Source organism: Delphinapterus leucas, chromosome 15 (genome assembly GCF_059928025.1).
Source record: "Delphinapterus leucas isolate spDelLeu-1000000601 "Yukka" chromosome 15, BTC_Dleu_Yukka2, whole genome shotgun sequence".
Lineage (NCBI taxonomy): Eukaryota > Metazoa > Chordata > Mammalia > Artiodactyla > Monodontidae > Delphinapterus > Delphinapterus leucas.
This window is the reverse complement of record NC_143143.1, coordinates 76247525-76367260: the sequence shown is the minus strand read 5'-3', so window position 1 is coordinate 76367260 and position 119736 is coordinate 76247525. Positions and strand designations below refer to the sequence as shown.

The 119736-nt window shown below is 43.2% G+C and overlaps 1 protein-coding gene and 1 non-coding gene across 2 annotated transcripts; both read right to left on the bottom strand.

The window, feature by feature from the left end:
• Window positions 1-9520: 9520 nt before the first annotated feature.
• Window positions 9521-110909, bottom strand: ARFGEF2 (ARF guanine nucleotide exchange factor 2). The gene is made up of 39 exons (XM_022597369.3): window positions 110608-110909; window positions 96211-96241; window positions 95421-95544; window positions 88153-88299; window positions 87036-87215; window positions 86443-86677; window positions 74944-75012; window positions 73166-73317; window positions 69433-69563; window positions 68012-68246; window positions 67288-67387; window positions 66431-66570; window positions 65044-65152; window positions 64155-64338; window positions 62279-62390; window positions 61494-61699; window positions 59019-59103; window positions 58744-58915; window positions 57618-57769; window positions 56417-56545; window positions 55225-55383; window positions 51407-51554; window positions 50175-50274; window positions 48241-48281; window positions 47969-48138; window positions 45237-45388; window positions 37011-37183; window positions 34629-34789; window positions 32590-32720; window positions 32311-32440; window positions 29107-29242; window positions 28115-28253; window positions 27952-28006; window positions 26654-26768; window positions 23638-23768; window positions 19678-19846; window positions 17927-18065; window positions 15935-16052; window positions 9521-15379 (listed from the first exon to the last, which is right to left on the bottom strand). The coding sequence occupies exons 1-39, from the start codon at window positions 110726-110728 to the stop codon at window positions 15203-15205; spliced, it is 5358 nt and encodes a 1785-aa protein (XP_022453077.2). The 5' UTR covers window positions 110729-110909; the 3' UTR covers window positions 9521-15202.
• On the bottom strand, window positions 18754-18826 carry TRNAR-UCU (transfer RNA arginine (anticodon UCU)). Its single transcript has one exon. It is a non-coding gene; the product is annotated as a tRNA-Arg (tRNA).
• Window positions 110910-119736: the final 8827 nt, after the last annotated feature.

The window sequence follows — 119736 nt, the reverse complement described above, 5'->3', positions numbered from 1 at the left end:
AGGATTTAAAAACAGAATGATGTGGCAGCAGTGACGTAGAATGTCAATGGGATGGCCAGAGGAGACCTCTAAACAAGTGACAATTGACTTGAATTTCAACAAGGAGACAGCTGTGGATCAGCCTGCAGACCGTTCCAGGAGGAGGGGATGCTAATAGCAAAGGCTCTGAGGCAGGACTGGGCTAGGCTGGGGCTTAAAAAAGAAAGTGGAGCATGGCAGGAGATGAAGTCAGGTCAGGAGGGGCCAGATGATGCAGGCCTCTTAAGCCAGTGTTATGTCTTAAGTGCACCCATTACAGGATGACCACCAAATTTATATTTTAAAAGGTCCACCAGTTGCTGCTTGGACTGTATGGGGGAAAGTCCTTGAAGCAGGGAGACCAGTGAGCAAGCTGCTGGAGGCATCCAGGAAAGACGTTAGGCCTGGAGTAGGGTGAATAGCAGTGCACGTGGAGAGAAGTGGACAGCTTCAGGATATATTTTAGAGGTAGAGCCCATAGGATCTTATGTCACACTGAGTGTGGGAGAGAGGAACCAATGGTGACTTATGGAAATCCCAACCCTCAGTTTTGGCCACCTCCTCTGCCTCCCTCAACAGGCTCAGCTGTCTCCCCTCAGAGCCCATCCCTTGGAATTGCTAGCTTGCTACTTCTGGGACTGAAAGTCATGCTATTTGGTCATCATTCGAGGAAACAAATATAGGAACAAAAGGATATAGGCACTGAGGACAGCAGAGCTCTCAGCCCGTGGTGACTCCGTCCAAACCTCTACACTAAGCGCTGACCAATCTCGAACATGGCTTCTAGCAACACAAGGCTGTGTCCCTAGGGTGACCCCAGTGTCCCCACCCCCTCACGACTGCCTGAGAAAACTCAGTGCCACCAGGAGAATTTACTGTTTTTTTCTAACCAAGATCTGAGGATGGGCTCCAACCTCCCTTTCTTAAAGCATTTACTGAAAAGGGCTTACAATTGTGAACTCCTTCCTCTGTCCTTTTGAGAGGTATATGTATCTCCTACACTTCAGGAATGTCTTTCTTAAGGACCTGAAAGCCCTTCCTTTGAAATGTAATCATCAGGAAGGTAGGGTCTCTGTCTCCCAGTCTCTATGGGAGGCTAGAAGCCTAACTTTGGTAATTCCCGGCTAGCAGACACTGCTGGCCTCATCACATTTACACTGACCAACCCTCTAACTTTTCACTTGAGCCCCTGTTCTTTCCTTACTCCCTCATTCTCCTTTTAAAACATCCAATCACCTCCGCACAAGTCCAGAATGAGCTCAGCTCTTTCCCCACCAGTAATTACAGAACAAAATCTGTTTTCACCACTTTAACAATGTCTGGCTGTGTTTATCTTTGACTGCACCCTGGCTACAGACATGTAAAAGCAACTCCTATGTATAAAATGTAAAAAGTTGCTCTGTTTGAGTAGAAGGGCTGTAGTTATAAGTTTTTGGTAAAGTTACTCAACCTCTCTCATCATAGTCCACAAACCCCACAAGATCTGACTCCTGCCAACCCGTTTGACTCATCACCTTCCTCTCTGCTTCCCTCCACCCTCACTCAGCTCAGCCACCCCACCTTCCTTTCTGTTCTTCCAAGCTCCAAGCTTATTCCTACCTCATTCCTACATGCTCTTCCCTCTTTGTCTGGAAGGCTCTTCTAGATCCTTGAAAGACTGGCTTTTCTGCACCTTCAGATTCCAGCTCAAATGTCACCTGTTCAAAGAGGCCTTCCACTCTTTTCCAAACAAAATTACCCACTCCTCACCACCCAATAACAAGACATTTAGGGTTGCCAGATTTAGCAAATGAAATACAGGACACCTGGTGCAACGTGAATTTCAGAAAAGCAATGCATGATTTTTTAGTATAAATATCGCATGGGACGTAGTTACACTAAAAAAATCATAGTGTTTATCTGAAATTCACATTGAATCAAGTGTCCTGTATTTTATCTGACAGCCCTACCTCCATTATATCATCTTCTCCACAGCATTTATCACTCCCTGCAATTGTCTCCTTTTTTTTTTGGCCGCGCTGTGAAGCATGCGGGATCTTAGTTCACCAACCAGGGACCGAACCTGTGGCCCTTGCGTTAAGAGGCCAGAGTCTTAACCACTGGACTGCGGGGAAATCCCCAATTGTCTTTTTCAATTGTCCCCCCCACACCTGCCTAAGGACGCTATTAAAACAAAGACTTTCTCTTATTTACAGCTATACCCCCAGCACCTAGCACAGCGTAGCTGTTCAATAAATATTTGTTGAGTGTTGAATTAAATGCCCTATATAAATAGGTGAAGTCCATTGAGAAAGGTGTACATTATTAGGACACTGGTGGAAAAGATATATTTTCATCATCGCAGCAACAGTATAAGCAATCATCTTGATCATACTAGCCTGCTTTCCTGGACATCTTCCTCTAGTCCTGGGGAGAGCAACCCTGATGACTTAACAGTTTTTCATCTCCGAGAGCCAATCAGGAAGGAAGCTGGCTGGCATCTTGTGTCTGCCCAGCATCACTGCCCGTTTCTGTAGGAAGCCCTCAAGATGTGCCAAGGTTATCATGTCTGTGGACGTGGCTCCAGCGGGGCGCTCTCCCCTCACCCATAGCACCCTCAAGAACTACAGGGGTTAGGGCCACAGAAAGGCTTGTGGGTCCTCTCTCTCCATCCTCTGTGGGGCGTGGGGGATCCATGAAGATTCCCTGGGGATCCCCATCCTCCCTCCCGCCACATACACACACTCTTAGGTTTCCCACAACTGCTGCTGTGCTGGAAACCAAGGAAACTAATTCAGCCATTTTCAGGAGCTGGAACTGAGTATGCACGTAGTTTTCTTTCTTTCCAAACCCTGATGAAACAATGCATGTGCTGTATGGAAAGATTTTCTGAGAAAAGGAAGACACTCTTACATTTTATTTGGATTCAGAAGGCCATGGACACATCTGGCTGTGCTTGGAAAGAAGAAGTCTTCTTTGGGTTCTATCTCACTTTTAAAGCCCAGCTGAGATGCAGAAAAGTGTTGACAGCTACAATTGAGACGTGTCAGATTGCTGTTTCTTACCTTTTTTTTAAAAGGAGGCACCTTTCTTTCTTGTGCACATGGTAGAAAATTCACATGGTACAAACAGCTTTTGGTCTTTCACTAATCAGGACATTAGCTGTAGATAATATATTGAATATTTAAGCCCTTTATGTTCTTATTTTTTAAATGTTCTTTATCTGATGTTCTCTGAGAGGCGTGTGAGTCTCCCGTCGTGGTTCTGGCTTTGTCATTGTTAAAGGGTACTTCAGTCAGCTTTTGATTTATAGTTTGAAGCTGTTAGGTGGATAAAGGGTTCCTGCCCTTTCTTCCTGATGAAGCCTACCATTTGATAATGTGAAATATTCCTCTTTGGCCCTTTCCAAGCTTTCCTCTTCCAATTCTTGTCTGGTATCAGTACGGTTGGACCTACTTTCTTTCTGTTAACAATTTCCTGGCTCTTCCCCTCCCCATTTTATTGAGATATAATTTTTTAAAATAAATGTATTCATTCATTTATTTTTGGCTGTGTTGGGTCTTCATTGCTGCGCGCGGGCTTTCTCTAGTTGCTGCGAGCAGGAGCTACTCTTCGTTGCGGTGCACAGGCTTCTCATTGCGGTGGCTTCTCTTGTTGTGGAGCACAGGCTCTAGGCATGTGGGCTCAGTAGTTGTGGCTCGCAGGCTCTAGAGCACCAGCTCAGTAGTTGTGGCACACGGGCTTAGTTGCTCCGTGGCATGCGGGTCTTCCTGGACCAGGTCTCAAACCCGTGTCCCCTGCATTAGCAGGCGGATTCTTAACTACTGCGCCACCAGGGAAGTCCTTGAGATACAACTGACATATCTTTCAGCATCCCTTTATTGCCAGAATTCTTTCATCCTTTTGTATCATGCTAGTTAAGTACATGGATTTGAGCCAGACTACCGAGGTTAAGACCCCAATGCCATCTGTGTGACACTGGGCAAGTTACTTATAACTTGGTTGCCTAATCTCTAAAATCCGGGTAATATTATTATTTTGCCTCAGGGTGGTAGTGAGGATCAAAGAGCCAATATAAACGAAGCCCACAAAAGGGCACCGGGGAAACAGCGCCCAACAGTGTTAGCTGTTATGACCATTTGTTATGACCGGTGGGAGTGTGTTCTTGACGCCCTCCCATTGTCCCCAGTCCTCTGTTTTCCCAGGTGTGCTACTTTAGAGCTGGGCAAGCCTTCGGACCTTGGCCACTGTGCCTTAGAGGACTCCACGCTGGCCCTCCTCCAGCCACTCCCTGCCCACAGGCCAGGGGTCCACAGGCCAAGTGTGTTCCCTTCCGTGCTCACCCGAACCTGTGCCACCCCCTTTCAGACCACATTCCAGTCGTGAAGGACCCGGGAAGTCCCCACCCTCAGGCCCTGAGCTCTCTTCCAGGGTCTCTGGAAATCTCTTGCCTGGGTTACTTCTGAGAGCAAATACACAGCTGGCGTGAGCGCCTCTAAGCTGGAAGTGTGACTGGGGAGCAGCGTGTTCGCAGCTGTTTTTTTAAAAAAATAAATTTATTTATTTATTTTTGGCTGCGTTGGGTCTTCGTTACTGCACGCGGGCTTTCTCTAGTTGCGGCGAGCGGGGGCTACTCCTCCTTGCGGAGCACGGGCTCTAGGCGCACGGGCCTAGCTGCTCCGCGGCATGTAGGATCTTCCCGGACCAGGCCTCGAACCTGTGTCCCCTGCACTGGCAGGAGGATTCTTAACCACTGTGCCACCAGGGAAGCCCCTGCAGCGGGTTTGACAGAGCTGGATATCCACACACACATTCAAAGCCCTGTGGTGCAAGTTGAGGCTTGAGGGGGGAGGAGAAAGGGTGCAGGACAAAGGCCAATTCTCCCCCCACTGCTCTGTTCTGGCATGGGCAACTCTGGGGAGCCTGAGAATTCAACTTTTGAACCTGGACTTGCAGGTATTACAAAGGTATTTATCAAGGAAGGAGGTTAGGGTCTGTTTTATTCGAAAGCTTATAGCTTGACATAAAACTTTGAAATATGTAGACTTAACTGCATGAGCCCACGGTTGTATTTCTGCCCCACAGCCAGCAGATGTCAGTAGTGGGCTGTGCTCTCTGCCCTCTGGAGCCAGTGCCACAATGATGTATCAATACACCCATCTGTCTGCTCTCCAGCACATTAAATAGCCCTTCCCTTGTGAGAGATCCCTCCTTAGGGAGGGACTGAAGGGAGCATCAATGATGCAGTGGAGGGAATTCCCTGGGAGTCCAGTAGTTAGGACTCTGAGCTTTCACTGCCAAGGGCCCGGGGTTTGGATCTCTGGTCAGGGAACTAGGATCCCGCAAACCACATGGCCCCCCGCGCCCTCCCCAAAAAAAGGTGTAGTGGAGGAGAGGGATGGGGACAGGAGGTGACAGCTCTCACAAGCACTGATAAGTGGTGTGCAGCAGTGGTTAAGAGGCAGGCTCTAGAGCCAGACTGCAGGGCATCAAATCTAGCTGTGTGGCCTTAGGCAAGTTCCTTGAACTCTCTGAGCCCCATGTTAAAAAATGGGGTGTGATGGGAATTCCCTGGCGGCCCAGTGGTTTGATCCCTGGTTGGGGAACTAAGATCCCACAAGTTGCACAGCCAAAAAAAAAAAAAAAATGGGGTGTGATGATGGTAGCTATCTTATGTCCTTATGGAGTGGTTGTGAGGATTAAAGGGGATAATATATGCAGAACAAATGCCTTGCACATTAAAAATCCAGTAAATGATCACTATTTGATCACTGCTCTGGTGCTATCACAGAAATGGAAAAAAGAAAAGGCTGAACAATGGCTGAAATGGCAAAGAGCATATCAAATGATCAACAGGGAAGACTAACAGAAGAAATGAAGTTCTCTTTCTCACCTCCTTTGGTGGAGAGAAAGGGGGAAGTAAGGCCGGCAAGAATCCAGGGAGTGTGGAGTTTCAAACCGGAGCCCTTTGAGCACCTTTGGAGTTGAGGACTGAGCATCTTCCTGAATGCTCTCAGCGGAAGCAGGTACCTAGTGCTAATTTCCACCATGGCAGGTATAGAGGGCAAGTGGGGTCTTTGGGTGGCAGCTTCCTCTTCAAGCTGAGCAAGGCAAATGGAGAGTGGAATTGCCAGCAACTCAAGAAAGCACAGGAAATTACCAAATTCCCCTGGGTTTGTGAACTGTCCCATGATCACCCTAGAATTTCCACTTAAAAAAAAAAAAATCCCTGGGCTTCCCTGGTGGCGCAGTGGTTAATCTGCCTACCAATGGAGTGGACACGGGTTCAAGCCCTGGTCTGGGAAGACCCCATATGCCGTGGAGCAACTAAGCCCGTGTGCCACATCTACTGAGCCTGCACTCTAGAGCCCGCGAGCCACAACTACTGAGCCCGTGTGCCACAACTACTGAAGCCCGTGCACCTAGAGCCCATGCTCCGCAACAAGAGAAGCCACTGCAATGAGAAGCCCACGCACCACAACGAAGAGTAGCCCCCGCTCACCGCAACTAGAGAAAGCCCGCGCGCAGCAACGAAGACCCAACACAGCCAAAAATAAATTAAATAAATTAAAAATAAATAAAAGAACTAAAAAAACATTTAAAAAATCCCTACATTCTTTCACCAAAAATTCACTGAATTTTATATCTGGTACTGTGTTCTGGTTGGTGAGACTGTCACAAACAAAACAGCCCTGGTTCCTGTCCCCACTCCATTCCCCCATTTCAGTGGGGGGAGACATATCAAACAGATCATTACAGATGGTGGTGAGCTCTGAGGAGGACACCAAGAAGGCACAAGGAGTTAGTGTCTCGGTTGAACCCAGGAGGAGGAACTAGCCATGAAGTAATCTAGAGAAAGCGCCCTCCAGGCAGAGGAACAGCATGGGCAAAGGCCGTGAGGCAGGAGGAAGTGTGGGACTCTAAGGAAGTCACGAATTCGTGCCTTTTTTAAAAAATTGGAGTATAGTTGATTTACAATGTTGTTAGCTTCACGTGTACAGCAAAGTGATTCAGATATCTATATCTATAAATATCTATATCTATATAAATATCTTTTTCACGTTCTTTTCCATTATCGGTTATTACAAGATCTTGAATGTAGTCCCCTGTGTTATACAGTAGGTCTTTATTGTTTATCTGTTTTACATATAGTAGTGTATATCTGTTAATCCCAAACTCCTAAATTATCCCTTCCTCCCCACCTTTCCCCTTTGATAACCGTAAGTTTGTTTTCTATGTCTGTGAGTCTATTTCTCTATTGTAAATAAGTTCATTTGTATAATTTTTTTTAGATTCCACATACAAGCGATATCATATATTTGCCTTTTTTTGTGTGACTTACTTCACTTGGTATGATAATCTCTAAGTTCATCCATGTTGCTGCAAATGGCATTATTTCATTCCTTTTTATGGCTAATATTCCTATACACACACACACACACACACACACACACACACACACACACACACACACACACCCCACGTCTTCTTTATCCATTCATCTGTTGATAGACACTTAGGTTGCTTCCGTGTCTTGGCTATTGTAAATAGGGCTGCTGTGAACATTGGGGGTGCATGTATCTTTTTGAATTAGAGGTTTTGTCTTTTCTGGATATATGCCCAGGAGTGGGATTGCTGGATCACATAGTAACTCTGTCAAGTTTTTTAAGGAACCCCCATACTGTTCTCCATAGTGGCTGCACCAATTTACATTCCTACCAACAACATAAGAGGGTTCCCTTTTCTCCACACCCTCTTCAGCATTTACAAGTTGGTGACGTTTAAGGTGTGTATTAAAGTGGACAAATGAAGGCACAAACCACAAGCGCTTACTGGCCCAACCTCGGCATCTGCTCGCTTCCTCTTACATCTTCTCTGCCGGTCACCGTCCCCTTCCCCGACTTCTCAATGCCTGTGCCAGTCTGGAAAGGCTCTGAGGGCACAGCCCCACCAAGGTAGTGTAAGAAATCTGATAATGATTGTTTCTAACTCAGGTGTTTGTAATATCCAAGCAGTTAAACTTACAAACAGAGGCCTTGGAACATCAGCTCCTCAGACACCAGGACTGTGTTCTGCTGGACGCCCTGCTGGGTTTCCCATCTCATCCACCACATCAACCGGCGCAGTGAGATGCAGTGTGGTTGGTGTGTGTGTACTCTGAAGACAGAGTCTGGGTCAGAATCCCAGCTCTGCCACTTCCCAACGGTGTGATTCCCCCCCTCGGTGGGCCTCTTGGGCCTCAGTGTCTTCATCTAATGCCGCGACCTTCATCATATGGTTGTGGTGAGGTTTAAAGGACTTCCTGTAGGCAAAGCACTTAGTAAGGTGTCTGGAGTGCTGTAAACATCAATAAATGTTAATGATGTTGGGATTTCCCTGGTGGCGCAGTGGTTAAGAATCCACCCGCCAATGCAGGGGACACGGGTTCGAGCCCTGGTCCAGGAAGATCCCACATGCCGCGGAGCAACTAAGCCCGTGCGCCACAGCTACTGAGCCTGCGCTCTAGAGCCCGTGAGCCACAACTACTGAACCTGCGTGTCACAGCTACTGAAGCCTGTGTACCTAGAGCCCATACTCCGCAACAAGAGAAGCCACTGCAATGAGAAGCCTGTGCACTGCAACGAAGAGCAGCCCCCGCTCGCCGCAACTAGAGAAAGCCCGCGCGCAGCAACAGAGACCCAACGACCCAACGCAGCCGAAAATAAGTAAATAAATTTAAAAATGATGTTAATTAACATCATTAATGTTAATGAATGAATGACATTGATAGCCTGCTCAGTGCTAATACCCAGAAAGGGCAGAAAGTTAGCACAAATCCTTCTACACAGAGTTCTTCCTTTTATGGATTTCCTTCTCATTTAGATCACCACAGAGCACTGAGTAGAGTTCCTGTGCTATACAATAGGTTCTCATTAGTTATCTATTTTATATATAGTATCAATAGTGTATATATGTAAATCCCAATCTCCCAATTCATCCCACCACCCCACTTTCCCCCTCGGTATCCGTATGTTTGTTCTCTACATCTGTGTCTCTATTTCTGCTTTGTAAATAAGATTGTCTATGCCAATTTTTTCAGATTCCACATATATGCATTAATATACGATATTTGTTTTCCTCTTTCTGACTTACTTCACTCTGTATATGACAGTCTCTAGGTCCCTCCACGTCTCTACAAATGACCCAATTTCGTTCCTTTTTATGGCTGAGTAACATTCCACTGTATCCATGTACCACATCTTCTTTATCCATTCCTCTGTTGATGGGCATTCAGGTTGCTTCCACATCCTGGCTATTGTAAATAGTGCTGCAATGAACGCTGGGGTGCACGCGTCTTTTTGAATTATGGTTTTCTCGGGGTATACGCCCAGGAGTGGGATTGTAGGTAGAGCTGATTCCCTTTGCTGTACAGTATAAACACAATATTGTGAAGCAACTATACTCCAAAAAAAAAAAAAAGATATGAAAAGAACAGAACAAAAGAATTCTTCCTTCCAGCTTCCATGATCTGACCACTGGCCTCTCCTACAGCATGGTGCTTGGCTTTTCTCAGAAACCCATGCACTCTGGAGAAGGAAATCAATATGCCATTATTTAAGCTCAAATTCACTCAAGCTAAGGAGTTTATTAGAACATATGGGTATTTCTTGGACATAAATCAAGATAAATTCTTAAGGCAAATCTGAACTAGGTTAAAGGAGACGAGGCTATACAAGCTTCATGTAAAGACTGGGAGTCTCTGGGAAAGATGAAAATTGACTATTATATAAAATTATCCTCTGAGGCTCAATCGTCAGTTGAGTACCAGATAAGGTTGGCTTGGGTCTAGAAATAGGCATTTTAAAAAATACTGAAATCGTTTTTGCCGGAAGCCTTGGGGAGTCCCCGTCCCTGTCCCTCCTCCTCTCGCTGTGGGCATGCAGCTGCATTTACTGAGCTGGACGCTCCTAAGATGTGATACAAATCACTAACCCAAGGACAACTTAGATTTCTTAAACTGGACAACAGGCATGTTACACAGGTTTGCAAAAATTCCGGGGAACCACTCTGGTCCTCTGAAAAAGGAAACGTACTTTTTGCCTAAAATGTGTTCCAGTCTGTTGGCAGGGTACAAATGCAGAATAATGCTAAAATTACCTTTCAAAATGCTTAGGGGGGGTGGGATGAATTGGGAGATTGGGACTGACACACATACACTACTATGCATAAAACAGATAACTAATGAGAACCTACTGTATAGCACAGGGAACTCTACTCAATGCTCTGTGGTAACCTAAATGGGAAGGAAATCTAAAAAAGAGTGGATATATGTGTACGTATGACCGATTCACTTTGCTGTACGGTAGAAACTAACAGAACATTGTAAAGCAATTACACTCCAATAAAAATTAATTTTAAAAAAGCTTAAATAAGTAGCACTTGAAGTAAGGTGGAGCTGGCCCTTCCCTAACCAGTGACCTCAGCATGCCCTCCATAGGGGCGAGCAGAAGAGACTTTTTTTTTTAACAGGAAGGCCAAAGAAAGCTGAAAGTATCTGCCACAAAGGGACTTTTAGGTCCTGTAACACATGCTGAAGGAGCCCTGTTACTCAGAAGAAAGAAGTCACTTTAGTTCAGGGTGTTTCAACCTTGGCACTACCGACATTGGGGCTGGGTTATTCCTTGTGGAGCGGGGGGTCGGGCTGTTTGTTAGCCTCTACTCACTAGATGCCAGTAGCACAGCCACTCCCACCCCGTTGTGACAACCAAACATGTCTTCAGACCTTGCCAAGTGTCCCCCGTGTTCCCTGGGGGCAAAACTGAAAACCACTGGTTGGCAGCAGGTTGAAAACCACTGCTCTAGATAAAACTCAGGCGCTATCTGCTCTGAAGAGATAAAGACACTTCAGAAAACTTTTCCGAAAGAAAGCACTGTCCCTATGTTCTTCCCTGGAAGCACCTGAAATGTGGCACCAGAGAGAGATGTTTTATACCAGTGAATTAATAAAGACGACCATGTATTAGTCAATTTCACCAGTGGATTTTTTTTTTTTTTTTCTGGCCATGCCGCGTGGCACGTGGGATCTTAGTTCCCCTACTAGGGATCGAACGCGTGCCCCCTGCAGTGGAAGCGCGGAGTCCTAAACACTGGATCGCCAGGGAATTCCCAGCAGTGGATTATTTTAAATATAATCATGATTTACAACTTTACATATTTCAGAAGGAGTGGATTCTGCGCTTGGAGGCAGGAAAGGCAAGGTTAGAGCTCACTGTCTTCCTAGGCCAGCTCCCTGTGTGAACCTCAGAATCGTGTCCGGCTCAGTGCCCACTTGGCTTACCTGTGAGTCTTCCTCTGCGATCTCGCCTTCAGTGCCAGCAGGAGGAGATGTCTGTCTTTCTTGGGAACTAACCCACTGGTCAAACTAATTAATGAGATAAAGAAGAATCTTCTCATGACCTCATAACTGGATATTCTTCCCTTTCACAGGGGGGAGGAAAGTGAATGAAGGGAATTTTACTTAAAAAAATTAAAACCCACAATTAATATTCTCCCATTAATAATTATAATAGTTAAACATAAAGACCAAATTTGACCACCAATACCTGCCACAAGAACAAACTAACCCAAAACTTGATATACGTTATCAAGTTTGATATAAATAATGGCTTGATATACATTAATTACTACATTAAAAGCAGCTTTACTTTTTAAAACTTTATTGATTTACCACCTGATTAAAGCATGGGATATTTATTTTAACAGTATTATACATAATATTTTCACATAGAAAACTTTACATAGCATTTCGTATTATATAATTCTGCTTATTCTTTCAAAAATGTATACATCCATTGGGCAAGGAATGCTTTTCATTAAATTACCAATATTAAATGCACTTAATCATCGTGTATAGATTAAACAAAAGAAGCTATTAACTAACTTTTAGGCATTTTTAAGGAGGTAAAACATACATTTGCACATAAAGAAATATTTGATGCAAATATGCAGATAAAATTTTTTAAAAATTAGAACACTGAGAAAAACTACACTTTTGATGAGTGTCTTTTTTTGAGAGCAAGGATTTCCATATATAGTCATTCTTTTAAATATTCAGCTTTGGTTTCTTTGTTTCCCAAACTACAAAGCTGCCAATAGCAAAACTCCAAGATTTCACATGAGTTCAAGCTATATCTACTTTAACACAAATACTAAAACAGAATTCAGAAAATGCAGTATTAAGGATCCAGCTTCTACTTAAACCAATACCCATTTGCATCATAACAACAAACGTCTGAATGAGATGGCCATACTTGCATTTGTCAGCAGGTTCCTTTAATAACTATAAAGACTACTAAATGTATAGCCATAATCACAAAAGAATGACGAGAAAGTTCAGGGTTTTTTTTTTTTTTTTTTTTTTGCATTTTGTACAAAAGTCACCTCTCAGAGGAAAATGTTGTTTCCAGATATTATTATACAATTTCCACTATGTGTGTTCTTTGCTTGTATGTGAGGAGTAACAGGGAAAAGGTGTATCTGAGGTGTAAAGACGCGTATTAGAAATAAAATTTCCCATCCACCGTTTGTTGTTAAGATGCCAAAGCTGGTGATCTCCCTAAAGGACAACGAAGAAAAACAAAACTGCTCAAAGCAGCAGTACTGTAACAAACAAAAACTTCTCCAGAGACTCAGCACAAAAAATCAACACTTTAAGCATGCTGAGAAAGAAATAAGGCCTTGGAAATGTGTCGCTCTTCTCCATAACCCTGTGAATGAATGGCCCCTGGCCCAGTGCTGCAGGGTCACCACACCCCTTTCACTGGTGTGTGAGTGGCACAAGCCACGTTCACCGTGAGCTAGAATAGATTCATCACAAAAGAGAACTCAGGTTGAATGACTTACTACTGAAGTAAGGGATTTCCTCTGTACCGACAAGAAAAATCACCCTAAATGGTTTTACATCCAGTCTCTAAAAGGTCTATGCTGGTACAATTCAAATGCCTTATTCAGAATATAGAATCTTTTAAAAAACACAGCTGAAAAGAAATTCAAACCTGAATGTTTCGGGAAGTGACAAAACATGCTTACACATTTCCTACTCTGCGAGAGGGGGCAAAAATGAAAGAGAAGGCAGGAACACATGGGCGAAGTCTTGCAGTCACATTCAGTGAAGAAAACGTCACACGAGAACCTCAAAAGGAAAGGAAAAATCTCCACCTAGGGACGCAGCTGGACAGAAAATGTAAGTATGAACAAACCCGCATGCTCCACATTTATGCCTTTAGTGCAAATGTCAATGGAGACAGCTGACTTGTGGAGGCTGTGACCACCACAGTACCAGCGAGGACATCTCAGCGTGTGGGGTCCATGCTTCAGGGTAAAGATGTAACGGATTCCAGGACCAGGATGTCAAACGTGCTAACCTTTTCCATTCACAGTAAAATATTTAGCAGGTCCTTTCCTGCTAAATTCCGTAGCCCCTCTTCTCTCATGTATGTAAATAATGTAAAAGCCTAAACCTGCTCTTTTTTTTCTTTGGTAGAGAAATTAAAACACTTTTGAGGAAAGAAGAAAGTAGACAGAGTACTACTGCTGGCCAAAACCAAACATTGCTCAAGGCCGTTAGAACACAAAAAATGTAAGAAATCGGTCTCTTAGTAAACAAAAGCACCAGAAATCCTTCTCTCTAAAGAAAAACTATCCGATTGTTTAGATAGGTTCCCAACTTACTAACTTCTAAGGCACCAGAGTTGACATCAATACAACCCAATTTACAGGACTACAGGGAGTAGGGAGCAGTCTCCACGCGTTAATAACTCTGCAACGCTTCTAACGCTGAGTGCTGCTCTCGGTGAGCAGGGGATGAGAGGGCAGAGATGAAGCCTGCGTTCTTTCTCACTGACTCAGAGTAAGATTCAGCTCCCAAATCTACTGCTTGCAGGCCTCGGGCTGCACTCCTAGACCGCCAGCTTCTACACAGGCTGCACAGAGTTCAGTTCTCCTGCAGCTGAGAGTACTGCACCGTCATTACCGTGATAGGGACCCAGAATCTAACCCTTCCAAAGAACTCAGCTCCTTGGTTCAAATTAATGGAAGCACTGAACACAGGCCACCTCCTGCCAAGGTCATGGTCAGCTGTGCTGGCCCACAACAGCACAGGTCTGCTCGGGTTCAACCCATGACACGTAGCTGGGGGAGGCTCACAGGAGCCACCCTTCTCACGCAGAGCCCCCAGCCCCCGTCTCTGGAGGGACCTCGCGTGGGGACCGTGCCCAAGCAGGGACACTAGCCACTGGTACACTCACTATCCCGAGGTACAAAGAAAAGGGTTACTCAGATATAAATTAGTTCTCTTAAATTACTACTTCACTTTTGCTACTGCTTCATATATTAGATGGACGATGTACTCTGGAAAGTTTAATACCCTCCACAATACCTACTTCATTGAGGACTAGTCATCTTCATTCAATTGTTGACTTTTTCCTGTAGACTTTTTCTCCCCCAGTTACTAAAACAGGGAGAGCCAGGAGGCACTACATTTGTTTTGTAAAACTTGCAAGCTCTTAATTCTAACTTAATTACTAAACTCTGCCTTCAATCAAATCCTCAGTAATATCTTTTTTGTCAAATGCTTTAAAAATCACCCAGACGTTAACAAACGAAACAGAAAAACCCAAAAAACCCAACCCTTTTCCCCCTACCTTTCCCCAAACTAATATAACTACAGTTGACTCACAACTGACAAAAACACTCAAACTTCTCTAGCACACTCAAACAACAAAAGATCCCAGCATATTTTAGGTGGCACTTAGCCGTTACAAGAAATTTTATTAACATACTCTCTAATAATCACGAACCTATACAGCTATGCTCAGTATCTTCAAGGAGAGCGACTTCCTCTGACAGAACATCTACAGCCAATCGTGGGACTTTGCTTGAGAATGACGGCAAGTGCAATGACAGATGTGACAGGCAGTTCAATCGGTAAAGTGGAATGACAGAGATGAGACAGACTCCCCACCTACTGTGTTAACTGGGTGCGCAACTGTTTAGGGAAACACCACAACGCCTCAGTCGGGGACTCTGATGGAACCATCTTTATCCAGGCCACGCTGAGCTCCAGGATGCCGACTTTCTATGGTCTGACCCTTCCCGAGATGTGCCAGGCAGAGGCGGCGTGGTGACAGTGCTGCAGACCTGCAGCAGTGGCCCGGAGGGGCCAGGGCTACCATACTGGTGATGGGGTCCCTGGTACCTGGGATGGCTCTTCTGGAATCCATATCTTATACACAACACCTATCCTTAGGAAGAACTTCCGCAGAACTGCTCGGAGCTCAGGAATCAGGTCAAACTGCATAATTTCACACAAGTAGGGGTAGTACATTGAAGCATGTGCTTTAAACTTGAGGTGGGAGAAACAGAGAGAGAGAAAATTAGACATGGAACTATTTTTTGGCACTAGTTTTTCAAAAGTATTCATCTCACCCTGGAACTTCTTGCAAATAATATTGGTGTTTTTTCTGGCTATTAGAAAGTAGGTGCAAAAAATTTGTAAATTAAAACTTCTTTTAATTATATTTAACTCCTAACACAAACTATTTGGGGACAACCTTGCTACCAAAGTCAACTTTCATTTTAGTAAATCAAGTTTCCAGTTCTAAACCAGTGTTTCACAATCTCAACCCTCCCTTCCAACAAAGCCACACTGAAAATCACGGTAGCTGTTTAACAGCAACCTGCCTGGCTTCAACTTCAGCCTTTCTCCACTGAGGCTCTTTGAGAGAAAAAGCCCCAATAACCCCAGGCGCCCATTGTTTGTAATTAATTAACTTCTCTCTGATGCATCTAGAATGGTGCTAGTTATGTAACCATCCTTGGAAGAATGAGGAAAGTAGTTACTTCAAAGTCTCAATGAAAAGCCAACCCAAATCCCTGTGGAGACATTACTTGTTTATACCTTTTCATCATTTATTTTAAGGGTTTTTGTTAGAAGTAACAACAGGAGACTTGTCCACGCCTCCCGATGGCTTTCAGAGTTCACCGTGATGAAGTAGGCCAGCGCCTCGCTGCACACACTAGAAGAATCAGAGGGGGGTTGCAGGGGGCGATGTCAAATAAAAGAGGAACATCTCACATTTCACTGGAGTGAAGAACTCTTTACTCTTTTATTATTCATTTATTTTTAAAAAATCTTTTGGCTGCGCTGTGCAGCATGTGGGATCTTAGTTCCCCAACCAGGGACTGATCCCATGGCCCCTGCTGGAAGCATGGAGTCTTAACCACTGGACCGTCAGGGAAGTCCCAAGCACTCTTTATTCTTGCAATGAGTATTTAGTGAACACCTGCTCTGGCTGTGCCATCTTGAACAAATCCCTGAGCCTCAGTTTGCTCAGCTGTAAAATGGGAATAAATAACTGTACCAAACTCAAGGGGCTGCTGTGAAGATGAAATGAAGCAAGTACATTAAACGTTAGTCCAGCACAGGCCTGGCGCGTGGCTCAATCAGGGTTTGCAGCACAATCAGCAGAAGAGCCTGTTACCCACAGTTAACCATGAACTGTCTTTCTTTTCCCACATCGCACACAACGGCTATTTTTAAAACATGTTGTGCTAAAAACATTTATGTATCTCCTTTAGAGAAACTTTATGAGACTATATAGGTAGTTCTCTTTTGGGCTTGATGTAAATTGAAATGAGCTGCTGATGTCCTCTTTAATTAATTCATTTTTCAGTTTATGACTTGTCATATATTCTCATCGCAAGACGACTGAAAAGTGCAAAAAATTATAGAAGAGAAAAAAATTCCCATAATTCCGTCATCCTAAGAGACACATAACAATATTCCAGAATATTGAAATATTCCAGTTTTTTTGTCTGTGATTTTTAAAAAACATTACTGAAAAACCACAAGTATATATGGTTTTATATCCTGCTTTTTTGTGGTGAAACTTGTATTATGAGCATGTTCCCACATCAAGGAAAATTATTTTTTAAAAACTTCATTTAAAAAAAAGTTTTATTTTTTGGGGGCCACGCTGTGCAGCTTGTGGGATCTCAGTTCCCTGATCAGGGATTGAACCTGGGCCACGGCAGTGAAAGCCCGGAATCCTAACCACTAGGCCACCAGGCAACTCCCCAAAACTTCATTTTTAAAGGCTGCATAATATTCTATCATAGGATATACCACAATGTAGTTATCCATTCCACAGCTGAGCTGCTTTAAGTGTTTTCTCTTTATAAGTAAGTCTGCAATGAGTGTTCTGTGTGGGAATCCTGATTCCCTAACAGTGGATTACTGAGTCAAAGAAAGAGACTGAACCCTTTAAGGCTCTTGATATATATATAATGCCCCCTGACTTCCAGAAATTGGAGAGTGAGTGTCTTTATCTCGTGTTTGCCAGCACTGCATGTTAATGTTTTCAAATCTTAAAGGAGCAAAAGGGGGCTTAGACACAGCATCTTGCTCACAGTTGCCCAAGAAACTGGGTGGCAAAGATCTAGTTCTTTGCAGGGGGCTCTCTCAATGCCATCCACTGCCGGCCCACTGCTGCATTTCCACACAAAGTAAGTACATCCTGGTACCCACGCGATTCTAATATGTTCCTCTTGGGAAGAAGGAATGGTGGGATGTTAGAGCTGACAGTGCTCTAAAGAGGACCCAGTCAGGACTTCAATCCAGGCTGGATGACTCTGAGCTCAGAGCACTTTTCCCTGCCTATGTTTCTGTGCTTTAAATAACGCTGAATGGAAGAAATGAGGCCCTGCCCTCTTCAGGGCATTAAGAAAAGTGAAATAGAAGAACCAGATAGGATGAAAAAACAAAAAGGAAAACAGTTGGTGAGGGTGTCAGCATATAGGTATTTTTCTCCTACTCTTTCAAGTCACAGTATTGTTATGAAGCATCTGTGTATTACAGGTAAGAAATTTAATCAGAAATCATTCTTCTTACGTTAGAAGTCGCTGCTGTATTTCTTCCCAGGAATCCCTGCGGTTCTCATCGACATACATTCGAAACAGGATCCTCAAACAACAGGCCAGGCTGCTGGTTTCTTGTTTTAGAAGGTTGGGTTTAGACTTGCCCTTAAAACCTGGAGATCAGATATAGTCGTATAAATAGTGCACACTTCCAGGGTAATGCTGAGAAATCACGTGGGAAACTAATTGAGTTACTTTAGGAAATACTGAAAGATCTCACATTTTTAATACGGCTCAACTGTGATACCAGACGAGGCAGCCCTGACATCTCATCCTCCCCACAAGATACACTTTGCTCAACACCCTGAGCTGTTCTCCATTTAGACCCTGCTCACTGGCTGGTGAAGCCATTCATTTCATCTTCTCAAGTGTAACAGCTTTTAAGAATTCTAGAATGTCTCTGACTTGCTAGATTTTTTTCACAAACCACATACAAGAACATGTCTTGTTTCTGTTTTGAGAACCAACATGATAATTATTTTATTTTTCTAGCCTTCCAAATTAGACCCTCCATTAGAGCATTTTATCATTTGAAAAAAGGACCACTGCCCTCGATGAAAACTGCACAGCAGCTCCTGAAATAGCTCCTCAGTGTGTCTCTGTCATCTCTTCTCCCTCTGCCAATCCATCCCACACACATCAGCCAGAACAATCTTCCATAAGTATTCTTTCCTCTGTATCTCATCCCTGAAGAACAGTTTTCTTAAACAAAGCAATACCAATCTGCCACAGAGATGTGTAAACCACTCTTATAAGCAAAATCTTTTTTTTGGCCGTGCCACGCAGCATGTGGGATCTTAGTTCCCCGACCAGGGATCGAGCCTGTGCCCCCTGCAGCAGAAGTGCAGAGTCCTAACCACTGGACCACCAGGGAAGTCCCTAAGCAAAATCTTATTATAGGCAAAGACATAAAATACCTAGATAGTTTAAAGCTATAGAGAAAAATGACATTTAAAAATTATGGATTAAAACAGGCATTTGGGTAGAAAATTCAAGTAATTGGTAACAATACAAGAATTATATAAAGTATCACTTTTGTACACAGTTCACAAAATGAGACTCCTACCATCACCCCTGCACATACATGTGTGTCTACATGCACACACATATCACTCACTTCCAGGACTTATATATTTATTTGTACAGGTGGGAGAGAAAACCCCTAAAAGCCTCAAAAAAATGTATGAATGCTTTTGTTGCTCCTAGATGACCACACTTTTTATATCATCATACTTAACTTTACATACATTTATTTAGGCTGCGCCAGGTCTTAGTTGAGGCATGTGGACTCTTTTAGTTGTGGCATGCGTGCTTCTTAGTTGTGGCATGCAGACTCTTAGTTGCAGCATGCATGTGGGATCTAGTTCCCCAACCAGGGATTGAACCCGGGCCCCCTGCATTGGGAGTGCGGAGGCTTAGCCACTGGACCACCAGGGAAGTCCCTAACTGTACCATCTTAACCTAATGTAAAATTTCTTGCCCTTGCTAGATCAATTAAACTCTCCCAATTCATTTTTCCATCAAATACTTAGTGAGAGTCTCCCGTGTGCCAGACAATATTCCTGGTACTAGGATGAAATTTCCCTTCTCTCTCCCTCAAGCATGAAATATCTGGTAAGTTATTCCAGCTGTGTGTACCATGCCAGGAATTTTCCAAAGGCTTTAATGTTTTAGGACAGTGACCAGTGTGACCACCTGTCCCATCTGCTGTGCTTCCTCCCTTACCTGCTCGCCATAGGACAGTCCGTTGCTCGTAATTGGAGTTGAAGGCCTTTGAGAATGAATGGGACTCCTGTAAGCAGTCTAAGAGCTTGAAGAGGTGCTGGGAAGACATGCACTTATACATGCCCTGGTCCTCTGTCTCTATATGGATATCTGCATCCAGCGTGTCTTGCTACAGAGGGGAGAATAAGAGAGCTAAGTAAAGAAGATGGAATGGTTTTGGACACTGTGGTATCAGACAGAGATCATCATAACTCTCCAGAAGTCCTCCTCTCTGTAAGGTACACTTCATTCCTCAATACCCGGAAATGTTTTCCATTTAGACTCTGCTCACTGGCTGGTGAAAGAATATGCTGAGCTCTTGCATGACGGCAGGCTTTGCTGGCCAGAGTTTCAGTTTTGTCAGTACTGCCTTCATTGCATGAACAGGAGTGTGTACTTCTCCAATTATTTCACTACAGGATTGCACTGTCCTCTTTTTATTTTATAAAGAAATTGGAAAATGAGAAAATCAAACTGTAGTGCATGTGATAGAAGGTGTGAGTCTCAAAACATACTCACTGAAAGAAATTGTTAAGCAAAGCCCAAGTGGCATCTTTAGCCTCATCAGGTGGTTAATGAACTTTAATAAGATTGACAACTGTGTTTTCAAATGTGAAGGGAAAACCATAGAAATAGGTATGGAATGCTAGAAATTTTTATTGAACATGTTGCCTAAAATAATTAGGGATTATTAGACATAATTAAGGATTTTTTTTTTTTTTTTTTGCGGTACGCGGGCCTCTCACTGCTGTGGCCTCTCCCGTTGCGGAAGACAGGTTCCGGACACGCAGGCTCAGCAGCCATGGCTCACGGGCCCAGCCGCTCCACGGCATGTGGGATCCTCCTGGACTGGGGCACGAACCCCTGTCCCCTGCATCGGCAGGCAGACTCTCAACCACTGCGCCACGAGGGAAGCCCCCATAATTAAGGATTTTATATTTGTTGAGCCCTCTAGGAATAGACCACAACCCTCCCTAGAAGCCAGAGGTTACAAAAGGGCAGAGTTTGCAATACTCCCTAAACTGATCTATAAATTCAATGTAATCCTTATCAAAATTCCATCTGACATCTTTGCAGGAATTGACAAGCTGATCTTAAAATTCATATGGAGATGTAAATGACATGGAATAGCCAAAATAGTCTTGAAAAAAGAAGCACAAAGTTGGAAGACTCATACTTCCCTATTTCAAAACTTACTACAAAACTACAGTAATCAAGACAGTGTGGTACTGGCATAAAGAGAGACATATAGATCAGTGGAACAGTACTGAGAATCCAGAAATAAATCCTCATATTTATGGTCAAGAGATTTCCAACATGGCTATCAGAACAATTCAGTGGGGAAAAAACAGTCTTTACATCAAATGGTGCTGGGATAATTAAACATCTACATGCAAAAGAATGAAGGCAGACCCCCTATTTCCCATCATATACATAAATAAACTCAAAAATGGATCAAAGACCTAAATATAAGAGCTAAAATTATGAAACTCTTAAAAGAAAATGTAGGCCTAAATCTTTGTGACCTTGAATTAGGCAATGCTTTCTTAGAAATAACTTTAAAAGTACAAGTAACTAAAGAAAAAATAGTAACTTGGACTTTATCAACATTAAAAACTTTTGTGCTTCAAAGGACACCATCAAGAAATTGAAAAGACAATGTACAAAATGGGAGAAAATAGGTCAAATCATATATCTATCTGATAAGAGACTAATAACTAGAATATATAAAAACTCTTGGGCTTCCCTGGTGGCGCAGTGGTTGAGAGTCCGCCTGCCGATGCAGGGGATGCGGGTTTGTGCCCTGGTCCAGGAGGATCCCACATGCCGCAGGGCGGCTGGGCCCATGAGCCATGGCCGCTGAGCCTGCGTGTCCGGAGCCTGTGCTCCGCAACGGGAGAGGCCACGGCAGTGAGAGGCCCGCGTACCACAAAAAAAAAAAAAAAAACTCTTACAATTCAGTGATAGAAAGATAAATAACCCAACTTAAAACTGGGCAAAGGATTTGAATAGACATTTCTCCAAAGATATACAAATGGCCAACAAGCACAAAAGATGCTCTACATCAGCAGTCATTAGGGAAATGGAAATCAAAACCACAAAGAGATATTACTTCACACACTGGGATGGTTATAATAATTAAAAAAAAAAAGACAATAACAACCATTGGTGAGGATGTGAAGAAATTGGAACCTTCATACATTGCTGATGGGAACGTAAAATAGTCTAGCTGCTCTGGAAAACAGTCTGGCAATTCCTCAAAAAAGGTAAACACTGAGTTACCATATGGCCCAGCAATTCCACTCCTAGGTATATACTCAAGAGAATTAAAAACTTATGTGAACATTAAAATTTGTATAAAAATGTTCACTGCAGCGTTATTCATAATAGCCAGACAATGGACACAACCTAAATGTCCATCAACTGATGAATGGATAAACAAAATGTGGTACAGCCATACAATGGAATATTATTCAGCCATGTATAAAAATGAAGTACTGATACATGCCACAATACGGATGAACCTGGAAAACATTACGCTAAGAGGTCAGGCACAAAAGCTCACATATTATATGATTCCAGTAATATGAAATATCGGAATCAGACAAGTCCATAGAGACAGAAAATAGATTAATGGTTGCTAGGGCTGGGGCAAGGAGGGAGTGGGGAGTGACACTGATGGTTAGGGCATTCCCTTTTGCAGTGGTAAAAATATTCTGGTGCAGACATAGAGAATGGACTTGAGGACATGGGGAGCGGGAAGGGTAAGCTGAGACGAAGTGAGAGAGTGGCATGGACATATATACACTACCAAATGTAAAACAGATAGCTAGTGGGAATCAGCCGCATAGCAAAGGGAGATCAGCTCAGTGCTTTCTGACCACCTAGAGGGGTGGGATACGGAGGGTGGGAGGGAGACGCAAGAGGGAGGGGATATGGGGATATACGTATATACGTATACGTACAGCTGATTCATTTTGTTATACAGCAACAACTAACACAACAATGTAAAGCAATTATACTCTAATAAAGATGTTAAAAAAATATTCTGGAATTAGACAGTGGGGATATTTGCACAACTCTGTGAATATACTAAAGCCACTGAGTTGTATACTTAAAAAATAAAACCAAAACCCATAAAAGGACAGCCTTTGTGCTGGATCTGGCCAACAGATGTATTTTGTTGACCAATAATTATAGTATTTAATAAACAAAAGATGCCCTATATGAGAAAAATCTTGATTTCTGACTCCTCTTGAAAAACTGGAAGACCATCCCAGCTTGACCCACCTGACAGCAACTTGCCCCTGGAGCTGGAGGTGGCTGGGCTCTGGCGGGCCTCAAGCTCGGTGGTTCCCATTGTCCCACCCAGCCTGCCGCCCGCACTCACAGCATCTCCCAGCCCCTGAAGCACTTAAGTTTGCAACCCATGGTGTAAAGTTACTGTCCAACTTTTGGACACCAAATTCTGTTTCCATGCAAACCGTATATATAAAAGGTTGCACATAGAAAACAAAAAAGTGCACTTCCTGAAGGAAAAATTGGTACCTTTATCCACATATTTTCCCTCTCAGTGATTCATGGTTACTGTATATTAATTATAAGGAATAGTCCCTGTGATTAATAACACATTTTTTTTGAAGCACCAAGGTGGGGGGTGGAGTCTGAGTAGTAGTATGCCGGTAAACTGGCTCTCGGTGAGGGTGGGGGGAGAAAATGCCTGATTTTTAGCGTTCGGTGATTTCAGTGGTGTAAATACTCCCATCGTGGCCAATTTTAAGTTACCAGTACCCTGGCACTGAATGCGGGCCTGGGAGGAATGAGCATGCTGGGCTCTTGCAAGCCAGTCTCACCAGGCTCCAGCACACCACTGCATCTGAACAACCTCCCCTCAGATGCCCTCCTTCAGGCCACTCTCACCTGGGCAGCAACCATGTGCTCTGCATCTTCCTTTTTGCTCGTTGCAGGGTAGAACACGATGTTGTCAATGGTCTGTATCAATTCCAACTGGACCACGCACTTGATGAGGAGGCTGGCAAACAGTTTCTGATCTATATTAGACGATAAAGATTAACCCTAATAATGATTCAGCCAGTACTGAATTCACTGAGCTCTGACTATGTGCCAGGCATGGTTCTTGATGCTGTGGCATAAACAGTGAATAAGCTGGACAAAAATCCCTGCTCCCATGGCAGAGACAGACAGTAAACAAGCTACTTAAGTTAAGATGTAGTACACTAAACAATGAGGACATCAGGCAGGGATGGGGATATGGTAGGGATGGTGTCAAGGTGGGGATGCAAGTTTAAACAAGCTGGTCAGGAAAGGTTCTCTCTGAAAATGAACTCCCTGAGCAAAGACCTGAAGACAGGGAGGGAGTCAGCGATGCAGGTCCCATGTCCTCTGGCACGTTTTTCTGCTGCCTGAAGGGTCACTCCTACAGACCAGCTCTGGACTGTGTTCTATCCACAGGAGGCTACAGGTTCCTGCGGTAGCTGGGAGCCTACTCTCCAAAGGGCTGAATCTCAGTCTTGAGGGGCGGGGTTGGGGGGAGGGGGAGGAGGGTGCGGCTTATTTAAGCTCTTAGTTCCTGGATCACTTTCTGTCTGCCCTGGAGGTAGTAGCCGCTTCCCACATTTTCTGCTTCCATATCCCTCAGTTTTCTCTTACTTCTTTCAGTGGTTAGCCCTCTTTGACTAGTTAACAATTCTTTTTTTTTTTAATTTTTTAAAATTTATTTTTTTAAACAATTCTTTATGTAGAATTTTCCCTGTTCAAATTATCAGTGTGGTTTCTGCCTACTGATTAGACTCTGACTAATGTCTCATCTTCTCAATCCCTGGGCTCAGGGACAGCCCATGTCTGGCACTTACAAAGTTGGCTGATTTGACTACAGTAAAAGTAGAGCTTCCTTTTCAACTTGTTAAAGAATCAGAATGTTGAAAATATTAAATAAACATTAAATAAAAACAAGGAGTTGGGTCATCTTCAAGCTTTTGAAAGCGACTGTGAAATTATATATATGCATATAAAAATTCTCCATGCAGAATTAGTTTTTTTTTTTTTTTTGGCCACACCGTAGGGCATGTGAGATCTTAGTTCCCCGACCAGGGGCTGAACCCATGGCCCCTGCAGTGGAAAGTTAGAGTCTTAACCATTGGACCTCCAGGAAGTCCCCAGAATTAGTTTTAATTGAAAAAGTATACAGTGGAATTGCAACAGATTTACATTTAACATATGCCAATTCAATGACACCATCTTGGACCAAAAAGAAAAAAAACAATACAAGTGGTGTAAGAGATTCTGCCTGCTGCTCTATTCACTGAGCTCATGCCCAGAAGGGAGGCTGAGATGGGAGCCTGGGAGAAACAAAGCACTGTTCCTTGGAGGAATGGCAGGGGTCTCAAGCCCCAGGCATCTCTTAGAGCATAAACATCTTGCTGCACTCAGTGGTTCCATTTAAAGAAATGTCCACTTGCCCCTCCCACACAAGCCAACCCCTTTATCTGGGGCTGATGAGGAAACAGCTTCTCTCCCTGGACACTGGAGAGACACTGGCTATGCTGCAGACACAGAGGAGCAGCCCGTCAGCCTCCAACATGGCACCTCCTGAATGGATTCCGTATTTTTTGTGCCTTCAAAAGATAACAGTGACCACACGGGGCTTTGTCTAATGTGCTGCTTCAGAAGTTTAATGTCAGTGTGAACACCTACAAACTGGCATGTTGAGAAGAGGCTGAAACTGCTATGAAGAAAAATAATGGGGCCCACAACTTTAAGAAGACCAGACTAATACCTGAGAAGTTCCAATTTCTCAGTCAGCCAAAAGGGTCTGAATCCCGACTCTACTACATATTGGCAAGTCATGTCACCTAAGGCCCAGTTCACTCAAATGTAAAACAGTACCGCCTCAAAGGGCAAGCATAAGGATCACGTGAGGGCACACACATGGGACACACAGTGCTGTGCCTGGCTGAGAGCAACTGTGAAACCTATTTGTTTAAATGACAGATGGGGAAACATACCATAAGCAACATTAAGAGAGAAATTAGTAAAAGTAATTTGAAACTCATATCCAGAAAAGGGATATCTAAGACATGAAGAGCCCCCCCACCCAAACCAATAAAAGACAACAATCAATACAAAATGAACAAAGATTATGGATAGCTCATAGAAATTGTTCTTAAACACACGAAAAACTGCTCAATTTCACTCATAATTAGAAAACTGCAAATTAAAACTACTCAAAAGATACCAAATATCACCTACGCATTCCCAGAGATCACGTAAATAGGTACAACCTTAATAGGCAGCAGTGTGGAATTATCTATCAAAATAGCAAATGCACTTTCTCTTTTAACCTAGCAATCTTTTTTTCTGGGAATTTACCACACAGATAAACTCACAAGTAACACATGTATTAGGTGATTCAATGCAGTACTGTTTATAACAGAAAAAGACTGGGAATAACAGAAATGTCCAGGTAGGAACCGAATTAAACAAATAATAGCACATCTACAATCTGGGGCAATGTACACAATTGTACCAAAGAGTGTGAAAGCACTTCAGGTACTGATTTTGAATGATCTATAAGCTATATTAAGTGAAAAAAGAATAATGCACAGTATTCTATAATTTGTATAAAAAGGAGCGGAGAATTCATATATAAACATAGATACATATTGTATGCTTGTGTATGTGAATATGCATTTGCTTGCATATGAGCAAAATGTCTCTAGAAAGGTATATAAGAAACTGGTGACATTGGCTGCCATGAAGAAAGGGACAGGCAGACTGAGGCCCAGGGGTGAAGAAAGGCTTATATCCTGTTTACCTTTCTGCACCTTCTGAATATCTGAATCATGTAAACATGTTACCTATTTAAAATAAATAAATAAATAAATAAATACAAAAACAATAAAGAAAGTGGTCTTACTTGCATACGGTCTAGCTTTCCAGCTGTCATCGGTCGGGTTAGAGAGTTGGCTCTGGCCTCTCTCAGAGGCATTTTTATCTATGCTGCTTAAAGACTGGCGGTCCAGATCCACATCCTAGAAGTAAACCGGAGAGAAACACAACATTCATTTCTCGGTCCACAATTCAGTACCTGGGCAGAGATGAGCCTGTTTTAACACTGCTGGCCTGACTTGAATCTGTGTCTTGCTCAGCTTGAAGTATAGAAGTAGCACTTCTCAGAGGCTACATGGGAAAGATTACAAATTTCAATTACTTCTCCCTCCCATTAAAATTTCACATTTTCTGATTCCAACTTAGACGGCATTTCTCTACATACTACGAGTTCATGACGAGTGTGACAAATTTTTAATGAGCTCAAGTTCAAAAATAAACGAGCACGGTAGCTAGGCTTTTTTTTTTTTTTTAAAGTGGACAGTAGAAAGTTAAAAAGCAGAGAATGTTTATATAATGTGCTTCATTTTTAAGTTGCTATATCCCAAATGCCTTTTAAAATCTAATGGCTTTATAGGTACTTGGAAATAGAAGCTAATTAGACAAACCCCCTTGTAAACCAAAGTATTTTAAAGTGACACTTGAATTAGAACTCTTTTATGGGGCCTTACACAAAAAATAAAAACTACTATTTCATTGGTGGAGAGGAAAGTGCTCCTTACGTAGGAGAGCAATAAATAAGGATAATGACACCGAAGCAATCTTTGTAACAGTGAAACACCAGAGCTGACGAAAGTGTCCAACAAGGGAAAATTCGTTAAATAAATTACAATAATGTGCAGCCACTGAAGAAACTGTTCTCAGAGAATATTTAAGAATATGGAGGGACTTCTCTGGGGGTCCAGTGGTAAAGATGCCACACTTCCAATGCAGTGGGCGTGGGTTCAAACCCTGGTCAGGGAACTAAGCTCCCACATGCCATGCAGAGGGCCCCCCAAAAACAGGAACATAGAAAAATGCCCACAGTGGTGTTAAGTAACACATTATGTACAAAGTGAGCCCAAATTGCAAGCATGTGGGTTGTGTGTGCTCAGTCACATAAATAAGAAAACTACAAGTGTTTTGTGGTTTTTACTGAGTGAAGTGACTTATTTCCTTAATACTTTTCTGTATTTTCTAAAAAATATTTTAATGAACATACATAGTATTTAGCTCTTATAACCTTTTCTACTCACTTCCCATCAGAAAAGCACAAACCCTTTGGGCTGCTTAATTTTTTACTATAATATGTGATCAGAGAAAAGACAACTGAAAAAAAAATCCTACCAAATGTTTTTCTGATGGATCTTCCTCCATTCCTACAGGTCTCCATGTCAGCAAACTAAAGAGAATGCAAGAGAAGGAAATCAATCAATGTGAAGGGCAACCTGGAGCTTTAAAATAACCACTGAAAGTAGAAATAAACAGCAGTAATCACATTAACACTTACACATGTGGGATGGTTGTTTTGAAAATATCCAACATACAATTACATGTTTTGTCCCAGACGTCAGAACTGAATTTCTCTCCATTGGATATTACTAAGTTTTCTAAGCAATTTGTACCTGATCGAGCCAACTGCTCATTATCTGCAAAATAAAACATCTATCATTAAACTTCAAATGCTGTTTTGATTCCAACCTGATTGCTGATACTTCCTATCGTGAGGTAGAGACAATGCAACTGTTTGGGCTGGTTGGCTTCTAATTAATGAAGCATTGGTACGGACGGTAAAATTTTAAGTAGGCTATAAGGAGGCAGAATTATTTATCATGCTATATTGCTAGGGATGGAAGAAGGTCAACATTTTGCTACTTAACTAACTGGCTCCTTGTTCGAGAAATGGTAAAGTAAGACAGAAAATATTAGACCGGTGTTTCTGAAAACTTAGTCACTCAAACATTACATTTCCAATTTTTGCTGTTTATCAACTGTTTTATCAGTTACTTGAAAGCTGAGTACTCTTCGAAAAACTCAGCTAAATTAAACCTTGTCCTAAGCCAAATTTATCTATGGGATCCAGGTCTAATGTGCTACGTGGGTATTTTTCTTAATACATACTAAAATAAACACGTAAGTACTCAAAACCAAAAACGTCCATTGATGAAGCTGTTGATCTTGATTCTCACAGTACAGTTAAAAAACATTTTATTTTAGAAGATTTCAAACATACACAAAAGTAGAAAGAATAGTAATATACAAAGGTACATCTTTTGAGATTTAAAATTTACTATATCCCACCTTAAAAGAAATGCTTTATAAACTGACTTGGTGGAGAGACTGTTTTTATTTTCTAATTAAATTTTAAAAATACACATTTTCACCAATTAAATTATATATTGTACTCCTTGGCATTACATCCATGCTTTTATATACTGAAAAAATTAATCTCTCGTTAAGGACTATGTCAAGAAAAATGATGCCTAACCACAAAAAGATTACCTTGTTTTACACACCACTGCAACTGTGCAAATACATCAGAGAGAAGAACTTCATTCAAAGCTTCATAGAACTGGGTAAATACGTCACAAATCGCATAAAGTGCATGATTGCAAGTTGTTGTCATCCACTCAGATTTCTGGAAAAACAATTAAAAGATAATGTTTAAAAGCCACTCTCCCTGCGGTGAGATGGGCATTCTCACATATCATTGGCAAAATGTTCTGAAAAGCAATTCAGCACTAGGTAGCAACCGTCTTAAAATGTTCACATCCACTGATGCGATAACATTACTTCCAGTAATGGACCCTGAAGAAATAATCAAAGATCTGTGGCTGAAGGTTTATGAATAAAGATGTTTACCAACACTGGTATTTATATACTGTAAACAAAGACATAAACTAATGCTCAGTAATGTGGCAATTAAACTGAGTACATCCATATGACAGAATATTAAGTCCTTCAGTGATACTTCCAAAAAATTTTTATTATGCTAAATATTCACACCTTACACCAAAAATTTAAATACTAAAAATGAGGTTAGATAGACATTTTTCCACAGAAGACATACAAATGGCCAACAGACAAGGTGCTCAAAATCATTAATTATCAGAGAAATACAAATCAAAACCACAATGAGATATCACCTCATGCCTATTAGAATGGTCATCATCAAAAAGACAAGAGATAACAAATGCTGGGGAGAATGTGGAGAAAAGGGAACCCTTGTGCACTGTTGGTGGGAATGTAAATTGGTGTAGCCACTGTGGAAAACAATATGGAGGTCCCTCAAAAAATTAAAAATAGAACTACCATATGATCCAGCAAATTCTACTTCTGGGTATATGCCTAAAGGAAACAAAAACACTATGTTGAAGAAATATATGCAACCCCCTGTTTGCAGCATCATTATTTACAATAGCTGAGACATGGCAACAACCTAAGTGTCCATCAACAGATGAACGGACACAGAAAATGTGATATATATACACATAATGGAATACTATTCAGCCATAAAAAAGAAAGTCCTGCCATTTGCAATAACATGGATGGAACGTGAGGGCATTACACTAAGTGAGATAAGTCAAAGACAAAGACTGTATGATCTCACTTATATGTGGAATCTAAAAATAACCCCCAAAACCCAAAGAACAAAAAATAAAAAACACCCAAAACCAAACTCAGAAAAAGAGATCAGATTTGTGGTTCGGGATGGGGATGGGGAACTGGATGAAGGGGGTTAAAAGGTCCAACTTCCAGTAATAAGATAAATAAGTCCTGGGGATGTAATGTATAACATGATGACTATAGTTAACACTGCCGGATGGTATACCTGAGAGTTGCTAGGAGAGTAGATCCTAAACGTTCTTATCACAAGGAAAAAGAAGTTTTTTTCTCTTTTCCTTTCTATCTACATGGGATAATGGATGTTAACTCAACTGACTGTGGTAATCATTTCACAATACATGTCAATTGAGTCATTTTGCTGTACCCCTCAAACTTATACAGTGCTTTATGCCAATTATATCTCAGAAAGCTGAAGATAAAAAAATATAAAAATGTCATGAAATTACCAAAGGAAATATATAGAGATATTTATAAATTAAGGAAAAGGGAAAGGTTGCTAAGCATGATTTCTAAAGTGGAAACTATAAAGTAAAAAACTAAAAGACTGGGTTACTTAAAAGCTAAAATTTTCCAAAACAAAAAAGAAAACCAAGTGGGCAAAATCATCTGCAATTTATGTAAGGATATGCTATATTATTTTTATACTAAAAAACCCATAAATCCATAGGAAAAAAGAGAGTAAGTCAATAGATGGGCTAAGGATACGAAAAGGCAATTTGTGAAAGAACAAATGTAATGATCAGTGACATGAAGGAAAACAGAACCTCGTTAGCAGTTAAAAAACTTTTAAATGTTTTACTCTTGGTCTATCAAATTGATGATTAAATAAACTAAAATATGAAGAGCTGGAGTGGGTGTGGAGTAACACGAACTCTCCTGCATTGCTGACAGCAGTGTAAACAACTACATATGTATTTGGTCAACTCAGAAGTATGTATCAAAAGCCTCAGTAACATGTATGCCCCAAACCTGACAGTCAGCCACTTGCCCTAAATAAATAAAGAAATAAGTACAAATGCAGCTGGAAAAAATATTCATTTTAGTGCCATTTAAAGACAGAAAAACGGCAAAGAATTTTCCATGGACTATGGAACATCCACAACTAGGAATGTTTTGCAGTCCTTAAAAACATTGTAGAAGAAAAGTTACAGCTGTGGAAAAAATACTTATGTATTAAGTTAAAAAGTATGTGAGGTGGGATTCCATTTTTGTCAAAAGAAAAAAGGTATGAGATATACAAACACACAAGAACTATCTGACGGGGTAACAGTGGATACCAGTGGAAGACTGAAACTGTGGGTGTTTAAATTTTTTTCTTTGTTTTCCTGTTTTATAAGAAAGAAAACTTTACTTTAAAGTAAGATTAGAAAACTGTACGTATACTATAACCTCAACCACATCTGAACCATGTAGAAGACTGAGGGAAGTTTGCCACAGCATTAAGTCTAATTTCGGAATGGTAAAATTATGAATTTTCTGTATATTCCTAATATTCTGTATTAAGCATATGGTACTTTTATACCAGGGGGAGGGAGGAAACATTGTTCCTAAAAGAAGGTAAAAATGTTGCATTCCCATCTAAAAATCTTGGGATAGAACATCCTTTCCTGACCCCCTTGTCCCTAGGGGAGAAATAACAAAGACTCCTAGATGTATCAAACATTCTTTAAAAAAAAGGCCTAATATTTGCCAGCTGTAACCTCATTAAAAATCCTTATAATGGATTTTTAAAGGGACAAGAGATGTTCCACATTTTACCAACTGTTCAGAAGTCGACATGAAGCAAATAAGTAAGAGGACCAGTGGGGTGCCTGTGTGTCCAATGCCTGAGGGCCAAGTAGGCAGACGGTGGTGACTTATTTCCCCTCACTCTTCCCCAGATGGGGAGAGTTTCTCAGCACTACTCGATACTGGTAGAAGAAGGCCAGGAAGGATGTTTCCATTTTCAAAACAGACCCGAAATGGCTCAGTATTTAAGACTTCCGTGTGCCGTGGATGACGATGCAACACCAGACGCAGACAAAGGCTGGAGGGGCTCTTTTCCCATCTCCCCAGGGCAGCGCTTTAGTCATCACCCACCTCCGACTGCTGCTCGGGGAGTTTCATATTGTCAAAAATCCTGAACACGATTCTGAACAGGTCCTGCCACCAGTGCTTTTCAAAGGTATGGCCATAGCTCTTCATGATCTCGAACATGACCGTGAGCCCTCTGGAGGAAAGAAAGCCAGCATGGAAGAGGGAACGGGTGGGGGAAGAGGACAGCAGAGAAGACAGTGGGAGAGCCTGGGGCCGGGGGAGCAGGGGCTGGAGGCTCATTCAGTGACGGAAGGAAGGGGCACCACCCTAGGTCACGGTTACCTTGTCCGTACATCTAGCTTGCATCTGTTAATGATGCAGGAGAGCTCGAAGAGGATGGGGAACCAGCCTCGGACCCAGACTCTGTCGCCAGTAGCCACATTCATGTCGTCGCTTGTGTATTCTTGCAGCACCTACAGTGAGAATCATCTCTCAGAGACAGACTAAGCAAGTGAAAGGAAGGAACTGAAACAGAACTACACGAAGATTAAAGCCCTGCACATTTTCCTCTCCTGAAAATACCCATTCAGCAAGGGTCTGATGGGCAATCCTGAGGAGACAGAGACAAGCCTGTTCCAAGGGCACATGAGCAGTTTTCCCCTATGAACCTTTGGAACTTAGTGGGCTTTAGAATAAGTTGAGTGGGGCTGACCACAAGAGTCCTGGGGGCAGGAGGTGGTACATTAAGAAAAGCAATAAAGGTCAAATGGTGATAGCAAAGTGTCCAGGATGATTCAGTATCTTAGGTCTTTCTGGAAAGTTAGTGTAACACGTATTACTTAAAATAATAGCGGCAGCAGCTACTATTTACTAAATGCTTGCTATGGGTCAGGAACTGTGACGGTGCATTACATGGATTAACAATTCTCACAACAATTCCATGAAGCAGGTAGAAATAATGGTCCCATTATACAGATGAGTTAACTGAGGCACTAAGAGATTAAGTAAGCCGCCCAAGGTCATGCAGCTGGGAGCTGGCAATCTAGCTAAGTAGGAGGCCCTACTTTCTGCCCTATCTCTGGGATCTTGAGCCCTCTGTTCCTTAACCACTCTTGAAGTAGTATTGTCTGTGGTAACGGAATTTCTTTAACCTACCCTGGTTATTTAACATTAGGCAATTTCTCTCTCTGCTTTGGTTAACTCCCCTGTACAACGGGGATATAATTACCCATCTCGTAGGTCTGATGTGGGATTAAACAAATCTACACACACAAAATGCCTAGAATGTTGCCTGACATGTAGTGAGTACTCAATCAACAGCAGCTCTCATTATCATCACATCTTAATGAACCATTGTAGGGACCAGACATATCATCTCAGGGGTTTACACTTCTGTAAAGAATGCTTAAGAAGAGATCTATACAGGCCATCAGTTTAGTTGTGTTCATTTCCACCCAATTTCAGTGTTTTGAGACAGTCAGCTGAACCAAACAGGACTCTTTATTTTTTAAAGGTTTTTTTTTTTTTGATGTGGACCATTTTTAAAGTCTTTATTGAATTTGTCACAATATTGCTTCCGTTTTATGTTTTGGATTTTTGACCGCGAGGCATGTGGGATCTTACCTCCCCGACCAGGGACTGAACCTGCACACCCTGTACTAGAAGGTGAAGTGTCAACCACTGGACCGCCAGGGAAGTCCCAAGCAGGCCTCTTCAGAAAGGTGAGATGTAACAGATAAACCCTAAACATTTTTGGAAGTAAACAAAAGGTCATCTTTTTTTTTTTTTTTTTTTTTTTTTGCGGTACACGGGCCTCTCACTGTTGCGGCCTCTCCCGTTTCAGAGCACAGGCTCCGGACGTGCAGGCTCAGCGGCCATGGCTCACGGGCCCAGCCGCTCCGCGGCATGTGGGATCTTCCCGGACTGGGGCACGAACCCACGTCCCCTGCATCGGCAGGTGGACTCTCAACCACTGCGCCACCAGGGAAGCCCAAAAGGTCATCTTTAAACGTGATTTCTCAACCACATCACAGTGGTATAATGTCATTTCCTAAAAGAGAGGTTTGTTTTCTTTCAAATAGAAATGTCTTGCTTCTTCAGCTTTGCCAAAATTCATAGCTAAACTACTATTATCATCTACTAAAACAATCTGTAGAATACCATATAAAAGTTCAGTGTGAATAAAATAACTTCATACGTACAAAATAACATAAAAGGTATAACCCCTGTAATGGCAGCATTCTGAAATAAACACCTAGTTTAGGGGAAACATGCGTTTCTAAAAGAGTAGCTGGAAAGGTCTTTGCCAGGAGCAAGGGGTTTTTGCCTACAACTCCTTTCCCCCCTCACAGGTCAAATGAGTGAAGAGAGGAAAACCGTACCCGAGGCCTCTCGGAGACATATTTCCCACAGAAGCGGATGAGCCGGATGGCTTCCATGCTAGTGTCAGGGAAAGCAGCATTGCAGGCAAACTCTGATAAGCACTTCACAGCATCCTGAAAGGAATCGATGGCTGCAGGGAAATGATGCTGGAAAATGGTTGCTGGGGAAACAAAGGCACATTTTTTATAAGCCCGGGTTTCAGAAATGGGGATTAAACACACACACACATACATATACCAGAGATGATTACTTTTGTGAAAATCTAAGGAAAGCATGTCAGTGTCTCTGGAAGACAGGGTTTCTTATTAAATTATTCAGGAATGAATGCATTGAGTACAGCTTGGGCTAAACTACACTGGTTCCTGAGCTCACGCAATGATGTAAAGGCCTAAACAGTCACTGATTCAACAAACATTTGTTGAGTGCTGACTACATGCAAAGCGTGGTTGTGGGCCCTGGGCACACAGAGGTAACCAAATTTCCTGCCTTTGCTCCAATGGGCAATAATCACCTAAATCTGTAGGTATGTAAAATCATCTCAGCTGGGGTAAGTGCTGAGTAAGGGGACAGAAGATAGAAAAGGCTGGTGGTGAGGGAAGGGGGACTCTGTGAAGAGGTCCTTTCTGAGAAGCGGCCCTAAGGAAGTGAGAGGACAGCCAAGAGAAAACCAAGTTTCACCAGGATGCCAAGGTGTCCGTTTTAGGATGGAGCTTGCATAACCATATAAGATATAAACGTGGATGTGTGGGGGGGGTTGGCCCAGAGGGTCTGCCTGACAGAAGCTAAGCACTGAGCAAAGCTCTGGCCCCAGTTCTGGGATTCTGAGCATGTCCCTTAATTCCCCAGCTGTTTCCACCCTAAGACCACACTTCATGCTACCTCACTGGAGCCTTATGAAGACAAAGTGAGATAAAGAAAGTCAGTGAGCTAAAGGTGACAGGCAATTTAGAAACTGAAGGTTTTCAAAACCCTACCAACACCGCCTAAGAGAAGAATACGAGGGGCGAGAAGTTTACAAAAAGTTAAACGACCTCAAAAAATCAAAGCTGACCCACTCCTTTACAATTTCCACAAAAACCAAGACAAGTAAACATCTTGTGACGTGATGACAGGCAGGAACAGGGACCTGTGGTCAGTGCACAGTGGAGGGACACTGCACCAGCTCCGGGCTGGACTGCCAGGTGTCAATCTTCCACCACCTCCCAGCTGCATGACCTCAGACAAGTCGTCCTACTTTACTTTTCTGTGCCTGTTTTCCTCTTCAGTAAAATAGGGGGAAATAATGGTATCCACATCAGTGGGTTCAACCAACCCCAGATCGAAAATATTCGGGAAAAAAAAACTGCAGCAAGTTCCAAAAAGCAAAGCTTGAATTTGCTGTGCACCGGCAACTATTTACATAGCCTTACGTTGTGTTTATGAGTAATCTAGACGTGATTTAAAGTATACAGGAGGATGTGTGTAGATTATATCCATTTCATCTTAGGGACTTGAGCATCTGTGGATTTTGGTACCCGAGGTGTGTCCTGGAACCAGTCTCTCACAGATATGAAGGGATGACTGTAGTCAGTTCTTGTTACTCATGGTACCTGTGTTCTACAAAGTCGCTGTGAACAATGAATTAGCAAATACTGAACCATCTCCTAGGGGAAAAAGGGGTTAGGTTCCTGCGAGGCTCTGGTTACAATACTTTCATCAACCTATTAACACACAACCTTGTTTTACGTGTGTTTCTGTTTAACTTACTTAATATATTTTGTTGATTCATTAACATTACACTCATGGCCAACAGCTCTATAACTCATGCCTGAACGGAGCTAACCTAAAACATGTTATTTTTCTCCATAAAGTACACCACAGTCTCCCTTAGGAACACCGGCCAGCACTTCAGCACTGGGCTATGGACTGGTTTAAATGGCAAAGTTTAACTAAGACAAAGATGCCAAAAACGTGGCAGTAAGTTTTTACCACAGAAAGGCTACCTGTTTATTTACAGTAAGAGATCTGAAACACGAAGGCCTTGTTCAACCTCAGCTGGGAATGTGTGCCTTGGGTGACAAGCATTTTGCTGCTCTGTGCATGCACATGTCAGCAAATGACCACAAAAGGGCCAGGAATGTTGGTTTTGGGATTACATATAAATTTTAGCAAGTAGGTGAACTCACAATGTGGAACCTGCAAATAATGAGGGTCGACTGTGTTTCCTTCCTAGGGTTGTTGAGCGCATGTCAAGAGCCCAGCACACCAACCAGGCACGTTAGCACATCACAGTGTAGCTAAACAAGCAAGCCACTCTTGGGAGTAAAACAGATGGGAAAGAAATGATCACCCTTCTAGACTTGCATGTGGGACATTAGTCAGGAGGAAACAGAGACACTTACTGACGATGTGGCCTGTGGTCTGGAAGGCCAGCTCCACGATGTTCCCGTCGTGATCCGAAGCGGCCTGGTGGAACACGGCGAAGATGTTCTTCCAGCCTGAGCGGATGTTGGCCGCCTGGGAGTTCACCATCTGGGTGATGCAGCGGATCACCATGTCCCGGATGGTTGGAGACCTGAGGAAAGAATGGGGCAGCCCATGTCATCTGTACTTTGGACTGTGGGAAGATAAATGAATACAGCTCATTGTTTAGAAGCAGCACTTAAAAAAAACATTTTTTAAAGCATGTCATAATCTACATTCATTAAAAAAAATTAGAGGCAACAAAAAGAAAAAATAGTAAGACAGTCAACATGTCAGTTAGTTGCCTACCCAGCAGTCATCTTCCCACCTCCTTAGTAAGTCTGATTTCATCTGGGCAGCAACATGCCAGACCTCAGGGAACTGCTCATAAATAAGACAATATGACAATCTTGTCTTACGTGCCAGGACCTCAATCTCCCAGCCTCCCTTGCAGCTAGGGGAGCTACATGACCTGTTCTAACTAATCAGATGTAAGAGAAAATCTATGGGTATGGGAGGGGAGGGATTTCTAGGAAGGTTCTGCTTTTGTCTTAAAAGGAATACACTTGGGGGCTTCCCTGGTGGTGCAGTGGTTGAGAGTCCGCCTGCCGATACAGGGGACACGGGTTCGTGCCCTGGTCTGGGAAGATCCCACATGCCGCGGAGCGGCTGGGCCTGTGAGCCATGGCCGCTGAGCCCGCGCGTCCGGAGCCTGTGCTCCGCAACGGGAGAGGCCATGACAGTGAGAGGCCCGCGTACCGCAAAAAAAAAAAAAAAAAAAAAAAAAAAAGGAACACACTTGGTAGGCTCTGCCCCTTTTCCTCTTGTTCCCATTCTGATGGTGGGCTCTGCCTCTTTTAATCACTCCCACTGTGAACACGGCATGATGCCTGGAGCTAAAGTCTCTGTCCAGCAATCATGAAATAGTAAGCTCAAGGAAGAAAAGCACCCTGTTTATGGCCAAACAAAGGGACAGAAAGAACCTGGGTCCTTGGTTACAATTTGGGCTATGGAACCAAAGTTGGGACTGCCTGCTTCTGACTTGTTAAGTAAACAATACATAGACTTGTGGTTTAAGCCACTGTTGGTCAATTTTTCTGGCCCCAAACATTTAGACTAATATACTCATAATTTTGCCACCCAGAGATAACGATTCCTAAATTCTTAATGCATATCCTCTTAGGTTTTGGGGCAGAGATATTTGTGGATGGCAAACACATACACTTGGATGAGAGCATACATATATAACTTAAGATGAATAAATTTAATTATTACAAAATAGAACATGAAGACAGAAAAAATGGTCCATTTTCTGAAGCAGCTGCAAGGTTCAACATGGTGTGACCTGGATATTTACAACAGATTAGCACATATGTCTTTCAGACATATATGATTATGGGGTGAACACTATTATCTCACAAATAGCAAGAAGCAAGGCAACACAAACCTAATGCTTCTATCGCACTAGCTTTGAAAGTCATTAGAGTGGTTTTAGGAGGAGAGACTTGGCTTGCAAATTTCATCTGGCTTAGGGTAACATTCATGCTTGTCTGCTGGACCTATATTAACTGATAATAGGAAAGGTTGCTTAAAGAAGACAAGGAGAAAGTTAAAAATTAGCTGAAAGTCCACGAAGAAAATTTGCCACCTGCAGATAATGGAGGACTGACTACATACCTAGGTGACTTTAACACATAATACCAATGAATTCACAGTTTTCTCTCCCGGGATAAAAAAGCAACTTGTTGGCAAGAACTATACATATTTATTAAAATGTTTTTTGCTTGACTGTTAAAAGTAATAAATGATGACAATAAATGTTCTAGAAGATGTAGAGAAAAACATAAAGAAAAAGATTCTTTTATATGATGCTATGGCATTTCATATGGAGAGATATACTACATCACAACCTTTATTATTACACTGACTGCCCAATTCTATAACCTGCTCTTTTCACTAAGCGACTAAGCATTTCTCATGTTATAAACTTTCTTTTTTTTAACTGAATTTTATAATTTTATTTATTTTTTTATATAGCAGGTTCTTATTAGTTATCCATTTTATACATATTAGTGTATATATGTCAATCCCAATCTCCCAATTCATCCCACCACCACCACCACTTTAGCCCCTTGGTGTCCATACGTTTGTTCTCTACATCTGTGTCTCTATTTCTGCCCTGCAAACCAGTTCATCTGTACCATTTTTCTAGGTTCCACATGTATGTGTTAATATATGATATCTTTCTCTTTCTGACTTACTTCACTCTGACAGTCTCTAGATCCATCCACATCTCTACAAATAACCCAATTTCATTCCTTTTTATGGCTGAGTAATATTCCATTGTATATATGTACCACATCTTTATCCATTCGTCTGTCGATGGGCATTCAGGTTGCTTCCATGACCTGGCTATTGTAAATAGTGCTGCAGTGAACATTGGGGTGCAGGTGTCTTTTTGAATTATGGTTTCCTCAGGGTATATGCCCAACAGCGGGATTGCTGGATCATATGGTAATTCTATTTTTAGTTTTTTAAGGAACCTCCATACTGTTCTCCATATTATTCCCACCAACAGTGCAAGAGGGTTCCCTTTTCTCCACACCCTCTCCAGCATTTGTTGTTCGCAGATTTTCTGATGATGCCCATTCTAACTGGTGTGAGGTGATACCTCATTGTAGTTTTGATTTGCATTTCTCTAATAATTAGCGATGTTGAGCAGCTTTTCATGTGCTTCTTGGCCATCTGTATGTCTTCTTTGGAGAAATGTCTATTTAGGTCTTCTGCCCATTTTTGGATTGGGCTGTTTGTTTTTTAATATTGACCTGCATGAGCTGTTTATGTATTTTGGAGATTAATCCTTTGTCCATTAATTCATTTGCAAATATCTTCTCCCATTCTGAGGTCTGTCTTTTCATCCTGCTTGTAGTTTCCTTTGCTTTGCAAAACCTTTTAAATTTCGTTAGGTCCCACTTGTTCACTTTTCTTTTTATTTCCATTACTCTAGGAGGTGGATCAAAAAAGACCTTGCTGTGATTTATGTCAAAGAGTGTTCTTCCTATGTTTTCCTCTAAGAGTTTTATAGTGTCCGGTCTTACATTTAGGTCTCTAATCCACTTTGAGTTTATTTTTGTGTATGGTGCTAGGGAGTGTTCTAATTTCATTCTTTTACATGTAGCTGTCCAGTTTTCCCAGCACCACTTATTGAGGAGACTGTCTTTTCTCCATTGTATATCCTTGCTTCCTGTGTCATAGATTAGTTGACCATAGGTGTGTGGGTTTATCTCTGGGCTTTCTATCCTGTTCCATTGATCTATATTTCCGTTTTTGTGCCAGTACCATATTGTCTTGATTGCTGTAGCTTTGTAGTATAGTCTGAAGTCAGGGAGTCTGATTCCTCCAGCTTCCTTTTTCTCCCTCAAGACTGCTTTGGCGATTTGGGACCTTTTGTGTCTCCATACAAACTTTAAGATCTTTTGTTACAGTTCTGTAAAAAATGCCATCGGTAACTTGATAGGGATTGCATTGAATCTGTAGATTGCTTTGGGTAGTATAGTCATCTTCACAATATTGATTCTTCTAATCCAAGAACATGGTATATCTCTCCATCTGTTAGTATCATTTTTAATTTCTTTCATCAGTGTCTTATAGTTTTCTTCATACAGGTCTTTTGTCTCCCTAGGTAGGTTTATTCCTAGGTGTTTTATTCTGTTTGTTGCAATGGTAAATGGGAGCGTTTCCCTAATTTCTCTTTCAGATTTTTCATCATTAGTGTAGAGGAATGCAAGAGATTTCTGTGCATTAATTTTGTATCCTGCTACTTTGCCAAATTCATTGATTAGCTCTAGTAGTTTTCTGGTGGCATCTTTAGGATTCTCTATGTATAGTATCATATCATCTCAAATAGTGACAGTTTTACTTCTACTTTTCCAACCTGTATTCTTTTTCTTTCTTTTTCTTCTCTGATTGCTGTGGCTAGGACTTCCAAAACTATGTTGAGTAATAGTGGCAAGAGTGGACATCCTTGTCTTGCTCCTGATGTTAGAGGAAATACTTTCAGTTTTTCACCATTGAGAAAGATGTTTGCTGTGGGTTTGTCATATATGGCCTTTATTATGTTGAGGTAGGTTCCCTCTATGCCTACTTTCTGGAGAGTTTTTATCATAAATCGGTGTTGAATTTTGTCAAAAGCTTTTTCTGAATCTATTGAGATGATCATATGGTTTTTCTTCTTCAGTTTGTTAACATGGTGTATCACACTGATTGATTTGCGTACATTGAAGAATCCTTGCATCCCTGGGATAAATCCCACTGGATCATGGTGTATGATCCTTTTAATGTGTTGTTGGATTCTGTTTGCTAGTATTTTGTTGAGGATTTTTGCATCTATATTCATTAGTGATATTGGTCTGTAATTTTCTTTTTTTTGAAGTATCTTTGTCTGGTTTTGGTATCAGGGTGATGGTGGCCTCACAGAATGAGTTTGGGAGTGTTCCTTCCTCTGCCAATTTTTTGGCAGAGTTTGAGAAGGATGGGTGTTAGCTCTTCTCTAAATGTTTGATAGAATTCACCTGTGAAGCCATCCGGTCCTGGACTTTTGTTTGTTGGAAGACTTTTAATCACAGTTTCAGTTTCATTACTTGTGATTGGTCTGTTCATATTTTCTATTTCTTCCTGGTTCAGTCTTGGAAGGTTATACCTTTCTAAGAATTTGTCCATTTCTTCCAGGTTGTCCATTTTATTGGCATAGAGTTGCTTGTAGTAGTCTCTTAGGATGCTTTGTATTTCTGCAGTGTCTGTTGTAACTTCTCCGTTTTCATTTCTAATTTTACTGATTTGAGTCCTCTCTCTCTTTTTCTTGATGAGTCTGGCTAATGGTTTATCAATTTTATCTTCTCAAAGAACCAGCCTTTAGTTTTATTGATCTTTGCTACTGTTTTCTTTGTTTCTATTTATTTCTGCTCTGATCTTTATGATTTCTTTCCTTCTACTAACTTTGGGTTTTGTTTGTTCTTCTTTCTCTAATTCCTTTAGGTGTAAGGTTAGATTGTTTTAGATTTTTCTTGTTTCTTGAGGTAGGCTTGTATGGCTATAAACTTCCCTCTTAAAACTGCTTTTGCTGCATCCCATAGGTTTTGGATCGTTGTGTTTTCATTGTAATTTGTCTCTAGGTATTTTTTGATTTCCTCTTTGATTTCTTCAGTGATCTCTTGGTTATTTAGTAACGTATTGTTTAGCCTCCATGTGTTTGTGTTCTTTACATTTCTTTCCCTATAATTGACTTCTAATCTCATAGCGTTGTGGTCAGAAAAGATGCTTGATGTGGTTTCAATTTTCTTAAATTTCCTGAGGCTTGATTTGTGACCGAAGATGTGATCTGTCCAGGAGAATGTTCCGTGAGCACTTGAGAAGAATGTGTAACCTGCTGTTTTTGGATGAAATGTCCTATAAATATCAATTAAATCTATCTGGTCTATTGTGTCATTTAAACTTCTGTTTCCTTATTAATTTTCTGTTTGGATGATCTGTCCATTGGTGTGAGGTGTTAAAAGTCCCCCACTATTATTGTGTTACTGTCGATTTCCTCTTTTATAGCTATTAGCCGTTGCCTTATGTATTGAGGTGATCCTAGGTTGGGTGCATATATAATTGCTATATCTTCTTCTTGGATTGATCCCTTGATCATTATGTAGTGTCCTTCCTTGTCTCTTGTAACATTCTTTATTTTAAAGTCTATTTTATCTGATATGAGTATTGCTACTCCAGCTTTCTTCTGATTTCCATTTGCATGGGATATCTTTTTCCATCCCCTCACTGTGAGTCTGTATGTGTCCCTAGGTCTGAAGTGGGTCTCTTGTAGACAGCATATATATGGGTCTTGTTTTTGTATCCATTCAGCAAGCCTGTGTCTTTTGGTTGGAGCACTTAATCAATTCACGTTTAAGATAATTATCAATATGTATGTTCCTATGACCATTTTCTTAATTGTTTTGGGTTTGTTTTTGTAAGTTCTTTTCTTCTCTTGTGTTTCCCATTTAGAGAAGTTCCTTTAGCATTTGTTGTAGAGCTGGTGTGGTGGTGCTGAATTCTCTTAGCTTTTGCTTGTCTGTAAAGCTTTTGATTTCTCCATCAAATCTGAATGAGATCCTTGCCAGGTACAGTAATCTTGGTTGTAGGTTCTTTCCTTTCATCACCTTAAATATGTCATGCCACTCCCTTCTGGCTTGTAGAGTTTCTGCTGAGAAATCAGCTGTTAACCTTATGGGAGCTCCCTTGTATGCTATTTGTCACTTTTCCCTTGCTGCTTTCAATAATTTTTGTCTTTAATTTTTGCCATTTTGATTACTGCGTGTCTCGGTGTGTTTCTCCTTGGGTTTATCCTGTATGGGACTCTCTGCGCTTCCTGGACTTGGGTAGCTATTTCCTTTCCCATGTTAGGGAAGTTTTCGACTATAATCTCTTCAAATATTTTCTCGGGTCCTTTCTCTCTCTCTTCTCCTTCTGGGACCCCTAAAATGCGAATGTTGTTGCATTTAATGTTGTCCCAGAGGTCTCTTAGGCTGTCTTCGTTTCTTTTCATTCTTTTTACTTTATTCTGTTCCACAGCAGTGAATTCCACCATTCTGTCTTCTGGGTCACTTATCCGTTCTTCTGCCTCAGTTATTCTGCTATTGATTCCTTCTAGTGTATTTTTCATTTCAGTTATTGTATTGTTCATTTCTGTTTGTTTGTTCTTTAATTCTTCTAGGTCTTTGTTAAACATTTCTTGCATCTTCTCAAATCTTTGCCTCCATTCTTTTTCCAAGGCCCTGGATCATCTTCACTATCATTATTCTGCATTCTTTTTCTGGAACGTTTCCTATCTCCACTTCATTTAGTTGCTTTTCTGTGGTTTTATCTTGTTCCTTCATCTGGTACATAGCCCTCTGCCTTTTCATCATGTCTATCTTTCTGTGAATGTGGCTTTTGTTCCACAGGCTGCAGGGTTGTAGTTCTTCTTGCTTCTGCTGTCTGCCCTCTGGTGGATGAGGCTACCCAAGAGGCTTGTGCAAGTTTCCTGATGGGAGGGACTGGTGGTGGGTAGAGCTGGCTGTTGCTCTGGTGGGCAGAGCTCAGTAAAACTTTAATCCGCTTGTCTGCTGATGGGTGGGGCTGGGTCCCCTCCCTGTTGGTTGTTTGGCCTGAGGCGACCCAACACTGGAGCCTACCAGGGCTCTTTGGTGGGGCTGATAGTGGACTCTGGGATGGCTCATGCCAAGGATTACTTCCCAGAACTTCTGCTACCAGTGTCCTTGTCCTCACGGTGAGACACAGCCACCTCCTGCCTCTGCAGGAGACCCTCCAACACCAGCAGGTAGGTCTGGTTCAGTCTCTTACGGGGTCACTGCTCCTTGCCCTGGGTCCTGATGTGCACACTACTTTGTGTGTGCCCTCCAAGAGTGGAGTCTCTGTTTCCCCCAGTCCTGTCCAAGTCCTGCAATCAAATCCCGCTAGCCTTCAAAGTCTGATTCTCTAGGAATTCCTCCTCCTGCCGCCAGACCCCCAGGTTGGGAAGCCTGATGTGGCGCTCAGAACCTTCACTCCAGTGGGTGGACTTCTGTGGTATAAGTGTTCTCCAGTTTGTGAGTCACCCACCCAGCAGTTATGGGATTTGATTTTATTGTGATAGCGCCCCTTCTACTGTCTCGTTGTGGCTTCTCCTTTGCCTTTGGATGTGGGGTATCTTTTTTCGTGAGTTCCAGTGTCTTCCGGTCGATGACTGTTCAGCAGTTAGTTGTGATTCCGGTGCTCTCGCAAGAGGGAGTGAGAGCAGGTCCTTCTACTCCGCCACCTTGAACCAATCTGGGTCACACAGTTCTTGACCCTGTGTGAGGCTGCTTTGGCAGTGGCTCTTTCTCTGAACTCCCTCAGCACCCAGACCCCCGGTAAGGACGCATGACGTACTTCTACTAGCTGCAGTTGTATGATCTGCCCTTCTGGGAAAGGTTACACACAGATCTTAGTGTGATTTACTTAGAGATAATAGGTGTGAATCAAAGTCCGCTCATTTTATTTGCTTCCGCCAAACAAGAGAAGAAAAAAAGAACCGTGTGGTTAGTGTTAAGAGACCTTTTTAGACCCCCAGCAGAGATTTGACTAAGGGTCTTCCAGAATAATGTACATACCTGTTTTTCTTCATGATATGCTCAAAGGGCCTCAGGAAATCTTTCTGGAAACGGAAGTTGGCTAATTCTCCCTTCTCAAGAAACTTCATGGAGAGCTGCCTTAACGAGTCAACAGCAAAGATAGCCACATCCTCATTGGGGTTACAGCCAACCTGAGCAGGAACACGAGGTGAGGTGAAATAGGCACAGTGGAACAAGTGTGGATATGGGGTTCTGAACCTCAAACATGGACAGCCTGCCTTCAAAACAAATGCTCTGGGAAAACACACCTCAGGAGGAAGAAAAGGTATTTCTTGGCATGAGCTGGACAGTTTTAAGGTTAATGATGAAACACATTTAATTAAACATGCTTTCAAAATATGCTCACTTTGTGTCTCTGTGTCACATTTTGATAATTCTTGCGATATTTCAAACTTTTTCATTATTATTATATCTGCTATGGTGATCTGTGATCAGTGTTCTTTGATGTTACTATTTGCAAAAAGATTACAACCTACTGAAAGCTCAGGTGATGGTTCACGTTTTTTAGCAATAAACTATTTTAAAATTAAGGTATGTACATCTTTTTTTGGTTGTTGCACACTTAATAGACAACAGTATGGTGTAAACATAACTTTTTTATGCACTGGGAAACCAAAAAAATCGTGAGACTTGCTTTACTGCAATATTTGCTTTATTGCTTTGGTCTGGAACTGAACCCGCCATATCTCTGAGGTCGGCCTGTATACTGAATGGATAAAAAATAATTAGCTTTGGGGAGGGTCTGGTTGAGGGGTGCTGATGGTCAAAGGTGTTTTTAGCTGTAATTTTTTTTAAGTGTTCGTGTAATGTTGATGTAATTAGAGACTAATAAGAATATTATTCCCTGGCTCAAAATCCCTGGCTGCTTCGGGAATACACACCACGCTTACTATGCAGCTTTGTACACCCCAGGACATATTTGTGCCCTAGTTTAGAAGAAGAGAAACATGTGACTGTCTCAATGACTGTCCTAGAATCCTGAGAGCTCTACTCGGCCATTTACTTCTTCAAACCCACAGGATTTTCATGTGCTCTGGCTCCCAGGGGGAAGCAGAACATCCTCCTGAGGTGGTGGAAAGAATGATGAGTCCCAGAGTGAGCAACTGAGTTTTCCACAACTTTGTGCTTAACAGCACTGATGAGATGGAGTGGACCTCATTTGTAATGAGGTTGACAACCACGACATGTCTAATTACTACCCGCCAGCCTAGATCTGAAGCTTGTCATAGGCTTAGACAAGAATACAAGGTGCAGTCATGGTAATGCTTCACATTTTTTCTCTCAAACAAGTTCGTATCAGTGATGTCCACTAAGAATTTATTTACCCACAATAGTGGGAAAGATGGTTGCTGAGCTGACTGATTACTTTAGACGACAGTGTTACCACTCACTCAACAAACAGTTGCTCTGGGGCATCTGCAGGCTCTCATGGCCACCTCCTCACTGAGGGTTCAGAAAGGTCACCTCCGGAGAGGCCTGACACACTGCACTGCCTGACCCTTTACCATCAGTTATTTCATCATAAAATCCAAGTGAGCTCCAGGAGGGCAGGGACCTCATCTGTCTACTACCTGGTACAAGGCACTCGGACAGTTTGTTAAACAGATGGTGTGCTGAGAGGTACCTTACTTAGAGCTGATAAGAAAGCAAAGTAAACAAAAGACTCTGATTAGCTGATGGACCAAGTCAGAAGCAAGACTACATGTGACAATGCCTCATTTCAGTGGGGTTCCCCAGCTGCCCAGAAAAGCCAACAGTACCCAACCCTTCCCAGTTCACATTTAGTGACATCACACTGCTAACCTTCCATCGATCATGGGGTGGTGTTCACACCACACAAATCAGCAGACGCTACAAATCATTTACCAGCACTCTACTGCTTGCTCTATATCCCAACGACAGATTACTTCTTCTTATGGTTTTCTCCTATTCAATGCAGAGAGGGCAATTCTCTTTTGGATAAACTGTCTTTTATTAACACTATTTTTAAGCATCTCTATTACAACTCTTTATCTCCAGGCCTGAGAAAATTTTTTTGAAATCATGAAATGTGTTTTGGTAGCAAACAGTGTTGTTAAGCTGTTAGTTTTCCCCTAAAAAGCAAATGACATTACAGATACAGACATTCATATACATAAAATATATTCTGATTTCATTTGTTCAATTTACATGTGCATGTGCCTATGTGTATATAACGAAACCTCGAGCGGAGAAAAATCTGGTTTTCTCGCCATAGTTTTCAGTTTTAGAACACAGAAGTCTCTGGCTTGTTTCTGATTTAAATAAATGTTAGTTTCCTCAACAAAGGTTTTAGAAGAGTGGTGGCAAAGGAAGCCAGAATACAAGAAGTAGTGACATTTAGAGTGAAACTATTGATATAAAGAACATAACTTAATCTTTCGTCATTCAGGAGGTGCTTCAGGATTTCACAATGCTTTCAAACACCAATGTCTGTCCAGTGACTATAATGATTTTTGTGGTGTGAGCCTACCTCCTAAATATGGGATATTAAAGTATTTTAGATACGAATGGATTTTTAATTCATTCTCCATGAGCTCTATCAATACGTAGGTATGCTACGAGCTGTTCTCCACTCCACAGGGAATGGGAATTATACGCACCTACACACTCAATCATTTCTGTTTTGAAGTTAGTTGCCTGCCTTTTATTTGGACATCGATGGAGTGGGGTTTTTGAATTAGAAGAGTTACCTTATTGAAGTGATCTCCAATCACATGCCATATTCGGGACCACTGTAGTCGGATCCGATTCATGTTGTAGTAAGATATCTCCACAATCTTCTGCAAGCTGAACATGCGGGGGTGATGGGGGGAAGCCAGCTCATCCATGGACACGGCACACAGCCAGCGGACAAAGTCAACTACAGGCCAGACCCAACAACACACGCGAGGCATCGTTAGTAATGGTCAGACAGTTATGATAGGAGGCTTCTGTAGTTGTCACAGGTGAGTCAAATACATACCTATTGCATTTCCATCCAGTCTGGTAGAGCCAGTAAAAATTCTAGGAAGAAAATTCCAGACATAATAAAATAAAAATTAGACTTGGAAGCTGCAGCTTCAATTTCAAACACTCAGGAAAGACAGAAAGGAAACATTTCAGGTGTGGCACTTCCACTAACATAAACAATGAGGCATCAGAGGAACAGAACTGGTCAGTGAGCTGAGCTGAGAGCTGAAATGCTTATACTGATAGGAAGAGAAAGTGACACAACAAAAGGACGGGGGAGAGTCAAGATATGATAGCATGGAATGTCACGACAGTGGGAATGGCAGACTGAGGACCTTTAAAAAGCTGCTCCTCCATAAGAGCAACCAAAAAAACTGGCAAAAATTTAACAAAATCAACTTTTTCAGACCTGAACTCTGGAAACTACCAAAGGCTTGTAAAAATGTTCCTTCAAGAAAAATGGCTGAATCTTTAGACAGCATAGAATTGGATCATGTTTATTTTAATTCATCCTGCCAATCTCACTTTAGAGTCAAAGACACAAATAGGTTGAAAGTAAAAGTATGAAAGAAGACACAGCATGCAAACAATAACCAAAAGAGAACAAGAGTAGCTGCACTGATATCAGACGATGTAGACTTAAGACTAAAATCAGTAGTAAAGACAAAGAACATTTTATAATGATAAAAAGTTTAATCTGTCAAGAAAACCTAACTATTATAAACATATATGCATCTAACAACAGAGCCCCAAAATCATGAGGCAAAAAACACAGAATTAAACAGGAGAAATAGACAATTCAACAATGTCCAGAATCGGCAAACCTACACAAGCAGAAAGTATATCAAGTATATCAGTGGTTACAGGAACGGCGGGAGAGGAAATGGGGAGCGACTGTGATAAATGCAGGGCTTCGTTATGGGGGTGATGAAAATGCTCTGAAATTAGGTAGTGGTAATGGTTGCACAACTCTGAATATACTAAAAACCACTGAATTGTACATTTTAAAAAGAGTAAATCTTATGGTGTACGAATTATATCTCAACTTAAAACAATTTAACAGCACACAAAAAGGTGCTGGGCAAGTTACTATTGTGCACTATCTGGCTAAGGCAGAAAAACAGGAAAGAAATGTGCGGTTAATGGCACAACAAACATTTTGTTGTATTAGCGTAAACCTAAGGGGAAAAGTAGGGAAAACTCATCAAAAGTACATTACAGACAATATCCCTGTTGGAGAGAAGCAGAAAAGCAACAAGAGCAAGGTGATTAAGATATACTGATGAAGAGCTTAAAATACTAGGAAAATTGTTCTGAGAGCAATATAAATTATGTCATAAATTCTATACTGCTATCATTTCAGAATTATCTATATTTAATGTACATGATTAATCAATGGTAATTTTCAGAGGTTTGTTGATTTTAAGAAAATTCCTATTTTAAGCCCTCATATATAATGAATATCTTCAAATGGGAATACCTGTATTTCTCCTGGATGTTTAGGTCAAGTTTTAAGTGAACAGAAATAGTGGGAAGGTTTTGAGGAAAAAGAAATGGAAATGTCAACTTGGCCAACTCTCACTCATGGGTAGGCTTTAAATCCGAAATTCTTCTTGAAATTTTTTAAAAAGTAATTTCTACACTAAGGAAACAAGGTGATTTAAAACACTAGCACAAGGAAAAACTCTTGTTTTTGACATAATTTGGTCACAGTTATAATTTTAAAAAAGGTTATGATACAACTCAAGATCAAAATCCAAACGAATGTGAAGGTAATCAGTAGTTGTGGATCATGTGTGCCACTTTTAATCTCTCCTAGTTTGAGTAATCTAGAACTGACAATACTTACAACAGTCAAACAAATTAGTGGTCATTCATACCCAGTAAATATACAGAAGATGCCAAGCCACTGGGTAGTCCAGCTTCACTGGAGAAGAAAATCATTACCTGTCTACAGCTACGACCACACTCTGTGAGCTGGTCTCACCGACCGATTCCTGGAAGCTGGCCATCTGTCTTTTGTCCACTCCACCACTCACCAAATTACCTGAAACACAATGCACAAAATCAAGCGGTGTTTCCAAAACAGTGAAGTATTTAGAACAAAGAATCCTGTGATATCCAATATGCACAGACAAGAAACATAAGTGAGAATGGTTTGCAGGCAAAACAAACAAACAACCCCCCAATGATGACAGAATAAAATTAAACTCAGGTTATGGCATTTGGCATTCAGAATACATTCTTATTAGAGGCTCCCTGGCTTGTACCATTCATCTCCCTTTCTTAAGCGTCTTTTACATTTTTATAATATTAAATGTCTCTTTTTATGAAAACAAATTCAAATTGATCAGTACTAACTCAGAGCTCCTAGAACATGTAATGGTTTCCACATGCAGGTCTGGAGAGCTCTCTAGGATTTCACTCCAGTCACCCTCATATACACCCCAAGAAGTAGGTGCTATTACCCCTCCCCCATTTTCAGAGTGCTTTTATACTGTACTACTGTATGTGGGACCTAGGAAGCTTGCTCTCCGCATCAAATGGCCTGGGTTTGAAACCTACCTCTGCCACTTCCTCATAATGTCACCTTGTTCAAGTCACTTCACCCTTTGTACCTCACTTTCCTCATTTACAAAATGGGGATGATAACAGCCCCAATTTCACTGAGTTGTTACAAGGTTTAAATGAATTAAAATATATAAACTGAGTGCTTAGAATGTGGCCTGGCACGTTTGTTTACCCTTTTTACTATTATTATTGTTATATCACGGACAAGAGAGTCTCTCAGTTCAATGTATCGCCAGAAATAATTCTACTTTGATAAGAACATCAGTTAACAAAAGAGGAACATGGAAGAGAGGTTGAATCTACCTTTGAAAATCTAGAGATACACACACCCACTCCTCGAATACCAGATGGCTTTCCCTCCAACATACTTATATGTATAGAAAGAAACGTAATGCACCCTGCTGATGCTGATAAAATAGGCATTTACTCGACAGTTTAGTCACAATTTAGAGAGCTGAGGCAGCACTTCCGCTTCCATCAACAAACATACTGTCAGCTGGCACGTAAGGAAGAGACGATCTACGGGACAGTCCTGATGAGACAAGAAGGGTTTCGTGCCGGTTAACTGGTGAGTCCGTGACAGCTGGCTGGGGGGCCTGGTATCTTACCGAGGCCAAGGCCCATGAACTCTTCTCCCGACAACGTGTGGCCCTTCAGGCTCCCTTCTCTTTCACGCCCGGACCCAGACAGGTAGCGTGTCTTGACACCGGTTCCTATCAGCTGAGCGAGCTCCAGCTGGCTGATGCATTTCAAGATCTGATAAAAAGAAGGTGTGAAAAGATGAGTTCCCATTTCATTGGCTGTAAAGGGCACTATCATCTTAACTTAGCCATTAGAGAGTTCTCTGAAACAAGCAGCTTTTCAGGTGAGAATAAAATCTGAGGGTCTCAGACTGGCTTCCCTAGTTCCAGCTAGGCAACCCTCTGAGTGTGGGTCTGGAAGACAGACTTCACTATTTTTTTTCTTATCTTTTTTTTTGCGGTATGCGGGCCTCTCACTGATGTGGCCTCTCCCGTTGCGGAGCACAGGCTCCGGACGCGCAGGCCTAGCGGCCACGGCTCACAGGCCCAGCCGCTCTGCGGCATGTGGGATCTTCCCGGACCGGGGCACGAACTCGTGTCCCCTGCATCGGCAGGCGGACTCTCAACTACTGTGCCACCAGGGAAGCCCTTTTTTTCTTTTTTTTAACTATTAAAAAGGGAAAGAGAAAATAAAAAAAGGGGAAAAAGAAAACGAGCAAAAGAAAAACTGGTACAGTAGAGTTATGCTACACAGATGTTTAGTTATGCAAATTTAATAAGTGCTCAATAAAGAAAGAAAAAGCATTTGATTGGAGCAGGGGATTCCATCCACCATGCCACTCAGTAAGTGCACCATCTGGTCTGACTCAGCCACCCCCCATCTCCCTTCCACTCGACCCCTCAGATACACAACACACCAGCCTCCCCGCTGCTCCTTTACCTCGACACGTCTGGCCCTACCCCAAAGCCTTTGCACTCTCTGTTCCTTATGCTTGAACGTGTTCCTTACACTCCTCCCCATGGCTCACCCCTTAGATTCCCAGCTCTGACATGTGTTCCTCAGACAGACCTCCCTCGACCGCCCTGAGATCATACACCCTCCCCTGGCCACGCATATTTTTTTTCCTTAGCACTTACTACTTTTTGGCATTATGCCAGATATTTGTTTGTTCTCTGTCTTAAGAGCCAACAGGGCATTAACTCTGTCTTGTTCACTGCTGAATCCCCAGCACTTAAAATAGTTGGTGATTATTATTTGGTTAATCAAATAGATGAGAATGTGCCCTGGAATGGTCTCCCAGCCCTAAGGGGTGGTGCAGGTGCTTGACAACGCGTCCCTGCACACGGGCCATCTCTCACCTGGAGCTTACCCGAAGAAACAGAGATTTGTTTCAACTTCTACTGGAGCAAAAACCGGCTACTTAAAACTTACTGAGGGACGACGGCATGTAGACCTCTAGGTAAACCCTTCCTAAGGAATTTCCATGGGGACTTCTGACTAAAGCTGAGTTTTGCTTTTCATGGTAACCTTACAATCCAATCCCAGCGTATGGGACTCCATTATACCACTGAGCACTGCTGAGTATTTTCACTTATAAACGGCCTTCCCCTTGACTGAGAAAGGTACTTAATTCGGCCAGAGAGAGCCAAGCCCTGACTGTTCCACATGGCATAATACTGTTAAATTTTTACTAGTAAACTGCTAGTGTCCTCCCTTTTCCAGAAGCTGGAATCTCAAGTATGTCAATAACACTTGTGGCCGAGGACTTACTGATTCCAACCTGATTTCTCAAGGTTTCTGCATATCGAGTAGGTGGTTGATTCATTTTTAACACTTCCAGATGCTGCCATATACTTGGCAACTGGCAGGAACCCCACCTGCACCATATCTCTCAGGTTAAAGAAAAAAGAAAGTTCTAGGAGAGAAAGCAGCTATTTATTGATTCACTAGGTATCATGACTCCTCAGAAAACAGGAAGTTATTTCTTAAAAAAGCACACAACTCAAAACAACACCACTGCCCCCCCATCTTTTCTCATATGGAATGCTCCAGAGTGGTGACCGAGAAAGCAAACATTCGGTGAAAAGGGACTGAGGTATGTACCATGATGGTGATGACCATGACAGCTAATATCTACTGAGTTCTTACTACTTGCCAAATGCAGTTGTAAGCCTTTTCCACGTTAACCCCCTTTTTTTCTCAGAACAACCCTATGAAGGTTGTAGAGAGGAGGAAGATGAGGCTCAAAGACTAAGCAACTTGCCATGTCATACAGGCAGGAAAAGGATGATACCCAGACTGGATGCCAGCGTCTGGCTCTAGGCCTTCCCCCTGAACCGCACGATCCCCATGGCAGGAGGAGGCTGACAGCAATTTTCTTTCTAGGTCATCGCAGTCCCCACCACTCTCCATGCCCTCACCTCTACTCTTCCACAGTTTTCTCTCTAAAACAAAAAGTAATACGTACAGACAGTAGAGAAATTAGAAAACTTCAGGAAAAAAAGAAAATAAATCGCCTCTATAATGCTATCACACAGATAGGATGTTAACATTCTTGTTTATCTTTTCAAATCCATTTTCTGTGTACGTCTGGCATGAAGGACGAAGCCTCACAATGTTTATAACGATTTCTCAATTTAATATACTGTGATCACCTTCCCACAGTATTAGACAGTGTTTAATAACATCTTTACCTTTTTCTCTGAAGTCTCTTTCAATCCACAGGCCTGCCCCCGCCTCACCCCCCAACCATCTACTATTTTCCATGCAATGTATTTGTTGAAGAACATGGTCAGTGGCTCTGAGGCTCTGTCATATCCTAGAGTTTGCATGCTGCATTCTCATGATACCATTTATTGTGTTCCTCTGTCCCCTACATTTCCTTTAAACTGACAGTGGAGGCTTGAATTGACTCAGGTTGAAGTTTTGGGCAAAAACATTTCTTAGGAGGTATTGTGTGCTTCCATCAGGGAGCATGTCATGTCCGGCTGTCTCTCCCTTCAGCAACGTTATTTCATTTTGTTTCGTTTGGTTTTATTTTTTTTTTAAGATGTTTTTGATGTGGACCATTTTTAAAGTCTTTATTGAATTTGTTACACTATTACTTCCGTTTTATGCTCTGGATTTCTGGCCAAAAGGCACGTGGGATCTTAGCTCCCTGACCAGGGATCAAACCTGCACCCCCTGCATTGGAAGGCGCAGTCTTAACCACTGGGCCGCCGTGGAAGTCCCTCAGCAACATTATTTTAAATGGCCACACAGCATTCTAAGGAGTGGTGCAGGACACTTTTTAAAAAAAAGAGCAATCTCTCATTGTTGGGACACCTAGGCTGTTTCTAACTTAATTTTTCCCTTGAATGACTAAAATTTCGATGAACAACCTTTCAAACACCTGTTTGTGCACATGGATAATTATATCCTTACGTGAAACTCTTAGAATATGGTTTAGTTAAATAAAAACGTGAAACCACTGGCAATTTCCCTAATGGCTCACTGTAGATGCTGACCATCTCTTTTCTCATACACTTAGGAGAAATCGGGCTCCTTGGCTTTGTCTTAAATCTACTCCCCGATGGTAAGAGCTCTCAAGGAGGTACCTAAGGACTTGGGAAAAGTGGGAAGGAAGCTGCCACACCAGAAGTGCTCTCCACGTGGACACCGGCCACCGGGGACAGGAGCACCTTGTGAGGTGGCGCATCTGAGGCATTTCACCCACCACGCCCCAGGGAGTCTGACTTTTCTGATACATGATGTATTTGAGGAATGAGACAAAACCCAGTTAAAGTTAGGCTTGACTTCAAGAAAAATGGAATCGACCAAAGAGAGACTGGCTCTGAATCAAAGGACAGCTGGGATTCATCCTCACTAAGAAAAGGCAACCCCAGGCTTTCAAAGAAACACACACCTCGTGCCAGGAATTCCCAAGGTAGTTGCCGTCCGTGTGAGCCACCGTGATGAGCGTCTTTATGGTGTCGATGTTCTTCTGCTTCATCTCTGTGATGCTGGAGCTGGCCGTCAGCAGGGAGAAGCGCGCAAGAGCCTGAACGTAGGCATCTCGTTCCAGCTGTAAGGGAAGCCGAGAGGGAACGCTGAGATTCCACCCTGAGCAACACCGTTTTCACACTGAAGGGACTGAGCACTGGATCCTCTGCCCCCTTCTGTACACACGTCGACAGGCTTTACATACATTAACACACCAGTTACTCCACACTGCTATCCTCCCACTACCTGAACAGCCCATCTCATGTTTGAGAACTAGTCTCTCCTTTGCAGCCAACCTCAAACTGATGTTCATGTTCCATTCCCTTCGGAGGGAGTAGGGGAGGAATCTGCTGAATGCTAAGATTGTTACATAAATTCTAATTTCTACAACAATCCTGCAAGGTAGGTCTATTTTCTCAAGTTTACAAATGAGGAAATAAAGGGTGTCTTAGGGAGAAGTTAGCTAGACCAATGCTAGAGAAGCAGCAGAGCTGAGGTTTGAAACCCAGATTGTCTGATGTCAAAGCCTGGGGTCTTGGTACAAAAGAAAATGTCTAACTGTAAGATAAATGGGAACAGAAGACTGAGTTTTTCAACATAAATGGGTGCCAATTCTTAGTGATTTAGCAAATGATACATGGGACTGACAACTTCCTGGTTTCCTAACATTCTGAGAACTGTATTTTGCTTATTTGAGTTTTTCAAGATTCAAAAGATTTACAGACATATTCATTGTGCTTTGAACTATTTATTTCCCCCAGAGAAGACCTGGAAATAAGGGAAATTAAAATAATAAGCTGATTTTAAAAGGAAAAACAATATTTTAAGCACCAGGGCAGGCAGTTAGCCAGATGGATAGGAAGGCTGTTTTGTCAAATCCAATTAAGTAGCTTGGACCCCACCTATCTTCAAAGAAGGTTTTAATCCAAATCTCCAATTTTTTCCCCTAATGAGGCTGTTGCCAGCACAAATCTGTGGGCTTCCTCTTGGTGGGCATGAGTACGGAGTTTGTTGAGATGTTTTTGGCTAATTGGAAATGTCTGATAGTTTCTAAATTTTTCCAAATCTGAAAGAAAATGGCCCACCAGTATCTCTGGAGCTGTGTTTATACCCACCTGCATTCCAAAGATGCAGGCAATCCGGATCGCACATCGGATGCCTTCCAAACACAGAGAGGCCACTTCAGTGTCATCACAGTTCTGCAGTCCGATGCTGTAAGCTGCCAACAGTGGCGTCCACACCAGCTACCAAGGAAGGAAGTTTTCAATAACACGTCTAGAATCTAAGTGTGGAAGAGCACTTAGAGGCCGCACTGTTAGTTATGAGCACAGCCAGGATGCCAAGTTCACTGCTACTTTGATTCATTCGCAAAGTAAAATAATTCTTCCTAAACTGTGGTCAAAGCTGTCACTACAGATATGCCATTTACTAAACGTACAGTTCTAAAGGAAGGATGGCAAACATGCGGCTAGTGTGCCACCACCATATCTATCTGTGCTCATGGCAGACATCACTGATCAATCAGAGATCCCACTCCCTGCTGAGTCTAATCAGGGCTCGAGAATCCTTTACACAGTGCAGCAGGCATCCATCACTAATCAGAGGCCGGCATGCAAGGTGAAATCTATAAGCAACTTGTGTTCTATAAACTTTGTTTATTGAAAAGTTCCTAATTCAAATTATTTAGACCTTACTTTTCCTCCAAGTTTCTTGTGAATTCCCTGAAAATAAAAGCTCACAAAAATCTAGAACTGATCAACTAACAAGATATTAACAGTTACTATAAAAACATCTTAGAGAAAAGCATGAGTGCTATGTATTTAGAAAGTGTACCTTTTCTAGACATTTAAAAAAGAGACCTTAGGATATTGTCTTTTACTTCTACATAATTTCATCTGATAAACTAACCCTAAGGCCACTGAGATGAGATGTCACAATAAAACTGTCTCTTATGCCTGAATAATTATTAATTCATTCAATCCCCCCGGCAGCCCTGTAGCACTCTGCATTTGTCTCCATTTCACAGACGATGAACAGACAGAGGCTGAATAACCTCACCATGGTCACAGAGCGACGAAGTGGCAAAAGCAGGGTTTAAACCAGACGTTCTGATGGCAGAGCCCATGCTGACGTATCCCTAGCATCACCACAGGGCTTCTAGGAAGGACTTGCTTTAGTTGCTGTCCAGAAAGACACACCCAGGCTTGGCCTTTTCCTCTCCCCAATCTCTTCACCATCATAAACTCGCTGGTGAGCTTCTGGCTGGTCAGCTCTAGAATGAGGCTTAGCTGTGTCCTAACTTCTCAGGATACTCACTTTGAACATTGGCCGGACGTGGTCCAGGTGAGTGGCACTCGTAAACGGGGCTTTGGCGTGGCTCACAGCCTCCATCAGGGCTTTGGCTGTTTTAGCCATTTGCTCCATCTCCAAATTGTATAGTAGCCGTCGCTGCTTTTCACTAGCGACACCTACGAAGAAATAAGAGAATAATAGCAGCTAACATTCACTAAGCGCTTGCTACGCGCCAGGCTCTGTTTCAAAAGATTTACAACAATTAACTCACAAACACTCATGAGGACCACTACATGAGTCTGTTACAAGTATTATCGCCATTTTACTGATGGGAAATGAGGCACAAAGACATTAAGTGACTTGCCCAGGGTCACACAACTAATAAGCAGTAGAGCTGGGACTTGAATCCAGGCAGCATGGCTCTAGAGCCCGTGCTCTAAACCAGCGGTCCCTAACCTTTTTGGCACCAGGGACGGGTTTCGTGGAAGACAATTTTTCTACGGACCTGGGGGGAGGGGATGATTTCGGGATGACTCAAGTGCATTACATTTATTGTGCACTTTATTATTATTATATTGTAATATATAATGAAATAATTATACAACTCACCACAATGCTGACAGGAGGTGGAGCTCAGGCGGTAATGCGAGCGATGGGGAGCAGCTGTAAATGCAGATGGAGCTTCACTCGCTCGCCCGCCGTTCACCTCCTGCTGTGCGGCCTAGTTCCTACCAGGCTGCGGACTGCTACCAGTCTGTGGCCCGGGGGCTGGGGACCCCTGCTCTAAACCATACACACTGCTGCCTCTCAAATAAAGAAACTGGTAGCTTCACAGGGGTGTTAACTCAGAGAATTCTAATCAAGGTTGGCACAATCACCACTGGTATTACAGCAGAGTTTTAAGGAACGTTTTTGGGGAATAATTTACCTCTCAGATTATTTTAAATTCCCTCTTGTAACTAATTAGAAATCTAGCAAGAAGATAAGTGATATTATGAAAGCGCCAACATAATCATAATAACTAATTTAATCATATTCTTATTTAGATAGCTAGATATGCAAATTAAATCTATCACCAGGGAACTTAATCATGCATTATGATACACTCGAAAATTGGAATTAATAGAAATAATTTGCCATTAGACCTTACTCTGCTTAGTAGATTTGGTTGCAATCGTGTGTTCTTTTGTTTCTTTCATCGCAATTTTCTTGCCTTCTATTTCTTCATAGATGCTTGAGAGATATTCTTCAGGCAAATCTTTACTATCATTGATACCCCGATTCATTTTAATATACTGCTCTTTTGTCATTTTATTTTTTACCTGAAATTAAAAAAAATTAAGAACCCATTTAGAAGACAGCCAATGGCCCAAATAAAGCTCCTTATTTAGCCACTATAGTATATGTATCATTAAAATATTTTACCTGAGGGCTGTGCAAGTCTGTAGTTAGCATAATAATTGAATATGCTAGGACATACGCAGTGTCAGCACTAGCAAATAGAGTCTGCCTGAAAAAAAAAAAAAAAAGATTCCAGATGTGAGAACATACACAGAGACGACGCTGGAAGGGTACAGTGCTCAAGGAGATGTGCTTCTCTCAGAGCAGGCCAACTGCTCTTCAGGATGCTTTCATCATCACTGAATGATAACCAACGATCCAGAGTGTAGAAAAAGCTAGTTAAGAATACGTGTCAGATTTAGACTTCTTTGAATAGAGCAGTTTCAAGTCGATTTCTTAAAAAGATCCTTAAGGAGCCTCCAGGGCCAGGGATGAGGGTGAGGCAAGCGAGGCCCCCCCCTACTCCCAGGTGCCGACCCGACAGCACATGACTCTGAGCGAGGCCCTTTACAGCCTGCACCTTTAGTGCTTCGCTTGCCTCACCTTGGTCCTGTTCCTGAGAATATCTACTGTGTGCTAGGCACTGGGTGGAAAGATGACTAAAACTCCTGTCCAGTTATTAGCCATTTTAAGTTTACATTATGCGGGCTTCCCTGGTGGCACAGTGGTTGAGAGTCCGCCTGCCGATGCAGGGGACACGGGTTCGTGCCCTGGTCCGGGAAGATCCCACATGCTGTGGAGCGGCTGGGCCCGTGAGCCATGGCCGCTGAGCCTGCGCGTCCGGAGCCTGTGCTCCGCAACAGGAGAGGCCGCAACAGTGAGAGGCCCACGTACCGCAAAAAAAAAAAAAAAAGGTTTACATTATGCACTATAATATTTAACAGCAGAAATACGAAGAAAAATATTTATGTTTCTTTAATAAACAATATGCTGGTGAAGTCTGACTTTTTTCGCCTTAGGCAAGAGAAGAAAGACAAATACTTGGGGATGTACAGCCTTGTAATATGTGAGGCTAAAGAAAAACTTGTCTATCCAAACTGCGCCCAACAGGAGAAGGAGAAGTTCTGAAGAACACAGTAGAAGGTCTACATTCTAACATGACATTTAATTGGGTCACATATTTACCGACTAGGGGACACAGACCAAGGTCTCTAGGTCCACATAAGAGATATGTTTAAAGTAAATAACATCTAATTGTGTCTTCACAGAAAATTCTAATACCTATTTGGTTAAAACGACCAGAGGCTGCCTTTTCTGACCAGGTCATCTCATGGGGACAGCCTGGAGGATTGGGACCAATTAATATGAAAACCAAGCTGACTTAAGAGGCAAAACTGTTCTCAAAATGTTTCCACTGAAAATTTTCCACTTCATGTTCACAGTATATTCAGACATTCTTAACTTCATGTTCAGAGGAAAGAGCATGAGCTTTCTTGAGTCAGACAAATTCATATTCAATCTCTGCTACTTTCTAGCTGATTAATTTTTGGACAGGTTGCTATCTCAGAGCCTGTTTCCTCACTTATAAAACAGGGATACTACCTCCCAGGCTTACCGTTAATTAAGATGAAATGCATGTAAAACTCACGGCATGGCTGGCACACAGGAGGTGTTTAATAAAGGTTAGCTCTCCTTTCAATTTCCATTTCCTATGCAAAAATGAACTACCTATCAAAAAAGGCCCCAAGGGACTTCCCTGGTGGTGCAGTGGTTAAGAATCCGCCTGCCAATGCAGGGGACACAGGTTCAAGCCCTGGTCTGGGAAAGATCCCACATGCCACGGAGCAAATAAGCCTGTGCACCACAACTACTGAGCCTGTGCTCTAGAGCCTGTGAGCCACAACTAGTGAGCCCACGTGCCACAACTAATGAAGCCCACGCGCCTAGAGTCCATGCTCCGCAACCAGAGAAGCCTCTGCAATGAGAAGCCCGCGCACCACAACGAAGAGTAGCCCTCGCTCGCCGCAACTAGAGAAAGCCCGCGCGCAGCAACGAAGACCCAACGCAGTCAAAAATAAATTAAATAAAATAATAATTTAAAAAATTGAACTGTAGGGAAAATAAACTATTTTAAAAATAAAAGAATTTAAAAATTTTTTAAAAATTAAAAAAAAAAATAGTTAAAAAAAAAGGCCCCAAGATGAAATCATGTACTTAGGTGGGGTTTTATTAGTTACGGAGCCATTTCAGTAACCTGCTCATCAGTATGTAATCAAAGAAAAACTAAAATTCTTCAGATCTACCCCATATATTAAGTCAGGGAGCTGTTCCTGATTAGGAAAGAGATGCCTGAGTGCCTCTTCTCAACCCACAGAACTGCTCTTTTGTCATAATTAAGAGCGTGGGCTCTAGCTGTGTAGTCTTGGGCAAGTTACTTAGCCTCTCTGGTCCTCAACCTCCTGTAGAGGGGACATGAACGGTCAAGGTGAGGTCTTAACGTGAGACACAGTGAACAGAAACTTTAATAGCTTGGCGCAGATTAAACCCCAACCATGCTAAGACTGGTGCTCTGAGGAAGGCAAAAAGAGGGCGCAGAAGGGACTTAAACATGGTGCTCACCCCTGGTTGCACTCTATGTATCTTGCAGCAAACTTCTCCATTAACCGATCAATCTTCTGAGCTTCCCCAGGTAGGCGGAAACCTTCTAGAAACGTCCGCAGGGCTGAGACAAACTCCTTTTCACAGAAGTCAAGTTGGTCCACATAGGCATACATCACCTCCTTGTTGAACTTCATGCTTTCTCCCAAAAAATCACCTACTTGGGTCTGAAACATACACACTCACTCATACCTACAAATTGTCAATTATGAACACCCAGTGAAAGACACTTCAGTCAAAGGCGGGGGTGGGGGTGGGGGTGGGGCCCGAATGCCCCGGCTCTGAACACCCAGAATGGGCTGAACTGCTAGAAAAGTTAGGCGACTCCCTGAGCCTGCCCACCCACCCAACCATTCCAGGTTCAGACTGTCCCGCCACGAAGGAAGAGGGGGAGGCACACGAGACTGAAAAGTGGAGGAATGATGGGGCACACTCAGGAGGGAGGTGAGCTGCCAACGAGCACCCAGAACAATTTCTAGCAGCCAAGTGACACTTTTAGCTCTGACACTGTCCCACCAAATACACAACCACCTGTCAGGAGGCTGGTTTATTCCCTTTAAAGAACTTTTTGCAACACTGCCCAAAGGGATAAATAGAACTTTTTGCAACACTGGCCAACCCTGCTGTAAGCAGGGGTGTGGACAGTAGCACTGCACTCAGGGTCGGCCAGTCTCTAGGTTAAAGCCAGAAAGGTCTCAGAATCACCTGAAAGAACCCACATGCACATACCCAGCCCCCAGTCTTACAGAATCGAGGCGCTCCTCCTGGTGCAGGAATTGGGCAATGTCTTCAACTGATGTTCCCAGCATGCCCTGCTCCTGGAGATACTGGATCCCTCTCTTGGGTTTCTTGTTGAACCTTTTTCAAGAGATGGGACACAGGCTGCTTATTTCAAACTCTGGAGGATAGAAAAAAGCTAGCATTTGAGGCAAATTACGGTAACACCACGAACTGTGTGTGTCCTGGTAGTTTTTCTCAATTCCACTTTTAATTTTTGACCTAGCTTTAACAGAATCTGCTGGTTGTCACCCAATATCCATTCTCCTCTTCTCCAACACTAATAAAACCTAGATGTTTAGCTGGGCACACAACTATCTGGGATAAGAACTACATTCCCCTGCCTCACTTAGACAAAGTACGGCCATGTGATAAAGTTCTAGCCAGTGAGAGGGGAGCAGAAGTGGTGTGGATACTTCTAGGAAGGATCCTTAAACAAAGCTGACTTGGCAGGGAGGTGTACATTTTTTGCTCTTTCCCCTTCTTCCCCAGAATATATGTGTGATGACTGGAGCTCCAGCAGTCCTCTTAAACCACGAGGCAACACTGAAGATGAAAACTGTATTCAAGATAGTGAAGCAGAAAGATAAAAGGAGCCTGGGTCTCTGACGTCCATAAGAGCCACTGCAACTGTCCTAGCCTGTCCCCTTTGGGATTTTCTTTAATGGTGCTTAAGCACTGTTACTTCTGGATTTTCTGTTAAAGGCAGGTGAACTTAACTGACATATAAATTCAACTTGTTATTTACCAGGCCATGCATTGGGGAATGATCTTCATGTATAAGCACAAACTGTGGCAAGGACTGTGAGGACAGGCTATGACTATGGCGCAGGGACAGAGACTACCTCGGGACTGTTCAGAGAGTGTGGCTACAGGGGGCCTCTTTCAGGAAGAGATGCTTTGCCAAGCCCGAAGAATGAAAAAGATCCAAGAATATTCTAAGCAGAAGTGGCAATAGTGCAAAAAGCTTGAGGTGTTCAAGGGACTGAAACGCCCCTTGTGACCCAGGAGTACTGAACGGGGATGAGGTCAGTGAGGGAGGCTGGAGGCTGGATCGGGCTGTGGGGAGGAAATGGGAAACCTGCAATGACTGTAGGCAGGGAGTGACAAGACCTGATTTAAGTTTTTAAAAGATTCCTTTAGCTGCTGTGGGAGAACAGACTGGGGGGGACGCAGGGATGGTGAGAGTGGAAATGAGGAGATCAACATTTTAATTAATAAATGAGTATTATAGCATCAACTTTTAAAATAAATTGAGTTTACAAAACTAATCATTCAAAAGTTGGACAGGATGTGAGATTGTGTGTATATGTACTTTTGTGTATAAAAAACTGAAAAGAAACATTATGATTTACCAGTGATTGTAATAATGATGATGTGGTTATATGGGAGAATGTCCTTATTTTTCAACTATGTACAGCTGAAATATTATGATGGCTACAAAGTACTTTCAAATGGTTCAGGAAAAAAATACACAGATAACACTAATATGGCAAAAGTTAATTTTTCTGTATCTTGAAACTTTCCACAATACACAGTTAGAAAAAAGTGTTACCAATGGTGATTTCCTCTAGGTAGTAATTGTATGAGTGATTTTAACATTCTTGCTTTATGCTTTTCTGTATTTTCTAAACTGGTTTGACTTTTTTAATTAGGGGGGAAAAAAAGACCAGGCATCAGCCACACAAAGCTATTAAATTTCTCTCTCACACACACTCACTGTCAGCCCAGCCTGATCGGGCCTGGGCACAGGTGCCAGCACTGGTCTCTGGAAACAGGCATTTTGTCTTGAGGAGTCAGTGCCAGGTTCCCAAGAGATTCAGCTAGAGCGATAGCCACACTCACAGGTCAATGCCGTGTTCAATCATCTCCTTTTGTTGCTTGATGACCTCAAACTGTTCCGGATCATCCTGGACGGCCGTCTGAGTCCCCGAGGACACCGTGGACTCCATGGATGTCACGCTGCTCCGTCTCGCCATGTCAAGGCCTTTCCCGTCCCCCATTTCCTGATCCGTGGGCCTCTCCTGACCTGCGATGACATAAAAGCAAAGGAAACCAAATAAACAGATGGGACAGAGACACGGCTGAGGTGAGGTCTGCCTCTGCAGTTCCCTTTCCCAGACCTGTAACAATAAAGTTTGTACTGTAAGGGTCGTGAGCACCTTGATATCACTCAGTTACTTTACTTAACAACTTGTTTGTGGAACTTGATAAGCTAATGCTAAAATTCACATGAAAGAATAAAAGTACAAAACCAGTCGAGACACTTAAGGAACAACGAACAGGAAGACCTGTCCTAGCAGGTATCAAAACTCACTGCTAAGAACTCTAGGCATTTGAAAGGCGTGGTATTGGTGCAAGAACAGGCAAATCAATAGAACAGAATATTCAGAAACAGACTTACGCACACAGGAGAATTTGGTATATCAGAAACCAAATCAGTGGTGCTTCAAATCAGTGAGGGAAGGAGAGACTACTAAAAAAATGTTGGAATAACTGGCTCCCCTTTTGGAAAAATGGAGTTCCAGCACAACTCACACTATTCCCCCCCAAATTCCAGATGGATGAGAAAACAGAACATTTAAAATACTTCACCTAGTTTGCAAATGAAAGTGTTTTGCTAACTCTAAGACACCTATTTCAGGATAGCTTCTCCCGATGACGTGAGCAGCCTATTGTGCGTGGTGGGGGTGAGGGCTGGATGGGGAGGTTGTTTGCAGCAGGGGTCTCTCACCGAGGCTGGCCTGGTGGTTGGGATTCACATACAGGTCTTTGCTCCACTCCACCATGCACTTGAGGATGGACACGAGGCACTCCAGGCCTTTCTTCCTCAGACTGAGCTCCTAAAGGACAAAAGTGACACGACACAGAGACTCAGCAGATAAATTAAGTGCCGACATCTAGAGGGCTCTGGGAATCCTGAGACGACACGAGATAAGCACTGACATTCGGTGCTATTAACCCAAGGAAAAGCTAACAGGTGACATAAATATTGACGGCTCATTGCAAAAACCATGAACATCTTTAAAGGTGTTCATTACAAACTCCCCAGCAGCAAAAATATGGGATGTGTGCATTCCTAAAATAGAGTATTATCTGGATTTTTTAAAAGAAAGTTCTCACTCATTGCTTGTTTAAATTAAACAAAACACTTAAAAATAGCATTTAAAAAAATAAATAAGAGGGTCTTAACTAGTGACCCTGAAAAAAGAGAAAAGAATCTTTTCCAGCAGATGAATGATTGTGGACATGCCATTATCCCCTAAACACCCACAAAAGCATTCCATTTTAAGGCTTATTCTGCAAGTAAATAAAAATACTGTTTTTTTTTCTTTTAAGTAGCATTTCTTAAAAGTTGAATGCAAGATGTAAATGTCTTAAAAAATGTTGCAGTTCCCTGGTGGTCTAGTGGTTAGGACTCTGGGCTTTCACTGCCAGGGCCCAGGTTTAATCCCTGATCGGGGGAACATCCCACAAGACACGCAGCCAAAAAAAAAAAAAAAAAAGCAAATATTTTAGACTCAAAACAGCATCTAAAATAGTATGGATCTCTCTCTGTGAATTTAATGACAACTATGGACCTTCATCTAGGAAAAATGCCCATACACCAAAATTCTATATATAATTCCAGGTGGCTCACAGACCTTCTGACCAGTTTCTTCAGAGACCTCAGGTTAAGAATACTATTCTCTTTGTAGGCACTCTAATAATGAGGGAATCTAATAAGAAGAAATCTCCTTTGCCTTTCCTGGAGTCTGGGATCCTGTTTTCACGTGATCTATGGAAAGGTGACAGAGTGAACTCGCCTCTACAGGTCTCAGCTCAAGTGTCACCTTCTCAGGGAGACTACCCTGATGCCCCATTAAAAATGGCACCACCCTCACCTCCAACATCCCTTCTCTATCGTCCCTGCTTTATTTTTCTCTGCGGCTTACTTCTTCATTGTTTGCTTTCAAGTGTTGGGACCACAGCAATCGTGCACATGGATGTGCGTGTTTGTGCTTTTTTTACTGCTGTATCCCCAGCACCAAGGACAGTGCCTGGCACACGGTGACTCTCGAAAAATGTTTACTGAAATGAATGAACTTTAAATTATAAACGAGTGTTCTCAGTGTTTGTACCTGCAGAGGTGTCATTCCCAGCTCGTGTCCACTTCTTCCCTGAGCGATTTTGGATAAATCGTTTACGAGGCGCTCAAAAATGTTAGCAGCATTTAAATCACAGTCGTAGTTGACGTAAATATCTACAACACACTGGGCATCTTGGAAAATAACACATGGATATTAGAAATTCTGACTGAACACAGACAGCAGTTACGTTATCTTATTAAATGAGATTCCTTGGTCAAAAACTTTTCCCAGTGAATTACTAACTCAGGCTGGACACACCTCACTCTGGAAATGCATGTTGGAAGGACCAGGAGCACGGAAGGCCCTCTCTCTAGGCCTGCCCTGGTACTAACTGAAATCTGAGGCAGCTGCTTCCACCTCTCTACAGCTCACTTTCCTCATCAAAAAAAGGGAGAACTGCCCGATCCAATTCTTAAAGTTGTGTAACTTTTATGCAGTTACTCAGATAACAAATAGATGCTCGGTTTATAGCTACACAATTGTGCAGTGTAAGGGAAATCCACATTTACCTTAGCATCCAATCAAGGGTTGGCAGCACCAAGACCCAGGACCCTGTGACTTACAAACCACGTTCAGCTTGTAGGTAGGGTGACAAGTGTCCTGGTTTTCCAGGATTACGGGGTTTCCCAGGACGTGGGACTTTCCATGCTAGAATCAGAAAGTCCTGGGCAAACCAGTCTGAGTTGGCCATTAGGCTAGCAGTAGCCTTTAAGGTAATGATTTCCTCAGCACTTCATTAAAACTCTAAAAGGAGGAGTTAAAGGTCTTAATCTGGACTTTGGAGAATGAAAGCATCAGAAGTGTTTCTGGGCAAGTCAAATAGATGAGCACCCTCAGGGTGAAAATACCTGCACAGATCCTTGTCAGGGTCTGAATGACCATCCACCTGTGCTCAAAAGAACTTGTTGATGTTTCTAAAATGTTCAGGAAAATCTCTTTGAAAAAGACCTATACGACAAGAAGAAGATAAAGGAGGATACCAATTAATAATTTAAATTAGGGCTCAAAACCCCCAAAGCCTTTGAAGAACAGGCAGAGCCTATGAGTGAAGCAGCCCGGGCAGGAGAAGAGGTGAGGCACACACACTGCTGACCAGCACCGGAACCCTGGGTGGGAAGAGCTAATAGGGTAGGACCACAGTGAACCGAGAACATGGCCCCATCAGAGGGAGCAGCTGCTCCTGAGACACCACCAAGAGCTGCTACGTGGAAATGCAGGACTGGGGTTGTGGTTTTCTGAGAGAAATCACAAATCTGGATGTTCATGGAGAATCTGATTTCTCAATTTGGAAACTAATTCAAGTTATCCCAAACAACTTATAGGCACATGTTTGGGGACTGAGCCCAACACACAGACCACGTGATTTAAACCTTCGGTTAAAATGAAAGGTATACAAGATTTGGGGGCAGTAACTTTTTATGAAAAGGTGCTCTCTTGCTCAAAAAATTCTTCTTTGGGGTACTAGCAAGTAGACTGTGTAACTCTAGTTCCTGGTGACTATGCGGCCAGCAGTTAACGCATTATGCAAAAGTGTCATCAAACTTAAAAAAAAAGTCAATTTGGAGTCCTTACCTCTATCTGCATCTTCAAGTGCATTTTAAAGTTTGAAAGAAGAGTAAGAAAAATGGCAAGAGAGAGCTCAAAGACATCAGGCACTGAGGAGACGCCGTTTTTGGACAACGCCACGCAGAGATACTGCTTGATTGCATTGATGAACATCTCGTGAGTCCTGAAGACCGGGCCAGCGTTCTGCAACACGGAGAGGAGGAGCTGCAGGGAAACCACCTTGGAGCGCAGCTCGTGGGATCTGGCGAAGGAAATGGAAAACAAGGACAGAGCTGAAAGGTGAAATTTTAGAAAGCATGTTTCTTGAGAAGGTCTCACTCCTCTACCAGTGGAGCAGGATTTTCTGAGAAGCCAGGGAGTTGAGAATTGGCAACAGCACCTAAATGTCAAGAGAATGAGGGCAGATGGCATGAGGTGAGTTCTCACAGAACCTGCAGGCCCTGGGAGAACGAGAGCTGCCAACTCTCTGTCATAAAGCACAGAACCGAGCAGGAGCAAAATAAGTGCACACTGACTCTGGAAAGGTGGTTCTGCAACTAATCTAATAGAACCAATTACTTCACATCCAGCACGTGAGACGAAAACGTCTGTCCCGCTCTACCTTTAGAGACAAGGAGAACAGTGCTCTTCATCCATCTGCCTCATGCTCCCCATCCCGGCCCACAAGGGATGGAAAGAATGGGAAACTTTCATGAGTCTTTTCCCTAACAGTCACCATATTCTTAACAGAAGAGTGAGGATTATTATTAGTGACTAATAATAATGATAATAATAACTATAAAACTCTCATGAAGTACTAGGCCCTATGCTTGGGATGTCATTCTATCATTTCACATCATTGATCCTGCGAGGTGATTTTCCGTATTCCCATTTTTCAGATGAGGTTTAGTAGCTCATACGGCCATGAAGTTGGACTCAAGTAAGCCAGGGCTGAACACAGCTCCCTGTGGCTCCAAAACTTCTGCTTTGACACTCCACAGCACTACCATCCTTGTGGTACATCCTTGACTCTAAAGGTTTGGCTTCTCTGAGTTGAATCTGGGGCTTAAATCTGTATCCACAAAGAAGAAGTTTCCAATCAGGGTAAGAAATTGAGGTTTGTATGCATCCTGATGGTGGACCCCCAGATCAGCAGATTAATTCATTAGTCAGTAAAAAGAAGATGAATGTTCAATATAATGATTATTTTTAGTATGTAAACCAAGGAAAGGAAAATTGGGCACAATAATCATGGTTGGTGGGAACACAGAGACAATTCATGATGAAAGGACTAGGGGACCTGCATGAGCCTGAAAAAGTTGTAAAACCATCCCGTAAATTCCTGAATTTACACCAACCAGGGGACAAGGCCCTGGGGTTTCTTGGAGCCCCCAAGATCCTTCTGGGTCATTTGGGTTATAGACGGCCAAGAACTGCTGTCTGCTCACTTTGGATCTGGGGGACCTTCGCCCAGGGGTTTCATGGACAGCTTGCAAAGGGAGCGAAACACCAGGAAGGCGTCCTTCTGCAGAACGTGCGAGAACCTGGCGGCCACTGGATGTCCTTGTGCATCTGATTCCTAAGATTAGAACAAAGATGAGAAAAATCAAAGGGTCCAAACCAAAGGGTAACTCTTCAAAAATAAGAAATGTAATTATCTCATGAAAATTTAAATTATTGGGTGGGCCAAAAAGTGCCTTCGGTTTTTTTAAGTAAAAATAAAAGACACATTTTTCATTTTCACCAAGAACTTTATTGAACAACGTATTCACCCTTTTGTTCCACTACCTTCTGCCATTTTTCAGGCAACTTCATGATTCCATCTTCCCAAAACTTTTTATCTTTTTGAGCAAAGAACTGTTCCAGGTGCCTTTCACAGTCTTCCAGGGAACTGAAATTTTTTCCATTAAGAGAATTTTGTAAAGACCGAAATAAATGGAAATCCAAAGGAGCAATGTCTAGTGAATACGGTGGATGAATCAGAACTTCCCAGCCAAGCTGTAACAGTTTTTGCCTGGTCATCAAAGAAACATGCAGTCTTGGGTTATCCTGATGGAAGATTACGTTTTCTGTTGACTAATTCTGGATGCTTTTTCTTGACAGCTGCTTTCAGTTGGTCTAATTGAGAGCAGTACTTGTTGGAATCCAATCCCACCATATACACAACATCACCTTCCTTGGATGAAGACCGGCCTTTGGTGTGGTTGGTGGTGGTTCATTTCGTTTGCCCCACAATCTCTTCTGTTCCACATTGTTGTACAGTATCCACTTTTCATTGCCCGTCACAATTTGTTTTAAAATAGGAACGTTTTCATTACGTTTCAGTAGAGAATCACACGCGGAAATACGGTCAAAACATTTTTTTTCCCTTAACTTATGTGGAACCCAAACATCAAAGCAATGAACATAATCAAGCTGGTGCAAATGATTTTCAACGCTTGATTTGGATATTTTGAGTATGTCAGCTATCTCTTGCGTGGTATAACGTTGATTGTTGTCAATTATTGTTTCGATTTGATCACTATCAACTTCAACTGGTCTACCCAAACTTGGAGCATCGTCCAGCGAGCAATCTCCAGCACAAAACTTTGCAAACCACTTTTGACACATTTGATCAGTCACAGCACCTTCTCCATACACTGCACAAATCTTTTCATGCGTTTCAGCTGCGTTTTTACCTTTCTTGAAATAATAAAGCATGAAAATGTTGCTTTTTTCTTCCATCTTCAATATTAAAATGGCTACACAAAAATTCACCAATTTTGATGTCCTTTTTTTAAATGTCTGCTGATATGACAGCTGTCACATACAATTTAACAAACCTGTTTCAAATGAAGTTAAAGACGACTAAGTGCTACTAGAGCCATCTTATGGAAAAAACTGAACGAACCTTTTCGCCCACCCAGTATTTATTCAATGGGGAAGTGAGGGATGTGGAGGAGGAAACAATATGTCAAAACAGGAGCTTATGGGGGAGTCATTACAGCAATTCTAAAACTTGTTCCTTGTCCTTCAAAAAGTGGGTGTGGGTGGTTTAAAATGATAAACGAGCAAAGGTTAAACCATTAAAAAAACCCAAAACAAATATAGGTAATTATTTATAATAGCTTGGGTAAGAAAGGTATTTCTAAGAATATTATTGCAGGATAAATGGGGGAAAAAATGACAGGTGTTTGTTTTAAAATAAACTTCTTTAACTAAAAAAGTAAGCTACATTAAAATTTTTTTAAAATAAATATTTGCAATATATGACAAGGATTAAATCCTCAACATACAAAAAGTTCTCATAATTCTTTCAGGAAATATGGAAACCCTACTCCCAAATGAAAAACAGGCAGAAAGCACGAGTAAACAATTTACCAAGAAATGCAAATAACAGATAAACCAAAATAACCTTACTACTAATTATTAAGGCAGGCTCTTTCTTCCATCAGACCAGCAAAGATTTGAATGAATGCTACTGCTCAGTTTTAATGAGGGAATGGGAAAATGAGCGCTGAGAGCCTCCAAGTGGGCAGAAATTCGACCATTGCCCTCCTGGCCGCCTAATTTGATGTTAAGGAACAAAAGCCTTAAAGCTCCCAACTCTTGACCCAACGATACCACTTGTATGAATTTATCATAAAGAATTAAGGATGGGCATAAGATCTATCTACAAGGATGTTCATTTAGAACTGTCTCCTGTGATTAAACTGAAAATAACCCAAAAACCTAATAGGGAACTGTTACATTATGGTAATCCATGATAGAATTTCACATGGCCATTAAAAACATTAGTTAGACATATATGTACTACTGATGTAAAAAGATGTCCATAAAACAGTGTTGAGTGAACAAAGTTGCAGCCTAGTACATAACACACAAATACCTTGTGTGGATTTAAGTACATCCTTATACAAGTGCATTCTTAATGGGGATGATATAACCCCAAGGGGACTGCTACAGACTGGATGCCTGTGCCCCCTACTCCACCCCAAAATTCACATGTTGAAACCTAATCCTAATGTGACAGTATTTGGAGGTGGGGCCTTTGAGAGGTGATTAGGTCATGAGGGTGGAGCTCTCATGGATAGGATTAGTGTCCTTATTAAAGAGGCCCAAGAGAGCTCCCTCGCCCCTTCTGCCAGAAGGACAGAGTAAGAAGACAGTTATCTGTAAGCCAGGAAACAGACTCTCACCAGACACTGAAACTGCTGGTACCTTGATCTTGGACTTCCCAGTTCCCAGAACTGTGAGAAACACATTTCTCTTGTTTACAAGTCACCCAGTAAATAGTATTCTGTTACAGCAGCCTATACAGACTAAGAAAGGGGCAAAAACTGGTTGGGGGCGGGGGCAATGGGTGTGGAAAAAAATCATTCTTTATATGTATAAAGCACAGATATACATACAGTACATAAACAGGTATCTAGTTTACCAATAGCTTTAAAATTTCATGAAACAGGGTGATGAATGGGAAAAATACATAAAAAGGCTCCCGTGTGTGTGCGTGTGTGTGAGTGTGAGAGAAAGATCATTTAAAAGGTTGAGAAACATTGGTGAAAAGGTACAGCGAGAGAGTGGGTTCAGGTGGGATGTTAATATCATTTCTTCCTGTTTTGAATGTTTATATATACTGTTTTCAAGACAACAACAAAGCTACCTAAAAAAATAATAATAATGTAGCAGACACACTTAGGGGGGCCCTGAAAGGATGTTCATAATATACCTCAAATTTAAAAAGCAGGTTACAAAACAGCATGTACGTTGTGTTACTACATTTAAGTGGTAAAAAACATGGGAGGGAGAGAAAAATCGAGAGTATAAGTAGAATGTTAACAAATGTTATCTCTGGGTTACAAGATTATGGATAACTTCTATTTCCTTATTTTCCTTCTCTGTATTTTCTTATTTTTCTATAATGAATATACACCATTTTGAGAGAAAAGAAAAAGGGCAGGAAATATAAGTTTTTAAAAGTCTGAATAAATACAGTTTAACAACCCTATTATATACCACCAACATTAGCATGTTCCAAGAATGGAACCTGTTAACACAAAGACTATCAGGCCAGGATGGTGTGGCTAAAGAATTGAACGGGGCTTGTTGGTTTTCACTCGCTTCTTCTGATAGAGATTTAATTCTGCATCTTCTAAAAAAGTAAAAACCAAAACAAGCCTGATAGGAAGATCACCAACGTACCAGATTATCTGCCGATGACAAGGACTGTCTGTCGTCCGCTATCCCATTGGTCTGTGAGTTTTCATCAGCTGCTGGGGGCGCGGCATGTTCCTGGCACTCCAGTTCACCCAGGACCCTCTCAGGCTCCGTCAGACTGTGCTTTTGTGCTGCTTCTTAAAATACAATGCAAAAGTCATTACCAAGTTAGTACTTGCCCTAAAAGGTGGCCTCACACCATGAAGAAGTTATTCACATAACCTTCCAGCTACTGCTTTTTCCCTTTCCCTGAGCCACTGCCCTGCTCTGGCTATATGTGTCTATTACCCACAGCCCCACTCCCAGGTGGCTTCCTTCACATTGTGGCCCAGGTCAGTGGTGCCTCCAGAATTGTGCAATACAGCAGTCCTGCCCACCCCTACCTACTTCCAAAGAAGATTAGAACCAGCTAAACATAAAAAGCACAGATTTTTTTTAAAAAAAGGGCTACTAATAAAGGGGTTAGAGAACAAGAGTTACATAAATGAAAAGAGTTTGATAGTTATGATAGAAAACCTCAGTCACATGAAAAAAAGAAATGTAGACCTGAGCTTCCTGGCAGCCATGTGGAAAAGGAAAAGACAAAGAATTAAATAGATTCCATCATTAATGAAAGAAAGCATATCTGATGATTAGCAGAACATCTGAACTCTATGAGGAATTTACCATGTGGATCATTATATATTTAAGGGACACCGAACAACTTAATAAGCGTAACCGTCCATAATGGTTTTTGAAGCATATATTCATTCAACAAATATTTATCAGGCGCCTATTATGTGCCAAGCTCTGTGCTAGGGGCTGAGGGATATAGCAGTGAACAAAACAGATAAGTGTTTATTACGTGAGGACTTCTTGCATTGGCCCCAGGAAAAAAAAAATCTAAAGGTATTATTTTAAAGACATTTCTATAAAAAGTTAAATAATGAAACCTATGAATATAGCTTGGTGGTACCCTAAATTAATAAAGGGATAGGGCTTAGAGCAGTGGGTCAAACTTCTTTGACCATGACCCTCACTAAGAAATACATTTTAACAGTCATGACCCAGTTATACACGTGTGCACATAAATAAATCACTGAAACATGTTTCATGAAACAATGCTTAACATTACTATATGAGTCACATTCAGCTTGCATCTATTTTCATTTTATTCTCTTCCATTTAGAAAACGCTGATTGCAACACACTAATTTATTGACTTTCCAATCCATTAGTGGTTTATTGGCACTGGAGCTGAGTGTTCAGCACGTAACCACTGACCTGAAATTTTGGGTAAAAACAAAGGAAAAATCATCTGATAGTCATTCTGAGCTATACAAGGTTAATTCCACTGAAACTACAACAAAAACTGAGGGAGCTAAGAATGAAGTCTAACAAAATGAACAAAGCCTCCCTGTGCATCTGATACCTGCTGACGTGGGGATGGTCCCCTGGATACATCAATGGCTGGCCAGGAAAATTCACCACCTCAGGGCTCCCCGCCCACTTCTGGAAAAACCTGGCTGTATACAGGAGTGGCCCTCTGCATCTCCATGTGAAGCACCCAACTCTTAACATTGTCAGACTGTGCTTCTTGAACCCAACCCCAGTGAGAATAACGCAATCACTAACGACAAGTAATTTCTGAATTCCATATGAAAGGTGGGCAGACAGGGGCAGACTCAGTTTCCATGAGTTTACTGGGGGTGGGCACTAAAATACCTGGCTGAGGACTTCTATGAAGGAACGAGTAGGAGGAAAGGCTGGGGTCTTGGTTCTTACCTTTAACTGCAGACGTGACCACATCTTCTAAGATCTCCTTCACCACTTCCTGAGCTCCATCTTCGGTCCCTACACATACACCAAATACACAAACGCAAACACATACGTGTGGGCATTTCCAGGGAAAACTAAGGAAGGTGGAGAAGGAGATTAAGAGTCGCAGTCGGAAGGCAAGGGTACAAATAAGCCCTCTCCAAAGCCAAATCTGATTGTGTCCCAGGAAATCTGGAAACTCAGGCAGCATGTGCTATGACTCGGTTTTCCCTCTGTGGAACACTAAGACCTCGCTGTCTTATACATTCTTCCTTCCTGAGTCACAGCTGCTGGCCCAGGGCCCTCTCTACCACCCCGCCTTGGAGGCAGGAGCTGGACTGTATCCAGCTATAGTTCCTGGCAGAACAGAAGCAGCAGCTTCATCTTGTCCCTTCACCTCGTGTACCACAGAGCCCTGGTAAATGACATGCCTTCTGCTGCTTTGTTTTCCCACACTGTAAGCCCAGAACTTAGCATGAGATTTCTAATGTGACAGTTGAGAATTTACTAAATTTTAAATTGAATTATTCTATAAAATGTTAACTGTTTAAGTGGAAGAGGTTTGGTACCAGTTGTTTTTGTAGAAAACTAGTTCTGGGAGAACTAGTAAACAGCACTTGACTAGACCTTTGGAAGTAAATATTACTGATTTATAAAACATCACTGACAAAAAGACCATCATGTTAAATAAACAAAACCAAAATAACCCTTTAAATTCTTCCTTAACGAGGATTTTCAATCAGGCCACTATTTTTATGAGTTCTGGGCTTGGTCCACTAGATCCTGCAGAAGCAGCACCAAGTATTTTCATTGAGCACTTAACTCACGTGAAAGAAAAATGTTGCCCCACATATCATATCAGTAAACAAAGGATGTTGCAGCCAACAAGCCACCAGAGTCGCCCCCTACGGTAAGCCCCGGGGGAACTCAGGATGGAGACAAACGACACCACGCCCTCAGCCACTGCAGCCACCTCCAAAGGGTGCACCCTGAGGGGACTCAGGGTGGGAAAGCACAGGATGCTGGCCCCAGATAGCTAAGGTGCACATCAAAGGAATGACTTCAATGAGCCCAGACTCTTGCATCTTCCCATACAGAGAAAAGTACTCAATTCATTAACTTGAGATATCTGGTTTTCTTTAATTAACAGTAATATTTTGAAGTTCCGATACCTGGTCTTTGTTGCAAAAACTCCTCTATACCCTGGCTCCTCCCTGACCTCTTCGGAGCAGGCCTGCAGAGAGGCTGTGTCCTGGCTTAAGTCCTCAGGTTTGTCCGCCAATAAAACATAATTCTCAACTTTTATTCTCAACTGTGCATTTTTTTTCAGTCAATACTCACCATAACTATTTATTTATTCTCCACCACCCAGCTTTACTGAGGGCTAATTGACAAATAAAACCATCATAATTATTTAAGTGGGTAAGTAAATTTATGTGGAAAATACTGATGTTATATGCTTTTCTTAGAGGGCAAAAAAGAGCTTGAATGGAAGTTAGAAAAGTCCGCAGCCACAGGCAAAATCTTCTAAACCTGTTTTTTCATCTAAATAAGATGATTTAGTCTACATCAGTGTTACTCATACTTCAGTCATTCTCACATAACCTTCACAATTTTTGCCATTTTCGTGCACCACTTATATTATTATATTTATTACACACATATTTACATACACTTTTTTTTTTTTGGGTACCAAATTACTTTATTTGAAGGAATGGTACTAAGGAAAGGACTTGTAGATATTTTGGTACATACATACATATTTAACAGTGCTCTTTAACTCACCTTAAACAGTAACTAACATTCACAAAATCACAGGCTTCATACGCTAATCATACTTTCTGAATGCGTCTTAAAATAAACATACAACTATAAAAATAAAAACCATTCACCTATGAGCCGTCTAAGATCTCATCTACGCCATGATTTGGTAAACAAATGGCTAGATATTTCCAAGTTCCTTTCTAGTTCCAACATTCTCTTATGCTATGATTTAATAGAATTATGATGACAGTTTCTAATCTGTTAGTCCCTTGTACACATTCAACACCCAAGAAATATCAGCCTGATGCATACATTTCATCAGAGGAGCTGCAGGCTTGATGAGTTAAATCAGAGGCTGGGAAGTGGTGGCTGCCAGGTACATCTGGTCTGCAGATACACACTGTTTAGCCTATACCCTGCTTCCCCCCCCGCCCCCAAACTTTAGTGAGCTATAAGTGACAAGAATTATATATATCTAAGGTGTATGACTTGATGATTTGATATATGCATACACTGTGAAATAAACACTACAAACAAGACAATTAACATATTCATCACCTCACATAGTTACCTTATTTTTTTCCTTTTTTTTTTTTCTGATGAAAACACTTAAGATCTACACTCAGCAAATTTCAAGTGTATAGCACAGTATTGTTAACTCTGGTCACACAGTTGTACATTAGATCTCCAGAACTTATCCATCTTGCATAACTGAAACTTCGTACCCCTGACAAACATCTCCCCATTTCCCCAGCCACCTTTCTACACTATCTCTATGAATCTGACTACTCTAGGTACACCTCATATAAATGGAATCATGCAGTATTCGTCTTTTTTGTGACTGGCTTCTTTCACTTAGCATAATGCCCTCCAGGTCCATCCATGTTGTTACAACTGGCGGGATATCCTTTTTTAAGGCTGAATAATATTTCACTGTATGTATATAACCACATCTTTTTCCATTCATCTGTTGATGGGCACTTAACGTTGTTTCCATATCTTGGTTATCGTGAATGATGCTGCAATGAACATGGGAGTGTAGATTATCTCTTCAAGATCCTGATTTCATTTCCTTTGGCTACATACTCAGAAACAGAATTGCTGGATCATAAAATATTTCTATTTTTAATTTTTTGAGGAACCTCCATACTGTTCTTTTTTTCCTCCATACTGTTTTTTGTAACAGCTGTACCAACTTACATTCCTACCAACGGGGTACAAGGGTTCCCTTTTCTCTACATCCCCTCCAACTCTTTCTGATGAAAGTCATTCTAACAGACATGAGGTGGTATCTCATTGCGCTTTGGATTTCTATTTTCCTGGTTATTAGTGAAGTTGAGCACCTTTTTAAACGTCTGCTGACCATTTGTATGTCTTCTTCTGAGAAATGTCTATTCAGGTCCTTTACCCATTTTTCAGTGGGGTTATTTGTGGTTTTTTACTCTTGTATGAGTTTCTTAGACATTTTGGATGTTAACCCCTTATCAGATATATAGTTTGCAAATATTTTCTCCCAATCCATAGGTTGCATTTTCACTCTGTTGATTGTTTCCTTTGCTGTGCCTATGCACTGCTTTCTAAAACTTTTGAATTAGCTGTGAACATTTAAAAACTGGGAGACATGTGTCATAAAAATCCAGATCTCGCTTCTATTTAAAGAAAAAAAAAAAAAAAAAAAGAATATCTGGTAACACTGGCCCCAACCGGCTAGAACCAGGAGCAGCTGTCCCCTTTAGCCAGGGCATGAACTCTGCAGATGTCCTGCTGCCTCATTCCATGCCGCTCCCAACTGTCTATCCTCCTTGAGGTCAAGCACAGAGAGTAGGAAAGGAACACATGCCTAGCAGCATGTCTCTGACAAGAGTGGTAAAAATGGAAGACTGACAGGGTAGGGTGTTTTAAGAACCTCAGAGAGAAAATGTTCCTCAACACAGTGATTGAGAGTGAGGGCTCTGGAGCCAGTATGCCTGGTTCAGATCCCGCTCTACCACTTCCCAATGTGGGGTCTTAAGTAACTGCCCCGAGCCTTGGTCTCCTCAGCAGTAAACAAGGATGATTACAACAGCACCTACCTCACAGGGTTTGTGAGAACTGGATAAGATAAAACACGTAAAGCGTTTAAGATGATGCCTGAAAAGAAGAGCACTAAAACGTTAATTTTTCTTAGGCCTGCGTGTTTTATATGTAGAGCGTAATTGCGTTAAGACATTCATGATGCCCTGGTGATAGAAGCTTTCTCGTTTCTGCCATCTGCCTGGCCCTGGAGACTAAGTCCATATTGAAATTTCCCAACTAGCCATTTGAAAGCACTTTCAGTTAGCTAAAGCCTTCACTATCTTTCACTCCTACAGAGAAAAGTAAAATTTCCATTTCAACGTGGATCCCCCCTTTCCTTCACTGCTGTTTTTCCATTTAAACAGCATCAGGATCACCATTTTTTTGAGGGATAAGAGTGTTTAACCTATCTTCCTTGACAGGCTGGATCCGTACCAGCACTCATTCAAAATTAAAACAGTCTCAGGCTAGGAAGGGGTGGGGAGTCAGGAAGTCCAGACTCCCGCGGAAGGTTCCTGCAGAGGGCGCTGTTGCTGAGGAATCCCACCAGCGGCCCAGAAGCAGCAGGACTCCACACAGGAACCCTGGGCCGCTTCCCCTGCTGACATGACCGCCTGCAGGGCTCAGAAGAGGCTTTCCTGGATGGTGTAATGACCACCAAGAAGGCTGCTGTGTTTAAGTTTCAAGCCTGCTGTGAAAATGCGGGACAACCAAATCAAATCAAATCCTTGCAAAGTTCAGAGTACACTTAAAAAACACTGGTTTTGCTGGTTTGCGGGGAAGTCCAGCGGCCACCACCTGGCCGTTACTGATTAGGTAACAGACCCTACCTGTTTCACAGACTCTGTCCCCAAGTAAAATAAGATAGACACCTTGACTAGGCTCTGATTGGAGAAAACCTTGCTGCCACCCCCTCCCTAGCCAGCTAGACAACAACCCCTGAGGCAGGCACTGCCAGTTACCTAACTCAGATCCTTCTTCCTCAGAGAGCTCTATTTCTGTTTCGGAAGGGGCTGTGCCTACATTTCCTGGCCTTCCTAGTAGAAAGGGTGGCCATGTGACCCAGTTTTAGCCAATGAGGGGCAAGCCTAAGTAACGGGGATGGCACAGGCTTCCAGGAAGGCTCCTTAGAAGGGGCGTGACTCGGCTAGGAGTCCTTTAGTCCATAAAAAAGAAGGAAATCTTGCCATTCGTGAAAACATGGATGGACCTAGAGGGTATTATGCTGAGTGAAATGAGTCAGAAAAAGACAAATCCTCTATGTTTTCACTTATATGTGGAATATAAAAAACAAATGGACAAATATAACAAAACAGAAATAGACTTACAGATACAGAGAACAGACTAGTGGTTGCTAGAGGGGAGGGGGGTGGGGTATGGGGTAAAATAGGTGAAGGAGATTAAGAGGCACAAGCTACCACTTATATGATAAATAAGTCACAGGGATGTAATGCACATCACAGGATACACAGTCAATAATATTGTGATAACTGTGTACAGTTTGTCGCCTCTAAAGATATCAAATCACTATGGTGTACACCTGAAACTAGTATCAGGTGGTAAGTCAGTTATACTTCAATTAAAAAAATAAAAATTAGTCAGTCAAAGATCCTTACTCTCATGGTACTTACATCTTAGCTAGGATAATAAATAAGTAAATTATACTTTCTGCTACATGCTAGGGAAAAAGTAGAGTGGGAGAAGGGAGACCAGGAGTTAGAAGGGGCAAGTGTGTGCATGTGGTGACAATGAAATATGACATACACCTGTTTCCTAGAAACAAGGCTTTGGTATGTCCAGCATCTAAGCATCTGGTAACGCGTAAGAAAACTAAAGGGAAAAACCAAGGCATAAAGCTGTTTGCTGTCACATTCTGGCCACACACCAATACGGTTCCTCAAATGTATGAAATACATTGGACAACTTATTGTCCCAAAATAAATGTCCATTACACAGCTAATAAAAATGCTATAAACCAATGAGCTGCAAAACCTCCCTGTAAAGCAGGCTGTGTCAAAAACAAGTCAGAAAGAAGGGGGACCTGTGGGTACATTTTGTTGCTTTGATAAAGAGTTAGCCTGAGAACTTTTGTTTGTTTGTCTGTTTAAAGCTATTTTAGTTTTTTTCTTTTTTTTGGCCAGGCAGCACCGTGCAGCATGCGGGATCTTAATTCCCCGACCAGGGATTGAACCCACGCCCCCTGTAGTGGAAGCATGGAGTCATAACCATTGGACTGCCAGGGAATTCCCCAGACCCTTTTTTTTTCTGGTCAACAAAAATAATAAAATTCCTAAAGCAGAGGATCTGGTATCATTAACATGGAAAACAGACTCACGTTATCCTACTGCACTGTTCCCATTAACTTCAAGTCTGATTACCATTTGAAATATTTGTAATTTTTTTCTCTAAACTAACTCATTTTTTAAGCTGAAACATATGAAAGATAATAACAACAAACACTTATAGAGCCCTAAGTGCCAGACACTGTTCTCATTAATTCTCACAAACCTGTAAGTACCAGTTGTATTCTCATTTTAAAGATGAGGAAACTGAGGCTCAGAGAGGTTAAAGATTTTGCTCAAGGTTACAGAGCTACTAAGTGGTCAGTTATGATCTGAACCCAGGCTGTCTGATCAGAACCTCCACACTAGCTGAGGGAGGATACACTTTCTCTATTTTGTAGTACCTAAGAGTTGGGTTGTTTTTCCCTTAAAGAATGGGTTGCAAGATGAAAAAAGTGAGCTAAGAAATCTGTGAACACACTGGTAACTCTGTACCTACAACAGCTACATATTAACTGTATACATGTAAAAATGCTAAAGTCTAATGCTGGGAGTTAAATAGTCAGAATCTTAAAAATAAACTTAGAAGAAAAGGGGAAGTGACTGCTCGTGGGTACAGGGCTGGGTGTGATAAAAATGCTCTAAAACTGATTGTGGTGATTGTTGCAAACTCTGTGACCATACTAAAAAGAACTGAACTGTACATTTTAAACGGGTGAACTTATGGAATGTGAATTGTATTTCAATCAAGCAGTTTTTCAAAACATTGACGAGAATAGCTGGGCCATCGGAGGGGTGTGAATGGACAAATGGGGTGAGGTCCCAAGGGAAGGCTGCTGGCCATGCCCTAAAATTCACATAAGCTAGCATGTCACAGGCTCAAAAATCTCATTTTGTGAATTTACAAAGAGCTATCTGATCCACTTCTTGCTCAGGCCGATAAGACTGACAAATTGTCGATTTATCAACTTGGGATGAAAAACTGCTGAGGGGAAAAAGATGCTCTGGTCTGTCGGTGAATTGTTACCCACACACATTTCACTGGGAGGCACATTATCCCAAGAAGGCCCAGGAAGGGTTCCCAGTAAAGCAGGACAACGTATGTGGAGCACCCAGGTAGCAAGCACCACTCCTGGCACAGTGACTGCCTAGCCAGGGGTGGCTACGTGACGGCCATTCCACAGGATGGAACCCGCAGGAGAGCTGGATGTGTCCTCTGTCACAGAGGCACTGGAGCCTGGGGGCCTCAGCAGCCTGGACTGTACCCTGGGGCGCAGTGTCCCCCAGGCCAGCACCTCCACCATCTGCCTCGCAGGCTGCCCTTCCTCCCAGGCCTCCCAGGCTCCTCAACCGGTTCTCCTGAAGGACTCGTTCTTTCTTTAGAGCCACATCTGGAGAAGTGGAAGCCAGTCACTCTTTGTAAGGGTGACGGTGCACCTCCATTCTGACCTACCATTGGCAGGTTTGCGGTCTGATTTCTACAGGCAATCTGATGCCCACGTTCTTGGGAGAAGCCTCACGGGGTACATCATACTGGCAACAAAATCCACAGCAATATACTAAGGGTAAAGCATACTTTGTTAGAACAGAATTTTAAGTTAAAAAAATGTATTTACTGAATGTGTGTGCTGGGCACCAGGCCAGGTGTTGAGAATATTGTGGTAAACAGGGTGGCCAAGGTCTTAGACCAGGAGCAAGTGAACACAAACTCTTCAGTGATTTGGGGTAGTAATAAGTGCTATGAGGGGGACTTCCTTGGTGGGGCAGTGGTTGAGAATCCGCCTGTCAATACAGAGGACACGGGTTCGAGCCCTGGTCCAGGAAGATTCCACATGCTGTGGAGCAACTAAGCCCGTGTGCCACAACTACTGAGCCGGCGCTCTAGAGCCCACGAGCCACAACTACTGAAGCCTGCGCACCTAGAGCCTGTGCTCCGCAACAAGAGAAGCCACAATGAGAAGCCCATGCACCACAATGAAGAGTAGCCCTCCCCACGTACAGCAACGAAGACCCAATGCAGTACAGCAAAGGAAACCATAAACAAGATGAAAAGACAATCCTCAGAATGGGAGAAAATATTTGCAAATGAAGCAACTGACAAAGGATTAATCTCCAAAATTTACAAGCAGCTCATGCAGCTCAATATCAAAAAAACAAAAAACCCAATCCAAAAATGGGCAGAAGGCCTAAATAGACATTTCTCCAAAGAAGATATACAGATTGCCAACAAACACATGAAAGAATGCTCAACATCATTAATCATTACAGAAATGCAAATCAAAACTACAATGAGATATCATCTCACACCGGTCAGAATGGCCATCATCAAAAAATCTACAAACAATAAATGCTGGAGAGGGTGTGGAGAAAAGGGAACCCTCTTGCACTGTTGGTGGGAATGTAAATTGATACAGCCACTATGGAGAACAGTATGGAGGTTCCTTAAAAAACTAAAAATAGGACTACCATACGACCCAGCAATCCCACTACTAGGCACATACCTTGAGAAAACCATAATTCGAAAAGAGTCATGTACCACAATGTTCACTGCAGCTCTATTTACAATAGCCAGGACATGGAAGCAACCGAAGTGTCCATCAACAGATGAATGGATAAAGATGTGGCACATATATACAATGGAATATTACTCAGCCATAAAAAGAAATGAAGTTGAGTTATTTGTAGTGAGGTGGATGGACCTAGAGTCTGTCATATAGAGTGAAGTACGTCAGAAAGAGAAAAATAAATACTGTATGCTAACACATATATATGGAATCTAAAAAAAAAAAAATGTTCATGAAGAACCTAGGGGCAAGGTGGTAATAAAGACGCAGACCTACTAGAGAATGGACTTGAGGATACGGGGAGGGGGAAGGGTAAGCTGGGAGAAAGTGAGACAGTGGCATGGACATATATACACTACCAAACGTAAAATAGATAGCTAGTGGGAAGCAGCCGCATAGCACAGGGAGATCAGCTCGGTGCTTTGTGACCATCTAGAGGGGTGGGATAGGGAGGGTGGGAGGGAGGGAGATGCAAGAGGGAAGAGATATGGGGACATATGTATATGTATAATGGATTCACTTTGTTATAAAGCAGAAACTAACATACCATTGTAAAGCAATTATACTCCAATAAAGATGTTAAAAAAAAAAAGACCTAATGCAGCCAATAAATAAATAAAATTATATATATTTAAAAAATCTGCCGCTGGACTAAAAGCAAAATAAAGCAACCTTACAAAGGATGAAAAAAAATGCTATGAGGAAAATAAAAGAGGATGATGGGACAGAGTGATGGGGAGCTTCAGAGAGAGGGATCAGTTAGAACTGAGAGACCTGAAGACAAAGGGGGGGACAAGGAAGGGACAGTAAGTGCGAAGGCACCAAGAGCAAGCACCACACTTTCAAGAACCAGAACCACTATCGCAAACAAGGGGAAAGGAAGTAAAAGAAGGGTATAGGGAGGTGGGGGGGGCCAGGCCACACAGGGCCTTGGAAGCTGTGGGGATGGGGCAGGCATAGACTTCACTCTGAATGGGACGGGATGGGAAATTATCAGAGGGCTTTAAGCAGAGGGGTGGTGGTGATCTAATTCATGCTTTTAAGAGATCACTTTGGCTGCCATGTGGAAAATGGGCTGTAGTGGAAGGACGTTCTTACAGCTCAGAGAGACTTGCTTTTACATCTGCAGAGCTATGCTTACTACGGTCTGTTTAAATATTAATATTGATTGACTGAGCACAGTCTGATAAAGGTTACAGTAAAAACCTGCCTGGTCCTTGCCCTGAGAGTTAATAAGGCAAAGACGATGACACATACAGAGCGTGGGCCAGGACTTCCTGAGCACCTTCCAAGACACATGACAGTGGGACTGAGTAGCCTGCAACAGTGTTCACACGAGACACACATGCAGTTCTTTGTGGCAACTTTTTCTTTGATCCTTGCCTTGGGTAAACTGATACAGAACAACATGCCAGCCACAACACTTGGTCTGTTCCTACCTGTGCCAAGCACTGGTAAATTACAAATGAACAAAAACTGCTCAAGTATGGTCTCTCTGGTAGCGAACATACCACCAACAGACGTCATTACCAATAATGGGGCAGAAGAAGATATGAGACCAGTTATAAAGGCAGGTCAGACATATATACGCTACTATGGATAAACCAGATAACTAATGAGAACCTACTGTATAGCACGGGGAGAAAAAAAACACAATCTGTTTGTAGACATATATTAAGTTAACCTTAAAAATGCATTACAATATACATTAGGTGCAGACAAATACTGTTTGATTCCACTTACACCAGGTACCGAGAATAGTCAAATTTATAGAGTCAGAAAGTACATCGGTAGATGCCAGGGGCCAGGGGGTGGGGAGGGGGAATGGGGAGTCAGTGTTTAATGGGGACAGAGTTTCAGTTCAGGAAGCTGAAAATTTCGGGAGACGGATGATGGTGAGAGTGGCGCAACAATGTGAAATGTACTTAGTGCCACCGAACTGTACAGATAAATATGGTTGAAATAGTATGTTTTATATTATGTGAATTTTACCACAATAAAAAACATTTAAAAAAAAAAGGTGGGTCAGATACTTCACTGTAGAGCCGTCAGCTAGAGTGAAGAATTATTTGGCAGAATCACTTGGGAAGAAGGTACATTCTTGAAAAATATATGAACTTAGGATCTGGTTTGTACAAATTGCCCAGAGAGAGATGCAAACATTCAGAAATATATGACAACCCAGTCCAAAATTTCATGCCTAATGTTTTACTTACTTTAAGACTATCACCAGGTGTGGAATATCTCTTTCAATTAAAAAAGCAAACACAACCAAATAGTGTACTTGGTCTCAGAAGAAGAAAACAAAGCTACCTGTTTATCTGTTTCTCTATGAATCCACCCACCCACCCACCTTCTGGCTCCCTTCACAGATGTCCATAAATAGCAACTAACTGTCCGGCAGTGGGCAAAGCACGGAGATCCTGTGGATACGTGACAGAGGAGGTCCTTGTCCTCCTCTGGGAGATAAAACAGACACTGAACGATCAACTATCCAAACGATTAACTCCTGGGAGACAAATGCTCCAAAGTGAACCCACGGCACTGAAGTTGACATCAAGTAGCAGTGGCTAGATATCAATACATTCCAGGAACTATCCAAAGAAAAGTGCACAACTGACAACGTGATCTGAGACACCATGCCTCACTGGCTGTGTTTCGTAAGAGAAAAGCGAAAGGGAAGTCAAGGGGGAGGCCCAGAAATAGAAGAGCTGCTATCAGAGGTTTCCTGCGATGACACCAGACAACTCTTTCACCTGCCCCTCGGATACAGGATGGACAGGGAAGCGCATGGGCCGTACCTGATAGCGACGGGTCTCTCTCTCTGGGCACATCTCCATTCTCTGCGCTCACTTTTCCAGAACTACTCCTGCCATGTTCACCATTGGTTAAATCTGTCTTCTCAGGAGTTGTTGGTTTGCTGTGTGCCTGGCTCTGTTTCAAACGACTGAACTTTGGGGACACTGCTGCAGCTTGGATCACAGGGGACTGGGGTTTCGAATGGATTGGTTTTTCCAATTCTCTGGCCTCCTGCAACTGAAAGGCAACGAAAAAGGGATTCAATCTAAATGGATCCAGCATTTTGATAAGGAACAGAAAATAAGCCAGCCTGTTGCATAAAAAATTTCCAAACAGAAGGATAGAATTTTAAAAAGGAAATAAATTCCTGCAGCGAACTCAAAGCAAATTCTGAATGCAAATTTCAAAACCCATGCTAGATTCTCTCTCCGCTTTTTAAAGCAAGGATAAAAACAGAGTGCAGAGAACTCAGAGGAGGAAGGGACTGATTTTAAAATGCTATGAATCTTCACCAAGCACCGAGGCCACACATGAAACAGTTCCCAGCATGGGATGGTGTCCTGTCCCCCAGCAGCTGATAACTGCTACCGCTCACCACTTGGTTTTCCATGCGGGTGAAAATGACGTTCAGCATCTGAGTAAGAGTAGCCTTGGCAGTGGTTTGATTGATGAGATTTTTGCTGGCCAAATAGATATTGTAACATGTCCTGACCGTCTGTAGGATAGTACCCTCGTGAATTTCAATGTGCGGGGACGTCACTGCAGTCAGAAGAGCCTAAAACAGAAATCCGCAACCTTCACCTTCATGAGCACCCACCTCCCATCCTCTCACAGCCAAACTTTTCCACATGGCTTTGTTTTTAATTTGGTTTGGTTTAAGAAGATGGCTCTGCAAACTAAACTGGATGATTAGTGCCCAAAACCAACCCCCTACTGCTTTGAGTTTAAACACAATTATTAACTCCACAGAATACAAGTCATTTAAAGTACATAAGTTGCGTTGAAGTGGGCTTTCTATCAGCTTACTTTTTAAAAAGCCAAAAATACAGACTTGTCTCAGGAGGGAAAGTGCTCCAACTTGATCTCACCTACGCCAATCACAAAATATACATGTTTTGATGGGGGGGGGAGGGTCAGTTTCGGAGTTCCCTGGCGGGTTTTCTTGGGAGCTTCAGGAAAGGTGTGGCTAACAGGGAGCTTCCTCACAAAGCTAATACATCCAGGATTTAAGATTTGAAACACTGACCGCACCCATCCTGATCGGTTCTCTGAGAAGCAGATGGGACCACCCCATGCCAAACCATTCCTGGCAGCAGAAATGGAATAGGGCGAAGGAAAGGGAGGGTAAGAGGACAGGGGCAAATTGGTGATAAAAGTATCAACACGAGGACCTGCTGAGAAATGGCAGTCTGGGAATCCAGAATTTCGAGGGGAAAGAGCAGAGGATTTGAAGTCAATTTAATTCACAAGCAATTTATGTAGTTATCAGCGGAACTGTTTACTTTGAAAACACACCTGGTTCCACTCTTCTTGTCTCAGTCCATGCTAATCAGTTCTGACACTTAACAAAAGATCTAAGTGATGCTTACATTTTTCTGTTCCAGCTCAGCACCTCCTGAGACAACTAACACATGGTAAATTAGAAAGCCAAATTCCCAAGGGCGATGAGCTTTCTCATTTAAAATCCAGACCAGGCAGACGGACAGAAATACCTTAATTATTTGTAACTGAACTCCTTCATCGGTCTGAGGGCCTTGAAAACAACCGCAAATGGTTTCAACAATCCTGTCAATCAGCCGCTTCCCGGGGGCTCCACTGTCGGGGGCGTTGCCGGTGATGTGCCCATATGCGATGAGTTTCTAAACACAGAAATCACAGACATGAGAAGTTTCTGCCAGGCCAGGGCTGAGGCCGCCCACAGCAGTAAGAGGCAGGCAGTGGGCTCAGCCTTTAACTTCCGGTTCCCACACAGATCTCTCCACTCTCCTGGGTGCAGGGGGCACAGCCACCCTGAGAGCGTAGCATCCAGCCTGACTCCCGATGGCAGAAGAGCCCACAATGGTGGAAAAGGCACGTGTAGAACAGACCCCAGCGCAAAATCACTTGTGTAAAAAATGGAGCGATTAAAAACTATACATAATGGAGACAGAAAGTCGTCAGCGGCTGCCTAGACCTGGGGGATCCCAGGGAAACAGGGAGTGACTGCTGATGAGCAAAAACGGGGCTTCTTTCTGAGGATAAAGATGGTCTCTAATTAGATTGTGGTGAGGGCTCCACAACTCTGTCAATATACGAAAGTCACTGAACTGTATACCTCAGATGGGTGAATTGTACGCATGTGAATTATATCTCAAGCTGCTAAAAAACTTTTTTTTTTTTCTAACAGTAAGATACATAAAAAACTAATGATAACATGGTTTGCTTGAGTGCAGGGAGAACTAAGCAGCTGTAGGCAGGGGTGGGACTAACACATTTTGTAGGGCAGGCTTTCATTCTTTTTGAATGTTGAATAAAACCATGTTGGTGTATTTTCTATTCCAAAAATTAAAGTAAAAAAACTAACTGACTTCTGCACCTACGTTATCAAACTGCATGTCACCCGTGCGGCAGCCTCTTCAGATGAGGCTGCTTGAGCTGCGCCCTCTCGGTCAGGTGACAGATCAGTTTGGACAGGGCCGCCTGCCTGCCTGGGCCACCTCACGCCTGACCTGGATTTCATCAGGGACAATCTGAGAGCTGGAAGGGAACTCAAAGGTCAGGATGGTTTCAAAGCCTGGCTGAGATTCATGGTCACCTGAGGGAGCTCGTTACAAATACAGATTCCTGGACCTCAACACAAACTTCCTCTAACAGAACTTGTTGGGTGGAGCCCAGGAATCGGTTTTTCTCCAAGTCTTCCACGTTATCCTGATGGCTGACCACATAAAAAGAACCACTCATCTGCTACAAGCCCTCTGGGATCTGTGAATTCTAAGGCACCCTCTGCTTCCAGTGACTTAGTAAAGACTCTGACAAATGCTGTTCTGTTCTTTATCTTTTTGGTTTCTGGCGTGTCACATTCTTGATCTACCTGCCCAGAGAGACACAGCTCCTGAGGCGATCCACAGTGCCGCCACCACTGCAACAGGAAGATGCGCCGCCCTGCGGAGGCCAGATGCCGTTTCTCAATGGCTCTTCCCCATCATTAGCCTCGAAAGCGCCGCCATTCAATAAGCAGGAAGAAAAACAGATGGAAAGAGAGTGACTGAGAGCACAAATACGACACTGCTGGATCAAGTGACCGAGTGAGCAAAAGAGAGGCCTGCACACACTCTGCTGCTCAAGACCAGCCCCAGAGAGCTCCAGACGGAGGCGGGGAGGTGCTCAAGTGTGTTTTTGAAGAACAAGTCCAGATGCCTTTTACCTCATCTGCTCTCATCGCTGCTCCCCATGCGGGCTTCCAGTGGGGGCAGCGCCGGCCGCCTGGTAAATAAGCTCTGCTTTTGGACACTGCTGACTCCCTACTCCTAATGGACTCAAGTCCGTTTTGAGTACTGGGTTATGAGTGGGATGGTCTATGAGCTCCTAAAATGTGAATGCTGAAAAGCAGGCCCCACAGAACCCAACACTGATGGTGCAAAGCAAAGATGGAGGTGAATTACAGATGTTTAATTCAAATATAAAAAAAGATTGGAAGTATTCGCCCTTCTATGCCCTCCTTAAAGGGCACGTTACCGTTCCAATGGAAAAGGGTTTTAAGTATAATTTTACTCCCTTGTGAGGCAGGGCCAGAAGAAAGCAGAGTTCCTGCAACCTGTGGGTCTTTCTAGTTCTGCCTTCTCACCCTTCCTTGTACCAGATGTTGTTTTGGCACTGGGGGTACAACAGTGATAAGACAGTCCTTTATCTCACAGGGGCAGAAGCGTGCTTGGCAGGCTCACTTGAGGAAGGTGCTCTGCACAGTGAGTGAGGTAGAAAGTACTAGCAGGTGTAAGCAAAGGATGGACATGATGGGATACATTTCTAAAGGCTCCGCCCGGCTCCTGAGTACAGAACAGGCTGGAGGGCAACAGCAGTGGAAGCTGGGCACCCATGATGAGGCCACCTCAGCTGTCTAGGGGGGAGATGCTGGTGGCTTGGACCATGAGGGACTGACAGAGATGGAGAGTAGACGTTCCTGTCTTATTCTTTGCTGATGCGAAGCAGGGATGGGAAGAAGGGCAGAGGAGGGAGGCCTCTGGGCAGCTGGCTCACTGATGCTTGTGTCCAAGGAGGCTGCTTGCACAGGGATGCTACTTGTCAATGCCCCTCTAGACGGGGAGGGATAAGTAAGATGGTTGCGTAACACATCATTTATCAGTCCACAGGAATGCCCTCAATTTGCATGTAGTGTTCTGGCATTAAAAACACTGGTGTAAAAAGCAAGCCACAGAAAAATCTGTACAAGTATAAATGATATATGATATAATTTCCAGCTACTACAGCTGAGTTGAAAAGTTGAAATGGAGACCATACGACCTACAAAGCCTAAATATTTAGCATGTGGTCCTCCACAGAAAAATGATATCATAAATGATATCATTTATGTTTAAAAAAAAGAAAGAAAGAAAAAGAAAAAAAGAAAGAAAAGAAAAGAGAGAGAAAATTATACACCTAAATAGGCAACTGGGTTTGGGGTTAGCAGTCCAAGGGCCTTCAGCCTTAATCCGTAAAGTTCTAAAAGAAATTTCTAACAGAGGGTATAGTCAGGTACAATTTATATTATTACAATAGATTTTAAAATGTGCATTAAAAAATCCAAAGTCTTTTAGAAATAAGAGATAAAGGATAATGCTTGTGGGCTTCCCTGGTGGCGCAGTGGTTAAGAATCCGCCTGCCAACGCAGGGGACACGGGTTCGAGCCCTGGTCCGGGAAGATCCCATATGCCACGGAGCAACTAAGCCCGTGCACCACAACTACTGAGCCTGCGCTCTAGAGCCCGCGAGCCACAACTACTGAAACCGGCACGGCTACAGCCCATGCTCCGCAACAAGAGAAGCCACTGCAATGAGAAGCCCACGCACCGCAACAAAGAGTAGCCCCCGCTCACCGCAACTAGAGAAAGCCTGTGCACAGCAATGACGACCCAACACAGCCAAAAATAAATAAATTTATTTAAAAAAAAAAAGATAATGCTTGTGGTACGAACCAGATGGCTCAGACCAGTGGTTTCCTACAGCCTTACGTAGAAAGAAAATATTAGAAGTCTGTTTCTATCTACTTTTTTGTCCTACCCTTTTAAAAGGTCTGTTTTTGTATTGTTTATAATGTACATAATTTAATAACAGTAGTACCTGTATATAATCTTATAATTGAAGAAATACGAATATTCTGAGAGAATATTCTCAAAAATAATTTCTGTGGTTGGTATGTGCCCAGAAAAACTTGAAGATCACTCACTAGTTTAGGCAAGCCTGAACTAACCCTCCTTCCTCCAGTCCTGGCCTTGGGGGAGCGTGTGGTGACCAGGTGCTGGAGAAAAGGAATAAGGAGAATCTTTGTCACTTGGGAGAAGTGAGAAGGGAAGGCTCTGGGCTTCTCCCTGTGGGGGAGGGAATGCTGAGCTCTGTACTCACAGCAAACCAAACCCAGAAGCACCTTTGCTACCCCATCATCTCTCCATGCTCAAAAAGGGACTCCTTAAAATGCCCAGGGCACAGCCTCTGCAGCTGGCTTCAACCTTGCCAAAACCAACCTTTACTCCTAGACACTGGCCCTCCATTTCCAAGGCAGAAGTCACATCACCCACACTGGGAAAAGCCAGTCAAACAGGTTTGCAAGGACAAACCCCAAGAGGAAATGAATTTTTTCATTCAGTATTCCAGGGAGCACCCAGCCACTTTCTAATGTCATAAAAAGGACGATACATTTTGCATTTTGTATACTAACCAAAGAAATCTTAGTGTACCTATCAAATTACAGAGAACTTCCATTCTGAAAAAGAGAGTGAACCACATGCCAAAAGCCTCAAGACAGGTACTGCACTCAAATCGCTGAAGTACAGCAGAACGTCAATGTTTCCATCAGAAACCATACTCACACATACACAGAGTTCCAGAAACAGACTATTTCCAGGAAAACACAGCATATTTTTAATTAAAGAGGCCAGACTACAGGGTAATAGTTAAGAGCAGAGGTCAGCAGCCTTTTTCTGTAGAGGACCACATGCTAAATATTTAGGCTGTGAAGTCACATGGTCTCCGTTCCAACTCTTCAACTCAGCTGTAGTAGCTGGAAAGCAGCCATATAGATAATACATCAACGAAAGGGCATGGCTGGTGTTATGGACTGAATGTTTCTGTTTCCGCAATTCCTATGTTGAAGTCCTAACCCTCAATATGATGGTATTAGGAGGTGGGGCCTTTGGGAGGTGATTAAGTTTACATGAGGCCATGAGGGTGGGGTCCTCATGATGGGATTAATGCCCTATAAGAAGAGACCAGACACCTAGCTTGCTCTGTCTGCCATGTGAGGACACAGTGAGAACTTGGCCATTTACAAATCAGGAAGACCAGGAACTTAATCAGCTGGTACTTTATCTTGGACTCCCCAGCCTCCAGAACTGTAGGAAATAAATGTCCCTTGTTTAAGCCACCCAGTCTGTGGTATTCTGCTATATCAGTCTGAACAGATTAAGGCAGCTATGCTCCAATAAAACTTTATTTACCAAAGCAGGCTGCAGGCCAGATTTGGCTCATGGCGTAGTTTAAGGACCCCTGATTAAACATAGGCTTGGGGTAAACAAGTCCTAGACACCCACCCAATCCCATCACTGCCTGGCCAGGGGAACTTGGCAGGGCTGGTCATTTTATTCTCCAAGCCTCAGTTTCATTGATTCTAAAATGCGGATGAGAGTAGGAACCTCAGGTGGTTGCTGGGAAGGTTAAACATGATGATGGGGTAGAGCACTTAGCACACGGCCCAGCACAGCCTGAGTGCTAATACACTGGCATTGTTCAGGACACCAACGATGTTAACTATGAGCACCAGCTTCCAAACTAAACCTCAACATGAGGGCAAAACAGCTAATTACGCCAAATTTCCTCTGAAAATGTTCACAGCAACAAATATTTTAGGATAGAAGTAGGATTTGAGCCTGCCACTTTAAAATTCTTGGCTCATTACATGTTCCACATAGGACAATCTGTACAGAATTATACTGAATGAGAAAATGGCTTTTCATTCAGAAGAGCTGCTTCTGTGAAGAAACTCTCATCAATTTTCAAGTATAGATATATCAAACAAGAGAAATTAATAGAGTAAATATTAGACTAGAGATGCCAAAGATGTGGCATGCCCACCACCACTTGGCAGTCCTGTTCCTCAGCAGACGTAACCAATCAATCATGGCACTTTCTCAAGAAACCCAGATGAGGTTCCAGGTATTTTTTCAACACAGCTTCCAAGCAATAAACTATAGAACCTATTCACTATTCCTGTTCTAGAAAGTACTGATAAATTGTGGCTCTCTCCACTGTATCTTTTAAAATTTATCAAGCTCTTTTCATTGCTGTAGGTTGCCCACTGGGGTTAAAAACAAATGTTTCTGAGGTAACCGGAAGCTTCATGAGTAGATCTTATGAAACATACAAGAATGCTGGACTGGGAATTAAGAAGCCCACGCTGCAGTCCTGTTTCTGTCCCTCACTATCTACGCGTCACTGGACAAGTCTCCCTAATTTCCCCACTGCTGCTTTTTCACCAGTAAAAAGTAACTTATGACAAGGTTACTTATGGCCCTAAGTACAGTCGATCCTCATTATTCACAGGCTTGTACTTGTGAGTGCCCGCTCACTAAAATTTGTAAGTCCCCAGTCAATATTTGGGACGCTTTTGTGGTCACTTGCGGACACCTGCAGCACAGTGAAAAATTTGAATCACTTGATGCACAAGTTCCTGGCTAAGGTCAAACAAGGAGACGCTCTGCCTTCTTGTTTCACCTCTCATACCGTAAACAGTGTCTTTCTTGTGATCTATTTATTGGCATGGTTTTCACATTTTTGTCCTTTTCGTTGGTGTTTTCGCCATTTAAAATGGCCCCCATGCACAGTGCTAAGTGCTGTCTAGTGCTGTCTCTGTAGGATGTGCCCTACAGAGAAATGACGTGTGATCAGCTTTGTTCAGGCATGTGTCATAGTGCTGTTGACCATAAGTTCAATGCTAACAAATCAACAATATATGTTAAATAAGGTGTCTTTAAACAGAAACACACAAAGAATAAAGTTATGTACTGATCAGCTGATGAACACGTGACCAGAGAGGCTCACAGGAACCTAGCCCTGTATTCCCTCCAGGAACAATGCTTCAGGGTTTGCTAATTCCGTGTTCACAGCAACTTTATAGACCATCACCACAAATAATGAGAGTCGATGATATCTATTTCTCTACTTGGCATTATGAATATTAATGCCATCAATAAAGAAGTAGCATTAAATATCTTATGTACCCACATATGTACCAAATATTCCAATCAATGCTAAAGGTTTCATTTAGGAAAACATACATAAGAGAGATCAACAAAATACTTCGAGAGAAACAAATTCTTTTTTAGGTAAAGAGGTCAGACCTCTCATTCTTCCCTCCCTCACAAGACCTCCATAAAGAATGAGCTGAAGGGCTTCCCTGGTGGTGCAGTGGTTGAGAGTCCGCCTGCCGATGCAGGGGACACGGGTTCGTGCCCCGGTCCGGGAAGATCCCACATGCCGTGGAGCGGCTGGGCCCGTGAGCCATGGCCGCTGAGCCTGCACGTCTGGAGCCTGTGCTCCGCGACGGGAGAGGCCACAACAGTGAGGGGCCCACATACCGAAAAAAAAAAAAAAAAAGAATGAGCTGAAATGCTCCTTTCTCCATCACCTCCGGAAGCATTCTGAGTACCAGGGGGTTACGGGCACAGCTCCTGTGCAAAGGACTACCTGTGGCTTGAGAGAACATCCTTTATACCACCAAGTTGAAACATGGTACCTGCAAGCAGTCGAGGGATGTGCTGACCACCCGTGGGGACTTGGACTGGCAAGCCAGCTCAAATGGAAGGAAATACTTGTCAGCTTCAATGAAGTTTGCCTTTGGTGGTGCGGTAGCACCAAGCCTAGGAAAAAAGTAGGAGAGGGCCGGAGAGGGGAAATGAAAAAAAAAAAAAAAAAAGAGCCTGCTTTTCCTACCCCCCACTCTAACTTCCCATCCCACTTGCAATCATTTAATTAAAAGTGCCTGCAAACTGCATCTGTGGGGCTAGACAATGAAAAGTTTAAACACATGCATTAGGAAAAAACACCAAGGGGCCACAGGCAGAGAAAAAGGTCTCTGATGAGCAAGCTGTATCGACAGCGGCCTGGACTGAATCCTGGCACCTGCCACGTCAGAGCTGTATTTCTGAAATGGGACTCACTGGCTTCACTACTATGAAGATGAGGAGCAGCCCCTTACCAGAACAAGCTGCCCTCCTGCCTGAGGAAGCATGACATACAAGAGACAAGGGCTTTGCCTCTCCTGTCAAGAGAAGGTACAACAGCATTAACTTGACCTTCCTTATCCTTTCCTCCAAATATGCAGTTGTTGAGCCAGTAACCTGTTAACTCGGTATCAGTTCAAACACATACAAAGTCTTGCCACGTGCCCAGTGCTGTGCTAGGAGAGTGTGTGCCACCCGAGGATCAGAAATATGGGAAAACATGCAGAGAAAGGGGTTCCCACGGCCACCACCTACTACTCCCTTCATACTGCACTTCAGCAAGGAGAACATGCCCAGGCTTACCTTTGCTTTTCTATTTCTGCTTTAATTTCATCTGGTGGGGAAGAAAGAAACGCATGTTAGGAGCATGCAATAAGTATATTAAAAAAACAAATATAACAAAATACTGAAAGCTATCTAAGTAGGGGGATGATGATCTTTTTCTCTTTCCCACATTTTCTGTAAGTATATATACTTTTTCTTTAGCACTTAAAAAAATTGTGGTAAATATGTGTAACACAAAATTTACCACATTAACTATTTTTAAGTGTACAGTTCAGTGGCATTAAGTACATTTATATTGTGCTAAGTCATATATAATTTTTATGAATTAAAGTTAATTTATAAACCTTTACCATGGAGGGTACAACAACTACATGGTTACAGTTATGGAATAGTGCCAACACTCAGAAGTCACAGTCTCAAAGAGAGATCATCTTATTTCCAGGAGAACAAGATTTTGTGCCATTGAGACAAGAACATCCTATATCTAAACACGCCGGACTCCCCCACAGCCACTTAGTCAGTCGAATGCATTCCTACATGTCAGGCTTGGCAGGCTCGCGGTATTATTAAAGCAGGCCAGTGAAACATGTCTACCTGAATGCCATGTATTCAGATAACCTCCAAAAGGCCAGCCTTCTTCACACAATCTCTTGAGAGCCAGTGGTTTGGGTATGGCATTAGTTATCCTAGCAACCCCAGAACACAGTTCTGGAAGTGACAAGTTTCCTTTTCCTGGACAACTCTATTCTAGACTGACCTTTAGGAAGTGAAAACCGAGTAACTGGACTCACTAGAGGTGGGAATTTTAACCTTCAAGCCACTCTTTCAATGTCCTCTTACTACACACATAAGAAAACAGAAGAGGAACACCAGATGACTAATATCAAACATTTCGCTCATGGACCACAAGGCCTGTGACACACAGGTTCTGCTAAAGAGAGCTCTGTGGCATGGTTCCTGCTCCTCTGGGACAAGAATCCACTCAGGAAGTAGCTCTGGCCTCCTCTAGCTGAGGCCCCAGGCTGTGGGAGTGGTCCGGGAAATCCAGCCCAGGAGGCTGGTGGCCAAGCTTTCAGCTTGCAGAAATCAACATGCATAATGTCAAGACTCTGCTTGGTGGTAATATTATCTGTCACTGTGTGACGTGTCAGAGGGGCACTGATGCCGGAACTCAAATGCAAGGGTTCCTTCCAGTCATGGTTACCTTATTAGAGTTAAGTTTAGCTGTTAAGTGTATGTGAAGCAATTAGGCATTTGTTAGAGTCTGTGCTGACCTCTGAGCTCTAAAATAGTCTGTTCTAGAATGCCACTGGTGTCAACCCACCAGTTGACAAATCAATCACCAGGATTGCTACTTACTCACTGAGGCACTAAGGGTAATCAAATCAAAGACCTATGGAGGCCAGGCAGGAAACCTCCTGGAGAGACACAGGTGGGTATAAGACACCAGCGGCAGGGAGGACCCCCTCCCCACCCAACAGGGCATGGAGTGCAGCAGAGTCTCAGTCCCAGCTGATTGAGCCCAGAAGTGCCCATTGTTCTGATTTTTCCAGAAGTCAAAATCTGGATTTTAAGTGAAAACTCCAACTGTAATTGGAAGTAATTTCAACTGTTTAAAAAAGTTATGCTCTGGGACTTCCCTGGCAATCCAGTGGTTAAGACACCACACTTCCACTGCAGGGGGTGCTGGTTCCATTCCTGGCCAGGGAACTAAGATCCTGCAAGCCGCGAGGCATGGCCAAAAAAAAAAAAAATTATGCTCAAATGAAACTCGTTTGCAGGCTGTCCTGACCTTACACTACCAGTTTGCAACCTCTGTCTTAAGGGAGAGGGAAGAATCAAGGAGAAAGAAATTCACTGGCAGCGGAAAACTAACTGCAGGGGATAAAGGACTATGACCAGCACAAGGAAAACAAAACATCCCCGTTTTATACAAGCAAAACGTTGCCAAAGAACAAAGAGCAACTAAGGAGCCAGAGGACCAGGGTTCAAGGCCAAACTCTGCTATATCTTACAGATGAAGAGACAAGATCCAGAAAGGTTACAAGTCAGTGAGAGGTGGAGCTGCGACTTGAACCCAGAAAATTAGGCTCCCAAGCCTGTGTTCGTAACCTCTTGGGTAACTTGGCTCTCAAATAAGCATGTCGAATTACTCCGTAACCTATATGTGCGAAACAATATAAACACTGGTTTTGCATCATTAATTCAAAGCATGAATGCTGTGATGTTCGTACTGCTCTGTAGTATGAACATCCCTCATCCAGCCTCGGGGAGCCTATTTACAACCCAGGCTCTGGAATCCCCCCACCTCTTTTTCTGGCCTGATGGGACAGGACCACAGGAAGGTGCACCCTGGTTTTCCGATGGGAATGAACAAGGGCCAGTGTGACTTGAGCAGGGCAGGGCATAGCCCTCCACAGTGAGCAGTACCTACTGCAGAAGACCAAGAAACTGCGATCTTCACAAAACACGTGATCACAGATTTCCTTTAGTCTTCTTAATCTATACTTAAGTATTCCCACAAGTATGAGGAATTGTTGCACTCTCTAGAACATTCTTTGTTAAAGAAAAAAAATGTGAAAAATCCTCTCCACAAGGCCCAGTAGGGGTCCAGATAAGGAGAAGCCCCTGGAGGGCAGTGGAGGAGGGGCCTGAGCAGACCTATGTTTGGACAGATCCCTCTGGCTGCAGTTTTGAGTATAAAGAGGAGGGTGGACAGCACAGAAGCAGGGAAGCCAATCAAGAGGCTGCTGCTAATAACCCAGGCAAGCATTAGTGGGGGCTGGGGCCAGGGCAGGGGCAGAGACGATGAGCATGAGCCACAGGAAAGCTGGAAATGGCTTGAGGGTAGTAGTTCCATATAGTCTGACCCAACAGGTGGCTTCTAGATATATTTGGATAATACAATATTTTTTTCCATTGAAAAGAGGCAGGGGACTTCCCTGGCGGTCCAGTGGTTGAGACTCCGTGCTTCCACTGCGGGGGGCACAGGCTCGATCCCTGGTTAGGGAATTATGATCCCATATCCCACATGCTGCATGCAGCGTGGCCAAAAAAAAAAAAAAAAGAGGCAGGGAAAAAAAAAACAAACAGGGAAAGGGTGTGTGGCATGGGGTCCCACAGAACACTTGACATAGCCTGGTGTGGTGAAAGACAAGAAATGGGTTGGAAGTTCCGAAAGAAAATAGACATCTATTAGCTGAATGATGCCAGGCAGGTTATTAAACCTCCCTGAATCTTGATGTCTTACTCTAAAAAAAATGAGGATGATAAAAAGCAGCCCCATATGCTCCAGAGACTGTAACTAGGCAGTTGGGTGTAGGTAATTCTTTTAACAAACCCGAAGTATTGATGGCTAAGGCAGTGTCAGGCATACACAGGTGGTCAATAAATGTCCGTTCTCTTGCTCTTATCTTAAAACAGGAGTCAGTAATAGTGCAAAATCTCTAGTGCCATCGGTGGAACGACGGAAAGCCAAGGGAAAGAAGAAAATCAGTGGAACACAAATCATCATAATAACTGCTGACATTCGCTAGGGGCAGGTGCCCATTTGGACCTCCTTACAACTCAGGAAGACAAGAGACTCATCTCCTAACCATATACAGTGAGGAATCTGGACACAGAGAGGTAAAGTCACCTGCCCACAGTCACAGTAGGAAGTGCCACTACAGGATTCACACCCAGGCTGTCTGCTCCAGAGCCAAAGAGGAGGAGGATGGGTGAGGGAGGAGGAGTGGGCACACTTGCTCCAGTTTATTGCCCTGCCTTTTAACATGCACTGCTCTCCCAAAAGCCAACTGGGCAATTAGTAGCAAAAAATAAGCAGGCTGGAAAGGAGCCAGACCTGAGTGGGGTGGGGCAGCTGCCCCTGAAAAGCCATGCTGTCTTCCTGGGAAATCCTTCCTGGCCATCGCTGTCAGTTAGGAACCTTGGGTCACACCTTCATCAATGACTTTGGCACCAGCTCACATTCTCTGCTCCACTCCCAAGCTAAGTCCAACAATGACCACGACAAAGCTCAACAACGCCATCCCCGGTCAACTCCCCAAAGCCCCACGACATCCCGTGGAACCTTCACCTCCCCTCACACATCTGATCCGCATACCCCTCTCTACTATGCAAACCAACACTACCCTCAGTTCCTCCTCCACCCCAAGTCAGCCTGGCGTGGCTGGCCACACTCTGAATCTTGTCCCTGTTTGGAACTGTGCTACTTCTAGCTGCTGCCTGTTCTCTGCCCACAACCTCCTTTCCTTCCAGATGACCCACTAACTGCTCCCAGTAGGACCCTTCTTTGGCCTGTCAGACCTGACAAGGCCAAGAACTTGTCAGCTTTCCCCTCTTTTCATTTTCCAGGATGGGTCCCATTACAGGATTGTTATCTGAATGACAGCCAAACAATAGGCTTGACTCTCTCTGACTTTTAGTCTCAACTTCTGGCAAAATCCCAAACTTAGATTATATGACCCTCTCCTCTGACCTGTCTCCACCTAACGACTAGACCTCTGACTACAGGGCAAGTTGGTAGGTCTATAAAGGCCCTAATCACCAATCACAATGGAACCCTAAATACTGCCAGTTAAGCTCACCACCTCCAACTCTCCACAAAGACTACTGCACATTTCTCTACTCTCTTCAAATACCCCATCTCTCCCTCCTAGTCATCACCATTCATCTTTACTCACAACCGATGGAGCAGCTTATTTCATGCAGAAATTAGAAGCAACACGAGGAGACTCCCTCAACTTCCTGTTGGCCAATCTACAAACTCACCTACTTCTGTACCCAGCCTGCACTCTCTCCTGCTAGAAAACAGTGTCGAGCCCCTCCAACTTGCAGTCTCCCACCCCTACTGCCTCCTGAGGAACTACCTAGAATCTGATCACTTCTCATATGCTGGACCACCCCCATTACCCCAGACCAAGCCACCATCATCTCCCACCTCGACTACGAGCCTCTTTCTTAACTGGTCTCACAGCTTCAGCTCTCACCCTTCCTCCCGGCCCACATCTTTGTCTACACAGCAGCCAGAGGGATTCCCTTAAAATGTAAATCAGATTACATCTGCTCAAAATAGATTATCCATAACCATCATAATGTAAATCTGATTAACATCTGCTCCTTTGCACAAAATGCCACTGGCTTCTCATCTCACAGAGTAAAAACTCACAATCTTGAACTTGGCCTCCAAGCCTCTAAAACATCTGGCCCTCTGCTATCCCTCTGATCTCACCTCCTACCACCCCGCCCCCAGCTTACTTGTTGCCTGTCCTGTTCAGGGCCTTTGCACTTGCTCTTCCTGCCACCTGGAATGCCCTCCCTCCCCCAGATATCCACAAGACTCACTCTTCCATTCCTTCAGATGGCTGTTCAAATGTCACCTCTTCAGAGAGGCCTTCCCTCACCACCTAAAACTGCCCTCCTTGTGATTCTGGACCACCTTACCTGCTTTATTTTTTCACTTTACACCGATTTTTCCTAGTTTTTCATCACAGTATTTATCACCCTTGATATACTTTGTATCAATTCACTTATTCTCCATCTTCCCCAGTAGAATATAAACTCTGTGATAACAGAGACTTCCGTCTGTTTTGTTCACTGCTGAATCCCCATTATCTAGGAATTCCTAGACACAGAGCAGGCACTCAGTATTTGCTGAATGAATAAACTGTCCTTTCTCTTTCTTGCATTATTTAACCTCTCCCTTAACTGGCTCCCTTCCCAATGACATTTAAACAAGTTCAAGCCTCTTCTACCTTTAAACAAAGAAAAATATAAAACCAAAAACTCCCACGATCCACATCTCCATCTTCTCCTTCACACCCCAGGCAAAGCCCTGGAAAGAGTTGTGTCTGTTTCCTCACCTCCCATGCATGCCCCAACCCATTCCAGTCTGGTTTTCACCTTCACTGCATCAGCAAAACAGCTCAAGCTAAGGTCACCCATGACCCGCATGTCTCTAAATCTGATGGGCAATTTTCCAGTTGCCATCTGACCTCCTTGCAGCATTTGACCTGACTCACCTCCCCCTCCTTGAAATTTTCTCGGAAATTTTCTCAACTTCCGGCTTCATAAGCACCCGTTTTCATCTGCCCTCTGCTTCTTGTCCCATCTCTTCTCCATTTCCTTGGTAGACTCAGCCTCCTCTGCCCAGCCAGGTAGGCCAGGGTTCCTCGGGCCCAGGCTCTCCTGCCTCTTCTTTTCTGTACACTCTCCCCCACAGGCCTTCGCAGCCTCAACTGCATCTTCAATTCCCACCTGGGCTCGGATGACCCCCAAATCTTGATTTCCGGTGCCGGCCTGCCTTATGAACACAAGGCTCGTACATCCATCCACTTCCTATTCCACCTGTCCAACTGGATGCTCAAAGGCAGGTGAAACTCAACACATCCAAGTCCCAACTCAGATCAAGCTCCTCCACCCACCTCTCCCTAGATGGTCTTCCCACTCCCATCTAAAAGAACTGCACCACTATCCATCCAGTTGCGTGAGTCAGAAACTTAAGAGTCAGCTTTACTGATCCACTTTCTCGTGTTCTTACCCAATCCATCACCAGGTTTTCTTAGTTTTACCTTCTCAACAAGTGGGGATACATTCACTTTACTCTGTTACTACTGTCACTACTTAAGTCCAGGCCACCAGCATCTCTCCCTTGGATGATGGTAACTGCCTTCTCACTGGTCCCTGGGCAGTCCCTCTGGTTTTCCTCGAAGATGTTCTGAACATAATGGCTAAAGTGATCTTTCCAAAATACAAACCTGTTTATCCCATCACCTTCTTCCCTGTTTAGAACTCTGCAGTGTTATCTCACTGCTTTTGGTCTAAAAATCAAACTCCTCAACATAACCTCCAAGATCTTGCATGGTAGGACCCTGGACTACCTCTCCCACCTTATCCCCAAAACCTCTCCCCCTTCATTTGCCATGCTGCAACCACACAGTGGCCTCTTTTAGTTTCTTTTAAAAAAATTATTATTAAAGCTTTTTAAAAATTTTGAGGTAACTACAGATTCACAGGCTGTTGTATCTTTTAGTTTCCTTAACCGTCATATTCCTCTCTGACACAGGGCCTTTGCATATGCTGTTCCCCCTCCTGCTGCCATAATGCCTCTCACCCTAACCTATTTAATTTTTATTTATCATTCAGCTCTCAAGACTTCCTCAGGGAAGCTTTCCTTCATCCCTTTGTCTACTCCCCTTGTGGGACCAGGTTCCTCTCCTTCATAGGAGTTGTCAGGTTGTTAGTATGACTCAGAGGACATGATCATCTGAACAGTCCCCTTCTTCCCCATTAACTGCAAACACCATGAGAACAGGGTCTTTGTTTGTTTTGTTTTCCTTGCATCATGACACCTGGTATGACACCCAAATAAATATCTTCTGAATGAATGTCACCCTGGTTTAGTCAGAAGGACTATATATAGAACAAGTATGCACTGACTACTCCTTAGGACAGAGGGAAAATTTAAGAATTCTAGGTCCTAGCACAAGAAGGCTGTTCTCCCCACAAGTCTATAAAACCTAATGAAATACCTAATAAAAAAGCTAAAAGACTCATTTACAACCAAGACAGTAAACCCAAAGAAGCTTCTTATAGGAAGACTCCAGGAATGAATTCGCAAACAGTTAAGTATTTTCTAAGATAACCTTGCTGGAAAGAAAGTCAAGTATTTTCCAGGCAGGCCCCCTCAGCCTGGTGAGAAAGAACTCACTACAGCTCTGAGCTATTTATATATGGGAGACTCCATGTACTTGCTGATTAAGCACACGTTTTCACAAGTTTGCTCTTTTCCATAAAGAATGGTCTCACTGTTTTCCCCAGCACTGCTTACGGTTTCCCCTGAGATTTACAAGTACAGGACAGAGCTCTAAATTTTTCCAACCACTTGCCTCACCAGTGTCGAAATGTCAGAGACCAGCAAAGATGTCCATAAACCAACCAATAAGGGAGGCAGGAAGAACAAGTATTCAGTTCCTTCTCCTTTAAATATGGTAACACCAATGCCTCTGAATTTTAGTAGGTCATTTGTTAAGTGCCAGATACGGTGTCAGTTATTTGTTGTGCTAGTTCATATAACCTTTACAACAATCCTGTGGCACAGGCATTATCACCTTTCTCATCCCAGGAAACCAAGGCTCCGAGAAGCTAAATGATTAGTCCAGGATCACAAGACCAATCAATAAGCAAAGTTTCAAACACAGCTCCCAATGAATTTTCTGCCAATCCAACAAATAAATGCTTTTCAATAATCAAAATTCAATTTTTAGTGCTGCTTCTAGACAGAGAACCTCCTCCTGCAGAATCACTATAAAGCTTTTCAACAAAAAGTAATGTCAGGGTCCCAAGTCCTATTATTTCTCAAAATTTTTATAATCTACAGCACATATAAACAAGATGTCTAATCAAAACACCCGACTTTGCTAACATTAAAGGTTTTACTTTGTGTTTCAATTGAAAGCCTTACTTTATGACAATTTAGGGATATTTTTGGTATTTTTCAAATTTTGCACTTACGTTCCTCCTAATAATGAGAACAGTTATTTCAAACACATCAGAGTTAGAAGAACAACAACATCGTATGCAGGAAAAAGCCATTTACCATATATTATATGGACATGTGAATGCTGAATGTTTTTTGTATATTAACATGCAACTAAAATTTATGAATATACTCCCTTAATTGGCTTCATCCTAATGACATTTAAACAAGTTTGAGTCTTTTCTACCTTTAAAAAAAGAAAAAGAAAAAACCAAAGAACCCCCATGAGCCACATCTCCCTCCTCCCCTTCACAGCACAGCCAAACCTTGGGAAAGAGTTGCGTGCGCTCACGGTCTATTTCCTCACCTCCCACTCACACCTCAACCCACTCCAGACTGGTTTTCACCTTCAGTGTGCCACCAAAACAGCTCAAGCTAAGATCACCAATGACCCACATGTCTCTAAATCCCATATATTAAACAGAGTAGCAAATCTAAAAGTGGATTTTATGATTTATATGTCAGCTACCCGTTGTAGTTGTTGCCCACCTGGATGTGCAGATGTGGGCAAGTTGCCCTCTGAGCTTTGGTTTCCCTTTGCCTGCTGTACCCAAAGACGGACATCAATCACACGTCACAACTCCAGAATGAATAGAAGAGTTTACTGCTGATGTAGAGAGAGGTCATAAATCAGCAAGATTTAATACCTCAAATGAAACTCATGGGAAACCAGCTCTTTAACTTCATTTCTTTCTTCCTGTTAGTCCGCAAATTAAACCAAAGACATAAGCAGTAAAAAGCTGCAGAGAAAAAGCTGTGATCTTTTTGATTAGCGGCTTTCAAATACTACATCTCAAAATTCAACTACAAAAAATACGGTCTCTTTACTTATTGAATGCTCTACTTACTGAAACATCACCAAAAGTTCACTGCATAGAAACTTCACTGCCAATATAATGATTGTTTAAGACTCCAATGAGTATTTTATACAACATAAGAACTTTTGTATGGAGGAGCAATGGTAGTAATAGTTAAGATCTTGGGCTCTGGAGCCAGACTGCCAGTGTTCACAGCCTGGCTCCACTGCTTCTGGTTAAGTCACGTCAGCCAAGTTCTTAAGGCCTTCGATGAGGATAATAATAGTAAGAACTAAACTGCATGTGAAGCGTATGGCACGGTGCCTGGAACACAGAAGTGTTTAGTACATGGTTGATTATCATATAGCTATTATATAACATGTGATTTAAAAAAGTCACTCACTCGGGCTTCCCTGGTGGCGCAGTGGTTAAGAATCCACCTGCCAATGCAGGGGACACGGGTTCGAGTCCTGGTCCGGGAAGATCCCACATGCCGCGGAGCAACTATGCCCGTGGGCCACAACTACTGAGCCTACGCTCTAGAGCCCACGAGCCACAACTACTGAAACCTGTGCTCCTGGAGCCCGTGCTCCGCAACAAGAGAAGCCGCTGCAATGCGAAGCCCATGCACCGCAAGGAAGAGTAGCCCCCGCTCGCCACAACTAGAGAAAGCCCTCACACAGCAACGAAGACTCAATGCAGCCAAAGATAAATAAATAAAATAATTTATTTTAAAAAAAAGTCACTCACTCAATTGGGCGATAATGATGCGTCAGAGTTAGGTTCGTCACTATATAATCGCCCCACTCTGGTGAGGGATGTTGGTAATGCGAATGCGGAGACCATGCACGAAGGCAGGCAGGGAGGGGAATATGGGAAGTCTCTGCACCTCCCAGGCAATTTTGCTGTGAACCTAAAACTGCTCTAAAAATTAAAGTCACTCAATTTCATATGAAAAACATAGGTATGTTTAATGACAACTGGCAATTACAGAGCACTCAGCCCCTACTTGGCACTTTGTGGGTATTAAATTATTAAATAAGATACTGAATCTCCTACCATATATGAAGACTACTGTGAAAACAATTCAGTTAAAGTTTTCGAGATTTCCAGATTTTTCCACACCATTCGAAACCACTCAGCTTATTTTCTCAAGTCTCTAAACTTGATAGAGTTTAAGGACAGAAATATAATTTAAAGAGACCATGTGAGAGAATGGCTCTTAAATAAGACCGCTGTGAAAGGGAGGTTTAAAAATGTAATTATGTACCCCAACTGGAGGGCTGAAAGGTTCAAGACTATTAATATATATAAAAACTTCATTAAGAAAGTAAAGAGCAACAACGTCCTTGGGGTGATGAATACTTTCACAGGCTCTTCTGATTTCTCAGTAAAGGCTGGAAGGCCATGATCCTCTAATTGGGCAGGCCCTATCTACGCATCTGGCATTTAGTGAAGATGAATCCCTGAGATTACTCCAAACCTATTCCATCCTGATAATCACTGTTTTTACAAGGAACAACCCTTGTCTTCATTGAGCTTAGCGAGTTAACACTCTAATAAACACAGCCTTTCAGTCGTGTAATTACATTCCTATTTATTGCATCTACAAACCAAATAGAGCAATAAGTCATTCTTGAACGAGGAACCAACCTAAGTTAACATCAAGCCAGGGTGCTTAGAGTGTCTTGTGGTTTCTCACAGCTTAAAATAATAAATAACAGAGCAAGCCTTTACAGAGCACCTACTACATGTCAAGTTTTTTGCACACGTCAACTATCTTTTTTTTTTAATAAATTTATTTATTTATTTATTCATTGCTGCGCGCAAGCTTTCTGTAGTTGCAGCGAGCAGGGGCTACTCTTTACTGCGGTGAGCGGGCTTCTCATTGCGGTGGCTTCTCTTGTTGCGGAGCACAGGCTCTAGGCGCACAGGCTTCAGTAGCTGTGGCTCACGGGCTTAGTTGCTCTGCGGCATGTGGGATCTTCCCGGACCAGGGCTCGAACCCGTGTCCCCTGCATTGGCAGGCAGATTCTTAGCCACCGCATCACCAGGGAAGCCCCCTAACTTTATCTTTATAATAACCCCATCAGGAAGCTATAAGATCTGTCCAAGGTCACAAAGATAGCAAGTAGAAGGCAAGGGATCTGAACCCAGGCAGTCTTGAGTCCACAGAACACACTCCAAATCCCTACACTACACAGCCCCTGCATCCGTGATCCCCTCCCTCTAATATGCTACAACTGGTGGAAGGTCACAGAAGCTGTTTCCTGGAAGTGCTCCTATCGTTCAAACATTTCAACTTTGAGCAGTCACTTACAGCTCCTCTTTTCAAAATGAGTAATAATCTATACATGGCAATCTCTAAAATACTCGCCACATTGCAATGTTTCGTACACAGGCTTGTTTCAGCTACTTTTACTGGACACAAAACTGGGCCTTGAGATGCAGAGTGAAATATCACCAGATACTTTGCTATATGCTTTCTTCTGCAGTCATTTTTATTTAACAGCAATGACACACAAGTACTGTCTTAAAAAAAAAAAAAAAAGAGGTCCAGTCTCACTCTTTACTAGGTTCCCTTGTAATAATGACTCAGTTTGGTGATGATGAGCCACCATGACAGTTTGCTATTCAATTAACCTGTGGTCAGATTACTTCCTTTATAGGCTATTTCTTTTTTTTCTTAAATAACATCATATGGGATATTTTATTTAACTCGTCTATATTGTTTGACAAGAAAAATATTTTTAATGGAGAATTTATATTTTCAGTATAGGCTATTTCTTACAATTCACTACCAAAACACTGAATGTGCATTCCACAATTTGGGTTAGAAAAATCTGAATTTCTCAACAAGGCATGATCCAAAAATATATAAAAAGCTCTCAATGTTAAGGCCCTCTATGACCCATGTGACGATTTTATACGTAGGTTCCAACAAAGTGAGATACAATTTGCTGAAAATCTGATGTTAAGTGTTCTGAAGGGGGAATGAAAACTTCTCTGCCAAGTACCTATTTTGAAACTTCTGCAACAATTCACTTAAAGTAACACTAAGAGGACAGAATGCAGGCAGATTTCCAAGCAGAGTTGTAAGTACCAGGCTTTTGCCTAACTACTGCTTTGTAGTGCTTATCCTGCATTCCTGATAAAACAATATCCAACAGTTAGCCTTGGTTTCCTGAATAAAAAAGCTTTACAAATCTAAATCTCAGTAAATTCCTCTAATTGATCCTGAATTTCACAGGACTAGTATGTTTCCAGATTTTCTCAGCAGCAACAACCTTTGTATCAATAGTTCTTGATCCTTGAGGGAGTCTCAGACCCTTCTGAGAAGCTGATGAGAGCCACCGCCTTCTTCCCAGAGAAATAAATGCAAAGTTCACAAACCCATTCCTAGGCCCCAAGAGAAGACTCCCAGAATACCCTGCACCAAATGAAAGGAGAAAGGTGATGGTAACCTCAAACTCTGTGACAGAAAATCAAACTTTCCATTTACGTGGTCACTTGTTAGGGAAAACAGGTCTTTTTACAGATTCCAAACCAAAGGCATTGGGGTGATGAATTAACTTGATGCCAACTCTGGTCAAATGTATTGATCCTCATGGCCTAGAACTCTCTTCTCCTGAAATTCCACGTGGTGAATACTTCCTGCCTTTCAGTACTCGGCTCAAATGTCACCTCCTCAGAAAGGATTACTTTCTTGACCACCCTATGGAAAGCAGCCCTCAGGCCCTTTTTATCACATCTACTTTTACAAAAAATTTTACCGAAGTAAGGTAATTATGAAACAATTACTTTTAGGGCTCCCCTGGTGGCGCAGTGGTTAAGAATCCACCTGCCAATGAAGGGGACACGGGTTCGAGCCCTGGTCTGGGAAGATCCCACATGCCGCAGAGCAACTAAGCCCGTGTGTCACAACTACTGAGCCTGCGCTCTAGAGCCCGCCAGCCACAACTACTGAGCCTGCGTGCCACAACTACTGAAGCCTGCAAGCCTAGAGCCCGTGCTCCACAACAAGAAGCCACCACGATGAGAAGCCTGCGCACCGCAACGAAGAGTAGCTCCCGCTCACTGCAATTAGAGAAAGCCCGTGCGCAGAAAGGAAAACCCAACACAGCCAAAAATAAATAAATTTTTTAAAACTGCTTTTACGAAAGTATTTATTAGCATTCAAAAAAATGTCTCATTCATTTTAAAATTTACTTATTCTGCCTCCCCTATTAGAGTAGAAGCTCTGTAAGGGCAAATACCTTGTCTGTCTCATTCCCCATTGTATCCTCAGTGCCTGCCACCCAGTGGGCATTTGATAAATATTTGTTGAGTGACAAACTAAAAGACAGGATGTTGATGATGGAATCAACTACCAAGGTTTTAACTAGAGATGAATCAGACTTCTCCCCTCTTTCAATCATCTGTGGGTCCATTCAGTCAGCATCTACTGCGTGTTAGGCCCTGTTGCAGATGCAGGGGATCCAGCGGTGAATAAAACAAACAAGTGTCTCTGCCCTCACAGACCCTCTATTTGAGTGGACCGCAAGGAAAGAGCAGATCTCTTTAACACTACAATACCTGAAGGTGCAGGATAACCCTCTACATTCCATTCCTATTTCCTTTCATCCCCAAATGAAAGGAAAACATACACCAGTTGGGCACTTCCAAAGCAGGCCTCAGGAGTTTCCCTAAACCAGTTGGGCAGCTCTTCTCACAGGCTCTGCTCACATGGGGTAACTCCAACCAGCAGAACCCAGGTAAAGAAAAAACTCAGAGCAGGGGCTGCTGCTTCTGAAGGTGACGAGAGAAGGAACCAGGAAATAGGACGGCAAGGAGCCGTGGCAAGAGCCCTGGGCTGGGAGGCTGGAGAGCCAGCCCTGGCTGTCACCAACTTGCTAGGTGACCTTGGGCCAGTCCCGAGCTGGCAGGGCATCAGTTTCTCCCGGGGTATAATAAGGAGGGCGGTAGGGTGGGACTCGCGGTCGTGGGGAAGTGGCGCCCTGGAGGCCGGGCTGAGGCCCCGTGGGGTAACAGCAGGCGTGGGGAGGCCGGCGCGGGGCCGGGCCGGGGCGGCTCACCCACCGAGCGCCACCTGGCAGGCCCTGCGCAGCTGGGAGTGCTGGGGCCGCTTCACCTCCTTGTCGGCTAGGATCTTCTCCAGGGCCCGGGACACGAACATGCTCTTGGTCTGGCTCTCCTGCATGGCCCCGGCCCAACGGGGGCTAAAAGCCCCGGGGGCGGATGGCGCTAGCAGGCGGGCGAGCGAAGCTGAGGGCCCGGCGTCCACGCCGGCACCAGCCGCGTCCGTCCGCGCCGCCCAGTCAGGAAGCGACGCCGCGGCCCCACGGCGCCGCCATGTTGGAGCGCGTCACGTGACCACGTGACTGGAGGGGGCGCTACGGCGTCCGTCGACTCCGTGACCCTGGGGGGCGTGGCCTAGGCTTGGGGCGGGGCGGGGCCAGGTGGACGAGGAGGGGAGGGGCGAGGGTGGAGGAAGGAAGGGGCAAAGTTGGGAGGTGAGTAGAAGTGGGTGGAGGCAGGAGGGCATGTGAAGGACGGAAGAAAGGTGGTGGCAGGCAGGAGGGGTGGTGATGGGGGTGTGAGGCGAGAAGGTGAGGAGAAAGGCCATGAGGAACGTGAGAGTGGGGATGACAGGGTCAGAGAAGAGATGAAGAAGGAGAGATAGAGGTGGAGGAGATGGGGGAGAGGAAGAAAGGAAAGGGAACAAGAGGACTGGAAAAAAAGAGAGTGAGAGATGCTAAAGGAGTAAGAGGAGGAAAGAGAGGAGGTGAGGGAGAGAGAGAAGATGGAAAGAAAGTTGGTGAGTGAGAGAGAGGTGATTAGGCAGTCAGGGGAGGTGAGGAGAAAAGAGAGGAAGCTAGAGGATTGGAGGGGGGGCGGGCGTGAGAGGAGGGGAGGCGGGAAGGTAAGAGGAGAAGTGAGGGGAAAGGGAGGGGGAGATAGGGAGAGAGCAGGGAGGAAGAGGAGAGTTGGGGAGCAGAGCAGAGGAGAGGGGGAACAAAGAGGAGGAGAGGGAGGGAAAGAAAGGGAAGGGGGGGAATTAGGAGGAGAGAGAGGCAGAGTGGAAAAAGAAGTGGTGCGGGAGGGAGTGGTGAAGGGGGAGGAGGCGAGAAAGGCAAGGAAACAGGCTGAGAGAGGGAGAGAGCAAAGGAGGGGGGCGTGGAGGGTGGAGGGAAAGGGCGGGGAGAGAGGGATGGTAAGGAGGTATATTCATGCACACTCTCCAGAAATGGGATTTCACCACCCCTGTGGCAAGACACACACCTTCCACACAGCCGCCCTGTCCCTGGAGTAGACCCGACTCCTGGCATCCAGTCCAGTGAACTTCTGTGTGTCCAGTGCCACATCTGTGCGCGGTGCTGCCAGAAAGGACCATCCCGAGTGCACCTCCCTCTGGAGTGTGTCCATCTATTTTCATAAACCTGTGGTTCCTCCCAGTGCAGTGTGTGAGGTGGGGACACTTGGGGGCATCAGACAGGGGGAAGAAACAGAGATGGCCAGTGTCACACAGCCTGCCAATGAGGGTAAGGAGACAGATTCTGGCCCACTCTGTGCTGTCCACTGGAGCCCTTCCTTTCACGCTGCCCACCTCCCCCAAGGGAGCCATGGTGCTGCTGGGCGTGCAAGGGCAGTGTCTTTTTGGAATCTCTGGAAACTTCTGACACAGACATGCTCAGATGCTCAGGTCTCAGCTCAAACATCTCAGGGAGGCCCTCCCTGATCACTGTGTTTAAAGTATCCCCTCTCTCCCTACAGCACTTTCTGACCTTTTTCACTTGTTGACTTGTTTGTCATCTGACTAGGGTTTAGGCCACAGAGAAGCAGGCTGCATCCCCAGGGCCTGTTCTGGAGCTAGGTAGAAGGTTTCATGGCCATAAATTCCATTGCTGTCTGGAGACTTTGCCGCTCCTCCCGCTAAGAAGTGAAGTCTGCATAGGATGGATAAACAGCAAGGTCCTACCGTATAGTACAGGGAACTATATTCAATAACCTGTGATAAACCAAAATGGAAAGAATATGAAAAAGAATATATATATATATATATATATAACTGAATCATTTTGCTGTACAGCAGAAATTAACACAACATTGTAAATCAACTGTACTTCAATGAATAAATGTTATCTCAAAAGAAAAAAGAAAGAAGTGAAGTCTGTTTCTCTACCCTCTTGTGACTTGCCTTGACCAATAAATGTGGTGGAAGTGAGGCTGTGCTCTTCCAGAACCCAGGCATCATGAGGTCTTCAGAGGTGCAGGAGCATCTGGAAGAAAGAGCCCATGGAGAGAGAGGCCCGTTATCCCAGCACTCCTGGCTGAGCCCAGCCCCCAGCTGACCCACCAGCTGAATTCAACAGCTTGAGAAACCCTGGTGAGACCAGTAGAGGAACTGCCCAGCTAACCCACAGATTCGTGGAAAACAACAAATGATTGTTATTTTAAGCCACTACATTTGGGAGTAGCTTGTTACACAGCAATACATGCATCACTGAGACACTCCTCAGTCCTTACGTGTTGAATGAATTAGTGAGTGAATGAATGAACGTGTGAAACGCAGAAGAAAGCAGTGCAGTCCACTGACTAACAGGTGTTTTGAGCCATCCCCCCATGACAAGGTCAAGCCATGTCATTCTCCTGCTGAAAACCCTACAGTGACTCCCCATCACTCTCCATTGTCCTTGGAATTGAGTCTAAGTATCTCACTGTGGCCTACTTCTCTGGCTTCATCTCTCTCCCCTTTCCTCCTCGTCAGGACTCTCAGGCCATTCTGGATTCCTTTTTGTTCCCATCAAGGGCTTGACTTATGCACCTCTGTTATGCTCAATCATTGCTTCTCCTTGAGGGCAGTACCACCCCCAGGGACATTTTTTAAATTTTCTGGAGGAAATATTTTTATTGTCATGACGGGGGGAGCAGGAATGCTTGTCTACATCCTGCAGAGAGCTGGACATTCCCAGATAGCAAAGAATTACACATGTCCCACTTGGTTGGACTAGACATTCCTGGAGGTGAAAAACCTATTGATAATGATCTCAGCCTAGAACCTACATAAAAACACAAAGCATTTTTGGTGCGGTTTTAATATATATTGACTTTTCCAGGAATGCAACTGTGATTATAATTCAAGGGAAAACTGTATTTTGTCTGGAACGTTACCAAATGCTGTTCACTGTTTCAAAACCACATTGCCACCATTTAGGCCAGCCATGGTATTTGAGTTGCCCCAATGGCACCCTTGCATTTGCAGCTGTTGTAATCCAGGGGATTTGACTTTTAGGTTCTAGAAGCTGACTATCTCTTAGTGTAATAGCACCTAAACATTTATATACTGAAATCAAATCTACAAATTACACATTGCTTTCCTTTTGTTTCGTCTTTATTAGGCCATTATACTTTCCAAAAAATTATGTGCATAGGAAGGTTTCATTATCTATGAATTTCAATTCAGAATAGTTAACGGAGGTAGAGTGTGCATCCGTGAAGGTGGAGACATTGTTCTGTTCACAGCTTTACGCCCAGAGCACATAGGAAGTGCTCAATAACTACTTATGGGATGAATGAATGAATGAATGAATGAATGCAGGGAGGGAGGGAGCTGGATTGGGGACCACAGAACTTAGTCATTTAATCAGCAGGTTATTTGGGGGCACAACTTCTGTTTTTCTATGGCGTAATAATGGTCCCCAAAGTTATCCGCATCCTAATTCATCTCTAGTGAATATGTTATGTTAGAGGGCCAAAGGGGCTTTGCAGATGTGATTAAGTTAAGGGTTTTGAGATGGGGAAATTATCCTGGATTATCTTGTTGGCTCAATATAATAAGAGTCCTTATAAGGGGGACACAGAAGGGTCAGAGTCAGGAGGAGATGTGTTGACGGAAGCAGAGATTGGAGTGATTGTGGAGCCACAAGCCGAGGCACGCCAGCCTCTAGAAGCTGGAAAACGCAGAGAAACAAGTGCTTGAATTTCAGCTAAACAAGAAATCCTTTTTTTTTTTTTTTTTAGTATAAGTAAGTCCCATGCAATAATTTGGATATAGTTATATTTTTAGAAGAATTCGCCGTCAACCTGAAACAAATTTAATGAGATACGTTGCATTCTGTTTAGCCATCCTCCTCCCAGCGCACTTTGTCCAGCAGCCACGTTGCACCCAGGAGGCGATCTTTGGGATAGAAGTTTTTCTCAGCAGAACAAGAGAGAAGGCGCCTGAGTCCCTGACATTTGGGAGAGTCATGCCAACTCTGGGGTGCCATGCCAATTCTGGGGTGCTGACCCACTGACTTTTACATGAGATAGAATAAGCACCTTTTATTTTCAGTTCCCTATCTCTTGCAGCTGAACCTAGTCTAACGGATAAAGTTGGCAGCCCACACTGTCTGCTTTGACTCCTGCTTTCCTCTGAGTAATGTCTTGACTTGGTAACAAGCACCAGTCATTTAAGGCCCTTGTAGCTGTGCCTGCAGTCTGCCTTTCCAGCTGCCAGTCTGGCTTCTTCCCATGATACACAGCCTCTTTATAAGCCCAGCCGTCCTGGATGACCACCCCCCGCCCCCCGCTCCCACAGTGCCTCTGTGTGTCACTGCTCCCCTGGAAACAAATTTATTTTCCTTGTTTACTTTAAGGCCAGACTCAAGTGCAGCCTCCTCGATGCCTGTCAGCATGGCTGGGGAGGGGGCTTGAGGCAGAAGCACCATTTGGTTGGGGCCTCATATTTAGGAAAAGCCTCAAGTGTAGATTTTCAAGATTGTCTCCAAAAGAGGTTATGTATACAGCAATTGTATGCTGCTTGCTTGTGTCCATGTGTCCAGCTGCACTAAAAAAGTGTTCACTTGCCCAATGTAAATATTTGACACCACAGTTGTGGGGTTTTGTTGTTTGTTTGTCCCTGGATCTTGGTTTGGGCTCCCTGAGAAGAAGACCCCAAGACAAGGATTCAAGTGTGTTTAGGGAGGTGATCCCAGGACACAGCAGCAGAGGAGTGGGGATGCAGCCAACACAGGTGTGCTATCAAGCCCGTCATCACCGAGGGCATCTGGGGTTCCATCCCATCGGAGAATTCTGGGAGCCAGTGTAGGCATGTCTTAGAGTTATCCCAGCCAAGGGATGGGAGAGCAAGTGTATCCATTCACCAACTTCTCACCCATCATTGACTACGGGCTGCTTCTGGGGGCATCAGCTCTGATACTGTGTCCTGCTCACAGGCTGGCCAAGCCCCATGGCTTATGCAAAGCAGCCTCCTGCAGCCAGAAGAGGTGAGTACCCAGGGCAAACGTCTGGAGCACTGACAGGGTCTGCTACATGCTGTTTTGGTATTTTTTGTTTTTAAATATGCCAGACCCTTGGCCTGAGTGCTCTCCCTGGACCCATATGTGTGCTTGGCTGAGCCTAGGGCACACCAGAAATGCCAGTGGGTTGACACACTGGGGAGAGCTACCCAGTGATGAAGAGACAACTCTGGCCACACACAGCCTGTTGTGGCTTCCTCCCCTCCCCTGTCTCACTTCCCCTCTCTCCTACTGATGCTTCTCAAATAAACCATGTGCATCCAAATCCTTATCCCAGAATGAATGAGTTTCTGGGGAACCCAACGGTGGTAGACAGACCAGTAACTCTCCAAAGATACCCACCCACATGCTAATCTCCAGAACCTGTGAGTATAGCCTTACATGGCCAAAGGAACTTTACAGATGGGATTAAACTGAGGATTTTTTTATTTTAGTTTTTATTTAATACTGGAGTATGGTTGATTAACAATGTTGTGTTAGTTTCAGCTGTATGAATTGAGGATCTTGAGATGGGAAGACTATCCTGGATTGTCTCTGTGGGCTGAATATAATCCCAAGTGTCCTTATAAGTGAAAGAGGGAGGCAGGAGAATCAGAGCCAGAGAAGGGAGATGTGATGACAGAAGCAGAGGTCGGAGTGATGCCCTTGCTGGCTTTGAGGATGGAAGAGGACCACAAGCCAAGGGCACTTGGGCTGCCTCTAGAATTTGCTTTAAAAATAAAGCAAATATACTGGAAAAATAACTAACAATGCAGAAATATGAGAGCTAATAGTGGATAACACACATGGTACTTCCCCCAGGCCACACTATTCTAAGTGCTTTTGTTTTTTGGCCTCACCTAGCGGCATGTGGGATCTTCCCCAGGGATTGAACCTGCGCCCCCTGCAGTGGAAGCACAGAGTCTTAACCACTGGACCGCCAGGGAAGTCCCTAAGTGCTTTTCTTTTTTTTAAAATTTTATTATTTTTGGCTGCCTTGGGTCTTCGTTGCTGCACATGGGCTTTCTCTAGTTGCGGCGAGCGGGGGCTACTCTTCATTGCAGTGCGTGGGCTTCTCATTGCGGTGGCTTCTCTTGTTGCAGAGCATGGGCTCTAGGCACTCGGGCTCAGTAGTTGTGGCACGCAGGCTTCAGTACTTGTGGCTCGCGGGCTCTAGAGCACAGGCTCAGTAGTTGCGGTGCACGAGCTTAGTTGCTCTGGGCATGTGGGATCTTTCCAGACCAGGGCTCAAACCCGTGTCCCCTGCATTGATGGATTCTTAACCACTTAATCCATAAGGTGGATTCTTAACCACTGCGCCACGAGGGAAGCCCCCTAAGCGCTTTTCTTAACTTAACTCAACACTACCCCAGGAGATAAGTAGTAATAGTACGTCCTTTTTACAGAGGAGAAAACTGAGGCTTCATGAGGTTTCTTGTCCAAGGTCACACACAGGTTCACATTAGCGCTGGGATTTGAATCCAGGCTCCCAGGCTCCCACAGCTGAGCTCATCTCTATAGGGCACTGTGTTTTAAGATGTGGCAACTTAGTATGCAACTAAATGACTTGGGGCAGGAGTTTGGGAGAGCCACAGAGGAGGGAGAGAGCTGGATGGTGGAGGATGCTTTGGCCTAATCTAGGCAGAGAGGAGTGCGACAGATATTTCCTTCTGTCCTATCACCCTGTCGTTCTCGAACCCTGTTCTAGGCACTGGGAACACTGCAGTGAACAAAATGCCCAAGTCCTTACCCTCATCGAGCTTAATTTCTAATGTGGAGAAACAGATAATAAACACATAGACTAATGTGGGGGGGGGTTGGTTGAAGCCTTATCTGTATCATATTTTAAACTTTTACCAAGTATTAATTCTTGTGGCAGGTTTAAAATATGTCCACAAATTCTTTGACAGTCCTCCCATTGAGAGATGAGATCTATGTCCCCAACCCTTGAAACCGGGTGGGCTTTTGAGACTATATCAACTAATAGAGTAGGGCAGAAGTGATGTTATGTATTTTTGAGGCTAGATCATAAACAGTGGTTCAGTTTCTGCTTTGCTCATGGGAACGCTTGTGCCTGAGCCCTGAGTTGCCATTTAATCAGGCACACTGCCCTGAGTCCACCACGCTGTGAGGAAGCCCAAGCAGCTCACGTGGAGAGCCCAGGTGGAGATAGGAAGATGCTGAGCCCCTCCAACCCCCACTTGCTCTGGCTCCCACTGTCCCAGCTCCAGTCACTGCAGTCCTTGTCACACTGCAATCACAGAAGAAACTTCCAGCCAGAGCTGCCAAACCACACCCTTGCCGAATTCCTGACCCACAGAAACTGTGGGAGGTACTGATTATTGTTTTAAGCCACTAAGTTTTGAGGTGATTTGATCTGTAGCTCGGTAACCAGAACAGTTATTTAATCAAAAATAATTTGATGACAAAGGGAAAGATCACCCTGCTAGAAGGGATCAAAGAGAGAATACTCAAAACAGGAAAACTTCTGCTGTTTTCTAGCTGACAGGGGTTGGTGGCCTGGACCAGAGCCGCAGCAGGAGAGGTGGTGAAAAGCAGGCAGATTCAAGACCAGTTTAGAAGGTTACATGATCAGGCCTCAGGAACTACCTGAATGTGAGGATGAGGGAGAGTAGGGTGTCTAGGATGACCCCCAGCTTTCTTATTTGGGGAACCAGACTGGTGGTGAGGCCACTTACCAAGCCAGGGAACGCAGGAAAAGGTGGCTTCAGAAGGAGAAGGGTATTGTAGACTCCAACTCCAAGAGTACGCCTTCCAGTGGACATTCCTCTTAAGCAATGCCAGCCTCTCTGAAACGTCTTAGTATATCTAACATTTCTCTTTTCATAAAAGGGAAAGAAGACCCTCCACCCCTCCTCCATCCTCAACCTTCATGCAATTTATATATTGGCCATAAGAGGGCGCCAATGTTCTGATTAGACTCACCACCTGGTCCTATTTTCCACCCCCCTGAAAAAAAGGAGGGAAAAAGGTTTTGGTTTCCTCCTCTTGCCTTAGAGTCATTCTCATGCGCTACCTTGGCACCAGAAGAACATCTAATAGCTATGTCATGTGTGAGTGTGGTACCGGCTTATTTTATTCCCCAGAGATAATCAGAAAAAATCTTTCTCACCACAATTTTCCATGAGCCCATCTTACAAAGTCTGGGGACTTTTCCTTATTTATTTTCATTGCCAGTCTTGCGTGAAAATCAGTCAGGTTTGATTCTGATTCGCTGACACTTCTGCCTGATACTCCCTATGACCCCTCCAGCCACCCCCGCCATCTAGGACCTTCTCTTTTGTTGCCTTTTCTCAGTTCTGTGCTTCCAGCAGTGAGCTGTGGGACTGGAAAGCTAAGAGGATAATTCCTCCTCATAATGAGTTCAGCCTACAACTGCCCGGTATGCCCCCAAATTCTCCAAGGGGTTTTAACGAGTTGGGGGGCCGCAGGGTCTCAGAGTCTCACGGAGCCCAGTCCTCTGACATCTGCTGTCCCAGGTACCTTATTGTCCTTCATGATGGTGCGAGGACCCCATATATCTCCTGACCCTCCTGGGGGCTGCTGCTTCCCTCTCAAACCTGCACTGGCAGGCACTGGCAGGCACTTTAAGGCTAAATTCCAAGCTGGATCCTATCAGAGGTGATGGTTCTCAGGGCCTCTGGGGCCCAGGAGGAGAGGGGACCAAACCCGCCCACTGTTTTCATTAATGCGCCAACTGGAAGAGATTATTTGGCGATAGAATCTCTGCTCCTAAAAGTACCAAGACTCTAGGAGTTGCAGATTCTCTTTGGTCTGGTAAAAATTATCTCCCAGACTTATGGGCTCATAGAATTCATCTCAGCCCACTCAGATCTCTGCTCCCCACCTGGTTTTTCCACAGTCAGGACTAATTTCTCTCTCTGGGTTCTCTTATTGCTTGTGCCTC

Bases quoted from the DNA above. Each gene is read 5' to 3' on its own strand.
- ARFGEF2 (XM_022597369.3), bottom strand. From the start codon at position 110,728: ATGCAGGAGAGCCAGACCAAGAGCATGTTCGTGTCCCGGGCCCTGGAG. The intron at 96,242-110,607 runs GTGGGTGAGCCG...CTTCCCCACCAG, and splicing joins GGCCTGCCAGGTGGCGCTCG to ATGAAATTAAAGCAGAAATA. The intron at 95,545-96,210 runs GTAAGCCTGGGC...CTTTTTTCCTAG, and splicing joins GCAGAAATAGAAAAGCAAAG to GCTTGGTGCTACCGCACCAC.